Here is a 143556-nt window from a genome sequence, read left to right on the forward strand (position 1 = left end):
TGACCTGTGGTGACCTGGCAGACTGGTACAACGTGGTGCGGGCGCTGGCCGTGATGGGGTTGTGTCTGCACCTGGTGTCGGTGGTCACGGGCTTCTGCTGCACGGTGCTGGGCGGCCACGAGCTCTTCACACTCTCCATCGTGCGGCGACTGGAGGAGATGTCCGCTGTCATCGCCGGTTAATATACTTTTTCTTCACTTTTTTTTTCTACAAACACCCAATCCGCACACGTTTGTTCATTCACTCTTCTCTCTCTCTGCTCTCTACTCTATTCGCACTCTCATACAAGCATCAGTCTTGGGTTTTTACTCCGTATTTTTGCCTTCGTTGAGAATAAGGTTTGTGGGGTTGCCGAGGTAATTAGCTGGGGTTACTCGCAAAGTATCCTGGGAAAACATAATCAAACTAATTCCAAATCCTTATCTTGTTTTTGAAGGTCTTTTATCATTAGAGCCTTGGTACGCTAAAAAGAACTACTTAAACAGATTGAACTGGCATGTTCTAGAAAGCCGAATTATCAAAATGGTGTTCAACGACCTCACAATCCTCTACAAAAATATAGGTTAGCGGATAGGCGAGTGGTTATAGTATTGGTGTCCGGTTCGATGCCCGTATAGCGCAACAAACTCTTTCCCCCACATCCCTCGCTCAGTCGACCCATGAAGTGTGTTTTGACTCTATAGAGGGTTGGAGAAGGTATAAAACAGCAAAGGAGAGGAGATTGACACCGACCTCACATAAAGATGGCCTCTTGAAAAAGGAGGTCTAAATACTTCACTCCCCAACCACTTCAAAAAACGTTTACGACCTTTACCTCACCTCTTTAAAATACATAAGCTAAATGTTTTTATATCACTGCTTATATCAACCACTGACTTCCCACGCGTGGAGAGTCCCAGATGATACCTTACTGCCCTTTCACACTGTAACCTTGTACAGAACGACACCTTCTTCCTTAGTTCACACATGACTTAGTCTTCCACTGTACTTTAACATCAGTGACATTCAATATCAGGAATAGTATATTTAATTACATATAAAAAAAAGGGGAAGGAAGAAGAAAATAGGATTGGAGGCACTTCAGACAGACTGGACATTTTGTTTGCAGCTGGACTGATCGGAGCTTGCCTGGGCGTCTTCATGCAGTCCTCAGGAGAACATCCAGTCTTCAAGACTTTTGTGTTCGGCTGGTCCTTCTGGTCCTGCGTGACTGCCATCTGCCTGCTCGCCCCGTCCAGTGTGGTGATCGCCCTTGCGCGAGACGACTGTGTGTGGTGGCGCCACTGTGAGAGAAGAAAAACTGTAGAGAAGCACAAGATGTCTCTCTCCACGGAGGTAGAGTCAATGTGTTCGGCGAGTCTGACCATGAAGAGTCCTGCTGCCGGAGACAACCGTGGATACGTTTCTCTTCCCAAGCAGAATTTTCTCCATGAACTGAAGTCATCTGACGGTGTGAAGTGGTTCCATTCTCTCGAAAGCATTTCTTGTCAATCATCTCCAACAGAGAATCTGATCAGGAAGGATGCTAGTCTAGTTTAGGACATGATGATGATACTTTGAACAAGGTATTGGCAGCGGCCTTGGTTAAGACTATACTGAAATGTCTGGACAAAAGCACAAAACACATGAACAGGGGCCCAGAATGAACATAGAAGTTTGCAGGGGGCATGTAAGCACACATATATACAAAAGGAGAAACGTGGATATACACAGACAAACACATAATACTTAAATACATCCTTGCATCAAGAACGTATTGAATCTTTGTGTAGAAATTCAGATGTGAGAATAGGGAAGTAATAATACACATAGATACTGGTAGAACAAGTGAGGGAATGGCCTGTCTGTAGTATTAACCTATTTTAAATTGTTCTTTTCATTGAACAGTGATTTTGTTTTACACCTATGTAACCTGCCTCTCGTCAACATCAGTCGTATTTAACCATTGAGCTCATCGTGATACTGATCTCCTTGTAATCATGCAAGTGAACGCCAACACGCTCAGCACTTGCAAACTAATACTGTCTGTCTGTCTGTCTGTCTGTCTGTCTGTCTGTCTGTCTGTCTGTCTGTCTGTCTGTCTGTCTGTACATATGTTATTGTGCCATAATGTGATCATTCACACACACACACAAAGCATGGTCTTCTATCTGTGCGTGTTTGTGAGCATGATCACATGGATCTTTGGCCGAAAGTTGAAAGGTCAAAGAAATATCTTAATTGCAGGTTTTGAATGTGTCTGCTCTGTACCTAGTCAAGTGTTGCTGTATGTCGTTTGCTCTGTGACATTCCGACTTCTAATAAGAGCAGCAGCTGGTGTGCTGAGATGCTGGCCATTGCCTTGATAATAAAGATGTAATGCAGCCATACCAACTGACTTTATTTTGTTCCAGTGACTTCAACCTGTGCAAGTATCCACCTTTACTAACACTAACACTAACACTAACATTTACACACACACACACATATATATTTTCACTCACATTTTCACTCACATATTCACTTTCATACCTAAGAATGCACGCTCAAGTCTTTGTTCATTTAATCATACACAATACCGAGAGACCTTTCTCACTTAAGATTTACTGTCCTCTTGTCCACAACAGCCGGCATGTTTACCAAGGCCAGCGCCTGTCGTTAGTAAATATTTATAAACAAGAAAGCAAAGAGGACTTCAAGGCACAGCAGGTGAATTCGATCAAAGTCATAAATTTTGTGACAAAAATTTATAACAGCTCCCATGATGGAAGACAGGTACTGTCTGGGATCAAAACTTACAACCATACATTCATCTCATGTACCTGCCTGCATTTCTTTGTCTGATATTTAGGTCGGAGGGTTTTCTAAAAGAGATTTATAATTGATTTTGCTGAATCACTGTTGTTTTTTGTGAGTTGGTGTATAAATGTGTGTGAGTTCGTGAGTGCGTATTTTGTTTGTGTGTTTGTGTGTGTAAATTTTCCTTCCCTACCAGAACCTAATTGTAACCAAGTAATGTAACCCCTTTCCTCGGTTTCGATGTACTAGTAGTTTTCAATTTTTCCTGGGACAGATAAAGATATTGCACTAAAGTGGAAAGCCATGTTTAGTGTGTCTCTTCGCTGCAACTTCCTCTTTCCCTACAGGACCTCCATCCCCGCCTCCACCTCCGCCCTTTACTCCACCAATCGGACCTCCTCTCTTTCGACACTGGTGATAGAAGGACGGGTTGTCGCACCAGGACATACACACATCTCAATATCTTCACTGGTGATGCGAGATCAACAACGCACAATGTCACCGACTCACGCAGACAGGAACGAACCCTCGCTCTCCCACTGAGTTTTAATTCTTTTGTTCGTCTGACAGCGCGTGCCGTTGACTTTTGCCCAACAAAGGGGAAAGAAAACCTCACTGACTTTTTAATGCACAGAACAGAGGGGAAGAGGAAAGAAAACAATAAAGACTCCTTCAACAGAGCGCCCGTTAGGGTAATGGACATGAGTGGCTCACCGTGTCTAGAGGACGATTATGGATTTTTCCGCTGCGCTGACGCTGCCTGATAAATCAAGTATCCATTTCTGTATCCAAAGCTGCTGGGTGTGTCGGTGGAATTTTCCAGTCCCCGAGCAATGTCAGTCATGTAAAGTAAAGTCAGAGTAAAGGTCAGCCATCAGAGGTCGCAGCAGTCTGTTTGACCTCCGTTGACCCCGCGTTTCGAAGATTTCTCACACTAAGCCGCAGTGTTTGCTCGGTTTGCTGGAGTTTTCTCGCCATGTCAACTAGGTATAGTGAAATATTAAGTGACAGTACACAGTTAAGCGATGTTCTCTCGACCTCCTCAATCCACGTGACCCCTGAGAGCGATAATTTGACTGAGAAACGTGATACGTTTCATAAAGATGTCGAGATATTCTCCAAACAATCAGACTGGTCTTAGTAACCAAGTATATGCCATTAAGTTAGTGAGAAAGTTATACGAGACATTTTTTTTTTTTTACCAAACAGCTAAAGTTAAGTTTATTTAAAGGTCCTTGCTTTTATTCCCTGGACAAAGACACAGAAAGGTGTAAATGTCATGTTTCTCATAAAGATGTATTTATTGCACCATCAGTGATAAAAACCTTACCAAACAGAAACATATTGGGATGCATATCACAAATGTGTGGCCTTAGTTACCTTGTCGTCTGTTAGTTCGTCACAACCGTTCTCGTCAATCTACACCATTTGTAGCACTATATCATCTGAAATGACTATTAGGATGAACTAACAACCTACTTGACAACTTTCTGGCAATGCTTCATCACCTTTAAATGGTTTTCTAGTATATTCATGTATTTGCTTTTGCTTCACAAAATTATTTTGTTTCATAAAAGCTCAGTCTTAAAAGCTTTGTATCAATTTTTATTTTGCATTCTTTCATCACTGATACTATTTTTAGAAAATGATGACATCAAGTATCAAGTGAGAATGTTAAAAGTTTTTAACACAACATGCGTTTGCCAAATTAGCTCATATACACATTAATTCCTTAACACTGCTTTTTTTTGTGTATTATGGCACACTAATCGTACTGAAGAAACTGCTATATTAATACTTAACCGACATCCATAAAACTGTTTCTACCACAAATTGAAAATCTCGCGAATTAAGTCTGTCCTCCCACGTGTGAGTAGGTAACGCGAAGGGTGTTAAACGATTTGTTTTGTTGTTGTGCTCACAAGCCAGGGATTATTAATTAATCTGTAGTCTGTGGCAACCTCTCTACACCAGGAACGCAAACGCACACAAGAACGAAGACGACCATAAATCGAGGAGTTCTAGTTCGCACCCTTATCATATAGGGTGGAAGGGTTCTCTGATGTTACCTCCACCCAGACATCCATCATACTTGAAACTTTGCGTACATGTGGCTGACGTACGAACTACATACCTACAGTCTCCACAGTCGCCCTCGCACAGTGCTTGTCATGGTTACGTCTGTGTCCTGGAAATCGGTCTCCAGAGCGAAGTTTATCTTTCGAGGATTTACGATCCTTTATCTTGCAGTTCACAACCCTTGCAATGCGAAAAACTGGGATCTCTGCTAGACAAAGGGTGGATGAGACTGACCCTGTTTCACATTTTACTGTTCTTTTACATAATAAAGCTTTAAGTCCACCAATGTGCTGGGGGGATCAGCGCTCGGACCTACATCGCCTGGGCAGCGTGGGCGTGGCCGTTACCATGGTACCTAGCATCATAGGGTGTGCTAGCGACTTCTGGTTGAGTACTGAAGCCAGCGACCAGCATCTGGGCTTGTGGAAACTCAGTGATCATAGCCTGGAAGGTGAGACTCATGAAGCAAGATGCTATTCAGCTTTCAAAATAAAAACTCTTCTTGTGTTTGGTAAGGACAATTTGCAAACCACTCGTCTGAAGTGTTGGATGTGCGACTGGCAAAGATATTATTATTATTATTATTATTATTATTATTATTATTATTATTATTATTATTATTATTATTATTATTATTCAGGTGCTGTCATTGGTACTCGTGGACTGGTCTCTCTGGCCCTGTGTTTGCACTGTTCGTCTGTGCTGACCGGCCTGTGCTGTAGCCATGTGCACACAAGAGAACTTTTCAAGTTTTCTTTTTTGCCTCGGCTGGAGGAGATTACCGCTCTTCTGGCAGGTACATTCCACAACTCGCTGTGGTTCTTCAAGGTTTCTTAGAGATTATTTTTTTTATTCGTTAGCGATTGATCTTTTTATTGATTGTGTGTAAGACAGAGAGAAAGCGGGTGGAGGGTAGAGAGAGTACTTCCTCGGACAAAGATCATTTGGCAACAGATTGCATGCTAATTTATAGCAACACTTGAGTACTAAAGACCAAAAAAATAAATAAATAAATAAAAGGTGCAAATAAGAAGACAAAGGCCGATATTATTACCTATTTAAAGTAAGGACAGAAGAAAAAGCTCAACACTTTCCATCCGGTGTTTTTAGCTTCTGTGCTGGATGGTCAAAGGGAGCTAAGACCTTAGCAGGATTGGAGCAGGTAATTGCAGTATCCACAACACTCCGAGACTCGCTAATTTTGCTTCCATTCTTCTTTCAGCCGGACTGATGGCGGCATCCATTGCTATTTTTAGCGAATGGTCTCGCACGCTTCCTGTTGTCGTCGGGCTCTCGTTTGGTTGGTCCTTCTACTTGTACTTCAGCGCCACCTGCTCTCTACTCCTCTTCGGAGGCCTGGTCGCCATTGCAAGAGATCGAGCGATGTTCGACGATTTAAAACAAACGAAAGAGATCACGTTATTGTAGCATTTACTGGGGAATATGTTTGTTTGTTTGTTTAGTTTCTGTGTTGGTTTTTGTTTATCATCAGCTTCTACGTATTTTCTGTCTCAAAAAATACTTCATTTTATTTAATGACCTTTTTGGTCAAGATGTGTAATTACTTCTAACCTTAAAGACTAACCTGAATGGTTTGCATTTTTTTAGATATCGGTAATATTGACGATATAAACCTAACCTGTAAATTTCAGCCTCCAAAGTTAATATCTGCAAACCTTTCAGGTTGGTCTTTAAATAAGATCATCGTTGTGACGAAAGTTTGCCTCTGGCATACAGTTGGATTTAGAATGTTTACATCTTAATTTTTTTTTCTCTTGGTTGAATTTGTCAACATCTTTATAACTGTATTAAATATCTGCTAAGAATGTCAGAAACATAAACATGTTGACAGCAATATAAACATGTTGCTTGAAACTTAAAGACTTGGTTCAGTGATGACGACAGTAAGATTTCACCGATGTTTTACAGGCACAAGAAGCAGAGGAGCAGTTACAACTACATTTATGGACACTTCATGCCACATACTTTCAACAACCATAGCCAACAAAAAAAAAAAGAAAAAAACAAGAAAAAAAACGAAAAAAAAGAAACCCACGAGTATTAAAATTAATTTTAAGACACTTGACCCATTTTAGAGGTCGAACTTTTGTCACAGGTTTATATATATATATTGGTGATAGCACAGTAGTGGGTAATCTGCTCATAAATTTGGATTTTGATAGGAAGTAAAAACTGTCAAAACCATCATTGGATTCTGATTCGTATTTTGTTTACTGTCCAAGCCACAAACAAAGTCAAAACAGATAGAAAACAAACAGGATACAGTTATTTTCGCTTCTGATTCTACTTCCTCAAAAGTAAAAACGACGATGGATTTTTGACATATTGTTTATGTTTCTTGAGTTCGTCGGAGTTTTCGTTGAAACAAAAATCCGAAGTGCAGTCTCTCTCTTTCTCTTTCTCTCTCTCTCACGCTCATGTACAACCTCTAAACAAACAAAGAGAATCCTGGTCAACTAAAGCCCGTAAAAGTGTTTGCTTTCTCAATTCACGGTGAAGACAAACAAAGCAGCCTTTCAGGGAATATATTCTACCCAATAAAACCGCCGTATTCATTCAAGTACATCCTATTTTCCGACATTCTTTATACTGTTTTCGCATAATACTGACAGAATAAAAATTAATGTCATGGTCACTCCATAAATCACAGCGGCGTTTATTATTACTTGATTAATTTTGCATTGCTTAACCATGTCAACCTTTTTTGAGAACCAAAATCTATGATTTGTTCAAAAAAATTATCTAAATACGGAAACAGGAATACTTATGTATACAAGAGCTTCAAATACGTTGACAAACAGTAATAAAATTATTATGTATTAAATAGTAGAGATATATGACAGGCAAGTGACCGGGGAGGCAATGAACTGTCAGATGTTTACAATGTGCGGGACAAGGCCTTCCTTGATAAGTCATAGATAACTGTTGGGGGAGCAAGAGAATGTCCTTACAAGCAATAAAGGCAAAGGTTTTCTTTCAGACACCTTGCTTCTAGTGTTGACAAGCTGTGAAGTGTCATACAGCCGCGAATGCTAGTACCGGCAGTTAGATGTATGACTACTTAGTGTGATTGTCGAAGAAGGTGACTTAAGGATAAAAGGTCAGGGTAGTCCAGCGACCTGTTGGCCGTTGGGGATGCAGTTGAGTGAGTTATCTCGAGGTCAGTTATTTTGATACATCTTTCTTGCTACCTTCCTCTCTTTAGTCCTTTCGGCCTGAGACACCGATGTTAACTGCTTACTTTATGAGAAGGAGTAAAATGAAGGGAGGAGAACCATCTATTGTCAACATTGCCATTGGGTGAGTGTCCCGAGAAAAGATCAAAACCTTAGCCCTTTCGACTACCAGACACCCTACTTACAACGGTAGGGAGCATCTCATGTAGGTTCTAATGTACTAGTCGAGTGCAGAGCGTTTTTCTAATTATTGGGTGAAATTCGATGCAACCCTAAATCCGGGGGAATGCCCCTCTTTCATTGTCGAGATATACGTATACAAGCACAAAAAGGAGTGAAAATCGCGACGATATGACACGCCTAATTAACATATGATCCCAGTTTTCTGATTGGCTGAGTCCTTTCTATATCCATGCACAATCCTGACGTCTTCGTTGTTAATCTGTTTGTGTGCTTGATGATGTGAGTAGGCGCGTCTGTTGAGAACGGAAGGAGTATTCACCTTAGACGGGAAATAATATTTCACCGAGCTTTACCCAATCATCGCAAAAAAAGACATTTTGACTCACACGTGTTCTTTAAGTGACAGCGGGGTGCTAACCGTTCTGTTCACACCATAGCAGGCGTGTTCGTTGGTTCTTCTCGAGCGTTTCGCAAAGGTTGAACACATTTTACTTGCAGACTAGTAACGACTACAGCCGACGATAACGTTCGTGCATGACATCGCTGTCGTTAGACGGTCTGCGGAAGAAGCACGTCACGCTTGACCTCCTCGTGCTCAACATCACTTGCGACAACTAATACAGTATGCATGGAGGAGGAGAATGTGTGTGTGAGAGAGAGGAGACGGGGTGAGGCTATGGAATGTTGGTGACGTCAGTTTATCGTTTGAGTGGGAGCGAGAGGTGTGCTGCTGTAGTCTGTGTGAGCGCCGACAGCACGCGGGGAACGGTGTGTTATCGCAGAGCAGAACTCTGCACCATCCAACATCGACACATAGTTCATTGGGATATTTGTGACTTGGATGTACTTTGAAACTTGACCGCCCCACTGTCTTCCCACCTACCCTCTCTCTCTTTCTCTTTCTCACACACATGTATGTATGCGTTTGTTATTGTTATTGTAGCAGTCTTGCAGTCTCACATTTTTTTTAAAAGAACAGCGGTTGTATCGTCATTTTTTCTGTATCTGTATATCCCACCCATCCCCTTTTCTGTCGCTTCCTTTGCTTTTGTCGTTCACTTTCACTTTCAGCACTCTCCCGCTTTTCCGGCTTGTCTCCCTTTACCTGTCACGTTCCTTAGGTTCTATCCTTCAGTCTTGTTGACATCTTTATCATCGATGTCCAAACAAGACTCTCAATTGTACTCCCCGTAGTAAACACTTGCTCGTAAAAGTGTATTAAAGAGGTTCTTCATTACACCAGCCATCCTTAACAGAAAACAAAGTGATTCTTGAGGGTTTTTTTATTCTTACGTTCATCTTGCATGTGTGTACAAAATCAACTTGTGAAATGACATAAGGTGTAAGTGTTCTTTGTGTGAGTCAAACAAAAATTACTCTTCTAGATTTATGCCTTATACAGGCAATAAAGATTGTTTGATCGACTGATTGATGACGACGACCTCGACGACGACGACGACGACGACGATGACGACGATAAAAAGAAGAAGACATAACAAACATAAGCCTGAAGTGTGAGGAGAACACACAGTACTTTTACCACTGAGGAAAGAAGAAAAGCTAGTGGAAAGTCTGTATATGCTTTTTTTTTTTTTTAAAGAACAGCCATCTTTGACACGTGGTTTGACCAGGGGGCTAACTCTCCGCTCAACATGAAAACATATTTGTGGGTTATCACCCTTTAATATTCGTAATGTAGCAGATAATCTCTGCTGTGGTTTTTTAAATTACTTTTTCTGAGTTTCTATTTACTTCGGAAGGACGATGTATCTGTTATTCATTTTGTGTGTTTGTGTGCGAAATTTTCTCAGTGTGTGTGTGTGGTTTCCTATCCATTGTTCAGATTTTCGTATCTCATTTTCTACACTTCTACACTACATTTTCTACACGCGACCACTGACATTTAAATACACTATTATGTGTAGTATTAATATACAGACACGCGTGCCAACCCGCCCTGGAAAGACAGAACATCGTAATTTATACGTCACGTGATTACCAACTAAGCCCAGACCCGTTGTCATCGATGCCCTCAGCAAAATCAACTGCGCTTCTCTCCGCCTGCCCTTGTCTGTCAGAGCTTAACGCCTCAGTGGGCCCTGAGACCCGCTACTTAGTTCGCCATTTAAACGGACTGTTTATTTTAGCAACGCACTTTGGCCCGGGTCGCTGTGGTATTGCGTTTCTGAAAAGGTTTTACTGCATTATTGAGGACTTGGTGATGACAGCGGTTGTATATCGGCTCCAAGCAAGAAAAAGTCCCCAAGAAGGCGGTTTCTTCCTTCCCCAATATATTGTTTGACTTTGAGTAATCATTCTTTATTACCACTTCGTTTGTAATGGGATATTATAAAGTATTACTGTGATACTTTAGTGAGTTTTTATAGCACTCACACCTCTCGTGGATTTTGTAAGCATGAGGAGTTAATTCCAAAAATTCTTGATCCCTCGACACGCCCCATTGCCTCCTATATTAACGCATGTGACAGGTTATAAAGAACGCAAATAAGTATCTGTTCTTCCAACAATATCTGTTCGTTTTGGTCACGAGGAGTAAATAAACCTGTCCTCAGGCAAGCGACACAAATATTTTCAGGACAGACAGCGAGTTGTTATTCCCTCTTATCAACACGGTGCACGAACAGTAGCACCTACGTGCAGGTGAACTGGCCATCCTCGCAGGTGAGAGATGTTGGTGACATTTCAGCACTGACAGTGGGACCTGCTGCAGGTCAGAGGTCTGGACTTCGTCCTGCCAACCGTCGCAGTGGTCTTGAAAGGCGCGCACGACTCGCCTGACTGGTGTCTCCGGGAGCAACCAAGCATAGGTCTGTGCGGCGAGGAACTCTTTTGATACCTGCACAAACAGACATGTCAAGACTCGTTTTGCCACTCACTTACCTGAGTTACATGTGTTTTCTGTGACTGTGTTGCTATCGCCGTGTATCTGTTTAAATGTGTCGCAGCTTCTCAGGGCTTGACTTCATGTAAACAGGTGACTCTTGTGGTCCAATGAAGTCTTTTTCTGATGTAACGCACATACAGGTAAGTATACAGTATTTTAAAAAAAATTTACTTCCTGCAAATGAATGTTTACCGTGTGATACAAACTGAACTCCTGGTACAAATCGGAAATTCAGATAACACGAGATCAGCTTGAAACAGTTCTTCGGCAGGTATTGTCATCTTTAGAAAAGTCGAGAAAGTGTTTTTCATAAGTTTCCTTGGTCACTGAAAAAATCGTCTCTTGCTTGTTATGGCCAATATGTCCGATATCTTCGAATATGCCATGATCATACAGATTTGTTGTCGCTGTTGTGGTCGATGTTACTCAAAATCTTATGGTCATCAGCCTTTTGCTTTGTCGATGTCCTCAGTATTTTGTTTTTGCTATTTTAGTCAAGTGCAGTAACAGGAAAATTCTTTCCCTGTGTTGTGTACTTTCTTGATGTTTGTAAGAGGTAATCATCTTCCTTGAAGCATGTGACGTTGCTGTCGTTGCACAGTGCGCCGGCGGTCTTTATGTCGACTCGCTGTTGGTGTGTTCTACTTTTAACAAACAAGGTTTGGGTTGGGCTTCCCTGTCGCTAGCATTGCATCAAGCAAGCATTCAGTGAGGCACCCAATAGGTTTTCCAGGCCACTAGTTTCAAGCAAAAGAGAACCTATAAAAACTGTCGTTAAAGGTCAGGTTAAAGGTTTGTCCCGAACACAGATGCGTCTTTCAACACATTCACGTGGGACAGTTGGACATTCTTTCAACAGAGAATACAACCGGAACTTGTATATATCAAAACGGAGATAAGAATTTTCTATGGGAACGAAAAATGTTCGTGTATGCATATAAATGATGTGTGTGTGTGTGTGTGTGTAATAGGTCAAGAGGTCAACCTCAGACGTCAGGATTGTACATGGATATAGCTTCTGGTTACGATGACCTTAGCAACTGGTAGAGTTTGGACGAAGTATAAGTCTGGCGTATCTGTGTTCAACCACGACATTACGATTTTGACCTATCTGAGCAGGTTGATGTCTGTTGGCATATTTATCTCCAGAATGGAATAGGGGCATTCAAACAGAAAAGTGTCTTGCATTCAGCTTTAATAGAAGATTTAACTAATTCTTTAAATTGTTTTTGCACAGATTGGATGAAATCTCGGCTCGCCCTCACCTGAGTACCTGATGTTTAGTAGTCTCTCTTGCTAAAGTGTGGACTAGCCATGACCTGGAGCCTGGTGTGTGAGATCGTCTCGCCCGTCATCGCCATGATCTTCTACATCATCATGTACGCCAGCAACAAGTGGGTGGTGGCGGCGGACGCACACTGGGGTCTGTGGACCTGGTGCAGCGTCTCCGTCAACGGCACAAGCAACTGCTCTACCGTCGATTTTAACGCATCTGAAGGTAGGTGTCGCCCTTAATTCTTCACGCTGACTGAGAGAAATATACTACTTAAAACAATGGAAAGGCCAGTCGTGTATAGTCAATTCCTCGTTCGGAAATACTTGAAGTTGCATTGCCTTTCTGGTTGCACACAAAATGTCTTGTCTGTTATTGTTAGACACTATAATAAATACCGGCTGTAATTTTTTTTCTCATTTTCTAGGGTATTTCAAAGCAGTGCGCATCATTAGTAGCATCGCACTGCTTGCATACATATTCTCCGTGTACGCCGTCCTCAGCAAAGGATGCAGAGCAGACAATCAAAAGAGGAAGACATTCCCCATGCTGACACTTCGCAGCAGGTAACTCAATAACTTCACTTTTTTCTTTTTTAAACTTATAAACTTAAAGTGCAAGGTTCATTTTTATGGGATAGACGAGGTAAAAAGTAAGGTTTGTTTCCTTAGCCGACCTTTTTTTTGTGACACATTGTTAGGGACCACACCTTTCTCGGGGCTAGCATTTTGTGAGGGGGTGGAATTCATTTTCTCTCCCACCCGCTTTACCTTATAGGTGGGGTCGGGTACCCATCCCTGACAGTTGGGTGGACTGGGCCTTGATTTGGGACGCTAGTGCTTGAAACCCTCGGTTTTCCACTTCGCAAAAAAATGGGATTGCTCGAAAGACCCCCTGTAATCGGTGTTTCTTACAATTATATAGGCACCACGCTGTGAATGATATCTTCCCTTTTCATTTGAGCCAGTGAGTGGCTCAACTAGCAATTCCTATGCTCTGATGGCCTTTTCCTACAGATGAATGAGCACAACCGCGTAGTTTAGCATTACAGGTGGTGAGATAATTTAACTCCGCGGGTCAGATATTTGTGTTCCGTAAGTAACGAGATACAAACATTACGACACGACCCTCATCTCAAGATGCAGTAAGCAATTTTGGTTTTTGTTTATTTGTTGATGCTGTTGGTTTTACTACTCCTTTTTGACTTTTGTATTTCCCACCTGTTGAGACATTGTAATCCCCTGAATGATTAGAAGGCTATTTTTACATCTCTTGAATTTAGAAACCGACATACAGTGTATGTATATACGCATTAAGGGGTAGTCCTCCATCAGATACGATGCAAGGGACACTGTTACACCCGTTCCAAAGAATTACTGTTACATTGAAAGACGACGATGACGATAAACGTTTGCACAGAAATTGAACTTTAATATTTGTGTGAAGTATATAATTAGTTGCTTATTTGCATCAATAAAATGAAAAACATGAGTAATGATCTTATGAGCAAATATTCACCACCTACTCAATTATCTCCCTTTTCCATCATCAAATGACCTTTTGACTAATCACCAGCCTGGTCCAATAAATATGTTTCCTGGCCCAAAGCTTCTCCACCACATCCACGTTTCATTGTTGAAGATGACTTATACCGAATGTCAGATAATCATCCGGACATCAGTCACGAGTGAGGGGGTTTGCTTGAAACGTAGAATACCCAAGGACTTCTTCATTTGGGAACGATAAAGTAATAACGGTGCAATAAATTATGTTTAATTACATGGAGAGGTTAAATTTGCTTATTGGCGTCTTCTAAGAAGATATATATGATGTTGCAGGTATTTTGTCAGTGACGATCATCGGAATCCTGGTAGAAAACTACAAGAACGACAAGACCTTCCGCCAGTACCCGGGTAGCGAGCTGGGGTGGTGCGTGTGGCTGCACGTGGCGGCAGCATCTCTGACGCTCAGCGGCGCATTTATGCGCTTCTACAACGACAAGAAGTGGTCGGAGGATTCACCCTCGGTTTTCCACATCGGGCCAGCACGAACTGGCAGGGAGGTCATACTTCGCTGGACAGTCGAACCCACCGTCTCACCGACAACTAGGGGTGGTGAGAAAAGAACCCTTTCAACAAGCAGTTTGTCGTCATGGTCACGACGACCTGTTGTTGGTCCGTCTCTGTCTGGCCTGCCAGGTTACGACCAGACTCCGCCCAGGTATCAGCCACCGACCTTTCCACCCCCGTCCTATGACATTGCAGTGGTGAGCGTTGACGTACCTCCACCAGACTACGTACAAGCAGTTAGGTCTTCCGGGTCCTCAGACAGTGTGGACGACAACTTTACTTCTCACATTAGAAGACATCCGGGGTGTGAGATACCCCATCCTCTACCGACAGGAGTGGTCATGGGCGGGCAGCGAGGAGGCCCGACAACGTTTAAACATGAACTGGTTCTAGTTGTAACCTCGAACTGCTCAAACCGGTTTTCATTTCAAGCACGAACCACTTCTAAATGAAAATCAATGGCATTTTAAAATTCGGAGATAAACCTGGTGGTTGTGGCGTTGCCTCTCTGGATACAAAGAAATCTATAGAGTTCACGGGTCTCTTCATTTGCCGTTTGTTTCATTGAGCAGAGCTTTGTACCGAGACAATGAACCTTCCAGTAGGCGATAACGATGGACATACTGGCAGTACGATGAGCTTGTGTTATCGTCTTATTCACCTGCAAAATTATGAGCATACATGCAACGAGTAGACAAGCAAGCAGAAGGGAGGATGCAGGCAGATACTGAGGCAGGCAGGCAGGCAGACAGACAGACAGACAGACAGACAGGAAGGCAGGAAGGCAGGAAGGCAGGCAGGAAGGCAGGAAGACAGACAGACAGACCGGAAAATATCTAAGGTTGGACTTCAGTATTCGGATATTATTATGAGCTGTTGGAAAAAGATCTACAAATAGTTTTCCCAATTTTTGTTCAAATTGTTTTAGAGGAGAAGGGGGGAATAGAAAGGTTTTTTTTCATATTTCTGTAAATGATTTTGATTTCGTTGTCAAATCGTGGACAAAAATATATGTTATTTGTTTATTTGAATAAATAAACTTTACATATATATATATATAATGAGATATTTTATAATTTACGTGCATTCCAGTGACATGCATATAGTAGCAAGTGTGATTGATAAGGAATTTCGTCTGACTGATGAGAAATAGTCAAATGAAAATTCATGTGGACTGTTTTATACATGTATTAACACTCAGAGAACGAATGTTGTACTGAGAGGCTACTGTTTCACATCTTGTCATAAAAAGGTAATATTTAAATAGTGTTTAAATGTAAGACAAATGTATGCAACAAATAAAGTTTGATTTTATTTATTTATTTAATTAAACGACTTTTTAAACATTTAATCACAATTAGGAATGACAGTTTATTTTTTAGGCTGTTAGCTATAACTGTGCCTTTCACATATTTACAAAACATATTGAAAGGACGGAGCATTAGACACCGCTGCCATTAAGTTTATTGTTAAGATAACATGAGTCTTTTGAAAAATTAAACCACACATTAAAGGGAAGTAATCGCGAGAATTAAAAGTACCAGGAGTTTAAGCACTACAAGGGTTATTTAATCGGGGTGGTGAGTGACGTCATCACGACAGTGATAATCGGGTTCGCATCTCAGCTCCGACAAATATGACACCTGTTTACAGGGTTGACCATCGTGGTTTTATTGAGGTACTCAGGTTTGAGAGAGAGAGAGACTGAATTTTTTGAATGATAGTGAGTGAATGTACAAGACACATATGATATTGCAAAGTAGTTTTTCCGTCTTTTTGTCGCACAACAGTAAAGAATCACAAACCACAAGATGTGGTATTTGCATGCTTTATTTTAATTTCTATGCGGAAAAGGTTTTTGTTTGATGAACAGCTTTTATATTTCTTCATTTGCTTAAAGTAAATTTCAGTTGCCGATATTGGTGTGATTATTAGTGTTATAGTGAACACAGCTTTGTCTAATAATATTATTCTCAGTCACATTTATTAATAACACTGATAACATCAGAAAATGATGAAACTGGACAACAACGACAGCAACAACAGCATCATCCTGACCATCATATGTCCCATAATTCATTCGGCCACGGAAGTATTCTCATGAAACTGGACACAAAGCAACGGGAAACCTTTTCCCTATCAAAACTGTCTTTAACCCCCTTTGAGAAAATTACACCAAAGCAAATAAAATCAAGAAGGTATTACAACATTTTCAGCATTATGATTAGAGCTGTTTTTTCCACAGGTTTAGATAAATCTTTACATACAGCCTCTCGGACTTCCGGCTAGCTTGTGATCCTTGACATCACTATATCACAGAATTTTTGGTCGCCCTTTCACCCTCCAGGCTTCGGTGCATCCGACATTGGTTGCTATGTAGTGTTGTGAGTTTTCCTTTTAATTATTTGAAATCTCTTCTCCTTGAATTTTAAAATCTGATACACTTATCAGAGCATATCTTAACATGAACTTAATGTGAACCTTGTAAATGTCACCACAAACATAACCGGACAGATATTTCCATCTCATGAAATGTCTTCAACACCCCAGTTTTGTTGCTTTTTTTGTTTTGGTTTTTTTTTTTTGTTTGGTTTTTTGTTGTTGTTGTTGTTTGTTTGTTTTTGTTTTTTTTTTTGTTGACCTGCTGACTTCTTACTTTCTCCACGCTAAATTTCTTTGAACTGTGAAAGCTCAAATTTCTCATAGCCTTTACAGTCGATGTTCCGTCTGTTGATGATTTGGCACAGACGATGTTGTATGGCTATTTGGATTTTTTTTTTCTTATTAGCATCTTTGGCTGCACACGGTGTCAATAAAGATTTCAGGCAGATACTCGCTTTTTCTACCTGGCGCGGCGGATCTTTATAACGAAGACCCCGCTGAGCACAAAGTAACAGGAGGTGATCACGAACAGGACAATGTATCCCAGGCCAATCTGAAATATAAAGACAGCAGCTGCACCTTGAACTAAACTTTACAAACCAATCTAGAAATCTAGCTGTGTAATCTTAAATATATGTTACGTTCCAATTTTCGACCGTCGTGATAGCAATGTTTTATTAATAAAAGCTTACTAACAAAGATTAAAATATATGTCAAACTTTAAAATAGCCTGGGATTTTTTTGCATCTCTGATGTAAATCGGAACTTAAAAATTATTTCTTAGTTAAATGGAGGTCGCGAAGTGGCTCAACCACCCGGTACTCTTCACATTAAATCACCTGACAGTTGACACGTTCAAAGAGATCGAGAACAAGGCCGCCAATGGGCGTGGCCAAGGCTTGAGGCAGAACGAGAGCCTGGTGCCAAACAGCGATGTCTTTCGCCTTCTCTTGCTCCTCGGGCAGCACGTCCATCACGAGGGCAAAGTCTACCGACTGAAAGGCGCCAAACCCGATGCCTGCAACATGCATTCGAACTTGAGGATAAGAGTGAAGTAAGAAGCTTATGAAACATATTTTGTCATAATAATTCCTAAGAAATATTTAATCTTTTTTTCCCCACACCCATTCTTACAGAAAAGAATCTTTTCATTTACAAGGGTATTTGAAAATTGGAAAATGCTCCCAATTAACATGATGTGACAAGGGGACGCAAGCCGTACGACCTCCGAGCGCCATCTTTGACTAAATGTACTTGTGTTACTTCCCCTTGTTATATAAGGTCAGTTGTTGTTGCTGACGAAGATGAAAATCTCACCTGTAAGGAAAGCCGTGGCAATAGCCAGGTAATAGGCCGAGTGACCACTGATGAAGGCGTCTGCGAGGGATCCTGCAGCCATTAAAAACGCTGGAACATACGAAATAAACAAAAATAATGCAGCCACAAGTAAACACGCACGTGCGCACGCACACACACACACACTCTGTATGTCTCTCTGTCTCAGTTTTTCTCTCGAATAATAGCAATGACAGTCTATTTACAATACAATTAAAATAAAATATTCTTGGCGTATACATTTATTAATCTTGAACGGAATGTTGTTAACATAAAAAAATGTCATTTAACTATGTCCCATAACAGCATAAAATAAGCTGTCGAAAGTGAATACATTATAATTTAAGTCAGAAAAATCGATGCTTTTAGGGCATATTATAAAACCACATCTCCTCATCAAGGTTTTCATCATCGGCGTCGTCATCATTCTCATCGTTCTATGTAAAGCATATAGGGTCAATGTTCTACTCACCAGCTCCTATGACGATGGCTTTTCTTCTCCAGTTCGATCTGACACAATGCCAAAGACGATAGAGCTAAAGGAAAGGAGTCAAGAGATATATAAATGAAAGTCAGCACGTCTTTCACAAACTAGCGCACGATAATTTTGTTATTTTACGGAAATATTTTGTTTACACAGACTCATCATGATTCTCGCAATGACCAGACCATAATGTTTTTTTGCACGCGGTACCTGACGGCGGCAGAAAACAACAACGGCAACAACATCAGAGCCACGGACGTCGCCGCTGTCCAGCAGTACGGCAACTGCACCATGTCATCCAGCCAGTACTCCAAGAACCTGAAACAGAAAACAGTCCCAGAGTGGAGGAGGAGAAGTTGGATGATGACATAGATTTCAGTCCTTTCTGTGCAGTACTTCGTGTCAGCTTGTACAAAGCGTTCAACAGGTGATGAACTCAGAGAGATGGTTACTGTGACTAACCCCGTGATTGTCGCAACGCCTTGCTGCATGAGGAACCGCGTGATGAAAACCCAACGGAAGTCGTGCTCTGGAAATGATATTTGCTAAGTAAAGATTTCTGTCAAACAGTTCTGACATTGATGAAATGAATACAATTTTATGAATATTTATGAAACTGGCTGTCCAGCCACTAATTTGCCACTCTGTCTCAATTTGCAAAAGTTAGTTTTAGTCTCAGAACACTTGTCAGGAAGAGTAACACTATAATGACCAACAAAAAAGCAGCAAACACCCACACACACACACCGATACACGCGCCACATACACACTCAATACATCTACTCTTGCACAAAGTCGTTGTGTTGCTCACATAATTATGCTGAAGATCAACAGGTCAAATATATTTACATAGTCAAGGAACAGCATAATGGTCTGAGGAAAATGATATATGAAAATACAAAACACAAGACAGATCATAAGGCAATGGAAAACAGCATTTGTAAGATGAATGGGAGGCAAATCCCCCGTATATAACAAGATGCGTTTGTTTGTTTGTTGTTGTTGTTTGTTCGTGTTGTGCTCATCAGCACAATCATACCTTTTAGAGGACTCCAGAATCCGGCAAAAATGACCTTGCAGCCTACATGTTCAGAAATAACATTAATAATAAATTTATTCTTCTTTGCTTTAAAAAATGACTATGGTCAAGAAAAAACTTTAAAAATACAATATTATCATACACTTTTCGTAACTTCGTATTGAGAAATTTTAATACCATTATAATTACCATAAAAAATAAACATATTAATATTTTGAGCATTGGTATCACAGATTGACAGCAATATAAACACGAAAGTGAATGTTCGGGGTTTTTTGTTCCATGTACACATCAGGAAAAGAGTTTCTTTCTGGACGGAAAGGGTAAAAACGTACATTTAAAAATATGAACAATATAACAATTAGAAAATCAGCCACTGGCATACCCAGCTTCTTTTTCTCCCCGTCGTCTCTTCCAGAATGTTCCTTTGTGACGACAACTGTGACGGCTACGCTGAGAACAATGACAGCAATAATAACACCATAGATGCTAAGAATTCCAATGTGCTGAAAAAAAGAGAATTGGAAAAAATTTCACGATAAGCTCCATCTATTCTCGTGATAACAATTTTAGATTTTTTTAAAACGTTTGTGTGAAACGGACAACCCATTGTCATTTGTGGGACATTATGTGACATTGTCACATGATTATCACATGACTGTCACATGACAGGCGAAAGAATGACGACTGCTCACCGTGAAGCTCAAGCCTGCAGCTGCGCCCGACACGTTCCCCAGTAGAATCATGGCGCCCATTACTCCAGAGTTGAAACCTGTAAAATTTGAGAAAAAATGTAAAACTCGACTCTTCCCTCGTGTCGCCGATGTATGAATAAACAATTAAACACAATTAAGCACAAACATGTGATGACCTACGAACGAACATTTCTAATACTACTTTTATGACCATCACTAGGACATCACCATACTAAAGAGAAATGTGATAAGCGATGGTTCACCTCTCTGCGAAGGATGAGACTTGTCTGCAACTAGAGCGTTGAACGGAACAGATATGGCCGCTTGTGAAGAGATGACGATGAGGAAAAACAAGATGTATAAACCTATTTGACAAAAATACATTTTTCATTTGTATGTCCATTCGATTCGATCTCATCAAGACATTTCATATTATTTTCAACCCTATTTCCTATCCAGCTGTTCATATTCTCTAAGTTCATTCATTCATTCACCCATTCAATGTATTTCATGGTCTGCGTGTCATTTGTCATCCATAAGAAGGTTATGGTAACTGCAGTGATCGCTCAGTGTCTTTTTGTCGTATCGTAGCCTAGTTGAGTTGGTAAGGGTCTCGTGGTAGAATGTGTTTTCGATAATCAACTGAGGCCCAAGAGATCGGGATACCTGTGTTCCCAGGATAATCCTCCTCTATTATCTTTTCCGACCCAACGCCTTCGTCTTTGCGAGGGAGGATCACTCCTCCTGGCGGGGTACCTCCGGTCAACCGGATGTCACGTGTCGAGGCGGTTAAGTTGGAAAAAGGAAGACATCGCTTGAAAGCCAGGTCACGGATACACTAAACAAGGAAGCAGACAGCGATTTTGTCCTTTAAATACACGTTAATGTATGTATGCAAGTGTGAATGTCAGTGGCAGTCTGTTGAAACTATCGGTTGCAATGCTAGTCTCTCGTACATTATCAATGTGCATTGCAGGGGAATTAAAAGCTGTCTGTATTGCAGGACATGAATAGCAATATAGTAAAGTCCCCTTTACCATTTAACTCCAGTTAAAATATGCAATTATAATGCTACATCGAAGTTATATCAATATTTGCTTGTATTTGTGTGTGTGTGTGTGTGAGAGAGAGAGAGAGAGCACAAAGAATGTCAAATCCATGACAAAAATCTGCTCTGCAATTTTCAGTTACAAGACAATGGGCAATTACTGCCGGACCACTTACTGTCTCTGTGTTGTTGAATGCTGTTTCCTCGGAGCCTTTTGGACTTCTTTCTCTGCAAAGGAAGTTCAAAAGTACTTTGTTTTCACTGCTAATTAATAATTTAAACATTCAGCTGAGAAACATTACAATTTCGTTGTTAATGTTACTTTTCTGTAAAAGACTGAATAAAAGACTGCAGTTATAGACGTAAGGATGACCAAAACGCATTGATAGAATCTCGAATAAAAAAATATCGAGTTCTTTATTTTCCGATATCAATACAATTTTTAAATAACTGGTAAACTCACAATTAAAAGAACTCACATGACAAGCTGGGGAGCGCTGAATGCCATTCCAAGAAGACCAACACTGTAAATAAAGTCATTATGTTTCTTCACAAACATTTTTGTATTTCAAAAAAGGAAAAGATTTTTTGTCTAATGGCTGTAGGTGGTTCACCGTGTCTAACCCACGTAAGAGATAAGATGAAACCAAAACCTCTTTTTCCACTGCCCTTAACTCATCTGATGAATGAAGTAGCCATTCCTGCTGGATGTGCAAGGGAGAAGGGTGTTTTAATTACGAGAGCAAGCCTCGAACAGCTGACATTTTGTATTTAATTATATCATTACAAAAACGACAATATATTACAGATTTATGAGGTACTTTCTGCTGCTGACAGAACTGGCACAAGCATCTAAAGCTACAGTTGTTAAATAATCCGATATTTATATGCAAATGCATTATTCGATGATTGATGAATATATGGATCAATGGACGAGTGTAGAAGCGGAAGACAGGGGCTGGAGAAGTTTACCACATGAAGGCCGTGCCCATGAGCATGACAGGTCGCCTCTTGCCCAGTCGGCTCTTGATGCGGTCGCTCACCATGCCGATCATAGGACTCACCAGGAACGTCACAGCTGCAGTCACACACATCACAATGCATGTCACCACACCATAAAGCACATTTTGTTACATGCATGTGAACGTATTGCTATCAGAAAAACGACTATCGGTTGTAGGCAGCCTCTGCATTCAGCGCCCGTCTGCTCTGGTCTGTGGTTTCAAGAAAATATGAATATTTCAGCCTGTCATCAAGACAGCTAAAAGAGTCACGAAATAAAAGTTGATACCAGGGACATGTCCTCTACTCCTGGACCAAGGAGACATTCTTTCACATGAAGTAATGTTGTATCATTTATTCTTGTCTTTCTGCTTTATTATCACATTGTTATTAGCTGTGTATGTTTATAGTCATTTATTATTTGTGATTTGCGTCTCACTGTATGGATACAGAAGGAAGTATAAGGGAAATGTGGCAGAGTGGATCCATCAGTGAAAACAGCAATAAAATGAAAAATAATGTAGTCATAATCAGTAACACAAGCTAATGTCATTAGCGCCACAAGAGCAGATAACTACACAACGACCGCTGTGGTCGGCATCACTTATCTACGATCGAACCTGCTCCTCCGGCAACCAGTCCCCCGAGGCAGCTCCCTTTGGCTGAGCCCCCAACCAGCGCCTCCATCTGGGCAGGGACCACTGCACAGAGTGCGCATGTCTGCACGTGAGTGTCGTCACACAGCTGAAGCTTATACAGTATCTTTATCTCCGACCTTTAGAGAGCTCCTCGGCTCTGACTCACGTTAACATTCGAAGCTTTTCTAAGCTAATTAGTAGAATGTGCAGAATAAGTCAATGGATTAAAGCTTAAAGATCCCGTGATTAAAAGTATCTAAATTGAAGAGTTATAAATTTGAATAAAATCATAAATCTGAAGGAATTGTGACAGTCAAGTGAGCAATATGTTTATATAAATAATGTCCACATGATATCTGGGTTTCCGTGAAATGTTTGGCATAACTTTCTCTTGTCTTATTTCACTGTATATGATGTAGTCATATTAACAACAACAACAACGATGATGATGATGATTATTATTATTATTATTATTGTGTAAATATTAGCAAAACGAGCTCAGTGAAAGATAATAAGCCACACAACACTCACCCACAACACTGAGAAGAAGAACCATAAAGTTAAGGCCAAACTGTGTGAAGTTCATTAAGAATGTCTGCCGTTTACTCAGCAATGGCGGAGTGCCTTGGTCCACCATCTGCAGCTCTGAGTAAGGCGCTCCACTGTCCAGACAAAACAAAGTCGCCGAGTGTTTTAGTGAGTAGACGGATTTCCATGTACAGTTTGTGCATGGGCTTATTTTTTTGTTATCATTACCTTTAGATCTGTGTTCATGTGGATCACGCATGAAACTAAATAAATTATCAATCAAACCAATTAATCTCTAAATGTATATTGAGTTGGTTTTTTTTTTTTCAATTTTAAACAATATCACTTACTCGGCTTCCTCAGTATATAGTTTGGTCATTGTGCAGACTTCACGAATCCAATATGTCTCACTTCATCCGACCTTTACTTTCTGAAACAGGATGAACGTGCATTTTCAACCATTTGTTGATTTTCTGTTTAGAGAAGAGAACACGCGAACACTTACATAAAAAAAAATAAAAGTTAACGTGTTTCCTCAGTCGACGAGATGTGTAAAACTTTCAAGTCTTCAGAGCCTACATCCGGGCTACTGCATCACTGCACATAACATATTTATTTGCCCTGATCTTACTTACAAAACGTCCCTGAATTAATAATGGCTTAGGGTTGTAATGTGTCTTGCTTCACGGAACATTTACTTTCCTTCAGCTGTTTCTGGATAATTCTTGTTTCCATTTAGTACGAATCCCCGTATAAAAGATCTGTACTGCTTTCTGTTTTGTCTTTGTCAAAATTTGTGAATAGCATGGACACAGTGGAAAATACCACGAAATGTGTCAGTAAATGCCCAAAGACTTTCCTATATTACCCCATTGTTAATGTCATAAGGACGGTCCCTGACATGCATGGCAATTAAGACACATTGGGTATTCGTGAAATAGTAATATTTCTCCTTCCATGTTTTCACCACGAAAGACGGTAAAGTAATATATATTGAAGTATTACTTAATATTCAAAAACTAAAGGGTATGGTATGATTAAAACAGGTAAAAGACTGATCTTTGGGGAAATGTGAAGCAAGTATTTGAATGTGTGTGTGTGTGTGTATCTGTGTATATGTCTGTCCATGTATCTGTGTGTACATGTGCATGAGGGGAAATACATACACATACAGACACACACATTTATATTAGTATAGATGGGTGTGTAAGTGATGGACAGAGATTGCGAACCTAGTCATTCCTAACTCTCCAATCTTGTGCTGCTCTATGAAACTAAACAAAATGAGAGCAGCATACATGTGATCTGGATTACAAAATAACTCTCCACTTACTTATTCTCCAACTACTATTCGTGAAACTATTTCAACTAGTATCCTATCGTACAAAACCCAGGAAGATTTAACAGAACTTCAGATATATTTACTCGCCACCGTTGCGAGCTTTGCCAACATCAAAACATGGCGGTAATCGATAGAATCTTACTGGGTGCTGCATCACAAGCGATAACATTTAACCTATAAAATATTACTGCCTGCAGCAAAACTCTGCTTGTCTCTCACCCGACCAAATATGATGTCTTGTCTGGTTTCCACAGTCACGTCACCGATCGATCCCAGCGTTCCTTGCACGCTCAGACTACGTCACCCTCCTCAGATTCCTTTTTTAAACAGGAACTGTAGCGCCTCTCCTATTCGTCGTGTTTGTTATCTAGAAAGCAATCAACGGCTGCCAACTGATTCTTGCCTGGCTTGTATTTTCCAAGCGTTAACCTCCGAGCATCGTTAGCTGTCCAAACCAGTCTTATCCACGGTGCGCTTGTGTTTTGGGTCACGTGATCTTTTTCTGTCTGGTCACGACGGTTCAGCCTGGAATAAAGGTTCATTGTCAATGGCCGGGACGTGGCACTCAAACATCTGTGTCCCAGAACAAAAGATAATGCCGACCCTGTAGGAAACCCAGCGGCAAGAGGATGGAGAAGCTGTGTGAGACAGTCTGGTACTTTCTTTAGGAAGCTGGTGCTAGACGGGGTAAAGGTTAGGCCTCCTGTTAAAGCCTTACCCGATTGAAAAAAATAATTGAGAGAGGGTTTTTAATTTATGCTTAGATTCTAATTCCCAAAATTGAGCAAATGACACCGTTCCTTGTTTTTGAACAACGATTCTCACAGGTCTCGGAAAGAGAACAAAGAAATCACTGTCGTCAAACTCATAATGTAAATTCAAGCAATCTGAAGTGAGATGACGGAGAGTTCCAGAAAGTTGTCATATCAGTCTGTACAAAAACTTTATTATTATGTTTCAGTAAGAAATTTGACAAGAGAAGGGGATAACACTCCAAACATGACAAGGTTTTATGATTCCAGTGAAGGATATAGAGCGCCTCTCTACGATGAAGTCTTAGCTAATCGATGTCTACGACCGACACTTTGGTCATCATCACAGGTCCCATCATGGACAGTAGTTACTAGTAGCACCTGACACTGTTGATTGTAGCCAGGTCCTCCTCCTCCTCCTCCTCATCATCATTATCATCATCATGACCATCATCGTCACGATTATTTTTATCTTATAGTAAAAGTGTGCAAGCATGTATTAAAAGGAGGATCATGAACAGTAAATTTAGAAACCGAAGAAGAAACACACACAGCATGCAAAGAACCACATGGAAGTAGATTGTGTCAATGGGTACTACAGAAGATTGACTGCCACCAAAGTGTTTTATTGCAGTATTCCACTTCGACATAATGCTACATTCCACATTTGTATATTCCCATTCTCTCCTCTGACATCATCGTGTAACTATCCCTTTAAAATCATTATATTTGACTTCATTATTATTAGTAGTAGTATAGTAGTATCGAGCTCATTTTCACCGGATACATGGATGAGCTCAATGCACTGAACATAAAAGACTGCAAACGAACCGACAGTTAACAAAGCAAGAAACATAATCGTAAACAGAGGACACCATGATAAAAAAATTGTCACATTTACATATTCGTTTGATATAGGACACAGGTACAGGTATCACAGTGATTATCTATATATCTATATGTGTTTGTGTATACGTGTCATAACTTTATAATGGACCGAAGGTCCTGGGCTAGGATTTCTAAAAGAACATGCATACATCTTTCAATAAGTGACACCTGTTCATAGGGCTGGACGTCCAGACAGCTCCTGCCTCCCACTTCATTACATTTCCTCCATCTCACCCTAATGCGAAATCCTTTCTTAGTGAAGGTATGTGCCTATACATAAACAAAGCTACTTGCCTGGGGGCACACGACCCATGCCACCAAGCATCTCGCCTAGTTTGTTTATATTTACATAGCTGTATCCACTTTGAAAAATATTCGCATTCGTGTGATTTCATGTACCCCGCTTATTTTGTGTAATCTTATACGCACTTCTATTAGTTAACTCATACTTGGGTTACATGCTAAAAGTTAATTATTTCTGCATGTACTAGGGGGATAAGAGAGCGTCGATGGAAGAGACACCACCTTGGCTCATGTATCAGTGATCTGGGTCGCTGGGTAATTATCCATCATCCATACAACAGTGATCGATTTGTACGAGGCAAAGAGCAATTCCGCGTTGAATGTAATAAGTGCAGAGCAGATTTACTACCTGGTGTAAACAGATGGAAATCATTCTAGTCCTGGTTTGTGTACAACACTTGAGGTGAACAACTCACATCAAGACTACAGCACATTTCAGCTGCTGCTTCGCGAAACATTGTTGGAACTATTATGTGTCCTCCATTCTGTTTGAGTGGCTGATGGCTGTAACTCTTAAAGTACTAGTGGGGTGAAGTTATTTCCAATGTATTGGCAAAGCTCACATGATATTATTTCACACAAATCTGTTTTAGAGATACACAACTACAAATATCACCATGCACAGGTCAAGGTCAACAACACTGACGTCAGAATTGTACATGGATACATGTACGCTGCGAAGGCCTCAAGCCAATAGGAGAGCTGATACAAACGTGACCTTCACGATCTTTACCTCTCTCTCTGTGCATAAGGATGGTTGAAAGCTTCCTTCAACAACATGCTGATAATGATGATGATAATGAGCAGGAACAGAAAAAATATCAATTATGCAACCGCACAAGCAAAACAAAGAAACTGAAAGTAGCAGTGTTGACATCGTACTTACAGCAGAAGCAAAACTTCGTCTGTGTTACTGTCACCGCTTGTGGCGATTGATCCAATTCCATTCCCAAAGACAGACTAGAATGACGACACAGAAAACTCAGCTCACATAGCTCACAGGAAGAATGTCTCTTGCTTTGAATGGCGGCGCAAACTGGCAGTTCTATAGCATCAGTGTTGTATCGCTTCTGGGCGAAATCCGTGGACGTGGACGATGTAGTCGACAAGATCACTCAAATCCCTAACATCAAGATCACCCCGTCTTTCGGCCCTTGGAGTGAAGGAAGGGAAGGGGACAGACTCGTGACGATCGAGGCAGGACGTGACTTGCCTCCCTGTCCCCCACCCGAGATCGTGTCCCGAACAACCGCCACAAAGAGGCAGCAGTGTTGTGTGCGCGGCCACAAAGGGCCAGCAAGCTTGTTTTCGCGGCTCGCCGACACTTGGGGCTGTGGCCCGCTGTCCTCGCGGGCACCTCGATCGATGATGTTGCAACAACGCAAACGTCAGCATCAGCATCAACCAGCCTGAACTCGTCACTCCTCCCTCTCCTCCTCCCTTTTTTCCCTCTCCACTCCCTTTCACATCTACTCAGTCACCCTCTATATCATACAATACAAATGATGATGTACATCTTTGTCCTTTGGGTTTGGTTTGGTGTAGTCCAGCTTGATGTCACATCCTGATAAAAACTAAAATCACTAAAGACTGCAACTAATAAATAATTTTGACAGTCCGAAAAATGCAAATAATCAGATCCAAATTTTTTGTAACTGTTCAGTTCCAAGCTATGCGGAAACAAAAACATCCACTGTTTTTTTATTTGGATAAAATAAATTGTGTTGTAGTGACATCGGGGAACAGAACCGACTGTAAGACATTTTTATATTTTACAATGTGTGTCTTAAAGTTAAGATGTAAACGGATGTTGAAAACTGTTGACACTAACGTGACGTCGAAGGAGTTCGATTGGTCACCAACAGCTGTACGGCGATCGACTAGCGACTTTTTTTTCACACTTGGCCAAAAAGACCTTCGCTCGACCTTTGGTTCAGCAGAAAAGCGGGTACAATGAGCATTAATACTGTCACAACTGTTATTTGTTGGAAAGTCTTTAATGCTTTATGTCCGCCATCATCTGCGGGCCTGAATAGACTGTACAACAGCAATACTCAAAATGATATGAGCCACTCTTACAATGACATGAATAAAAGATTGTGGCACCAGTTGTTCGTATTCATCCACAATAGGCAATTGATTGGGCTGGTGTCTGTAAGTACTTGCTCAGGAATAGTAAAATTATCGCCTCTTTCTTCTGAATCAGTCTTCTTTGGACATTCCTTCAGTGCTGGTATTTATTGTATTTCCCTTCAAAGCAAACTAATTGGAAAGGAAATATGAAAAGGAAAACTGAGACTTCAGTAGTACTAATCCATGGCCTGAGAGCAGATAGAAAGACAGCCTGGCAGAAGAAAGACAAATGGACAGAGAAATATACGGTGCACACAGAGACAAATGTCGGATAGACAGAAGAACATATAAGTAATGAAAAGAAGAATGCAGGAGACCTTTAGACGTTTGGCACGCGCAGAGAGATGTGCACGTCCTTCAGATCGATCAGTGTATATCTGTCCTCGGTGTACATGATCGACTATCTGCTGCCCTGGCTGCCCTGCAGTTTGTCAAACTCGCCTGCGGACTTGTCTAGTTAGATATTTCATTTATAGCCACTTGGACATCAACCCTTGAGTTCAGAAATATAATTTATAAGCCAGTACATACATCTTGTCTGAAAACAGTGCAGTTAAGTGTGTGTGTGTTTTCGTGTGCGTGTACGTGTGCGAGTGATGTGATGTGTGTTACTGGGTGTACACTTGTGTGTGTGTGCGTGTATGTATCTCTATGTCTATCTTTACATCTGTGTGTGCGCGTGCGTAATAGAAAAGACAACAGAAACTGAAAGAAAAACAGATGATTAGAGTTAAGGAAGGTGCTGATCAAATATAAGACATAAAAAGACACAAAGAGGGAGAAAAAAAGGAGCGGAGGTAATGAGGGTTGAAAAGGAAAAGAAGATCACAGAGAGGAAGAACAAGTTAGTGAGAAGGTGAAAGAGAGAAAACAGTCAGCTGTGAACCAAGGCCATGCAGAGGGAGTCACCAAGGGCAGGGAGTTAGCCAACGGGAACTTCCTGTTTGAGACAGACACGACTCGTTAATTAATGAGACAGCTAAAATGGCGTACAACTGGCAAAAGAGACAACCACTGGTACATAAAACTTGTTTACACGCCGGTCGCCGCAGTTGTATATGCTACTTGTCTGTGAAACTGAGATCACTCCGCAAACTATTACTTCACAAAAATAAAATCAGCTCTTGCTTCTTTGAAAGACTGTTTGCATATAATGACAATAACTATATTTATACTACAGTTGACATTTAATCATAAACAATCATTTACACACTGACCTACTATCGTTTGTAGCTTAAAAATAAACACAGGTCATCTCTGTGTCCGCTTTGTTTTCGAAATTAATAGCAGACTTTGTGTAACTGTATTTTACATAAATTCCGAGCCATTTACAAGATCCAACATCATTCACGACTCAAAAACTCATCGAGGGCTTCTGCATTCCACTCAGTGCTCGAGCTCTCCCCACCTGCCTTGTTCACCTGTGTCCTCGTCGTTGTCTCTGTCTCCAACATCGCTGAATAAACCAGAGGCTTTGTGACTTAATGTTTCATTCAAATGCTATCACTTCTTTTCAAACGGATGTGCCGACAGGAAAAGTCCACATAAACAATCAAGGTGGAGAGGAAGACGCAGACACAAGAGTTCGCCGCCTGATAAAGGGGAAGCAACTCCATCGATTTACTCCGCCCCCGAGCAGACGAGAGGAAACTTTGTATCTTGTCACGAGTGGGGAACTAAAACTACGTTTCTGTTTGGATGAACATCAAAACCGTGCAGGTATGCATCATTTCTAAAGTGTCTTCTTGTTCTCTTGCTTGAATTATTTGCCCGAATTATCAGCAGACGTGAAGCCGTGTTTACGAAATGGCCGCCGTCACACAGTCCGTATACTTACATACATAACGAGCCATGTGAACTCCGCGTGCATGTTTAAACTGCAAACTCACGGAGAGCATGTCATACTCGCCAGGAAATTAGCATTCCAAACATCTGGATGGAGTGGCCGTGGAGAGGTTGACCCCAAATTAACCTCTTGACTTATGACGTATTAAATTGTTGAAAAAAACTGTTGAAGAAACAGCCGAAGCTCAGGATTAGGAAGTGCAGGTGATTGGGAAGTGCAAAGGATATTTTTGTGTGGAAAAATTGTTTCATCTGTTGATTCGGATCAGTCATCTTATTTCGTTGTACAGAGACTCAAACTGTGAGAGAGACGACGCCCATCGTAAGGTTGGCATGTTACGCCGAGCGTGACGAGTTTGATATTTATTATGCGTGCACGTTGTACTTTGTGCGAGCTTTAATGGGCTGACAGCTTGGTGCTATTTCATTCATTCATTCTCATTTGCGTCTGCTTCATCTCTTAATTTCTCTCCCCACCTCTCTTTCTATTCTATCTCTCTGTCTCTCCGTCTGTCTCATTCTCTCTCTCTCTGCCTCCTTTTATCCTTTCTCTGTGTGTCTGTGCGCGCGCTCGCGCGTGTATAAATGTGTGTGAAACAAAAGACAAGCAGGCGCAATGGTGAGATAGGGATGAGGTCGCTTCGCTTTCAAGATAAGCTCATGTTTCACATAACTTACTTCTCGTTGATATAAAGGAGGTACATATTATTATTATCACAGAGACGAAAGTGATAACACAAAGTTTTATTTTTTTTAATCTGCCGCATCCGAGATTAACACTGCATGGCGCATTTACTACCTGTAAACAATATGAAAGCTTGGACAAAGCATGATGTACACATACTACCCGCAACACGACATGTTTGTCATTTATGATTTATTACTAGGAACAACCTGTAAACAACCTTGACCTGTGAATCAACAGCCTGTGGTGTTTATAAACAGTTCCGAAAGTCATTTTTTTAAAATGGAAGTATTTTGCACTGTCATTTTCCTTTTATTCAGTAGCAGAATTGATAGTATTTTTGTCAAAATAAGTTCGTTATGTCAAGTAGTAGTAAATATCACTGTAGGACTGGAACTTAATAGTAGGTAGGGACAGAAGAAAAAAGTCGCTGGCTTTCTCAAACTTTCCTACTCATTTTTTTCTTTCCTTTCCACCCACACACATATGACACATACATATATATATAGAGAGAGATTTAAACCTAAACACATTATAAATTACAAGCTATAATATTTTAGCAGCAAAATTATTGTGTATTTTACTTCTTAATCATCTTTGTAATAAATGGCGATTCCTAGTAAACTAGTCTGGTTTCAACTTGAATTTCCTGTCACGCACTTGGTCAGTGTGGGGGCCTGCAAACTAACCCTACTCATCTAGAAAATCAGTTTGCATTTAATTTAAAAATGTAACCTTCCAGCTATCCGGAACTTTTTTTTTTTTGGGTGTTTGTTTTAACGATCAAATAATGTTTCCTTGCCGTCAGTGTTGACCACCTGCGTCGGTGTTGGCTGTGTAATCAGAAGGGTGTCCTTTATTCAATCAACACCTATCTCCCCGAACTTTCTCGATCCTGGTCATAGCTGATGGTACGGGGAGTGTAAAACATGAAGTGCGATGTCTAACGTGCTTGGTGACAGTTAAACACTGATAACAAAAGACACTCCATGGCGATAACACCCAGATAGTCAGCAGAGTGCTTTCTGCATGTGTTATCACTTTGCTTGAACTAGAGATAGGGTATTGATTTCAAGCGGGTCATTAAGTTTGTTCAGCTAACTCTACTGATAGATAAAATACCCACCCCAAGTTTATTTTTTAAGACAAACAAAACTCATGCTGGGATTTAAGTAAGTCACACACACTTGGTCAAACGCGCGCACAAACACACACACGCACGCACTCACATATATACATGCCTCTGTTGGCTATGATTGTGAATAATCAAGTTGTATGATGACCGTTTTTTTTAAAAGCGAGAAGGTTCGCGTTTGATTTTATTTCTAAAGTTTGTCCTTCATAAATGTGTGCACTGAATGAGGATAGCTGACAGAGACTGCTTCTGCTCTTCCGTGTTGGCTGTCATCCATCATGTGTCAGCTGCTCTGTTTGCAGCTTATTCAACCTTCCCGTCTCATGGTGGCTCCCCGTCTTGCAACCTCACAAAGGTCACCGTACTCAGCTAGGGGGGAAACAAACTAAAACGGCGTGGTGACGTCACGTGTGAAAGTGCCAGAGGTCAGGGGTCCCGTATTTGCCCCTTGAAGGATGACCGAACCGATGTGATGGACGAGACTGGAAACCGAACCGGGGGTCGACGCGTGTCCCGACAGATGTCGCACGGGCTGGTGGTACCCGCCATAGTGCGGGTGGATGGACAAGACTTGCACCCTGCTAGAGTGGAGGGCACCAGTGACGTCTTCCGCGCTCCTATGTTTGAACTGGTGAAGTCGAGGTCAATATCTGTCTGTAATTACCAATTTCGCTATTTTTTATTATAAAATATGAAAATTCTTAATTCATTAATAAAACCACTACATATCACCATGCTTTATGAGACTCGGTCAGTAGAAACAGAATAAAATGTTAACTTTTTCTAGAAGCTTATGCTACGATATGTGACTTAACTTTTTCTGAGAGCTGCTAAGGTATCTGCATATAAAATCCTCACTGGTGAGCCGTCTTCAGGTGGGTTCCAGATGAGGAGGTCAATGCCTGTGCCCTGTGCGGCGCGAAGTTCAATCAGTTACGGCGACGACACCACTGCCGCCAGTGCGGCCTCATCTTCTGCGCCAAGTGCTGTAAAGAAAAGGTGAGCTACCCGGATGTAATGTAATGTACCGTTTCTGAGATGATACTAATTTGAACTAGTCAGGACCAGCAAAATCTTCTCTATGGTCCTCAAAAGCGGTTTTGAGCTTTAAGGCCTATCTCAAATTAATTTCAAACAATCTCGAACCGCATAAACTGTTTTACGATATCGGTGCAATCTACAAGTCTCCTAAACTTACACGTAAATAAACATTTGCTTGTTATTTATTTAATATTTATTTAATATTCATTTAATATCTCGTGAGTGGTGGTGGAAGTTGTTCTCGAGGTCAACATAATCTTTCTAGTAATATTCCCAGATTATTTAGGAAAAGACAAAGCACGTGCATCTTGGAAAAATCTCCGCAATTTGTGGTTTGAAGTAAACAATATCTAAACTGATTTTTGTCTGCAAGATTCCGCTTCCACAGCTGGCTTGTGAGGAACCAGAAAGAGTCTGCGAACAGTGCCGCCCGGTCGCTGAATTCGTCACCAAATGCAGGTCTCCACATCTGGTGAGTACAACTCATGTTCACCGTTTCTCGTTGAATCCGCAATGTTTAGTTTATTCCTTGTTATTCCTCGAGGAGCATAGGTCCACAGAATACGTAATGACCTGGCTCCAGATAGTGAGGTCTCTAACACCTTCTCTCCCTAATGACCTGAAAAAGGTCATGGGACGACCTTTGGTTACCAGAGATTCATTGTGTTTGAATGAAACATGTTTCACATCACGGTTGTACGAATGCACAACTAACAATCCGTGATTGTAGCGAACATTATTAGAAAAGTATTATTTCAAGCAACATGTTGCTAGTAAGCTTGAATTGCAGATGACTCGCCGCTCCAACTATAGATTATCTATCACGATCCTTGCTGCTTCTGGTGTGTGTGTTGTACACAATAGTCAATGCAAACAGTTAAGGCTTGTCCCTCTGCATTGTCCACCGGTAATTCACATTAGTAATGTTTTGTTTGTTTGTTTGGTTTTTTTTTTTTTTTTTTTGCACAGCCCTTCCAGCTAGAAAGTGCGAAAGGCTTAGCACATGCCACCAAGGATCCAAAAAAAGTCGGCAAGGCAAGTCACTTTACACCCCTTGAACCTCTCTCTCTCTAAATATATAATATAATATATAATAATATATATATAATATAATAATTTCTCTGGAACAGCGTACTATGTTTTTATTAACATTATCAGCAGCTAATCAGTTAGTCTTCTGACAATTGTGTCTCTTGATAAAAGGACAGAATTGCCCATAACTTCAACTATGCTCTCTACAGTCATGAAAAAAAAAACATTCCTAAGAAAAGATTGATACAAGTAGTCGGCATTTCTTTAGGGAAATGAAAACGGAAACTTATTGAGTATTAAACTAAACAAATTTCACACTAATGTTTGGGCGCTGCAACGGTTTTAACCAGCAGCTTAAGATGATACAACTTAAAAGCGGACAAAGAAACTGAAATGGTCTTGTTCTTGGGTCGTAATGTTTAGGGCTCACTTAACCATTCTGACATTTATTACTTTTACCGTGAAGGAGGCTGACGGAGGAACTGATGGATTAAAAGTACTGCTAGGCTGTTTGATGTCAGTAAAGTTGCTATTTACATTTGCAGGTTGTGGAACTGGGCGGCGTCCAAGCTCTCATTACGCTTTCCATTATTGACAACGTTCAAATCCGGGTTTGTGTTCGTTGACAAATATGTACATTTGTTAATTTTACTCTTACAGCCGTCAGGCTGTTGTCATTATTGTTGCCATAGAAACCTTTGGAAGTGGTTGGTTTTTTTTCCAAGCTGATATTTGACTTGGTGAGATGAGCACATAACTGTTTAGAGATAATGACATGATTTGTTTTTCCAGGTCTTTGCTTAAAATATGATTATAATTTATAATGCAGTCTGGCGGAAAATTTGCTTATGCAAAATGTACGTTGTGTGGATGAGCATGAATATATATATATATGAGCACGTGTGTGCGTGTAGGAGTGTGGTGCTGACCACATGAGTGTGCATGTGAACCTGCGAGAACACGTCAAACGAGTCGATTTTTTTTTACTACTGACAAAAGCAGGATTTGTGATGTAAAGGTTCCTACTTTGAAGTGCAATAATTATTATGATCATCATTAAAGAAGTCCTCGCTTACCTCTCCTGTTTGTATGTGTAAACCCCGAAAAAGTCCCCTAGTGACGTCATCGCTGGTTTGTTTTTCAGCGTCACGTGACCGCCGGCCTGCACGCACTTTCCACGCGTCCCGCGTTGCACACGATGCTGGCTGAGGCTGGCGCCGTCAAAGCTGTATGTAGGTAAGTGCCACGTGACTGTCATCAAACTAGTGAGTGCAGCGTGACTGTCATCAAACTAGTCATTAGAACGTTACGTCACTGTCATTGAATGAGCAAGTAACAACGTCACTTCCATCGAATTAAACGTTACTTAATTGAGGTAGTATAGACACCGTTGCTGTTACCGAATAATAAGTGTATAGCATCACCTTCGTGGAAGCGAACCAGCACAGTGTTACTTTCAAAGAGTTTGTAATTACAACATCCTTTCAGTTAAGTAAGGAGCGTCATTGTCATCGAGGTCACAAGTTCAGGATATTAACGGGTGTCAAGTTTGTCGTGTGTAGGATATATACTGGGACACAATTTTTACATGCAGGATACTAACAGGAGTCAAGAACGGCGAAGATGAGACTCTTTGTGACGGAATCAGCGCTCTTTTAATCTTCTGCAAGTCACCGGAACTGAGGGGCAAAGGTTAGTCGGCTCGTGCTGTGCGGACAGCAGGACCTGTCTTCCCGGTATCCACGTGTAGATTCATGTGTTGGCTGTGTTTATTAGAATCTCTAGAAATTAATAGCAACTTAGTGGCAAACACGAAAGATACTTTGCGGGCCTACTTTGCCGGGACAGTTGTACTGCCCTGAAAAATTTGCGCGTGACCAACTTTGACACAAAACGTGGAAGACGGATTAACCATGATGAAAAACAAAAACTCTCCTTGAGTCAACCATGCGTGACATGATCTTTCTCGCCGCCTGAAAAACACGGTCATGTTTACATAAATTACATTAATTATTTATATAGTTGATAATGGAAATACGCGACTTAATCAGTTTCTATTCAGTTTAGCTAATTTCCTTAATTGTTTTCGAATTCTGCGAGCTTTTGCCAGTCCGTTGTTATATGTTGCCCCAATATGCTTCGTGTGCCGGTTATCCCATTTTTGTTTGTTTTTTTGTCTGTTGATATCTCTCTGTTCTTTTGTTTGCTGACATGTTTTGGTCTGCGTGTTTATGTGTTATTTGCTTTGCTTTTGCAAAGCGTATTTAGCCTTTTGTTAACTAGGGAAATACGCTATATAAGATTGGTTTATTATTATAATTATGGCAAATGCAGCGAACCTCCTTTCTCTCTTACTGTAGTACCAAAAACTATACACGTCCGTGGTAGTTCTATTAGCATCAGTGATGATCCAGAGAGTTAGTTGTGTTGACTCGTGTGTACACACACGGTTGTGACAGCGCTGGACGATGGCGCCCTGGGGCCGGTGTTGGAGCTGTGCACCCACCCGAGTCAGGCGGCGGCGCTACTCGCGCTCAGCACCCTGGCGCACATCGTGGACAACCCGGGTACACACGACACCATCGTCAGCAGCCCCAAAAGAGCGCTACCCCGCATTCTGGCCCTCACCGCCTCCGATGATGAACAGGTTTATTTCATTACAGCACCTTGTACCTGGCTCTATGACAAATGTGACCAGTGTTTTGTACGTGGACTGTGTGCAATCCGAATTAGCACATTACACATCAAATGGAATGATCTCACCTTTCTGTAGAACAGATTCGTTTTTTTAAAGATGATGCTTCCTCTAGTATTTATGTGACAGGTGTTTCGTCTTGAATTGATGAGTTTTGTACACCACAAAGATAGGCCTGTTGATTATAAATCAGATATTATTTCATAACTTTCATGTTTGATAATTTAACAAGGTGTGTTAGCTTTAGCAGACATGTTGGTGACAGACGCAATTTGGTTTCTTAACTTCGTTTTGCTGATTTACTTTTTTATTTTTTTTTATTTTTTATTTTTTTTTGTACAATATGTGGCATGTCATCGTCAGCACAAGTTTGACCTTTTCAGATGCAGGAAGTTGCGCTGAAAATTTTGGCCCATCTTTCGACTGGAAACGATGAAAACAAGCACAGGATAGTTCAGGTAAGTTCGTGTTTAAACTTCGTAGTATCATTTGGACTCTTCTTTGCAATGTTATATGTAGTATATACAAAGTGTGATCGGCTAGGGCCTGAATACAGTCGACGATGCACCAGCAATGGTTCCACGTAACGGCATACTCGAGGTACCTTTAAAATAATAACATTTATTTTGTTGCCTTTAGTCACAATATTTCCTGTCCTGGGTTTGAGTCCTCTCGAGCTGTGTCTCGTATACAGGAACTGAGAGGAGTGTGAACATTCTGTGAGCAGGAAGACTTTACCAGTGGCCGAAGTCTGCACAAAGCTTTGAACAGAAAACCTAAAAGCGAGCAAGTCCTGTGTAATGCTGCCTGCCTTGTAGCCAACCTAGCCACGGGTCCTGACGATCAGGTCTGTGTATTCTGATCACTTTCCTTCATTGAACTGCATTATAAACATTTCCTCGTCAGCTGAGAGCTGGAAGTGATCGGGCTTCTGCTAAAACACAAGCGTCTAAGAACAATGATGGCTTAGCAACATCAAAACTTCCTAATCTTTTATTTGTTAAAATTCCAGTCTTATTTCCGGATGGTCTAATTCCACGACAATAATCTGACATGATTTGTAAGCCTCACAATGTACAAAAGTATCCAACCCTAACAGTGTACAGCGATCCAACCAAGAAGTTTCATTTTACTTTAAATCCATTTTGCAGGGTGGCCTCCAGGAGCTAATGGTCTTATCCGGGGATCTTCTCACGAAGGGACCAGCCAGCAGTGAGCTGCTGTGCCATCTTACTCGTGCCTTGGCCAACTTCGCGAGGTTCAGGCAGAACAGCAACAGACTTGTGAGTGTCTCTTGTGTAGGAGCTTTTTTTACATCCCCATGTCAGAAGAAAATATACGTTTACATACGCCAATAGTTAACAGTATAAATGTCGATAAGATGTTTCACGCACATATTAGCTCTATAGAAAACCTGGAAATGATATGCAACGATTATAAATAAAAGAACTATTGCTCTTAGTTTGAACAGCTGGTATTGACATGAGACCTTCGTGGACCTCTTGAGCCATATTTTATTTTCTCTCGACAGATGTTGTATCTTCCCACGGTGGTCAATAACTGCTTGAGGTCCGCCATACCTACAGTCCGCACCCATGGACTGCGTTTCCTGCTGTCCCTCCTGACTGTGATGCCTGCTCAGACCACAGAACTTCTCCTCAAGTATAAACATACCGGCAATTTTCTAAAAAAAAAAACAACAAAAAAACAACAACAACAACAAAAACAAAGTGCAAGCTTCTAGCACAGTACTGTAGTTCATTCACTTGCCTTTATGATGTTAGTCATTCCATCTTGACTATCTTCCCTTTATACTTTCTGTGTGTAGGGGGAGGGGATGGGTGCCGACGCGCTTGTGCTCAAGGGAATAGCAATGTTCATAATATTCACCTGCCGCAAATATATTTTATAGAATTAAAAATTGTGTAACTATTTACAGAGTTATAGGCAAATCTAAGCCTGTTGGTGGTGCAGCTCCAGCGTTTGTAAATTATCAAGCACCTATGGAACCAGCAGTGTTTGTTGATGGTTGGGAAAAAACTAGATCATGTTCTGTGAAGAGTTATATGGATCAATGTTTCATAAATTTTTTTCAGACAAAATAACATTATCTGAAAGTCTCCGTTACTCATTTCCTGCTTTAGCAGGATATGGACATGCAGAGTTGAGCTTAGCTTTGTAACCATTGCAAAATGTCATCTTGTATTAAGTTTTACTAAAAGAGAACCTTTTTCTTTCTGCACAGAAATGGCGCAGAGGAAGTGTTCAAAGCTTTGGGCGTTATACCGGGCTTGATGGAAGCTGTCATGATGCCTTTATTGGCAGAGGCACCTGAAAAAGTTAAGCCACTCTGAACATAAACTGCATCAGGTGTACAGGAAACCAATCTATTCATTTGCTGGGATTTCATACTTCAGCTTCCTCTAAAACTTCAATGCCTTTGCCCCAATTTTTATTTTGTTAATGTTGCTTTGTTGAGTAAATGTTTTTCCAGATGCTAAAAAAAGTGTGCATCTGAGCTGCTTTTGTAATATAAAGCGTTTGCAACACAATATTAATCCATTGAACTGATTCATGTCCACAATTTCACATTTTAAAAAGACTGATGTGCACAGGTCAAACTGTATCCGGCCAATCCTACTTTTATATAATTTGAATGTTTACATCAAATAAAATATTACATGCAGTCACATAGCTATAAATACTTTATATTTTTCTAAAAATAAAGATATACATTTCATCATAAATTGTACTAAAATTACTCTAGCCTCTGTTTTCGTTGTTTTTCTCATCTCACTTGTATTTACTTTTTACTGATATCATTGTTACGTTACCTTCTTTTTGCACTTTTTCTACTGATCCGAAATACAACTGATTAATCTCGACCCATAGTTTACAATAAATGTGCATGTTTCTATTTACACAAACCATCTGCACAATCTTAGATTAGTCCCATATTGCACTATAGTATAGTGACTATACCATTAATCGTTTTCATAAATGTCATTCATTTGATGTCGTTTTCATAAAATGACTGCAAACTGTACTTTTCACCTAGAAATATTTAAAAATCTTCAAATAGACATACCCACCTTTTTAATGCTGCCTTTCTAAGAATAACAATACTAGAAGTTTCTCTTGTGCACTTTTATGAGTTTTAAAGCTAGCTACACCAAAATTAAGCTGATGGATGAGTACTTGTTAAAATTTAGTTTTTTATATTATTGTGGATACTTCACAACAGTCATTAGGTAGTTAAGTGGTTTATAATGAAAATAGGAAGAGGGGCTAGACCATAGAATAGGTCTTTGAAAGCAAGTTGTCTGTAAAAGGAAAACATTAATGGAATGATATTCAGTTTGACAAGTAACAATAGAAACAAAAGCAAGGCAGGGCAAAAGAAAAAAAGGATTTATGGATATATATATATACTGTATATGTGTGTGTGCACGGCAACATGCAAAGAAAGATTTTAGCACTATTTATAGCCCCCAATCCCAGGTATGTCCCATAGCCCCAGGATCACAGCAGCGTCAGTAGCGATGGCCAGACTCAATAAAATTTGGAATAGCAGAAAAGTCGCCTTCCACACCAAATTAGGCTTTACGATGTGCTTGTTGTGCCAGTTGTGCTGTATGGTTGTGAGACATGGACCCTGCTCATTGAATTAGAGACAGATCAAAGTATTTAAATTTGAAATTAAATGCTTCAGGAGACACCTTCAGGTCTCCTACAGGGAGCAAAAGATGAACGACTTAACCTTGCCGAAGATGCTGCTCCAAGCTTACACGGAAGGTGGCCAATAGAGATGAGTGACTAAGTTGAAGGAGCAGACAACTGTTCACTGGGGACCTTCTGATGCGGGCACGAGACTGGCCCTGCTGGCTTAAGTTTACCTCTGCTGCACTCTATCATATCTCCCCTACCATTGGTACCCCTCATACCAGTTACAGGTTAAATGAATGTATGAACTCCAGGTACACTTGTAAGGATTACACTGCCAAAAGGCCCATATGAATGGAACAGCAAGGTGGTGGGTGTAACATGAAAAGCAGCAAACAAGTCTGCAAAACTGCTATTTTGATTTTAAAGAATAAAGAATACTTAGGGTCTAAATGATGACACCATACAAACATGATTACCACCTCAAATCATACATGAATTGTTTATATAAACAAAGAACAATTCTTGTGACATACACAATTTTATTGAAGACAAAGCAAATCGACAGTTGAAGAATGTCTGAACATCCACTAATACAACCATTCAGCTCTAATCATGCCATTCAGCTCTTGACCTGCACTACATGTCAACTGTGTTGTTTCAACAATCAAGAAGCCAACTACCCTTTTCTCTATTTCTCTCACGCTGACACGCCCTCTAGCAATTCTCACTCACACTCTATTTATCTCATTCAAAAAATAAATACGTACATATATATTTTTGTTTTATACACAGTTTAAAAGAAATGTTTAATAAAGCCAGTTACTAATGTCACCCAGTAAGGTACATGTCGGTCTGCTCGTCTAAACCTTTCTTCGGTGACCAGTACTGAAGGCTGGTATAATCGTACATGTTCCTGAAATGACAACAATAGCCAGTTTATGTTCTATTCTTTCTTGACGTCCCTTTAAACATACACTACATCAACTGTTCCTAATTATAAATTTTAATTAATATTTTTTAAACTTTGATAGTTGACTAAGACTTTGATTTTATGAGTGCGTTAGCAAGACTATAATATTTTGTATGACAACTACAGGATATTAAAAAAAAGTTCTCTATATTTTTAAAATAACTGCTACCACTCTACCTCTTTCAGCTGTTTTTGGAGATTCTGGTTGTCTGTCACCATGGCAACTTGACATTCCAAATCCCTGTAAACTGATCTGTAACCTAAAATACCAAAACATACATGTAAATGGCCAAGAATGTATTTACTATTATTTCTTGCAAGATTTTGACTATTTTCCAAGACTACCTATTTTAAAAGCGTAACTGTCAAAATTTTACCACAGACAGAAAGACAGAAGAGAACAAAAAAAGGTGAAGATCATTCCCTCAATTTTTTTTTTTTAATAGGTCATTTGGGGAAATGAGGTAAAAGACACCAAACTTTTTCTTATAGGTTATTTTGGGAGATAAGGCACTTTTTTGGGGGGTGGGTGGGAAAGGGAAATGCCAGCTTTTTTGAGAAGGCGGTACCTATCCCCTTTCCATCTCCCTGCTAACCCAACCATCTGCACAGTCAGGTACACACTCAGGAAAGCTGGGTTGACTTGGCGAAAGTTTGTTGCATCACAGGAGTATCAAACTAGCGTGCCATTTGAGTTAAGATATCAGCGTTCTAACGACTTTGTTATCCACTTTCCCTAGAAAGGCATGGCATGTGTACATCAAGATTAAAAAACTCTACAAGAACATCTGCGACATCAACCTTCTTGACATCAACTCTTAGTTCAGCAGGGTACACATTCAGACAAACTTGATTAGACCCCAGAGAACCTCTAGGGGTCAATTTTTCCTACATTAAACTCAAGAACAAGAAAATCTCAAGGTTAATTCCAAGGAAGTTGAATCATCAACCAAAGTCACAGAAAGTGTTCTTACCAAAATTTGGGGAGCCAATTAGTGTTAGTGAAGGCATAGTTTGTTCCGGTAGGTAGTACCACAGTCCTTTCACATGGAATGTCCATTTGTCACGAAAGTACTCAAAAAGCTGAATTCGCTGTGCCTGTTTGTAGGCCTGAACTTCCTGGAAAAACTGCCGAGCTATGTAGACATAAGCAGAGGGTACATAACCTGCTATTCCTTTTGCTCCATAAAAGCCATTGACCTACAGAACACAAAGAAGAGATACATTAAGTTTGCTTCCAGTTTTCAACACATCACAATACTGTCTTAAAGTGCATTATCCCAGAATTGTTGATCATTATTTTTCTCAAATATTTTAAGCAGGAATCTAAATGTTCATAGACTTATGTACTTGAAATTGGAACAAGGATACAGTAACGATTGCCTGACCTCTGGTGATGCCATGAGCAAACGGTATCTAGCCAGCGATTCCTGTAGAATGACCTCCATATAGTGGTCTGTCAAATTAAAGTAGCCAGAAGCCAAAAGTATTTCATCATCCTTGGAGGATTCTCTCAACAACTGCAGAGTGACTTGTTCATCATGCAGCACTCCTATGGGACCCATTTGTACCAGAGGATACACCCACGTATCATTCTTATCAGCAATGTTGCCACCATTTTGGACACCTGACACTTGGGGTAAGTGTGGTCCAGCTGATCCATTTGTGGGAGATTTCATATCACCATTCCTTGAAGAGGAAAGAATAATCATATCAACTTTGCTGCAAGAATATAAACTCGTCCGCAAAATACACTTTATTCCAAAATATTTAACTTTACACTGCACACTACAATTTCAAGTACCTCATCAGTTTTTTTCCTTTCCACTCTAATGAGTAGATCCTCTTAAATTACTTTATTGGTTCCCGATTTGTCTATTATTTGTTCACTATGATGAAATTCATTCCTTGCACTCATTTCTGCAATTTTTTTTTCATCCATTTATAATTCTACTGCAGGTACTTTATTCTTTTCCCAAGACAACTTACCCTTGCCAAAGTTTCTGCTGCGTCTGCATATGACGTTGAAGAACATCACTGATTCTGTCCCTTGCTGCGAGCTTAAATTTCATGTCGTCACCTTTACATATAACATATGCTCATTTAGTAGTAAACCATGCTGAGATGACCTTATATTTATCTAGCTGGTGATATGATCATTCAATGTTTCCCACCCATAAAATGCAAGGGGCTCTTAGAACTTCAATTAAAGTTGTTGTGGCATTTTCTGACCCTAACTTAAAATTGTATGGATTTTTTTTTAGACATCAAAAAAAAAAAACTATTGGGGGTTTTAGTAAATAGTCACAGAAAAAGTATATATATGTACATATTAATACTATCATGTTCTGGATCCCGGATGGCAAGAAACTATTTTAATTGCTATTTTCATGCTGTTTACATGTACAACCATATTAAGGTAATCAGCAATATATCACATATATACAAAATATCACATGTAAAGTTTATTATAAAACGCCTTCTGCAATAAGACCTCAAACCTCATGTTTAATAGAGTCCTGATATAAAATCTTTTATGTTCTCAGATCCCAGTCAATTTAACCAGATTTATATATGCTTCCATGCAATGGGAAACACTGCTATAACAAGTTTATCTTCTCCTTTACACTGTATAATTAGTACAGACCAAGGACAAAGTGTTACCTTTATAAGGATGAACACTGCACATTTTATGGAGCTTCAAAGTATCATCAGGCTGAAGGGAGAAAGAAAATGATGCAACTGCCTTGACAAGTTCATGAAAAAAATCTGCCATGCGCTTGCAATCACTGAAGAGAATATATCTGTCTTGTCGGTTGGTGAAATAATTTTCACTCAGATTTGCACTTTGAGAAAAAAAAAAAGTTAAGGGAAAAATAAAACATTTGACAGAAGAAATGAAGGAGTGGGTAATAACTGAGAAATATTCAATGTTTTAACCTATTATTTAATTATGCTAAAACATTGTTTATAAAAAAACAAATAAATAAAAACAAAAATGCTGCTGAACTCTTGGTACACATAAAATAAGTTAGTTTTCATACCATTGCCACTTCTCAAAAATAAAAACAAAACAACAAGAGAAAGTCACAAACCGCTACAAATGTCTGTAGACCCTTGAAATACTTCCATAACATTCTGGTCAGGATCAGACAAGCTGTGTACTTGAATAGCGCTAATTCCGTAACACATCCATACATAGCCATTTTTATTTAAGTTCCTAGTTCTTAGTAATCAATGCAATATTCTTATATCACCTCGTTTGATTGTTCTTTATTTACTTACCCACTGATAATCAAACTGTTGTCAACAAGATACACCTTCAAATGTGTGAGTCCAATAGTTTCATTAAAACGTTCTGGAACAATTTTCCTTAGCAGTCCTCTGAGGTCAGGTGTGTGGTAAAGGCTAACAGAAACAAGATGAGGAAATTCTTTTATCAGACCTTGTAACATTGTGCGGGAGTTTATCTTTCCTCTTGATCCACGTGTCACATCAAGCAAGATATTAACCTCAAAGTCAGAGTTCTTCATGATGGCAGCATTCTTACATGCCTCATGGATGCTTGATACCTAAATCACAAATAAAGAGTATTTACAGATTTTTATTATGTATACAGATCAAAATGCCTAGTCTATTGTCTACATACATATGTACACACATGCTAGCACTTCTCATGCATGAACATTTATATGTACTTTTTCACTGGCAGACAAAAAAAAGTTGAATTTCTGAATAAGTCAAAGAAATTTTCCTTATTAGTTGCAAATTTTGCTAGTAATGTAGCTCAAACTAAAAATTTATTTTTTCTCTGTACATTTTGATGAATGGTGAGCAACAACCTTTTCTACAATTTTGTGCAGTAAGCAATCAATTCAGTCATAAAATTGCCAATTTTTTTGCAAAAGAATACTTTTATCAACAGCTGGTAGAAATATGATGATCAGAGAAAATGATGCAATGGTTACTTCTGACTTACTTGATTCTTTCTTAAAGTAGAAAATCTTTAAACTAATTGAAGTCTAATCCAAGCATATATTTCTCTGGAGAAAGGCATATGCAGGTTGACCTAAATTCTAACAGCTGATGAGACTGAAGGACACGCAGCTAATGCTACAGCTTGTAATGCATGCTAAGGAGACATTGCCTAATCAGGGATCTTACATGCTGAAAAGACATTTTTTAATCAGGTTCTACTTTTGTGAAGATGTAGAAAACTCCTTTCACTTATTCTTCCTTTGACTGGTTCTCCTCAGATCTAGGGTTTTAACATCTTATGGTTATGAAAAATTCAATCAACTCTTTAAAAATAATTTAGCACTTGTTAGATTTAAATGCTTTTTGTTTTAAACACATACAAGTTCTTTTTCAAGAGGTCCGGTCCCAAGGTATAAGGATGCTAGTGTAATTCTCCGTTTAGCCTTTCTTGCTTTCACCTGTCAGATTAAAGAAAAACAAAAATTAAAATATTAGTTTAAGGCTAATGAGGAGAAAAACGAAGCTGCCTCAGGTATGAAGTGAATATGTAAGTTATTTAAAACAAACCTTATTCTTAATTTTACTGTTAACATGTTTAGTTTCTTACAAGCATGCAATATAACATTGTAAAACTTGCTAAGAATATGAACGTCACTTGTGGAAATCGGTATCAATTTATAAAATCTGCAGTGATGAAATATTAGAACACAAACCTTTAAAACCTCAAAGAATTGCGTTGGTTCTGTCAACACTTGAACTTGATCACCACAGATGGGAAAACAGGGTGCATGCTGTCCAATCCATGAAAAGTATTGATATGTACTACTTGAAAAAGCATTACTGACTTGGTTTTCAGCAGAAGAAGCAATATCTGCTTCCAATGCTGATGCATCTGATGTTGTACCAGTCCCCAGAAATCTGAATAATATAGAAGATATGATGGTTTTAAAACATTCATTAAAGCATTAATATAATAAAATGCAAAATTTGTAAAGTGCACGCTCACAGTCCTAATGAGCATGCTCTTAGCACTTAAGAACAAGAATGAAACATGGACAGCATACGAGGGACAGGAAAACAAATAACATATGAGCTATAAAAGAATAAACAACCATACTAAACGAAGCTTAAAATAAAATACAGAAAACATAACAGGAACCTAATAACAAGAACAAGAGCTGAGAGTAACATGATAATGCAAAAAAAAGGGTGTGAAAAAGGACTAGCATTATGGGAAAGGTTGTTTGGAGTAATGCTTAGGAATGAGGTGCATTTTCAGTGCACGTTTAAAGGATTCAATAGTAAGTGGGTGACGGATATGGAAAGGGAGAGAGTGCCGTTGTTTCGCTGCACAATAACTAAAAATCCTGTGGCCATACATTGTTGTCTTGGTGACATGAATAGTAAGGAGACAAATCATCAGATGAGTTGTCTAGGTGGGATGTAATGGAAGAGCAGTTCAGAAAAATAATCAGGGCAGGTGAGAAATTAAAACACAGCATGGACAATTTGTACTTGATGCGAGAATGGATGGGAAGCTAGTGTAGAAAACAAAAAAGAGGGGTGGCGTGGTCCCATTTCCTAGCTCTAAGCACCAGATGTGCAGCAGAACTCTGAACTTTCTGGAGTTGTTGAAGAAGGTATGCAGGGCAGCCAGCAAGCAAGGAGTTGCAATAATCAAGTCTGAATAAAACAAACGCACTGACAAGACTGTTGGTAGCGCGCATAGACAGAATGTGATGGATGGCAAACACCTGGTGTCTTCAAAGACCTGACCACAGTGAAACGGTGCAAACTCCCCTGGTATCTCAAGAGCATCAGGAAATACAATGACGACTATGCATGAATCTATATTAATGGCCAACCTCAGGAAGAAATGGTGATGAAAAAGTGGATCGCCATAATATTGTACTGCTTCTTCCAGAGAATATCAAACGATAACCAAGAGAATGATTGTCGAGAGGTTTTGGAACTATCAACTATACTATACGGAGCTAAGGGTCTGACGATGAGAACATATCAAAACACGAGGTTTCAAATGAAACACTGATATTGACATTGCTCGACGTTAAACCCAAACAGAAGGAGCTCTGTTATATCAGAAGCAATTAAAAAAGAAAATGAAAAAATTATTGAATTTATTTAGAAGTAATATTTTTTCAAATCAGTTTTAAATGATCATTTTGATCGAAGTCAGTATTGATACTGATAACAGTATAGCTTCCATGGACAAGGATAACAGATATTTCCATCATATTGGTTTATCCATTATTACACCATTCGTGTAATCGTCGAACAAATAATTACCTCTTCACAAGAGTTTGTACATTTCCCATTAAAATGAGCATACGACTGCCTCGCCACGGGTAAGGCATGATGAAAGCACTGTCGATATGCTTGTTGCTTAGTACATGCTTTACTATGACGCAATAAGGCAGACGGAATTAAGGGGTTAATGCATGATTTTTTTTATTAAGTATTCTGTACTAATTTTTGCGTTGTATAAAATAGTCCAATATTAATTCAACACAGCTTTCTATTTAATAATACTAAAAATCATTTTTAGTTGGCTTTATTATGTAAGGGTTAAGATGCGGATCTCTTGTCGCAGGCGCTTCACAAAAATCACGAACTAATATCCCGTCCATGATAAAAATTCTGAAAGTCCTTGAAATTTACACATAAATTAAATTACATAAACTTATTTTTAAATATTCTTAGTTATATTTTGGCTAGTGACATCTTTTTGTTTAAATTTTAAAGGACTGAGAAGTACGAATCTATAATCTAAACCAGCTTTATTTTACATCGAGACTGTATCGTCCTAGCAACGATCCATGACAACAGGCCAGTGATGGACGCTAGCAAGGCCGCGGGGCGTTAAGACCACCACCCGCAAAAAAAGTGGTCGCCGAAAGATAATAAATGATCTATATGAACGCGAGATGTTGCACAAGAAGTCTATAAAAATCTGAAAACCTGACTTTGTGATAAACGGTGTGAATTTACCATTTAAACGGTTGAAGATTGATCAACTCCTTGAAAATGACAGACGAACTGGAACTGAACGACACTCGTGTCGAATTCATGGCAGACTATACTCTCAAGACTCTCAAATGCAAGGCAGACAGATTTGCCAAAATGTACAGTCTGGATGAAAGCAAACAGCTTTTCACGGACTTTTTTGAAAAATCGGACATCATGAGCATTTTGATCATTGCCACTGCGTCTGGAGGGCTCAATGTTCAGTATGAGTGGCCAAACAATCCCAAGGGCAAAGCATGTTACTTTGTAAAGAAGTCAAAGGAGCCCATCACTAAAGATGCCAACTTAAGAACTACACTTCTTTATGGAGATATGTCTCAGTTCCCATTAGACCAGCTGTCAGCATTTGTTGATGAGGTATGTTGATTACAGTTAACGGAATCTGATCGAGAATCCTTTACACCAAAACCTAACACGTAAAGAAGGTATGAAAATCTAACTGACAATATATAGTTCTTTAGTGACCATTCCTTCAGTGATGTTTATGGTGCTGCATGCCAACATGATCTGGAAAAATTCATTGTAGTTTTGTATACAATTACCTCACTACTTGTAGAAAGCATTCTCGCAGCTGCACAAAAATTCTTATATTGTTTCCCGTTTGTAGGTGCTTGTGCCTTTACTGTCAAATGAGAAGAATCATGATCACTGGCCTAAAGTTGTCTCTGAAGATGTCAAACGGCATGTACACAACCTAAAGAGCAATGTATATGTAGTATGTGGTCAAGCCAAAGGGAAGACACTCTTGCCTCTGCCTGTGGGAGCAGACAGAGTGGAAACTGTGGAGGAAGATAAGTAAGTTTATGTTGATACAATAAATACAGCATTTATAAATCTTAGCAGTGTTAACAGATAATAAATTAAACATTTTTGCAAAAAAAAAAACATAGTACAAAATAAGAGGTAAGGAAAGAGCTACATAAGACAAAGCATAAAAGTAAATCTTATTGGAGATATTGCACTTTAAAAATTTCAACACTGTCAATTATTAAGATATGATAAGATATTTACTCATAGTATCTTGCTGCATAAATTATCCTACTTTATAACAGTCACCTGTGAAAAATACACTAGGAGGACATATGTTTCAACTCCCTATCTAAAACACTCATTTTACAAATTAAATTTTAATTTTTTTGAACAAATGGGAATCAAGAGTTTTGAATTTCTGGTTTTCCCTTTGAAGAAGTGATGAATATGACCGCACCCTGGTGCATGCTATTGAGACAGTAGTCATTGAGTGGACACATCAGATCCGGGACGTCCTTAAGAGAGATTCTGCCCAGCCTCTTCTAGAGGGCCTCCATCCAACTCCTTTTGTAGAAATCAAGTTTTGGGAGAACAAGGCTCAGAATCTGGAATGCATCTATGAACAGGTATCTATATGGACACATCAATTATCATGTGTAATATTAATGCATACTGAAGATCTCTTGAATGTAGTCTAGATAACTTTTTGCTATACAACTCAATCAATTTATTTTATTATTTCGTATTTAATATAGAGGTTTCTGTAGCATGGTTGTTAGTTTGCTTGCCTGTGGAGCAGTTTACTGCCAGTTAGAGTTGTGTGACTGGAAATCCTTTCCTTCCTAGCCAACCTAGCAGCTGCTTTACAGATATGATAACCAGATTTATTGGGGAAAGTAATTCACGATGCTAGGATATGTGATTATTTACTGTTACCTTTTTTATATCAAAAAAGCAAAATTTTATTGTTCACAGCTTAGTGATCCAAAAGTTCGGAAGATGGCAGAGTTGCTTGAGAAAACTAAGAGTAGTTACTCTCCTTCTTACAAAAGTACTTTCAGGGATGTTGTTGAAGGTGAGGACTTTTTATGGGAAATTTATGAAGTCAAACAGAACAGCTTATGTGTCATTTGTTTGAGGCAACATAAGGTTGAAATGTGTTTGTGCTAAAAAATAGTACACACTACTTTGATGGGAAAAAAATTTACATCTGACATATCCATAGAGCATTGCTCAACTGTTTAGTTAAAAGTTCAAATAAAATTAGAACATGCAAGTTATTTGATTTTCTAATTACATGGAGAAAATTAATAAACACCAAAGCAGTAACATATGAAGAAAGTACTATAAGAGTAAAAGCTTTTTTTCAAGGCTTTTGGCACTGAAAGCCATGATCAGAAAAGAAAAAAAAAAGTGTACTTATGAGAGTTTTCTTGGGCTTCATCATAGCACTGCATGAGGCTCAAGACATCAACATGTATCTCAAGCCCTTGCGGCGCCTTTTTGAAGATCTGGAGCAGGCAGAGTTTGACATGTGTGCTCCAATGCTGCCCCCTTTATTGCACACAGTGTGCCTAGTGTGGGCAAACTCGAAATACTACAACACACCTGCTCGCATTATTGTTCTGCTTCAGGAGATCTGTAACATGATCATTGAAATGGTAAGCACTCTAGAAAAGGAACTTTGCTAGTTTATCTGAAGTAGGAGAAAGCTTATTTGTTAGCATTAATTTTGTGTTGTTCTAGCTTGGTTTTGGCATTTGCGTCTAAGATTTTTTCCTATAAAATTGCAGCTGTGATACATGAAACATGTAATGTTAGTAGTGATCCTTTTAGATCAGGGGTGCCCATCCTATGATCCATGGGCCACATCCAGCGAGCAAAGGTACCTCATCCAGCAACACTCATTTTAACCAGACACAAAATAATTTCATTTTTAATGTTATGATTCTGGCAAAACCGCCATGTTCTGGCCTGCGAGATTTTAGATCATGTCTACTCCAGTCCTCAATCTCAAGAAAGTTGGGCACCACTGTTTTAGATGAAAACATGGTCTTCTTATTGGAATTATTAGAAACCTTTTCTTTGACATATTTAAGATTATTGCTTATATTTATATGCTTATATCATGCACTGAATATGATTGTTCATGATCATACAACAGTTCCACATCAGTTTTTCATATGACTTACATCTGTAACTTGGCATGGTTTCACAGATCATAATACTGCAGATATACATTGTTACTTTTAAAGGCAATCAAACATTTTTAAATTGTAAATGTGCATGTAAAATGAATTAAGTGCTTTGATGAACAAGCATCAAAGACAGTGAGGCTGAATGATTATTTTCCATTATAACCAGAAAATTATTTCCAATTTAAATTAATATTAATACAAGCAAGTTAGTCTGCATGTTTTAAAGATTGCATCTCCCTAAATGTTTGGACATTAGCAAAGACCTGTGGTAGTCCCACTTAAAAAAGTAATCGAAGCAGGTGGGGGAGAGAGGGAGAGAGACTGAAACAGACACTTTGAGGTGATGTTATATTAATGTTATCTTCATATATTGCAGGCCAGAAATTTCTTGGCACCAGATGAAATCTTCAAGGGTGAAGTTGAAGAAACCATTGACAAAGTCAGAAAAGCCAACAAGGTGTTGCTATCTTTCAAAGAATCCTATGAAGAGCATCGCAAGAAACTTAAGGACTACTTCAAAGATGGTGCTGAACCTAGAGAGTGGGAGTTTGCATCAGAGCTGGTCTTTGGGCGCTATGACTTATTCACAATGCGAGTTCAAACAATTGAAGTGAGCACATATAATATGGTATCATGTTTGAATGATTCCTACAAAGCTGAATTTTATAAACACTGAAAATATTATTCACATGTAGACCTGTACCACTTTTAAATTATCTTTTTTTTTTCATCCACCATATATTCCATGCTATAATTTTATAAAGATTATAGATCAGAAAGTGTCAACATCTTGACATCCATATTAAGTGAAGACTGAAGAATACATTTTCAGAATTAGACTGTACATTGATCTTCTAGAAAATATACAGTTCCATGCTACTCATCACATGCGATGCAGGTAAGGAAGAGCAGGGCTATGCATATTTTTTATTTGCTTGTCATTTTTGAAAATGATTTGAAAAGGTTTCTTTGAATATATTACAATTTGTAAATTTGTTGACAGACTCTGATGGACACAGCTATGGAGTTCATGAAGCTAGAGAAAGTTGAGCTTGGAGGAGTGCAGGGCAAGACCCTGTCAGCACAGGTTGTCAGTGTCTTTGAGGACTTCAATGAACAGTACAAAGTCTTTGCCGAGGGCACTTATGACTGCTTAGATCCAACTCAGCCGGTATTTGATCCGTTAATTGCTTTTGATCCAGTGTAAACTGCAATTAATTACAGTATTGTATTGGATGATGAATATGGTACAGTATCAAGATAATGGGGAGCAGAATCAGGGATAGAATGCTTGCATTATGGGAAATGTACATTCACCACCTCCTATCATTCAGGTTTTTTTTTATTCATTGAGTACCCAATACCTTTTTTTTCCAACAGGAGTTCCTTCGGGTGTACGAAAACTTTGTTGAAAAGATTAGTGATATTGACAGACGCATGGCGACCATCATCTGTCAAGGCTTCGATGACTGCTCTGGCCTGGAGGCAACCTTCAAGGTTCATTTCACAGATATTTAATATGTTTAAATGGGTTAAAGGGATACTGTACTAATTTCGACTCTGATATCATACATTTGTTTAACCCCTTGTCCATCTCAGCCACAAAATAGAGATACATGATATTGATTCTTATTTTAATTTGTTAATTGTCCTAGCAACTTCTATGTTCTGTGTCTGCTTTGTAGTTGGTGTTTTAATTTAACTTTTTAATTTTAATTTCGGAGAAAGCTTTTTTTCATGCTGAACAGATTTATGTAGTGTGGCACTTGTTTTTTCGGAAAGAAGTAGAAATATTTCTTTATTTCAGCTAATCGACATCATGGGAAGCTTGCTGGACCGTGAACTTATCAAGGCTGACTTTGATTCCAAGTATCCTCTGATAGTCAAGATGATGGATGAGGATCTCGATGAGGTAAAAGCGATATATGATCAACAGATGGCCTTCAAGAAAGCTAATGGATGGGCACCAGTACACAAGAACATGCCCAAAGTGTCTGGCAGCTTGCGCTGGTCAAAAGAGATGCGGGATCGAATCTCTGTTCCAATGGGCAAATTCAAACACTTAGAACATCCGTAAGTAAAGTGGTCATATTTATTCGTTTAATCTTGGTTTTATATTAAAATATTAGTTTTTTGCCATTCGATCTAAAGGAAGCTTTTTCTATGATTAAATTCTTGTAGTAAACTCCACACTTTTTGGATCACAGAGCTGAATCGGGGGATATTGTACTGTTTCATTCCTTCCAATGTGTAATTGTGCATAGATGAAGGCTGCTGTGTTGCTGGCTATGTTGACAGTAAAGCAATCTCTTTATTCTTAATTCTGTGTTCTTTTACAGATGCATGCAATCCGAGGATGCACAGCTAGTCTTCACGAAATATGAAGAAATGATGAACCTTCTTGCTCAGTAAGGAGGAAGAAGTGGAATGCATTACAATGCAGCCTAAGCACTGATTATGCTTATTTTAATACAGAAAAAAAATAAAACTTCAGAATTATATTAAATGAAACTCACAAAACTCGGTAGTTACTATTATAATGCAACAAAACATTGTCTGTACCAACTTTAAGGAAATACTAGAAAATCATATATTGTTGCTGTTTCTCCATATCATACCTATACACAATTTCACAAGGGCTTGTAGAACAAGTTTTTCAATATTTTTAACCTTTTTTTGCATTTAACAAATAGTTAAAATTTCATTTTAATTAAAAAAACCTCTAGGGAATTTCTAGGTCCTTTTTTCAGGCATTTGTAGTAGGTTAAACAACATGATTTTAAAGCAAAATCTATGTGATGTAAGGTGGGACAAAGATGTCTACCAGGACTGGATTGCTGGAGTGGATGAAGCCTGTTCATTCAATCTCAATCGACCACTCATCTCCAGGAATGAAGAGACAAAGCTTATCTCTGTGAACTTTGACCAAAAGGTAATTAATGATAAAATATAATGATAAAAATAATCTCATCTCTGTCTTATAGTGTCAGTTTTCTCTTTTGGTGTGGACTATAAACATCTTGTGTATGATCTTTCGTTATCTTGGGATTTGGCTTACCAGTTTGCTGCCGTATTATTCTGCAGCTGGTAGCTGTGTTGAGAGAGGTGAAGTACCTGGAGATCAGGGCCGAGGAAGAGATCCCGCCAAGCGCTGCCGCCATGTACTCAAAGAATGAGATGTTCCGCAAGTTTCTGGCCAACCTGGACCTGACAGTGCAGTGGTACAACAAGGTCCGGCGCACTGTGCTGGAGGTGGAGTTCCCGCTCATCGAGGGTCAGCTGCAGGACATCGATGTGCAGCTTGAGCAGGCTGAGAAGTCCCTCAACTGGGAGAGCGAAGGTGAGGACTTTTCTGCGGAATATATAAATGATGAACAAGTGGCTGTCGCTTGGTTCGGAAAGAAAGGGGAATATTTGTGTGAGATGTGATATGAAAGTGTAGCCTTGCACAAAGGGATATTAAACATATGTGGGGCATGTACAGTAAACATTTCAAGTGTGAATGTGTGGGTGGATGGGGGTTGGTGGGCATGTACTGAATCATAAAAAGAATATATGTGGGCTATGTATAGAGTTTACATAAATTTACATTAAAAATAACTTATGAGTCCTTATTATCATAAAAGTCTCAATATTTGACATGTGCCTTCTACTGTTGTTTCCACAAAAAAGTATTTCTTAACATAGTCACAAGTTTGAGTCCGTCAGTTATATTTAGTATGATAATGGAAGCTGCCATAATTACCAGACTGTATTACCATTATCCTTGTGCAATTGTTGGCTCAGTCTTCTGAAAGACACTCAACTTGCATTACAGGCGTCTGGGAATACATCGAGCAGACGAGGGACAAGGTGCATGACCTCGAGACCCGAGTTCAGAAGGCTAAGGACAACGTGGAGGACATACAGAAAATTATGACCACATGGTCAAAGCAGCCTCTGTTTGAGCGAAAAGAGGAAAAAAATGACACGCTTCTCAACCTTGACGACCGGGAGGACAGGCTCAACAAACGCTACACGGACATCAAGGCCGCGGGACAGAGAATCCACGACCTTCTCGCGGTGAGGGACCTTTAACAAGAATTTTTTTAAAATATAAATCTCTTAAGTGTTGAAAAGGTATTGCCTTGCTGTGTGGTGCAATAATGCTTTATGTTTTCTAAAAATGTGTTGTGCATGTTTGGGAGAGGTGGTATCCTTTATCATGGATTGTCTTCTCCTTAATTGGGAGTGTCATATTTTTATGTCGGAGTGAAATATTCTTTGTGCGACTGTAATATGTGCTGGTGTAGGAGTGTCATATTCTTATGTGTGAGTGTCGTATGTGTTCATGTGGGGATGTCATACTCTTATGTGAGAGTGATATTCTGTGGGAGGATTGTGGAATTCTTATAATGGTGTGTCCTCTTCTGAGCAGCAAAACAGGGAATTTTTCAAAGCCAGCCCCGAGACAGAAACATGGAAGGCCTATGTGGACTATGTGGACGAAATGGTTGTAGAAGGATTTTTCAACACCATCAAGTGCAGCTTACAGTTCTTACTCAACAACACTGACTTGAAGTTGTCACCAGACCCATTGTATGAGGCTCGTCTTGAGCTGCAGGTATTACAAGCTTGAAATCATTGTACATCCTTTGAGGTGATAAGGAGTTTATTTACTGCTGTTGGCTATGGCATTAATATTGGTGTGATGAGTGGTGGTTTTGATGTGCTGTTGAATGTGTACCAAGTGGTTGCTATGTTGGGATGGGTAGTTTAGGATGATAGTGGTGATAGTGGTTGCTGCTGATGATGCTAAATGTAGAAAGAAGAAAGAACATTGAGACTGGAATGATTTGGATGTTGAAACAAGAAAACAAATAACAACCAGAGCACTCAAACATGCAAAGACAGCATAAAAACTTATGCCATGTTATTGTTAATGCTTCAGGTGCCGGAAATGGTGTTCATGCCTTCTCTAGACTTTAATGTTCCCTATGGCTTCTATGACCTGGTGGACGGGCTGGTGGGAGACATCTATAGGCAGTCATCTCTCATCCCTCGTCTGGCTTCGCATTCTGGACAGGAGCATTACCAAGTCAGTACCATCATTTACTCTCAGAAGTTACACAAACGGGATACTACCAAGTCTGTACTACCCATTACACTCTGAAATTACACAAATGCTTCTACGAAAACATACCTCCATTCAGCTTTGTCTATTAATCATGAAGTAGAGAGTTTTAATTAAAGCAAAAGTAAATCCTTAGCATCTAGTAGTTCCTTGTTCATTTCTAGCGTCACCCTTCAGGCTCAGAATCGGGCTCCAGAGTCACTTCCCTTTTCTGTTTGACAGCCGGACATGGACGAGACGGAGGAGCTGTCGGAGATGCGCCAAGAGTTGATGGACCGCGTGCAGACGATCATGAACAAGGCCAACGAATACCGCAACTCTTTTGACAACTATGCATACTTGTGGGTGGACGACCGCAACGAGTTCATGCGGCAGTTCCTGCTGTACAATCATGTCCTCACGGCCGAGGAGATTGAGGCTCACGCAGACGAGGGCGTTCCGGAAAATCCACCTACGCTAAACCAGTTCAAAGAACAGGTCAGTAAAGTGCCCATGCTCGCACTGTTCAAAGAACGAGTCAAGAGACTGTTTAATTTTCAGTTAAGGCCAGTAGCTTGTTATGCTGCTAAATGTCAGCAAAGGGCATAGCTCCACAGACTGCTAAAATTAGTAAAGTTCAAAGAGCAGATAAGCTGCTTTATAATCACACTGGACAAGAAGGGATAATTCCCCATAACTAAGAGTAACGCGCTCGTTTCTCTTACGAACAGATTGATACCTACGAGAAGATCTACCAAGAGGCGGATCAGATGTCTGGTATCACCATCTTTGACAGCTGGTTCCGCGTGGACGCCAAGCCTTTCAAGCAAGCTCTTCTGAACATCATCAAGCGTTGGAGCTTCATGTTTAAGCAGCATCTCATAGATCATGTGACCAACAGGTATATGCGTCACGCTGCAGAGAATGTTAAAGCATTATTTTCTCCGTTTATGAAAGCGAACGAAAAGTATTTTTTTAATCACTGTATCCTTCTTTCCGTATTGGCAAGCAGAGTCCAAATCTTATCCGTATAGCAAGATGGGAAATGCATCAATCATCACATAGAGGTTATAAATTATTCAGACTGAACGCACAAAGAGTTAAACTTGGAACAAATGTCGAAGCACGATTTAGAATGCCTGGCATGTTTGTGCAGCCTGAAGGAGCTTGCGGAGTTCATCAAGTCAACAGACTCCGGCCTTCAGAAGGAAGTGAAGGAAGGGGACTACGAGGGTCTGGTGTTTGTCATGGGTCACCTGTTCGCCGTGAAAGAGAGACAGGCTGCCACAGACGAGATGTTCGAACCCCTTAAGCAGACCATCGAACTGCTCAAGGCCTACGATCAGGAGATGCCAGAGGAAGTGCACATGCAGCTTCAGGTGGGCATAAATGAATGCAAGCGTGCGTGTGTGGGGGATGGGGAAGGGTGTGTGTGTGTGATTCTCTTTTTTTCTGAAGCATGGAGTACTTCTTGATTGGATGTTCCACCTGGAGTCACGATCGGGTACTTTTTAAAGTGCTTTATTGGTCACGTGTCGATCATACAGTTGTCACAGTGGGCTGTTCTTTATGGGCAGCCACATTGCTACTGGAGAAGCACGTTAACTGCTCTTAATATTATAATCGGCCGCGTTTACTTTGGAACAGGACCTCCCTGACAGCTTTCCGTTATAAACCCGTTTTAAACCATGAACATAAGATACTTTATACGCAGTATACGACTCAAGTGTACCGGAATGTAAAATTTATCTTTTGCATCTGAAGATTTTACATGTGCTTTTGTTTTAACTGTGGAGTTAGTGCATCGAAAGCAAGAAATATTTTTTGGTATGCGAAAGGTTAGTATTTGTTAATGGGTTTACTGTACAGGAACTGCCAGAGCATTGGAACAACACCAAAAAGATCAGCATCACAGTCAAACAGCAGGTGGCGCCTCTGCAGGCTAACGAGGTGGCTAACATCCGGCGGAAGTCGGCGTCCTTTGACGTCAATCAGCACAAGTTCCGAGAAAAGTTCCGCAGTATTCCACCATTCCGATACGACTGCGAGCGTCCATATCTTCTTCTGGATAGGGTGAGCTGACCACTATACTTCTAATGTAAATCTGATCTCACCTCTATCAGCATCGGTAAGCACAACTTCCGGTCATTGCCATTTAATGTTTATTTTGCACCACGGATGTTGCGACATCGGTAAAAGCAGGGGCGGCTCTAGGCTCGATGGCGGCCCTGGGTAGAGAAAGAATCAGTGGACCCTTCGCTCGCCAATGTTAATAAAACCAAGTGGTGGCCCATGATATTCTCATTACGGCAAAACATTATAATACTGCAGATACCTTACTACTCCGACTCTAGCAACATGAGTAAATACAGTGGACTAATTTGTTTGTGTTTTTCTCAGAATCATGAAGAGATCCAGTTCATGGAGAAGGAGATGGCCATGCTGATAGAGTCGGCTGGGCTGTTTGAAGTGAACGTGCCGGACTTCAAGCAGCTGAAGCAGTGTCGCAAAGAAATCAAATTGCTCAAGTTGCTGTGGGACTACATCATCATCGTCCGCTCGTCTATCGAGGACTGGAAGACGACTCCATGGAAAGGGATCAACGTAGAGCAGATGGACCTCGACTGCAAGAAGTTCGCCAAAGACATCAGGTCGCTGGACAAAGAGATGCGTGCCTGGGACGCTTACACAGGCCTGGAGAACACTGTGAAGAACATGCTCACCTCTAACAGAGCGGTCAGCGAGCTCCAGAACCCGGCCATCCGAGATCGCCACTGGCAGCAGCTCATGGCAGCAACAAAGGTTAGAAAGCCGACCTTTACTAATTTATTTAATAATTACACAAACTTGTTTTAAGTATATTGTTGTACGCATCTTTATTTATATGCTGACACCCTGACACCCTGAGAAGTATGCGTGGCAATGACTGAGTTTCACGTCTTTCACTCATCACAAAAAGCAGAGTGAATTAATAACAACCTTTGATGAGTTTAGCGACTGTTTCAGTATAGAAGATGAAAAAATGAATAATTAACTGTGCACGAGTGCCAAGGCTTTTTTTTTCTTGCAATGAGGAAGAAAGGAATTAGTATTTATGCACGAGTGTTGTCGATCAAAAGGTGCGGTTCATGATGGACGAGAGCACGACACTGGCGGATCTTCTGTCGCTGAATCTGCACAACTACGAGGAGGAGGTGCGCAACATCGTGGACAAGGCGGTGAAAGAGATGAGCATGGAGAAGGTGCTGAAGGAGCTGGACAGCACGTGGACCGCTATGGAGTTCGAGCACGAGAAGCACCCGCGCACCAACATCACCATGCTCAAAACCAGCGAGGAGCTCATCGAGACGCTGGAGGACAACCAGGTCAGACAGTTGGGAAAAGGAAATGGTTGCTGCTCCAAAGAGGAACTTTGTTAAAGGAAATAGTGAAGGCACTTGATGATGATGGGGATTTGATAGAATATTCTTCTTTTATAAGTTGAGCCGCACACATTAAAGACTTTTTATTTCTAGTTCCCATGTATATCAAAAAGCAACAGATATCCTCTGACTGTAAAAACTATGTCTCTCCTTGTTCCTGGCTTTTAAAAAACAGCTTATTTTGCTTCTTGTGTTACTTGTAGTCTGTGGGCCAGCCAATTGAATGGCATTTTTTGCGCATGTAGGTTCAGCTGCAGAACATGATGACGTCCAAGTACATCGCCCATTTCCTCACCGAAGTATCCTCGTGGCAAAAGAAGCTCTCTACAGCCGACCAGGTTATCTCAATCCACATGGAAGTACAACGCACGTGGTCTCATTTGGAAAGCATCTTCATCGGCTCTGAGGATATCCGTAACCAATTGCCTGAAGATTCCAAACGCTTTGATGGAATAGATACGGACTTCAAGGTAACTTAACAGCGAGACTTCAGTTTGATTGTGTGTCGACAAAGTTAAACGTCTACAGTGGTGCAATTTGTTAATGGCTGCGCAAAGCTGTAGTGCAAGATACTACTTCCACAAATCTGGGTTAATATCCCTCTTGTGTTGTGCCTATCTTAAGTGCATTAGTATTGCACCAGAAATGGAAGACCTCTTATGTTATATGTTATACTGTCTAAATGTCATCTGCAGGAGCTGGTGAGCCAAATGGAGAGGACCAAGAACGTGGTGGAATCCACCAACCAGCCTCGGCTATACGAGCGGCTAGAGGCATTGCAGGGCCAGCTATCTCTTTGTGAGAAGGCTCTGGCCGAGTACCTGGAGACCAAGCGCCTCGCCTTCCCTCGCTTCTACTTTGTCTCTTCCTCCGATCTTCTAGACATTCTGTCGAATGGCAACAACCCTACTTCAGTAAGTACTGCTTGTTAGGCATCAATGTGAATTAAATCCGTTCTTTAGAGCACAACGTAGTCAGGTGTCTGTAAAAAAAACATTATTTGCAGTTATGAAAAATTGTTTAATTTATAAGACCTCTTTCAAGACTGAATTTTTTGTATTTGAGAACATTGAAACAAAGTTGGGAATTTAGTTCTAAGTTGACTATTTTGTGATCAGTTGTGCGTAAGACAGTATCTATCTATAATCAACAGGTCGCTCGCCACTTGACGAAGTTGTTTGACAGTATGGCCAAGCTAAAATTTGAGAAGGACTCTGAAGGTAACGACGCCAAGGTGGCGCTGGGAATGTTCAGTAAAGATGGAGAGTACGTGGATATGGACCAAGCCTGCGACCTTGGTGGCCAGGTATGCTTCGAATGTCCCCCTGCGTCCTCATTAAAACTAAACTTGTGAGACATAAGAGAGAGACCACTTTATTTGTCCCAGAGGGCAATGCGAATGATACATCACTTGTTGAGGGTAGCGCTAACAGATAACATCTGTGTGCCAGGTGGAGATCTGGTTGAACCGTCTGTTGGAGAGACAGTGTGCAACTGTGCGCCACGAGATGACAGAGGCCGTACAAGGCTACGAGGAAAAGCCACGTGACCAATGGCTGTTTGACTTCCCAGCTCAAGTAGCCTTATGCGGCACCCAGATCTGGTGGACCACAGAAGTCAATATTGCCTTCGGCCGTCTGGAAGAAGGTTACGAGAATGCCCTCAAGGACTACAACAAGAAACAGGTATCGCATCGGCGGACTAAGACTAAAAACTTGTGTTGTATGATGTAGATATAGAAAGAAAGGAAGCCGACGACATAAGTTTTTTTTCGAATACTCTGGTCAAGTTCCACTTAAATACTTTGTCAAAAAAGATGCTTCTTATGGGTTTTAAACGTTTCCTCAAAAAAAACGTTTGAAGCTAAGTATTTAACAATCTGTTCACCGTTACTGCCCTATTTGCTAGCCGCAGTTTTACCAGTAAGATCAATCCAAGAATCTATACAACTTCATAATTTTAATAACCCGATTAGAGCTATTTTTTCTTTTGATACTCACACTTGACAAAAAGCCACGCAGCATAAAGCAGTCTTCATTGCCCAGTAAGAAAAACGGTCTGAAAGTATTCAGCTGCGGCCACTCTGTGTGATTCAGGTCGCGCAGCTCAACGCCCTCATCACCATGCTGTTGGGCGACCTGTCCTCGGGAGACCGCCAGAAAATTATGACGATCTGCACGATCGACGTGCACGCGCGTGACGTGGTGTCCAAGATGATCACTCAGAAGGTGGAGAGCTCGCAGGCCTTCCTCTGGCTTTCGCAGCTCCGGCACCGCTGGGACGAAGGAGAGAAGGACTGCCTGGCCAACATTTGTGATGCTCAGTTCCGCTACTCTCACGAGTACCTGGGCAACACGCCCCGGCTTGTGATTACACCCCTCACTGACAGGTCAGCAGACAATACTTTCGAGGGTAATATCTTCTGGAATAAAATGTGCAACAGGCTGTGGTCAAGACAATTTTGTAACGATGTTGAAATAGTATCTGTAATGAGGAAAGCAGATAGCTGAGTGGTTAGACACGGCGTGCCAGGTTTTGGTGCTATATTGAGGCTTTTGTCACAGTTTTAGCTTTTTGAGTTTATCGCTACTTAGTACGATTTGTGACCGAGAGCTCTTTAAAGAAGATACGTACCGCAAGCACAAGAGAGATAGTAAGAAATTGCGGGAAAAAACCCAGCGCGCTTCTGTCTATTCAAGGTGTGCTTTGTTGTCGGTAGATGCTACATCACTCTGACCCAGTCTTTGCACCTGATCATGAGCGGGGCTCCCGCAGGACCAGCCGGCACGGGCAAAACAGAAACAACCAAGGACTTAGGACGCGCTCTGGGCATCATGGTCTACGTCTTCAACTGCTCCGAGCAGATGGACTACAAGGTAATTTAACTAACCCTGAGTGCGAGGCCACATACATTTTAGCTGCCCGACAGCAAATACACCTTTCTATGTACAATGTTATCTACCTCTCCATACCTCCATCTATAAGCCTTTCTCTACCACCCTCTATCACTCCAGCGGATTGCTGTTTGTAGAACAACTTACATCCTTGTTCTATCAAATAATTAGTTTTTTTACTTCAAAGAAAACGTGAAAGCATTTTCCTTTGCGCTTCATCCTGCAGTCCGTCGGCAACATCTATAAAGGTTTGGCCCAGTCTGGAGCCTGGGGATGCTTTGACGAGTTCAATCGCATTGCCGTCGAGGTGCTGTCCGTGGTGGCTGTGCAGGTGAAGTGCATCCAGGACGCCATCCGCGACAAAAAGAGCGTCTTCAACTTCCTGGGAGAGAACATCAAACTGAAACAGACCGTTGGAATCTTCATCACTATGAACCCTGGCTATGCCGGCCGCACCGAACTTCCCGAGAACCTCAAAGCTCTCTTCAGGTGGGAGAAGCCAAGGGCTGTTTTACAGTTTGTCCAGACTATGAAAAGCAATGCACACAGTTTATAACGTGAAGCTAGAATAAACACAGATATATAATTACTTTTAGTGCCAGTCACAGGGTAACGTCACCTGAAATTCTTTCTATCTTAAACTGCTTTTGTACATTCCTTTTCACTAGTCTTCCTCATGCTGTCGTTATCAATCGACTATAATCTCGAGGAGCTGAAATAAATTAAGCAATAGAAAGTATTAAAAACTTGGCACACCAACAATTTGTGTCTTCAGACCGTGTGCTATGGTGGTACCCGACTTTGAGCTGATCTGTGAAATCATGTTGGTGGCTGAGGGCTTCATCGACGCTCGTCTGCTGGCCAGGAAGTTCATCACTCTCTACAGCCTCTGCCGGGAGCTGCTGTCCAAGCAGGTGAGCATATTAGGGGTCTTGTGTCTTGCTTTTCATTTTGGACCTGCAGCCTGACGTTAAGCTATAAGCACTATTTCGTATAAAACGAAGAAAAATGGTCCTCAAGGATTAAAAAAAGTCGCAGAATTAAGTTCACTATAATGCTCAATAACAATTATAAAGCAGCTGCTGCAACTGTTGTTCCTTCTTCTTGTTTTTCTGCAATATCACCATCGTTTACATCGCTACCATTAACACCACCACAAAGCTACTTCTACATTTCTGTCACTGTTACCACTCATAGGACCATTACGACTGGGGTCTACGAGCCATCAAGTCTGTGCTGGTGGTGGCTGGAGCTCTGAAGAGGAACGACCGCGGCCGTCCTGAGGATCAGGTCAGGGGTCCTGTGTGTGATCGCGAGCGTGTGTGTGTGGTTGCTGTGTGTGTGTGGTTGTGTGTGTAGTTAATAGCACAGCGACCTATTAACAAAATATATTGTACTCACATTTCACTTATAGTTTATAGTGGCGAAATCTTTTTCATGCCCTTATTTTGTGCAATCGCTTTTTCGAAACATTGTTGTCAACGATGTCATTTTGCACTGTGCACATGAAGGTTCTCATGAGGGCCCTGCGTGACTTCAACATTCCCAAAATCGTGACAGACGACCTGCCTGTGTTCATGGGTCTCATCGGTGACCTGTTCCCCGCCCTAGACGTGCCTAGAAAGCGGGACCTGGACTTCGAGAAGCAGATTCGCCAGGCCACTCTGGACCAGAAGTTGCAGCCAGAGGATAATTTCATCCTCAAGGTATCAGTATCGCATGAGTGCAATGTGACAAATGTGACAGCTTCCTTGTACAAATTGTTTTGCTCTAAATGACAGGAACTGCATCCTCCACATTAATACAATGAATACAAATTCAGGTAAATGGTCTAAATGATCACCTTTCCTTTCGCTGATAGAAAACAGCAGGATTTCTTTAGGTTCTGTTAACATGAAATCACTTGAAGTAGTAGTAAGATGCAAGAAATGACTAATAGTACTTATAGAACGCTCTTGGACAATCAGGTGGTGCAGCTGAAGGAACTGCTGGAGGTGCGTCACTCCGTCTTCGTGCTGGGCAACGCGGGTTCCGGAAAGTCCAAGGTCTGGAACACTCTACAGCGAACCTACAAGAATCTAGGGCAGAAACCCACGGCCGCTGATCTTGACCCTAAGGCTGTGACAAACGATGAGCTGTTTGGGGTTATCAATCCAGCTACCAGGGAGTGGAAAGATGGCGAGTTGTTATTTCTTTTTTTATTGATTCTTTCGTTGGTAAACATCATTTATCATTGCAGTGCAAGGTTTAGTGGCACATCATCGCATGATGCCATCGTTTGTATAGATTTTTATGCAGAGCACATTCCTCATCGCCGATGCATTATCCCTACAGGTCTCTTCTCGGTCATCATGCGAGATTTGGCCAACATGGGTGGCGACGGGCCCAAGTGGATCGTGCTGGACGGCGACATCGACCCCATGTGGATCGAGTCGCTGAACACGGTGATGGACGACAACAAGATCCTGACACTCGCCAGCAACGAGCGCATCCCGCTGACGCCATCCATGAGGCTCATCTTCGAGATCAGCCACCTCAAGACCGCGACACCAGCCACTGTGTCCAGGGCCGGCATCCTCTTCGTCAACCCGCAGGATCTCGGCTGGAACCCGTGAGTACTGGTGACTTTCCTGTGTATCTAATTTCATGTATACTTTGAGACGTCCGGCTACATTTTAATGTAACTTTTAATGAAAATTCCTTGGATGCATACAAACAACGTTTAAATATATGCTGAGGCTATCACTTATTTTTGCTGTTAATTGAAATAAATACATGGCTTCCGTATAGGTAATGATTAGGGTTTGCTGATGAAATGCCCATTATTTAATATCTAAAGGAACTGCTAGAATAATTTTCTCTCGTGTTTGCAGCTCACCACTTGGTGAAACTGCTGTTTTGCTCACGACTAGTTAGTGAATCGTTGAAAACCCTCTGCTGTTTATAGCAGCTAAAACCCCTACATTTTTTATGATTATCCAACAAGTGAAATACCTATCTCGTTTCGAAATATTTAATTAGTAAGTTAGTCTTCCATCTTGTCTGCCACGAGAACAATCTCCCTCCTGCTGACAGGTACGTTCAGAGCTGGATTGACAAGCGCGAAGTCCAGTCGGAGAGAGCCAACCTGACCATCCTCTTCGACAAGTACGTGCCCATGTGCCTGGAGGTGTTACGAACCCGCTTCAAGAAGATCACGCCCATAGTGGAGATTTCCCACGTCCAGATGCTTTGTCATCTCCTGGAGTGTCTTCTGACCCCGGAGAACACTCCACCAGACTGTCCGAAGGAGTTGTATGAGCTCTACTTCGTCTTCTCTTGTGTCTGGGCCTTTGGAAGCTGCATGTTTCAGGATCAGGTGAGAGATTAGTATCAGAGTTAGCTCGCTAATCTTTACTAATGTTTATGCTCTGGAAATAGTCACGAAAGCTGAGCAACTCGTCAGCTGTCACCTCAATGAGTTTATTTAAGGTGTCGCCACAGATAATGTAATCCCGATTTTAATGTTTTAGGGTGATGGGCAACACCGATACAATCAAGAGCTTCTCTAATCTACTTGGTACTATAAACTTTTATAGTTTCCTTTTGATTCTCGCACTTTTATTTTCTTTTCCGCTATATTTATGTGCAGCTTGTCGATTATCGAGTTGAATTCACCAAATGGTGGACGACGGACTTCAAGACCATTAAGTTCCCTACAGCAGGCACAGTCTTCGACTACTACATCGATCCAGAGACCAAAAAATTTGAGCCATGGACAAAGAAAGTTCCTAAGTTTGAGTTCGATCCAGAATTGCCTTTGCAGGTGAGTGACACATTCGACTCATGCTGGCATCTGTCTTCGCGAGACCTAAACTCCTGTTCGATTTGTAAGGAGTTTACCTTCACCAATTTCTCTAAAGTAGACCACATCTTGTGTATTTATCATTCATGAAATCATGTGGTGTAAGTCTACCTCTGTCGTATTATGAAGTTTGTAAGCACATCCAGATCCCAGTGAATAATTTACTCCTTAACGCCTGACTTACAAGAAAGTATCGCAATATGTAAGTCGAATATCTCACGAGGATTTTAAAAATCGTGGAAGGTTTCTCAAGTCTTATGGAATGCTTGTGATTGACCTGCAGGCCGCCCTCGTGCACACGTCGGAGACCACGCGTATCCGCTACTTCCTGGACATGCTGATTGACAAGCGGCGTCCAGTCATGCTGGTGGGCAACGCCGGAACGGGCAAAACTGTGCTGATGCAGAATAAACTCAGCAACCTGTCCGATGACTTCATGGTGGCCAACGTGCCTTTCAACTTCTACACCACCTCCGAGATGCTTCAGCGGGTTCTGGAAAAACCTCTCGAGAAGAAGGCCGGCCGCAACTTTGGTCCCCCAGGCACGCGTCGCCTGATCTACTTCGTCGACGACATGAACATGCCTGAGGTCAGCCATCATTTATTCTACATTATTTGCTTAAGGCTCAATGATATAGTTTTAAAAATAATTTTTGATTAATAGTAATAGCTCTTCTTTGAAAAGGCTACATGTACATTTTAGGATATAAAGGTTATTAGGTCAAATCACAGTCTTTCTCGCGGCGGAAAATAGAATTCATGGAAGTCGTACACCTTTATAAAGAGAAGGACATACTAAGAGAAATAAAGGTATGGCGGCTAGCATTCTATCAGTCATCTTTACCTTTATCATTTTGTAGCTGTTGTTGTACATTTCACGAGACTACTAAGGCTCAACATTGCAGGTGGACAAGTACTACACCGTGCAACCGCACACTCTGATCCGACAACACATCGACCATGGCCACTGGTACGACAGGGCGAAACTCACTCTGAAGGAGATCCACAACACTCAGTATGTGTCCTGCATGAACCCCACCGCCGGCTCCTTCACCATTGACTCGCGATTGCAAGTAAGGCTGCCACAGAGCCCTTGTAGTGGATTACAGTAGCTCTAGCATCGCTAATGTTCAGTGGGTACAATTCAGTATGGCAAGTGGGAGTGATTGTGTGCAGTAATTCACAGCATTTGAGACAAGGGAAAGAGCAGTTGTTTGTATTGTAAGCCGTATGTATATGTGACATGTTACAGCGCCACTTCTGCGTGTTCGCCATCAGCTTCCCCAATCAGGATGCTCTGTCTACCATCTACATGAGCATCCTCAGCCAGCACCTGGCTCTGGCCAACTTCCTTGGCCCCGTGCAGAAATTCTCCCAGAACCTCGTGAATGGCGCTTTGGGCCTGCACGCCAAGATCGCCTCGACATTCCTGCCCACCGCCATTAAGTTCCACTACGTCTTCAACCTTCGTGATCTCTCCAATATCTTTCAGGTATTACCTGCTCGTGTCGAAGTACCCAGTAGCATGCAGTATTTCACTTTGGTCCCTTTTGCTGGGTTTTAATTATTTATTGTTGTTTTTACTTGACAAGCCCAAATATACCATTTTTACAAATATGGTAATCACGCTCTTTACATCACAGTGAGATTTCGTATCGTCTTGCAGGGTCTTTTGTTTTCCGGGCCTGATTGTTGTAAAACACCGCTGGAGCTCATTCGCTTGTGGCTGCACGAGACTGATCGAGTGTATCGTGACAAGTTGATTGATGAGACTGACCTGGCTACCTTCGATAAGGTTCAAAAGGAAACCGTCAAGAAATGCTTCGAGGTATTTCTTCCCGAACATTGCCCATTTAACTTTTAAAGAAACGTAACTGACTACTGTACTTTCGTGGGAGTGGATGTTTGTGCTCTTAGATGTTTAACAATTTTCTGTTTTTGCAGGATGCCGACGAAAACTTTGTTTTCTCGAAGCCCCTTATTTACTGCCACTTTGCGCAAGGCATCGGCGAAGCCAAGTACCTGCCGGTGGTCGGCTGGCCCGAGCTAAACAAGATCCTGGTGGAAGCTCTGGACAACTACAACGAGCTGAACGCCGCCATGAACCTGGTGATGTTCGAGGACGCCATGATGCACGTGTGCCGCATCAACCGCATCCTGGAGTCGCCTCGCGGCAACGCGCTGCTGATCGGCGTGGGCGGCAGCGGCAAGCAGTCTCTATCCCGTCTGGCCGCCTCCATCAGCAGCCTCGAGGTTTTTCAGATCTCACTGAAGAAAGGCTATGCCATTCCCGATCTCAAGGCAGATTTAGCCGCCCTGTACCGGAAGTCTGGCTTGAAGGGCATTGGCGTGGTCTTTCTCATGACTGACGCACAGGTGTCGAACGAACAATTCCTCGTTTTGATTAACGATCTTCTGGCCTCGGGAGAGATTCCTGAACTGTTTGCTGACGATGAAGTGGAAGAGGTCATTGCTGGCGTGCGCAACGAGGTCAAAGGGCTGGGCATGGAGGACACACGAGAGAACTGCTGGCGATTCTTCATCGACAAAGTACGACGGCTGTTAAAGGTGAGACTTGGAAAATTTGAGTTTTGTTGCCTGACTAGACTTCAACACAAATAACGACCTTCGTTAACAGGGTTGACCGAATTCGCTGTGGGTTCGTAAAACTTTGGTGTGTCAGGGGTATCTTCTTGAAAAAAGTCGCTTTGGTGTAAACGGTCTTTCAAAATGCACTTTCATGTAGATGTGCTTCCTTTGTTTTGTTTTTTGTTAGTTATTTACTTTTGTTTAGTTTTACTGAACTTTACTAAATTGACATTTTCTGAACTTACAGGTGGTGCTTTGTTTCTCACCTGTTGGTGCCACGCTACGAGTGCGCAGCCGTAAGTTCCCTGCGGTCACCAACTGCACTTCCATCGACTGGTTCCACGAGTGGCCCGAAGAGGCTCTCATTTCTGTCAGCGCCCGCTTCTTAGAAGATGTTGATGTGGATGTAAGTGCGAAATTAAGAATTTCTTAATAAAACTAAAAAAAGTTGTAAAACACCTCCTTAAATGCGAAATGCATGTTTTGAGGCACTTTTACTATAAATACATGTTTTTTCATTAGTCAAGTGTTTTCAGCAGCATTGAGTGTTAGGGATTTCCGTCCCCTCTAAATTCAGCTCCTGCCAATACATTTTATGAAATGATCTTTAGCACATTTAACTAGCTTATTTAACTGGAGTTTTTAACACACGAAGTACTGTGTTTTCCAATAGTCCCAGACTCGAGAGTCTATTTCCAAGTTCATGGCCTACGTGCACAAGTCTGTGAATGAAATCAGCCAGCAGTACCTCATCAACGAACGTCGTTACAACTACACCACGCCCAAGAGCTTCCTGGAGCAGATCACTCTGTACCAGAACCTGCTGAAAAAGAAAAATCTGGAGCTGCAGGCCAAGATCGTGCGTCTGGAGAACGGTCTGGAGAAACTTAGGAGCACCGCCTCACAGGTGAGCCGGCAGCAATCTGTAATGTCTTCCTGTGGCTTGCTGTTTCGATTTAAAAGTAAGAAAAACAAAGAAACTTGAAGAGTTGTATACTGCTATGTTCCTGGAGAATCATAAATGGGGATCAAATTTTATACTTCTTGGTTCTGATGGCGATGTCGAACAGGTGGACGACCTAAAAGCCAAACTGGCATCTCAGGAGGTGGAACTTGCCCAGAAAAACGAGGACGCCAACAAGCTAATCCAGGTGGTGGGAGCCGAGACAGAGAAGGTGTCGAAGGAGAAGGCCATCGCCGACGAAGAAGAAGCCAAAGTATCTAAGATCACCATTGAGGTGGAAGCGAAACAAAGGGATTGTGAAGAAGATCTGGCCAAAGCTGAGCCTGCTTTGTTGGCTGCAAAGGAAGCTTTGAACACTCTGAACAAGGTATGCACTCTGGTATTAACTGTAATATCCTCAACAAGTGACGTGCTAGGATCGTAAAAGAAGTAATTAAACAAATCTCACGAGCACATAATTAACTGCACAAAAACATATTTTTTATGACGTGTTAAGATTGTAGACTTACCACTAGTGTTACAACAAACGTCTGGATAAAAAAAAAGGGTATAAGCTCGTATGTAGCTTTACCAACTTTTGTAAAATAATATTTGGAACAACTTTCTGCGAGTGTAAATCACTTCCGGTTGTATTTTTAGAACAACTTGACAGAACTCAAGTCTTTCGGCACCCCTCCTACTGCAGTGACAAATGTGACAGCTGCAGTGATGTGTCTCTTGGCGCCAGGAGGAAAAGTTCCGAAAGATAAGAGCTGGAAGAATGCCAAGGCAACGATCATGGGCAAGGTACGGTTCAGGAACGGCCGAGACAGACTGACCTGGAATAAACGCGTGTCGTGTACAATCGAACACATACATAGATAGATGTGGATCCTCTCTCTCGCACACATATGATGTAGTATAATGTAGTGCCTTTTCTTTCTACAGATAGACCAGTTCCTCGACAATCTGATCAACTACGATAAAGACAACATTCATGAAAACTGCCGCAAAGCCGTGCAACCCTACTTGGACGATCCAGAGTTCGAACCCGAGTTCATCCGGGCAAAGTCTTTCGCTGCGGCCGGCCTCTGCTCGTGGGCCATCAACATCATGAGGTATTACACGGTGTTCTGTGAGGTAGAGCCCAAGCGCATCGCCTTGGCGCAGGCCAACAGCGACCTTAACACGGCGCGCGAGAAACTGCGGGTCATCAAGGCCAAGGTATCTGACCTGGAAGCCGCACTCGCCAAGCTTCAGGCAGAGTTCGAGCACGCCACGGCCGAGAAGCTGCGCTGCCAACAGGAGGCAGAAATGACGGCCAAGACCATCGAGCTGGCCAACCGACTGGTAGGCGGGCTGGCATCAGAGAACGTGCGCTGGGCCGAGTCGATCAAAGAATACCGCGTGAACGAGAAGACGCTACCCGGAGACACGCTGATGATCACAGCCTTCGTGTCGTATGTGGGCTGTTTCACCAAGCGCTACCGAACGGAGCTGCTAGACAACTGCTGGCTCCCCTACCTTAAGGGTCTGAAATACCCCATCCCGGTGTCCGAGGGACTGGACCCGCTGACCATGCTCATTGACGACGCGGACATCGCAGGCTGGAACAATGAGGGACTGCCAGGTGACCGCATGTCCACAGAGAACGCCACCATCCTGACTAATTGCGAGCGCTGGCCCCTGATGATCGACCCGCAGCTGCAGGGCATCAAGTGGATCAAGACGCGTTACGGCGCGGACCTGAAGGTGGTGCGGCTGGGCTCTAAGGGTTACCTTGACATCATCGAGCGCGCCGTTTCCAACGGCGACGTGGTGCTGCTGGAAAATCTGGGAGAGACAATGGATCCCGTGCTTGACTCGCTGCTGGGCCGAAACACCATCAAGAAGGGCCGTGCCATCAAGATGGGGGATAAAGAGGTAGAGTACAACAAGGACTTCCGTCTCATCCTGCAGACCAAGCTTGCTAACCCTCACTACAAGCCCGAGATGCAGGCGCAAACCACTCTCATCAACTTCACCGTCACCAGGGACGGCCTGGAGGATCAGTTGCTCGGTGCCGTGGTCAGCAAGGAGCGCCCGGACCTTGAGAAGCTCAAGTCAGACCTCACGCGCCAGCAGAACGAATTCAAAATCACACTGAAGGAGCTGGAGGATAATCTGTTGGCTCGCCTGTCGGCCGCGGAGGGCAACTTTCTTGGTGACTATGAACTCGTCGAGAACCTCGAGACGACCAAGCGCACGGCAGCTGAGATCGAGGTCAAAGCCAAGGAGGCCAAGCACACAGAAGTGGAGATCAACCTGGCCCGAGAGAACTACCGCCCAGCTGCCGCCAGAGCTTCCTTGCTGTACTTTCTCATGAACGACTTGCACAAGATCAATCCCATGTACCAATTCTCATTGAAGGTATTCTTTTTTCCACTCGTCTGCAAAGTTTGTTACTAAGGCCTGAGGCAAAGAATATTAGAAAGTTTGGACCTTAAATTGGAAACATAAAATGTATGATGTAGAGTTAAGTACATCAGGGTTTTGTTCGTTGCAGGCCTTCAGTGTGGTTTTTGACAAGGCCATCGATAAAGCCGATCCTTCTGACGAGGTTAAGCAACGTGTAAAGAACCTGATCGACTGCATCACATACTCAGTGTTTGTCTACACTACACGTGGTCTTTTTGAAAAGGACAAGCTTATCTTCATCACACAGATGACCTTCCAGGTACGTGCATCACATGACGTTGGTAGATTTTGAAAAGGAGAGAAAATTCTTTTGCTTAGTAGCAATGTCTTTCATTATATATAACCTGCCAAACTTTGAGACATAAAGTGTGGAGGCAATTCATAAGCGAAAGAAGAATGACCTCAAAAATTTCATTTTATCCAGATCTGTTTAAAAATTAACTTTTATAATTGGAAACTCATAAACGTATACCGGATTCTTTCAACAAAAATATTTTTAAAATATATTATCTCATCAATATTTTGAAACTCTTTCAAGCTGAGCCACAGGAATGTAAGGTACAAAAACAACCAGTGTGACCATGATAATTTGTGTAGTTCGTACATAAAATGGTTTCTACTGCTGCAGATTTTAATGATGAACAAAGAAATCAACTCTGTGGAGCTCGACTTCCTGTTGCGTTTTCCCGCAACACCGAACGTGACCACGCCAGTGGACTTTCTCAGCAACAACTCTTGGGGCGGAATTAAGGTTTGTGTACATAAAAATTCGACATCTCGTCTGCATAATCTTGTAATTGTGTAAAGGTACTGAAAAAAAACATATGTCCGAAAAACTCGGGAAACAAAAGGTAAGCAAATAGTTACTATACTGATGCCTCTCAAACAGGCTCTCAGAGGTCCATTGTTCCATACTGATCACTTGTTTTCACGTGCAGGCCTTGTCCAACATGGAAGAGTTCAGGAACCTCGACCGCGATATCGAAGGCTCTGCCAAACGCTGGAAGAAATTCGTGGAAAGCGAGTGCCCTGAGAAGGAGAAATTTCCCCAAGAGTGGAAGAACAAAACTTCTCTGCAGAAGCTGTGCATGATGCGTGCTCTCAGGCCTGACAGAATGTCTTATGCCGTCAGGTATAACGTCTATCATGTTTTTCATCATCATCAGCAGTACATCATCACTTTCATACCCACCGCTAAATTTTGACTAACCATCAACATTAACAATTTTTTTTTTAAATCTTTTTCGCTTTTTTCTTGAATTTCCTGTCATTCCTTCTCTATTATTTTCCTCCTTCTTACTTTCACAGAGTAAAACATCTTTAGATTTTCTCAAAAGTATTTTTCTTGCTTTTAGAATCGTTATGAGGGGAAGACAGAAAGATTTTCCCGAAGCATTGAAGATATAAAATGACGCATCCATTTTTTAGGATAAGCGTGAACCTAAAATCTGGAAGATTATTAATTAATACACAGGTAGCCATTAGGTAATCATGCAATAAAATTCTACTCAATTCTCAATTTGCTCTTGATTGTAGAGGTTTTGTGGAAGAGAAGCTAGGAGGCAAGTATGTAGAAGGACGCTCCATTGAGTTCGCCAAGTCCTACGAAGAGTCTGGACCTGCGACGCCAATATTCTTTATCCTGTCCCCGGGTGTGGACCCGCTGAAGGACGTGGAAGCTTTGGGCAAGAAGCTTGGCTTTACCGATGATAGCCGCAACTTTCACAACATCTCGCTTGGCCAGGGCCAGGAAATTGTCGCCGAGCAAGCGATGGAACTGGCCGCCAAAGATGGGCATTGGGTGGTACTTCAGGTAAAGAGAAGGGTATTCGTTCTGTAGACCATATCTACATTTACACTCTCATTTCGAAGAATTATCTGGAAGATATGTTGTCCACGCTCAAAATTGTACCTTGCTGTTAGTTATTTAGCCAGCCCTGATAATGCAGTTGTAAACTGGGCTGTTCAGACTCAATTTTTCTTTAGCTGACAAGTTTAAGATTTCATCTCTTTCATTCAGAACGTACACCTTGTAGCTAAGTGGCTGCCCAAGCTAGAGAAGACGTTGGAGGAATATGCAGAGGTCAGCAACGAAAACTACAGGCTCTTCATCAGTGCCGAGCCAGCTGGTTCCCCTGATGCCCACATCATCCCACAGGGTATCCTAGAGTCTGCTATCAAGATCACTAACGAACCACCTACAGGCATGTACGCCAATCTCCATAAGGCCCTGGACAACTTTAACCAGGTAAACAACTCTGCATTCTGGTCTGTATGTAGGTGTGTAAGTGTGTGTTAGTTAAAACTCTAAGCGCATAATCCAAGTGCACACATATAATCGTGATTCGCTGTTATTTGTGCCAAATGTAAGCATTAAAATATCGTACAGATAATATCTGACTGGTCACATCTATTCTTCTGTCTTTTAAGATTTCTCTCCTGAATAAACTTGAATACTGATAATAGATTGTAGTGTAATGGCTTAGCTGCTTGCCTGATTGGTGACTAGCTGATTGTATGATCAGGAAACCCTGGAGATGTGTGCCCGCGAGAACGAGTTTAAGAGCATCCTCTTTGCCCTGTGCTATTTCCACGCCGTCGTTTGTGAGCGTCGTAAATTCGGGCCCATCGGCTGGAACCGAGTGTACCCCTTCAACACGGGTGACCTAACAATCAGTGTCAACGTGCTCTACAACTACCTGGAAGCCAACGCCAAGGTACCGTGGACGGACCTGCGCTACCTGTTCGGCGAGATCATGTATGGCGGTCACATCACTGACGACTGGGATCGGACTCTTTGCCGGACTTACCTGGAGGTCTACATGCACCCCGACATGGTATGATCCTGCTTCCTTTCACTCTGTCAGACTTTCATGGCGAGATATAACTTTATCACTCGCGCTGTGTCTGATGTTATAGCAGAGATAATGTACAGAACAACCCTCTGACTTAATTATAAAATATATTTTTGTAGTTTCATTTTGAGGCAACTGGGATAAAACTAATTTATATGTAAAATATACGCAAGATATGGTTTTTTCATACTTTATTCTCCCTCGAGCTTTTGGTTCTGTGCTCACTGGCGTGATAGAAAATAATTTCACACCTTCTGTCCTTGCAGTTCGATGGCGAGCTGTACTTGGCCCCTGGCTTCCCCATCCCTCCCAACTCCGACTATAAAGGTTACCACACGTATATCGACGAGGCGCTGCCGCCAGAGAGTCCCTACCTGTACGGCCTTCACCCCAACGCTGAGATCGAGTTCCTGACGACGCTGTGCGACAACCTCTTCAGGACGGTTCTCGAGATGCAACCGCGCGACAGCGGCAGCGGCGGGGGAACCGGGGCCAGTCGAGAGGAAAAGGTGAGTATTGTGATCAGTGGTTACCTGTCGATTCCACATGCTCGAATTCGGTCTTTCTCTCTAGGTTTAGTCTGGACTTCCTGTTTCTGTCTACTTCTGGTCTGGGATTCTTTGTCTTTCTTAGTTCGGGTTGAATTAACTTATCTGTTAGTCTTGCTGTTCTTTAGCATACGTCGGTTGGTCTGTTTTTCTTCACAGGAACGAATGTATAAACATATTCTTTCCCCATCGCGCTCAATGATAAAAATGCACTTTTACTCCCTGTTTCTTCACAATTCCCTCTGTAAAAAGCTGAAAGCTTGGCTCCTTCAGCAAGGTGCGTTATGGAAATCCAAGCTAGTTTATATTCATAATGACATGGCATCTTTCGTATTTTTCCTCTGTTCATGTCAATTCATGGTATGCTACTAGTAGTGTTACTACTATTTCTACACAATACCACCGCTACTGCTAACGGTCTGACATGTCCACACTCTAGGTAAAAGCGCTGCTGGACGAGATCCTAGAGAAACTGCCGGACGAGTTCAACATGACAGAGATCATGGCCAAGGTGCCGCCTGAGGAACGAACCCCGTACGTCGTGGTGGCCTTCCAGGAGTGTGAGCGTATGAACATGCTGACCTCGGAGCTCCGCCGCTCTCTCAAGGAGCTGGACTTGGGCCTCAAGGTAACCTAAGTTTCACTTCTACCTGCCACAATATTATTAGTTTTTATTTAAGTGTATAAGGCTTACTGTCAAGAAGAGAAATTCGTTTCCTCTTTTTCGTTAGCCTTAGAAACGGATTCTGTTTTTAGCAAAGAGGAGCTCTGACGTGCATTTTCCACCCTCTCTTTCCCATCCCTCATTGAAACAGGGAGAGTTGACCATCACCGCTGACATGGAGGAACTGTCCAACGCACTCTTTCTGGATGTGGTGCCAGCCAAGTGGGCGCGGCGCGCCTATCCGTCGTTGTACAACCTCGCCGCGTGGTATGCCGACCTGCTGCAGCGCATCAAGGAGCTGGAGACCTGGACCTCAGACTTCCAACTGCCCGCCGCGGTGTGGCTGGCCGGCTTCTTTAACCCGCAGTCCTTCCTGACCGCCATCATGCAGCAAATGGCGCGCAAGAATGAGTGGCCTCTGGACCGCATGGTGCTGCAGTGTGACGTCACCAAGAAGACGCGCGAGGACATGGCCGGCCCTCCGCGTGAGGGGGCGTACGTGCATGGTCTTTACATGGAAGGTGAGTGAACAGACAAACGGACCCGACAGTCAGACTTCGCTGACACGATAATATTTCTGTCACTTGAGACTCGCAGTAAATGATAAAAGGAAAACAAAGCATAAATAAGGAAACGTAAATATAAGTTCAGATATCTGGTATTTTAGGATACTAGGTTTTAGTGAGGGAAATGTGCTAATATTTCACTGCACCTTTCTTACACTATCAGCGATAAATACTGGCCTACTGCACGTCATTAACATGTTTCCTATTGTTTGTCACCCCACCAGGAGCTCGGTGGGACACGCAGACTGGCATGATCACGGAAGCCCGCCTCAAGGAGTTGAACCCTCAGATGCCGGTCATCTTCATCAAGGCCATCCCTGTAGATCGCCAAGACTTGCGCGGCATGTACCAGTGCCCGGTGTACAAGACCAAGACACGCGGTCCCACTTTTGTTTGGACCTTCAACCTGAAGTCCAAAGAGAAGGTCAGCAAGTGGGTGCTCGGGGGCGTGGCAATTCTGCTGCAAGTTTAAGAGCAATTGGCGGATGAGAAAATCTACGTTTATGAATTTCAATTTCAAACGGTAACCGTTAACTTAAAGTTTAAAAAAAAAACAACCTCCGATTGATAACAAAACATATTTTTGTACGAATGCAGTGAAAGTGGTGTGTGTTGTGAATGCTACCTTCACGGGAGTGTGACGAGCCTCAAGACTTTGTGTGTTTTTTTCTTTGACCTGTTCATTCCGTCCTCATTGCATTGTCCGGCATTGCCACTTCAGAATTTTACAGTACAGTTGTGAAGAATATTTTTATGAAGACTGACATGTTTGCAAGCAGTGGTGTTCTATGGGCAAAAAGATCAAACAAAGGCGCTACAGTGCTGTTTATTAGGGAATTGGACTTCTGGAGGTTGCTTCCAGTCAACCAACAGCGAGAAAAAAATTACTTTTTAGGATTTTTTTTCCTGTCAGTGAACTTATCAAACTTTAGAGCACGCTATCGCTGCCATAATCTGACGGTTTTTTTCTCTTTTTTTTATCTTTTGTTGTTATTCTTTTTGTGATCCTCTACCTTTCATAACCTGATTGTGTGGGAGAAGACGTTCAGCTTGGTTAAGACTTGAACATTTACTTGCAGACAGATGTGTCTGTTTTTGTTTCTGATGCTTGCTAGATGTGAAAGCAGCGGCGAACAGTTCACGAGACGAAAGATTGCGTGTTTATAAATATTCACTTCAATGTCGCTTGTTTGTTGTAGAATACATTGAGAAAATATACAACATTATGCAAACTAATTATTTATTTTGTTTGTAAAATTATGTGAGGAATACAAAGATTAAAATGATGGATATAAGAAAAGAATGTTTTATATAGGTGGAAATAAATTGTTTAACTGCCTGAATAAAAGAATACTATATTTCTGTGCTGGTGTTATTTTACTAAGGACAGAATGGCGTGGTTAAAATATAAAGAACGTACGAACGAACTCTTTATTGAGCAAACCCTTTGGTTTGTTTCAAGGGGAAAATTGAAGGAAATCAAACAGCATGAGCAAATACTAACATTTCTTTATGTTTCCGACAATGTATTTATTTCATTACTGTGTTGATACAGGCATACTTGATACAGATATCTAGAAATATTTGATGTATTGTAAGAAAAGCTTAAAATATGAAATCAAGCATTAGTACTAAATGTGTGACTAAATAATTCCGTAAAATAAATGTTGGAAACATAACTTGCGATTGAAGTACATGGAAGTTACGATGTTGCCGTACGGACACAGGGGATGTAACCACGCTGAAACTTTAGCTCGCTAAAATGTAGTTATTTCCCTTGCAAGCGGTCATTACTGGACGTCGCATTTCCTTGTTCCTACCCACAGACTTCTATGATCAGAAAGTGTTTGTACCCGAGCCACTCAGTCTTGTTTCCGGTGTCATCACTTTCTTACACTACATTAGATGAAAAGAACTGTTTATTTTAGAGATAATTCCCTTGCCGACATTGTAAGTACATGTTAGTATACCGTGACCTGTTGACGTGTACAGACTCAAAAGTTCAGCAAAAATAAAATTCAGTGGCAAGGAATCCCCGAAAGCGGTAAAACTGGCATGAGACCGGGTTAGGAGAGGTTTTCTGGAAATGTTAGAGTTGATGATCCATATATAAAGGCTCGGGGAGAAAAATTTCCCGAGCATAATTTTGAGTTATAATTGGTAGCGTAGAGAGAGTTCAGAGTTTGTGATGTCAATAACAATCTTTTAAACATGATGTTGTTTCAGGTCTTAAGCATTATCAAGTCAGGCAGGCTTTTTTGAATTAAGAATCTCATTTTCGGCTCTTCCCATTGGTTGTTCTCGTATTTTCATTCCTAGTTTGTTGTCTGTTTCATTACACTTCATTTTCTTCTTTTTTTTCTGTCTACATTTGGGAAGATGACATTCCCCTCTCAAGTAGGTGGAAACTAGTCTGTCAAATATGACCGTGTACTGTAACCTACAAACCCTAACCATTTGGCATTATCACGGCAAGAGGTTCATTCTTTCCCTGATTAGTTTTACCAACGACTAACTGTTGTTTGGACTATTCTTGTCTTTTGGATTGAAAAAAAGTGGTTCGAAGGGGTAGCTATTAAGTATATCGCTTTCCTGCTCCCAAAATACGTCTGCTGACACAGATGCGAAGGGAGGTAAGCTCTAATCTGCAGGGATTTCAAGGGGAGGTAAGCTTGGCTTTTTTTGTGGCAGATGCCGAGAGCAGTGGTCAAGATTGTCTCATTGTGTGTGAATCCTCACTAGGCAACAATGTACAGCTGCTCCAGCTTTTTTAACTCTAAAACTTTATAAAAGAATGATTTGCCAGATAATTTTGTCGTGGTGTTTACGTGACATACAAGCCTTTTTGCACTCAGCTGTTGTCATCATTGAAACGTATTTATTTTATAGTTACCCCCGATAGATCGTTAAACTGCGAGTGAGCGAGTGCGTGGGTGTTGGTGGGCCACGTGGGAGAGGGGATGTTAACACCGGGACATATATCACGGCAAGGCAGTCATCCATGTAAACAGATGACACGTGCAGAGAAAGAACAGCGCGCCCGAGGCGAGAGATGAACCCAGGACAGAAAACCCTCACTGTATTAGTGACAGTCATTTATGAAACGCCATTCACTGACAGGTGTGCGTGTGTGTGTGATGACAAGATGTTATGTACTGTTATGAAAATTACAAATGATGATCCATTTACTTAATTATCAAACACTTTAAAAAAAGATTTCTGTCTTAATTGAGACAGTCCAAAGATCTGAATTTGTATGCGCGGATAACTAAACTATAACGAAGTAGACTACAGATGTTTAAAAGATATCAAGACTGTATGTTTGTCTGTCTGTCAGAGACATACACAAAGACAATTAGGAAGGAAAGGTAGGTAGGAAAGGAGTGAAGAAATAAACGAAAGAATGAAAGTTTTTTTCCAGCTACTGCTCTACAAAGACGTTCTAAAAGGCTTTATGAGTCTAGACCGGCAGAAAAGAATAGTACTTAGCAGCAACAGACATTATTTACAGTATATTTAGTTAACGATCATTCAAGCGTGTAAACACGCCTCGTCAACTTTTTCCGCCATCTTTTCTCATCGCTCGCTTCTCGTTTTATGAGTCAGCAGATGCAAAGAGCGCGTGCAGAATGCTGTCGCCCGCACTCGCAGACGTTCCACAGAATCATCAGGAAAGAGGCAGTTGGCAATGTTCTTGTGACTTCTCACTTAACCTCTCACTACAGGCTGCCAAAGTTTCCGATGAACGATGATGGTGTTTCAAAGCGGGTCTGGATGAAAAAATAAAAAGTGATAGTAGATGTGTGGTCATGCGAGAATGTCCAGAAAGAAGGCGGAGAGTGACGTAAATGGGGATTTTTATTTTTATTTATTTATTATTGATTTATTTTTTGTCAAGAAGGGAAACTATTTCTTGTTCAAGTGCGTGGCGTGCGTCTGTGCGCATGCGTGGTGAATGTGGAGCGATAGCCGTGCGGTAACAAGGAGAAACAGTCGGACCATAAGTACAAGCAATGAAATGTCTTTATGTCACGCCATTCACTGAGAGTGACTACACAGACATTAAAAAATCTGATACCAACGACATCTAATAAAAGATGTTAACGAAGCAGTCATTGAACATTCCCAAAACTTATCAGCAAATACAACTTTGCGCAAAAACTTTTGAAGTTCTTATTTTAAGGAGCAGAAAATTAATTATTGCGGGATTTTATGTAGTGATAAAGGCGGTTCTGCTTAAATATTCTTTATTTCTCATTCTTCTTGTATTTTATTTTATTTTTTTCATTGATTTTTTTTTAATCTTCTTTTTTTTTTTTCACAGATCTTTTACATTGTTCGAGCACAAAAATTGCACAAAACTGAATACCTCAAAAAAACAGTTCATTCTCTATCCTTTAATCTCTCACTCAACTCTGGCACTCGCTAGCATGTTAATTAATGTACCTTGTTATTGAAGAGCAAAGAAACAATCCTCTCAACCCCACCCCGCCTCCCCCCACCGCCCAAAAAAAGGTCATAAACCATCTCAGTCACACAAAAGCTCAGCATCATACTGCGTCCAACTGTGATGAGGGTCTAGTCATGCACACCGTTGCCAGCGACGTGGACGACGTTCACAGCGGATCTAGACCTGCGTGACGCAGTTATCCATCCAGTCACGTGCCCCACCAGACAGACTGCGCACGCGCAGAGATTAAGGGGCCCAACAGAACGTGTGCGTCATAACCGCCGTTCAACCTCGAAATCCTGGCGATCACGTTCCTCGGCTTTTAAGCCACCATGAAACGAAATGAAAAAGTAATGAGAAATTGAGTCACTCTTCGCAAGAGACAAGCAAAAAATATAAATAAATAACAAAATAGAACAATAAAACAACAAAAAATAAACAAACCAATAAGAACAGACTGAGGAAGCTCGCCGAAGGGAGAGTGAATGGTGGATGGGCGGAAGCCAGGGAGGAAAAACAATGAATTATTTGGTTAGACAGCGCTGTTGTCTTTGTCAGAGTAGTCGGTTGTGGTTATAATAATGAACTTGATTTTGCTTTGGAGCCAGTTAACTGTCATCCTCGGCTGCTGTTCGAAGGCTGCTGCACGCGATCCTGGTAGAGGTGGCTGCAGGTCGCGGTCGTAACTGTCAACGTCGCCCGCGTCGTCGAGAGGTCGGGGAGAGCGTGAGTGACGTGTCTGCTCCGAGCGGTCACGTGCTCCCCATGCGCATGTCCTATCATCGTTGACACGTCATAAACGACAAAGCCCTGATTTGCCCTCATCTCCTAGTTTGATTGAAAAGGTCCTGTAAAAATCAGAAAATTATCTGTCACTTCCGAGGAGTTGTTGTAGAGAAAAGAAAAGGATACGTCAGTTATTCCCCCTTGTCCTGAAATATGAAGCTGGTCTTTTGTGGAGAAACTAGACAGCATTACTGTTCATGATATTCTGAAAAGTTATCCCGTTATTCTCGAAGTTGTAAAGTTTGGGTTTTTTTTTTTTTCCTTCTTTTTTTTTCTTTCTGTACAGGACTATTGGAGTATTTTTTTTTCTACTGATTTGATTACAATTGTGAGGTCAGAAGATGCATGATGAAGTGTGTAGGTGTGTATCTCAAGATCGGAAGGATAAGTGTTCACCCATATTCGGGAAAATACTCTGAGCTTCACTCATTCATTCAAAAAGTCACGCTTCACAAGCCGTTAACGCTAAATGTTTCACTAGTTCAATTCGTCTTTCATCAAAGCGTGACGTGTATGCGTGAGGTGTGTGTGTGTGCGCGCGCGAGCGCCCAAGCATCACATTGCATTATCATTCCTTATAAATAATATCTCTTCTCACTCCTCGATAACCTTTTGACTTCTGCTCTGCCACAAGTATTAATTTGTTAAACCTCTTGAAGACTTTTGTAGCTGGAAGCCTGGCAATGAAGTCTTTGACTATTAGACTTCTGGGAGGCACTTGTACCTGGTCAGCCACTCATCTTGGTCAGTGCGCGACTCTCCATCAGACTGACACTAATTTTTCCACTTAATCTCACACGAGAGCTCGTTAATTTGGAGGACTGTTTCTCCTAGACCAGCAGCCACTCATTCAGTCAGCCAGCTGTCGCCTGTTCTCATTTCACACCTCAGTGCCTGGGTGAGGTGCACTCGCGATAGACGTACATCGCGTGATGTCACTTTGTTACAAGCTTCCCAGCTGCTGGGGTAGATCGTTTGTGTAACCGAGTTGCAGACGACTCTGCACTGAGCTGCTACAGCTGAGACTGGGGTAGCTTCCACCATCAGGGAGGCGCGTGCCGGGGGATGTAGGAGGATTTGCGGGCGCGGTGCCCAGCCAGGTGGTAGATGTAACAGGAGCTGACGTCAGTCACGTGATCTGAGCTCACAGGCTGGACCAAGGTTGCACCACTCACCTGTGGATACGGTGCATGAGCGTCATCGCACCAACTGTTCGCACTTAAAAGCTAACGACCATGCTAAGTACCACAAAGCGGCCTGAACAGTTTCACCTGCTGGGTCTTTTAACAGAATGTAAAAACTCTTTTTAAGTAGACAAGGTTATGGAATGGAGGTTGGGTCTGGCACATACCAGAAACAAATATCATAGATTTGACAGTGTTTTTGGTTAATAAAAGTCTGGTAGTATAGGGAGAAAAAATAAAACCTCGAAGGGTTTGCTGGTCATTTATTCTCACTTATTGTTACCTATTATCACATCAGTGATGCGTGAACAACACCTGTCACCTGGCTATACATGTCACTGACTGTAGATGATTCATAACAGTTTCAGTCAACCGTAGCGGGCGTTGAGTCTTTACTGTGAATTATCGACTGCGTGTCTCCAGCCATGTCTATCAGTGTGCTGCACTCCTTGATCTCACAGACCCCACGTGACCAGCCTTCTCTTAATGAGATAGTCACGCACACGTTTCCAATATCAGGCCGTCCAAGCAGGGTAACTTCCGGTTCCGGTCTCGGTTGAAACAAAGTCGCCACGGGATGACTAATCTCTCCACTTCATTGTGGCTTCAATCGTCAAGCAGACTTTCATCGCCGATCATTTGACACTGATGTAGTAGCGTTAGAAGAATCGTTGCTACTTACATTGTAAATCTCATCCCATTAATTAACTGATTTTTCTGTTGTGTGTTTTCCATATAATTTGTCCTGTAAAAAATATTGTTTTCGTATAATTACATTTAATAATATTTTTTCCATTTCCTGGAATAATTTCCTTTGTGATCTTTTTTTTCCCCTACAAAGATAAAAAGAAAATTTCCACTGCAACATTTGGATGGAAAAATATTTTTAAAACCATGAAGCGGATTGGCACAGGGACACGTAGGTTAGATGATTACCTCTTTATTTATCTGTTCGTTCCTCATCTAAAACAGGCTCCCTCGTGCACACTTTCACACACACACACCTACAGATAGCGTACGTGTACGTGTACTGTGCACGCAGTGGGCCACACGGCGAGCGGTGGCGCAAGGCCGCGGGGGGTGAAGGTCGTGACACTGTGGGGCCATTGCCACCCAGGTCGTGACCGACTTTAGCGACCACTGCAGTGCGGCACGGCGCAGGGTGTGTTGGAGGGCTGTGTGGGGGAGATAGGGTGGGGTAGGGGGTGTGTCGACGATCTTGTACCGATAATCACGTGGGGCGCCTCTCCGCGCATCCCTCTCAGCGCTGTTTACGTCCACGAGCTGGCGACCTTGAACTTGCTTGACCTGCTTTGTGGGCCAGACTTGTTTTGATTCCAATTCTTGAACGCAGGGCGAGCGAGCGAGCGAGAAAGAGTGACTGGAGGGAGGAAAACCGCCCGGAAACGATGTGTCTCTGCACATTTTTATCCTCATCCCAGAAACATTTTTTTTTAAGGAACTGGTAAGAGAACAAAGAGGAAGCGGGATGAGGGGAGACAATCTGCTTCTTATTTTCGAAAAAGGTGCCCCCCTCCCCTACCTCCAGCGTGTTGTTTATGAGCAAAGGTCTTCATTTTGTCTATTGATTTGAGCTCAGGGCAAACTGCGCTTTTAACGTGACCATGCCCCAAACTGTCCCAGAAAATCTTAACTGGGTCACAAACTGTCCTAAGTTGGAGGTGGAGAGACAGCGCCAGTAACAGTCAGAATACATAGTTATTAGTGCACTGCTGCACGAAGATTAATTAGTATAAAACTCTCGAACTAAGTGTCATTAGCACAAAAAGGTTATTTGAGCATCTGCTTGACCGATAACAATACAAATATTATGTTTCCATTGCCTCACTCGGTGCATGTCCCAGCAACACCTGACTTTTCATATTTAAAAAAAACAAGGTTAATAGGTTCCGGCACATTATTTGTATTTCCAAGAACAAATGTGTAAAAGTAGTCGATCTGGGGAATACTAAACTTCGACATTATAATTATTTATTCAACGCTCGAGAAAGTCTTCACAAGTCTTACAATAAACTTTCAAAAGCCGCCAGGTGTATAAATATATGTATGTATCAGATCTTTCACCTCGTGAGACACGTAAAAATAATTTATTCAAACTATTTTCTTGGTCAAAACATCTCGACCTTCAAGTTTGCCCGATTTAACAAGTCGGACCAACGCGTACCGAGTTCATGACCCTCTCACCTCCGATACCCGAACTGCGCACAAGGGTGTGACGTCACCACCCAAAAGTAGTCCCTTGACGATTATGCGCATTAATTTCTCTTGCGTCACAGATCCAGCGTTGCTCACGTATTCGTGTCACTGTCAAGTAAACCAGGTAACGACTGTCCAGGAGATAAAATAGATGTGCGGACCAGGTGACTGTGATTTACCGATGTGCGTCGGTGGATTTGTCGCGGCTCGCGGACACAAAGGTCAAGCTATTTCACACCCGCAAATTAGCGCACGTTGCCGGTGGAGAAATTTAAATATAGAACTGCCCAACGGCCGGGATATGCGTCTGATCTACGTGTTTCCTGTTTGCACCAGCCATTATCCCATGTCATAAACTGTGTTGTCTGTGAAGAGTATTTGTGGGATTTTTTTTTTTTTTCTTACTGACCTACCGAGGTGAATTTATTATCAAAATAAATTGCGTGTAGCTCATAATAACATATTAATTGCTACAATCTAAGCTAACTGCTCCCTTTGCGGAAACATCAACGATGATATATAGAGGGAAAAAAAAGAGAGATAGCATCGATGTTAAAGTTTATGTCGTCAGGACCATGGAAAACAGGATGTATATTTTAATGGATGTGTATGTTAATAAGTCTAGCTCGTGATATGATGACGTCATGTTGTTAACCGTGTTCTGTGCACAGGTGAGAATCTGGGTCTTGCAGGCCTAAACGGAAGGGAGTTACTTTGTAGTAGTTTAGAAAGTAAGTTGCCATGTTTTAAAAAAGTAGTCACGTGGAGTTGTCAGAGCAATGAAGTTCAACAACGATGTTGCTGCTCTTTGAGAATAAAGGATCGCTCAGGAGGTCCTGCAGGTGGCAAAGTGGGGATAATGAACGCTGCTCCACCCCCTGACTTTGATCCGCTATTAATGATACAAGATTCTGGCGAACATGTCAGGAATAATCTTAAGTTTTTATTTTAGTTCTTATTTATTCTTCAATATGACTTTCATCGCTGATGGACTGCATGGATGTTCCTCGACTGGAACTGCCATAGTTTTACATTCTCCGTTCCTTCCCTTTCTTAGGGGAAGCCGAGCGTGTCTACATGACCTGGGCTTCCTGCCACAAAGGGGCTTCAACCTTTCGCCTTTTTATTTTTCTGATTCCTATTTTGGACCCAGCATATGTCCGAGTCTCTGCTATTTTCTGAAAGGCCATGCAAACCTCGCGAAGAGCCACTCATGCTAATTAAATATTAACTCTTCGGCTTTGTCCACTTGAGCTCATACTTTGGGAGCCTGTAACAGGTCGAGTCCAAACCGGACACAGGCTTGCAGGTCTCGCAGTGGTAAAAATTCTGACTGGAGAAATCTGAACCGGATATGGGCTCACAGCTCGACTGATAAAAGCCGCCTGGATGCCGAGGCGCATGCTCCGACACCGAGAACCATCCACTCACTCAAGATGGAGTTTTTTTCTGTTTTAAGGAAAACGCGGATGCTGTGGCATGTTGGCGATGTTTCGAGTTCTTTCATCTTCTCTTCAGTTCTCGGCTTCCGGTTTAGAAAGGGTGAGAATTATGAACGTGTGGTTAAGGATTTCCCTCCCCTTGCTTGACATGGGCGCGTCTACAAGTGGCATGGATGCTCGTAGTTTGTTGTGGCTGATCCCGCGTTCCCATGGTGACATTGTTGGCTCTTTCTTACCTCCGTACGTGTCAATGGCGTAATTCTTTAAAAATAAACCAAAAAAAAAAAAAAAACGGCTTGACAAAGAAGACAGTTGAGACCGTAAGAGAAATATATTTGTATCCTGCTCACAATTTCGAGATCTCAGAGAGGAGCAAGCGCCTCGACATCCAGTCCGGTTTTTTTTTTTGTTTTTTTTTTTTTTCATTCGTGCTGTGATCTATATTAATAGGTGATCTTATTCTTTGTAAACAACTTATATTTGGGGGATCACAAGGCTGCAAAATGGTCGAGTAAATCCCTCATTTGCTCTGTGTGCTAATAAACGGCTAGTTACCATATGAATATTCATAGGTTGCCGGATGTCTGCATTTCGCAAGGAATTAAATTAGAGATTCGATATTTGTTTGGAGGCACATGATGTTCACAAAGCTGATGTTTTATGTATTGAGCAGGTCCTCTAGCTTTCTATTTTGGGTTGGGTTCAGCTTCTTCTAAACAAATTTCCTCTCTAATTATTATTGGTTGATTTTTTCCCCCTGTATTAGCTTCAGTTGCAATGCAGAAGGTAATGAGCTTCTAGGGCTTTCTCAGACGCCACCTAGGCAGGTGTAATCTATTTTAGGAACACTTATTTTTACAACGGTAAAACTGTCAGTTCACGTGGTCTGTTCAAAATGTGGCGAGTGTCACCTTGAGATCACGGTGAAAAAGCATGAAGGAGGGGACAGACAGGCCGGTGGGCAGGTGAAGCAGCCGACAGTGAAGTCCCTCTGGAGTCTGGTGATGAGGAATTACAGAATGTAAGCCGTTACCTAGGACACCTTTCAACATCTGTTTCAAACCGTGCAAAGGTACACGGTTTCCCAGATACGATGAGGACTGTTTTCGCAAGCTGAGCTGTTCATGAGAGGTCTTTGACCACAAACAGGACAAAAGACGAGAAAGAGGCGACAACACCAGGACGGGTCTTCTTGTAAAATAAGTGGCTTGCACTTTCGTCACCTTTTTGCACTTTCTTCGACACATTATCAATACAGAGTTCAAAAACGCCGATTACCACCAGAGTTCGACATTTCCACCATCAACAGGGGCTTTGCTCGTGTCCATCATTGCTAGAGGGCTGAAGAAAATCGCTCAGGACTGGAAGTGTAGTGCGTTGGAAATGGTCGATTGCCACGCAAAAAAATCGGGACGAGATGGTTTTCTCGGGCACGACAAATCTCGAGTGCACCCTGCTTCTCACAAAGTTCACCGTGCGCGAGGTCAATCGTCTGCCCCTGTCTGCTTTCATTGCCGGCAGACGTAATCCTACCCGCCGGTAAACAGTTGATGATGAGGGGATGGGGTAGATGCCGCGTCTGATTGGATGAATGATGGATGGATGGGTGGATAGCTGACGACTGCCCCACCTTCCCTCCTTCACAACTTACCCGCGTGACCTGAAGAGCTTTCTAGAGCACCAATCATTAACAGTGAAAATAGGTACATACATGCTAATTAGAGGGCCAGACGTGGTTTGATGCTGTTGTCGTAGCATAAAGTTTAGATGCACGGCGGTTTGTAGTGTTGCAGGACGGAATCTACCTAATATTTCTCAAATTATAAACGCAAATGATTTTAAACAGAGATATTATTAAACCCTCTTTAAATATGTGCTGAGGTTCACAGGTCGATCTATGTTAAGTGTGTATTGTAACTGTATCACGAAATAACAAAGCAAAAGATTAGCGTCGCGTTTATGCGATGTGTATGTTCGGGTCCAGGTTAGCACATAGCTGAACAGGTAAGATAACTCTTGATAAAAAGTGAAAGCATGTGATGTTTATGCTTTGATCATTGCCAGTCAAAGGGCGCGGTAGCCTACCTGCCTTACACCTATCAGCGTAGGTTATTTGGTACACGACAGGTCGCATCTTTTACATCGCAGAAACCTCTATCACAACATTCTAGACTAAACAAAGGCTTTTGATAGAGTCTGACACGATAGGCTATGGCATGTGATATCAAAATTCAACATCGAAGAGTGTCTCGTCCAAGTCATCGAAGAGCTGTATAAAAGTTCAATGAAAGCAGTCCTGCTGGATAATCAAATGAGAGATTACTTTCACACCACAGTATCCATCAACAGGCCCCCCGATCACCTGTGCTGTTCGACATTTTCTTTGGAGAACGTCGTGCCTGAAACCCTCGACGACCATCATACTTCCATTCCCGCCATAAGACTGACAGTTCAAACGCATATGTAATGGAGACCACCACTAACAAGAATAAATCCATGGTTGTTGGCAACGGGACCCTTAGTTAGCCGTAATATACATCATTACTTCTTGATGTATCTAATTCACGGGTAAATTAATTAGCTCTTTAATGCACTAAACTTTGTTGTGTTATTATTAGAAAAGTACGCTGGGGGCTTGGAGCTAAGTGATAACATTCTTCATCCGTCAGCAGTAAGTAAACCTATTGCGTAGACCTACATGTCGGTGGAGGGCGAAGTAATGGAGAATGTAGTTAGCGAGAATTTTTGTGCGTAACTATGATCCTCCCTCTATGCCACGTGTCTTTTCCCCTCGGCTCGAGACACACTGCGCATGCAAAACCAAAGATGGACATGCCTGTAACCTCGCGCAGCCGTTGCATGACGTAATCAGAGTCAACTGTCACGTCCACAAAGACCAGGAGAAGACAGAACAATCCAGTCTATCTGTGGGAGACGCAGTTTGTGTCACGCAAAACGCCTTCTGGCGACGGGCGCCGAGGTCCCTGTGGACGGAGGACATGAAGAAGACTTCTATGTGCGATCCACTCCTGCTTGGTGTTTATGTCTGGACAATAAGCCAAACAATCGTTGCTCTTCGCGGGTTGTGTGTGAAGGGTGAAGAAAGAGAGCTGATTTTATTGGCAGACCTAACATCATAAATATCGCATCAAATACTCCGGCAATATAATATAATACTTTTGTTTTGTATTAACAGGAAGAAGAGAATGTTTGTCAGCTTGCCAGAAAGTTTGTTGTTCTTCCTAAGATGTCGTACACAAGCAAACGTCACCTCCCAGTTTCTGACCCGTCTTTTAACTTATTATAGCTGAACTTTTAAGAAATTGCGCCTGAATGTCTTGAGAGGTCAAAGGTAAAATATATGAGGTTTCCCACCACTGCTGTTAAAGCTGTTGAAATATTTTTACTGATCTGAGGATTTGAGTGACAAAGAGAAGATATAGTTGTTATCATGTATTATTTATTAATTTTTATGATAATTGTGTGGTTTTGTCATCGCATTTCTCATTGCTTTTTTTTTTAACTATTCCGTTTTTTAACCGATGTACAGTTCACATCCCCGAACCCAATCAATCTTATTCTTTTATTTTCTTTTCAATACCTTTTTTTAGCCTTTTCCTCGTTCCCACGTTCAACTGTTTACTTTGTTAATTACCTTTTTATTAGTTTATTTTATTTTTATTGTGCGAGTACAGAAAACATCTCGCCGCTTTTTCAGGTGTGTTTGCAGGGTTTAGAAAATTAACGCGTGTTTACATGGGTTGACAAGGCATTTCTAATCTCTCTTTGGTTGTTTGGATGTTTGTTTGTTGTTTCATCCTACGGCGCAGTACCACAAAGTTGCAGCACAGATTCTGATCCCCTCCATGGACCTGTCTCACTCACGTGGCCACAACATGCATTAACCTGCATCAGGTCACCCAGGGTGAAGGCTGCAGTCCTCCTCCATCATGGATGCGCCTGCTGTCTCGTATTGACAAACTGCAATGCTTGCAGTTGCAGCTGCAGTAGCATCGATTTCTCGGCGGTGATGATGTTTATTTTTAATGCCCTGTCGTTTGTTTAGGAAATGTTTAAGTGGCTTTGTTTTCCCTTCCTTCACAGGGCCACAGATGCGCTCGAGCCTGTAACGAAGCTACTACGCATATCTCGAGTTAAACGATTCTTTTTAAAGGAAGAGGGAAATAGACAAAAATAGAAGGAAAATCAAGAAACAAAATGGATGAATGTTATTTGTGTGCGCAGAAGCGAAGAAAAGAGAGAGATAGCGAGAGAGAGAGAACATCCCTTGAGGTCGGACGGAAAGTCATTCAGTGCATCAGTTAATATCCACATGGTCATATTCCACATCTGGGTTGCAATTAAGGTTTAGTCCAGCAGGATAAACAAGCCTAATTATAGGATTACTGAGGGATAAGGATGGTCGACATGGAAAGAGGTCAAGTTGACCTGCCCAGGGTCCTCGTGACTCATGAACAGCATCAAGGATTCATAGCCGGAGATATTATGAGTACGAGATGAGACTGGCAAAGTGTTTATGTGGCAGTCAATGCAAATTATGTCATTGCCGTTGGTCTAGGTCATACAGACCCTTCACACCAAACCAAATGTTTACGGAAGATTCAATATTTGCTCAAGAATAATTCGAAAGTGTAACCATTTCATCTGAGATAAGAGTCTATTGATTTCAATGAGAGAATTGCCCAGACAGGAGGAAATAGGAAATTGTAAGCACTAAGGGTCTGATAAGAAAAACAGATTAGACTGGACATTGATTCGTCAACTTTCTTTAAGAAAGATTAAACACCTTTGCCTTTTGGAAGAAAAGACAAATTACCGTTTTGCTTCTCGCAAAATTAATTGGTTTTCATACACTTCTGATGTCTTTCAAAGCAAATTTAGTCGAGTCTTTGATACTCCAGTAATCATGGAGTGAGACAGAGAGTATTCTTTAACTCATAATCTCTTTTTTCTTTTTCTTTTTTTTTTTCATTCTTCATTTTTTATCAAATGTTTCATGCGAACAGTTCTATATCTTCGAATGTAGGTCTTGTACTTTTAGCAGGATGTTAAACCTGCATTGCTAAGTGCATGTCGTGAACCTCGGGGAACAGGTACACGAGGTGTCGTAACAGAGATGTTACCTCGGGCTAATTACACTCTCGAACTGTACCCCACCCACGCCGACATCCGCAATGCACTTACACAAACTTGCTAACTAATGTCCTCACAAACAACTCCGAGCCTTCAGGGTATGTCCCCAATTAAAAAAAAAAAAAAAAAAAAAAAGCAGTTGAGTGTGAAGATAATCTTTATTGATAGGATCGAGAGGTTTTTACAAATCGTTTCACAAATGCAAAAAACATCAAATAATCAGTCAGTTCTCTCTCAGTTATCTCCTCTGCTGCTAATCTAGATAATTAGTTCCTAGCTTTCATTAACACCGGACACTACACTCGTTCCATCATTCATCTGCGTCTTTGCTCAACTTCCTACCTAACTAGTGACAATCAATCACGCATCTCAGTGGATGACAAAGCCGCCTGGCCTTTTAGCATCACCTCACTGACCCTACCATAGAATTGTCCCCAGGTCAGTGTCATCCCTTACTATTACAATACAGAAGTCATGGATCTGTCATTTGCCAGCCGGCCCATGGCCAAAGATGTTTGCCACGCCTGCATCACATCCCTGGGATCGTTGGCATCACTTGATAGCGATTGTGAGTGTGAAACATCTCCCACACCCACGCTTTCACAAGTGACAATAAAATACTACTTGTTACATGAACATGTGTATCACCATTCTGCACATTTATGTGTTCATTAAAATCAGAAGATGTACCTGTTTTATTGGACATTTGAAGAACGACAAAGAGACACGAATCTTCACGTGGGCCAGGCTTCATGGTGTACAGAACCACGTGTGGCACTTTCTGTACACATTATTCCACGAGTGCTTTTAATTCCTTTTCCAATTCAGCCAGCACTCTCCAAGTTAGTGCGAAAATGTTCTATTAATTAAATATGAAGTAGTAAGGGAGGAGGTATAAAGTGGACTCTGCAGCTGCAAGGACATGCGAACCAGTGAACACTCCAGCACCTGGATGGACCCACGGGACCCACGGTACCCACGCTAGCCTGCGTCACGAGGACAATAATTTTTACACCCGACCGTCAAGCAGGTTGAGACTCAAGGTTAGCTGCTCTGGGTAACATTCAGTAACAAAATATTATGACAGTCCAAGAAGAATGGTAACAAAAAGAAAACGACACCAGACGATGTTTAATATGTTTTAAATGACAGTGGCATCCGTCTTGACTCCACATTCATTAAGAAAAGACAATGACAGACTCGACATTCAGCAACAAACGGCAATGCCACCCGAGCAAACGTTTGTCTATATTTCAAGTCATGGCTTCTCCCCAACATCAAATGTTAAATAATATGAACCGAGATGTTTGTCTTCCAACAGAAGGTCAACGTAAATATCTAGGGATGGCAATTCTCTTTTCTTTATAACAGTACACAAATCGAGATTAAAAAAGAAAAACTCGTGACTCCAATCATTGTTGCTCCTCCTCTCTCATGGGACTGTGAAAGCTTTCACCAACGTTTCAGAAGCGCGAAAAATGGTCCTGGAGGGCAGCACCGGGGGAGGAACAAAAAAAAAAATGGCCAACCGCAATGTCAAAACGCCAGCTCGGGTATCGATCTCTCCTCCACGACCAGAGCTGTGAGGCCGCGAGGCCGCCCACGTGCAGGGCACGAGATAAACAAGCCCACCCCAGATCCTGAAGGTCGGGAACTGTGGAGAAATGTTGTGGCCTCCCTTCATGCGCGTGCTTCATCGTCTGCCAGAGGGCGCTTTACCGGCGAGACCTGAATTCTCGCACAGACAAACGGCCTGTGTATCCACCAAGGGTGCATGCATGCTGGCTACAGTCACCCAGTTCGCCTGTACCGGGTAGATAAGCACCGCCTATCGACATGTCATAAAACTTTTTTATTTTTTGGCTGCTGTTGATGTTGTTGCTACTAACATCATTATCGCAACTACCACCACTGTTATCACAGTACGCTTACTACTGCAGAGTAATTAAGTGCATCTGCTGGTAAGACAAAAAACAAACAAAAAAATTATTTATTTATCTATCTATCACCTGAGTGGAATAACTTATGTTCGAAAGCACTCATGAAGGGAGGGAATAAGCTCGAGTAAGCTCCCGCCCTTTCACCGAAACAACAGCTTTGTTTTTATTCGTTTTCTTTTGGTAAGTTGTTTTCTCGTTGTTGATTTTTTTTCTTTTTTTCTCTCTCTCTCTCTTTTTCAGAAACTGCGTCTGCTTACTTGGTGTTATTTTTATTGTCAGTCTTTATTGTTGACGCACGTGTTGCGTGTAGATTAATGTGGATTGTTTGTGTAGACGAGTGTAAGATACCACCAGTGTAAGTGAAGCTGAAGTCGGAGGGTCGTCAAGATTAATTTTTATGGCACGGAAGAGAGGAATGGTGGGGAGGAGGTGTAAAGGTGATGGGAGCTTCAGCTTATGTCTCGGCTCGGAGCCCAGAAACACTCGGTACACAGACAGACATTAGACCGAGTGTGGGGAGAGAAGTGTCTGCACTTTCCGCCAGACAAACCCGCTACGTGTGAGTGGAATTTAATCACTTGGTGAGATACTCTTACAATCAATACTTCGCACCATCAAAGAGGAATGAACTGGAATGTAAATTTCCGGAAGAAAGTGGAAATTACTTTTTGTTCTAAAGATAGACGCCAATCTATGTGTGCGCGCGCACGAGTGTGTGTTTGTGTGTTTGTGTGTGTTTGTGTGTGTTTGTGTGTCTGTGTGGGTCATATTCTTCTTTATTTCTGCCTTTCATCAACGAAACAGATTCACACCGTATATTTTTGCACTGTTCTGTATCTTCTGGTAAATTATACCGATGTCATATTCCCTGTAGAGGTTTTCCATATCATGGTGCTGTCAAACCTGTTCGCCTTCGACATCTCACCACGAGTTTCATCGTCGTCTAACCAGTCATCTCGTCTTTCTGCATTTCCGATGAGTAGGAGTCTAGCACACAGCCTGAGGAGTAATGAGATGGGCTAAAAGTGAGGGGGATGGGTCAGTCTTACTGAGGAGAGCAGCAAGAAGGAGGTGGTTAGGGATAACCGGAGTGAAAACGAGATGAACGGAAGGAAATCCTTCTAACGAATTTTTTTTTTTTTTTTTTTTGGGGGGGATGGTGACAGGGGAAGAGTAGACATGACTGTTTCAGGGGTAGGGAACGGGGATGTTACACACGTTAAGATGTCATCATGCTGATCGTGTCCTCGAGAGTCAGTGGCCGCCCTTAACGAAAATCTTTCCCCTCGTCCATCGTCGTGGGAGGTGGAAACGGACTAAGCAACGGGTTCTTCCCTGAAATTGCCGGCTAACGGGCTCTGGTGCAACTTCGACTGGCCTAGCTAGCAGGATGTGGATCACTCGATGCTTAGGAAACAAAAGGAGGAGGAAATCAAGACGGATATAGGACTGGAAAGGCACACGGAAAACGGAAACGAATACGAGAAAAGATTAAAACATGGAATGTCTGCGGACTCGGCAAAGACAAAGCTCCAGAAATAGTAGATTTTATGGAGAAACAGGTCCTAACCATGGGAATTCGGACTAAAGAAGGAAAGAAAATGGCACTACACGTGGTCTGGTAAAGGGAACTTGTCAGTGACAACGATGGGAGCCCACTGTATGCAGAAAACAAGATCAAGGAGAAGTGTAAAGTACATTTCAAGCAGCTTCTGAATTCAGCCACAGACCACCAAACCCAGCACCACTACATCCACTAATAAGCACAGTAGCCTACCAGAACTAAATCATGGACTAGATAGGAGGTACGAACCAACCCCAACCCCAAGGACCAACCCCACAATGGACGAAAATCACTTTAGGGCTGATATAGTCGTGAAAGGACACAGGCAACATGTGTCTGACCAAGATCTTCCGGAAAGCTGGAAGAAAGAAGAGTGTCAGATGACTGACAGCTTGGCTATCTGGGGATTATTTGGAATAAGAGCAGGCAGAGAAATTGTTGGAAAACATATGCCAAAACTCTGGAGCAGCGTGCAAAGTTGAGCCATACCGCACCAACGACAGTTCGGGTACAGAATCGGATGTGGGTGTACAGATGACCCCAATGACAGCTCAGTGAGCTGGTCATACCTACACCTTGTCTTTGTAGACCAAGAAAATGCATTTGACCGTCAACAAAACAAAGCTTTGGAACATTCTGAAAGATTACAGTGTGAATGGGCAATTAAGTACTCTACAGCACCAAGTGGTACAAAACCTTCCTAGGGGCTTGCTCTTGACCTCAAGACCAGACTTGTATAACCTGACCTCATGCGTCACCCGACCTTAATCCGCAAAGTCCGGACAGGACGAGCAATGACGAGGGTTGAGAACCGGAAAGCTGTGTTGCTGAACTTCACGATGGGTGCTGATGCACGTGGCTCTGACGTAGCAGTCAAACCTTCATCGTGATCATCGAACAGCTAAAGTATCTGTCACGTGACCGCCATTGTCTACAGCCAGAAACGTGTAACTTAGGCAGCCTTGCTTTTATCTTGCGCCTGATCAGACAGGCCTGATATACAACGATATCATTACACGGTATCTCTGATGCCATTACATGTTACAATTACATGTCACCTCGGGTGTCACTACACGTTACGTGTTAAAATTACATGTCATCTCGTATACGTTACAACGGTTACATGTTACAATTGCATGTCACGTCGGGTACCACTACACGTCACATGATACAATTGCATGTCATCACTAATACATTACATGCTCCAGCTACAGTTGCATACCTTCAGATTTAATAATACATCAAAACATACAAGGCAATGCCTGAAAATATCAATCACTAGCGGACAAGTCATGTCTAATCTCAGAAGATATCAGGTCTGGTAAGAGGATGTCATCTCTGATATGAGCACATATTACATCTGGTATGAGTACGTGTCATGTCTGATTTGAAAACATATGAAGGAAGATAAATCAGCACATTAAACATTATTTGAGATCATGATCGGAACTGACACGAGCATTACACAGGCTAAGAAGAAAAACAAAAATTATATTTTATATATATTGATCTCTGAACGTTCAAAGCGACTACACCTACAAGTTATCTATAAATCTCGAGCTGTTCTTTCTTCAGAAGTCATTTGATCGCTTCAATAATTCGAGCGATGTCGGCTTGTTGTAATTCAAACCGCTGAAACAGTTCGTCGTTCGTCTTTGCTACCACAGGGTCTGTCTTTGTCTTTGTCTTTGTCTTTGTTTTTGCCTTTATCTTTGTCTCTTTGTTTTTGTCTTTATCTTTGTCTCTTTGTTTTTTTCTTTATCTTTGTCTCTTTGTTTTTGTCTTTGACTTTGTCTTTGTCTTTATGTCAATGCCTGGAGCTCTTCTCCGAAGGTGATTGTGATATCCGTATGTCACTTCAAAACTGTTTTAGACAATTTCAGAGAATAATTCTGAGAAAATCTTTGTTAAAACGACTTTAAAACGACCGTGCCACGCTTCTGAACAAATTCACAAAACAAATTAAAAAAAAACCTCTTCTTAATTTACTTCTATAAAACTGTCTTGAAGGTATATAACGCAACATGTGTTGTGCTGTTAGCTCCAGGGTGCGAAGGAGCGGAAGTGGTTGCCTCCCATTATCGGGGGCGTTCTACTTTTCTCTTCGCTACAGGTGGCGCTACAGTTCGGACAATGACAGACGACGTATATCCTCCACGTGACCGAGACGAATCTCGCGAGTCTACGTGGAGTTTACGTCTAAAGGAAGCACATGAAGGCGTGCTTTTGAGCTTATAATGCGTTTGCTCACAACATATTCACATCGATGCACACGACAAACGTATTTTTACTATTACAAACCTGTGATAAATCTCTTGTCTGCGCACGAACGAGCGTGAACTGTCGCGCGACAAAAGAGTTTTCAGCATGACAAACATGATTTTATTTCCTTTATAGTAAAAACAAAAACAACAACAAAAGGTATTCTGAAGGTGTGCGCCAGCCGTCACCGGTGCGATAAGCAGTCGTTCTCAGGGAGGACAGGTAATGACCGAGAAAGAAGCTGCGCAAATCGCAGTGAAACACACGCACGTAAAACAAGATGGACAATGCTTCAGCGGTTCCTTGCCTTTCAATGGCGCCCACGTTTTCTTAATCTTTCCCCGCTGCTGGCCCCGCGGCCTATTGTTGCCTGGAGGATGCTGAGACCTCCGCCAGCCGCTTGGCATGCAAATGGCGTCGTGCGCTGAGCGTCGCGCACCGCTGCACATCACACGGCGCTGCACGCCACGCATCACTGATCTCCATCCAGAGTTTTTGCCACCTCCGTGCACCCGGTGACTTCGCGCTCCGCTGCCTTGGTCTTGAGTATGTGAAGAGGACAGGGGAGAAATAATTCTTAGTTCTTCATCCTCGCCCCCAAAACACTGCCTTCGTGTTTGGCCAAGCTGTCATCCTTTGGCTAACAATTATATTTGTTTATATTGTGTGGTTGTTGATTCGTTTGTTGGCTATCGTTTTGTTTGATTGTATGATCAGTGTGACGAGGCGAAACAGCGAGCACTTTTGTCTGAGTAGTCTGCGTTTTTAATTGTGTGTCGCACTCGCAATTGTTTAGTTCTTGCATGTACCTCCAGTAACCCTGTTGTAACAGTGGTCATGTGACATCAGTCAGGTCACGCTTGGGGTGAGTGTGTTCACTGGAACTCGCTTGTGACTGAGCTGAGAGAATTAATTAAAGAAGTCTGTAGCAAATTAGATTTTGCGTTGTCTATATTTATCTAGAAATGTCAGACCACATTTCTCATAAACATTGTTTATGTTTGTCTACAGATGCCAGACAGCATAGAATTAAGAACTACTTAGATGTTTTCATGCGATGTACAGAAAGTTTCTCAGGTAAATTGGCGTGAAAATGATGATGTGGAAGTGTTTGCCAAAGAGAAAAAAAATGTGAAGAAAAAGACTGTTTCTTTATACCGATAATTTTTTTTTCTTAGTATTTTTCCCTCTCACTCTTGCCGACTACATACAATCATCAACAAACTTGAAAAAGATGCATCTTCATACAGTCTTTAAATCATATACTGCTATTACGGGGGTGAGATTGTTTCACGATTTTAAAGTGGAACTGTCTTCGATAATGTATGTAAAATATTTCTGGAAAAAATGCTAATTTTGGGCAATAAACAACAAAAAAATTTCCATCCTTTGTTAGGGCTAAAAATAGAGCGTGTCGACGCGTGCCTGGCTTGTGCTGACTCGTGCAATGACGTCATGGAAAGTAAGAAAGTAGCCTCCTCTGCAAGACACATCCGCTCCATGCCAACAACAACGATGAACCCTAGCTGGCCTTTCAACCTTGGCCTCAACCTGTGAGAGGTTCTTCTCGGACAAGTTTATCTCCCGTCGCAAGCCAGTGCGGTCTGGAGTTTCGGTTTCAGTCCGCTGGTAAACACACCTCTGGGGGCCAACGAACTGCGGAGAAAAGAGCACACAAACAGGGAGAACCGGAGGGCAATGACGAAAGGGAAATAGGGGGAGGAACAAAGTACCCCACCCCCTTACCCACCCGTCTCGTGTTTGATGTCGTCCGGTGGTGAACGTGATGACGTCAATCGCCATGCCGACGAGGACGGTTGATGATAAAGGGAAGAGGATGGAGAATGGGGGAGAGATAAAGAAAACAAAAACCAGCAAAAAAAAAAATGATGAATCTGCCACCATCGCCATCGGTTTCAGATCTTCCACAACATGAAAGTAAAGGAGCAGCTAGTGTCAGCATAAAGGGATGAGAGAAAATGTGCAAGAAAGCTAACACACACATATCCACGCATGATGGCATTGACGTACACACACATGTGCACATGCAATCAAATATTATCATTATTATACTATATAGTGCTAGACATCATCATCAACATGATGACGACTGCTGCTGTCAAATGAGTGTTAGGACAAAAAAACTCGATGATTCTTCGCTCGACCTTTGCCTTCTCGGTCCTTGTATTTAAAAAAGTCTTTCAGCTGCAGAATCAGTGAATCAGCAATAAAGAGGGACTTGAAAGAGAGACATAACTAGGGGGGCGAGTATCCCTCTGCTGGTTATCGGAAAATTTAGAAATTTTCTGGTTTCGGAAAGGGACGTAAGTCGATGCAGCTCAATCTCTACATGGGACGCAATCGACAATGTCGGGCATTACGGAAGTTACGTCACTACTGCCTTCAGGTTACTGTTGCAGCAGGAGTATAATGTAATTACAATAGTCATTATTTAATTGTAATTTAATTGTTCTGGGGAAGCATCATCAACTAGAAGGAAAATGACATGAAAAGAGGTTTGGCGATATAATTAGCGCAGACACTAAGTGGATTGTGTATGAACTACAGAAACAAAATATTTTCACAATAATCCATGTCGATGGAAATGTCCAGATTCGAACTTTACTGATGACACAGGTGGACTTGATGCACGTTCTCGGATGACAAAATGATCAGAAGACACCCATAGATGATAGATAAGGTTAATTAAAAACCAAGTCTGAAACTGCACTATCACAGGAAGAGAAAGTGTGTGTGTGTGTTTGTTTGTGTGCGTGTGTGAGAGTGTGTGTGTGTGTGTGTGCGTGTGAGTGTGAACCCGTTTATATTTGATGCCTTCTTTCCCACCCGTGATCACCTGTCTGTCTTATCCCCTGCCAAGACCTGAAAGTATTTCTAATACAGGTATTACTTTTAACTTCTCGTCAAGACACCTGGAAGGTGTAGGTGACTCTCCTCACGCAAGACCTACCTGCCTCGACGTGCGTCAGCAAACAATGTATGACGACTGCGGTCCGTGTGCTCACCCGCACGCGCTCGTGCAACAGTCAACAGCTGCACTCTGAACACGTGCGTAGGCAAACAGATCCCACCCTCCATAGACTCGTGCACTGGATGTCCTTGTGTTTGTGGATTGTACTGTTTGTCTATCTGTCTTAATATTTTTCCCCGCTCCACGCACACAATCCTGGTCTTTTATATGTGTGGCTGCAAAGTGCGATGCTGATTGCAGGTGGAGCGAGAGAGTGCGTCACATCCGTCTGTGGGTGTTTCCCACTTACACTTGCTAACAGGTGGTGAGATGCTGAAAGCCGGCGCAGACTGCTAACCACCGTAGCTCTACCCTTCACAAGAAAACATAATAAAAACCCGCTCCTTCCCCGGATAAGCAAAGTGAAGCTGTTTAAAATGTTTTAGTATAAAAAAAAATTTAAAAAAAACTCTACACGCTGTGAATTCTTTTTTCTGGGGTAATCGTTCACAGAACCTCAGATAACGAGACAAGATTCAGATCATCAGCTTCACTATCTCCAAACACTGCTATATCTTTCTTGAGCAGCAGAAGCTGATATTTCCTTTTGAACTGATAAACGAACGTTGAGCATGTGATCACATGACACAAACGTCACATGTTTACACAACACAGCTTTTCCTGGAAACTTGCCGGCTATTTTAAAACTTTGTTTGTTTTTACGGATTAAATTAAAATAAAACCACCAGGTTACACGGAAGGAGAGAGTAGGGTGAGGAGAAAGAAACACAACGGCCAGAGGATGTGACGTATTCATTGACGCCATTTTCCACGATGATGTCTCAAAACGAGGCTAGAAGTTATGAACCGCTGATCCATTTATGTTCGCTGTTTTCCTACTTAAGAATTGATAAGATTACTTCACATAATACATGTGCACACACGGAGAAAGCCATCACCTCGGCATGAATCACATTTACATTTGAATGAAGCAATGTTTTTTTAACCACCTGTAGGCTGGGTATCACTCGACCAATCAGCTGCTACGGAAATACGGACAGACATTGCATCTACCTGTCCTCCGGACATGACAGCACAATCAGATCATGTGAGATGAATAGAAGCAGGCTCCCCAACCCCACCCTCACCCGCTCGAACGATTCTTTGCATAACTGGTCGGGTATGTACGTGGTTAGAAATCTTACTGTAGCGACGAAAAACACACTAACCTCAGCAAAAGTCACGTGCTGTGACATGTTTCTAGGCACGTGACGCTGCGGGGGGCGATGACTGCGATTAAAGAACGAGTTTCAATGACGGCTATATAATAGACTGACAATAATGAGCAGGTACTAAACTCCTCAGCTAACCGGCATACATCGGAAATTATACATACCTACCTGCTGAATACACCCCGGTTTTCCGACGAAGTATGACGGGTGGTACGCGAGCACCTAGACTGTTCTAGACTGATATATGTATTCGTAGGTGGATATGGTTGGGAGGTAGTACTCAATTTGAATTTTCGAAAGTGGTACATGTCTGGAAAAGTTTGAAAACCGGAGGAATTGACTGTATATGTGTAGAAACACCTCCGCCACAGCGCCGCCGACTACACTACTGTACTCATCAGTTAAGAAAGAAAAGACCAGAAGAGAGAAGAAAACAAAAGATGGAAAAAGAGAGAAAAAAAATAGCAATAAAATGTGCTATAGAAAAAGAGTATCAAAAACAAACCAATCACAAACAAATAAACAATCAAAAGAAACCAGCAGATTATCGGAAAGTTCTTTTCTGACAGTTGCAAACGTGAAAGCGAGAGAGAGTGGTGCTCGTGTTGTGTACTTGGCGTTCATGGGACCAGCTTTGTAAACAGATGCAGGCATGCAGGATGCAGCGCCTTGCATTTTGAAACGTGCCATCCGATCTAATCACAAAATCAAACATACACGACACGTGAGTCAGCAGTTGTTGCAACAACCTCATATGACTCTTCTATTTATAGCTCGCATGCTCCATATCGCTTGTGCGGCCACCCACCCGATCTCCCACTCACAGACCCGCCACACTCACTCACCCGAACTCCACACCGATCTCTCACTCACAGACCCGATCTCCCACTCACAGACTCGCCACTCCACCCACCCGATCTCCCACTCACAGACCCGCCACTACTCGGCCACCCACCAGATCCACTCGCAGACCCGCCACTACTATCCTAACTCGTTCCGAAAGGTGATGGAAAGTTTAGCAAGAGCAAGGGTCAAAGGTTAAGAACGGGAAACTCTAAGAAATTTTCCTCTCTCTCTTTGTGAGACAACCGCGCGCGAGCATGCACGCACACGCAATGTTTTCCGACGTTGAGTTAGCAGAAAATATTCTATTTTCGCGCAACCACGCTTACTGAAAGATCGTCGTCTCGTGTTCGATATCGCTATTCTGAAGACTTCAGTCACGAATGATTTACGAGAAGTAAGCTGATGCTGATAATGAACGATAACTTCGTTGACGATTAACCACGACGAAAAAAAAAAAAACCCAGTCAGTCAGAGCACGAATTTGTATTCCTGGACTGCTGGCAGACGATTTTTTCCAGTTAACTGCTAAAACGAGGCATTAGACTACATCGCTTCCGGTTTATTCACATTCTTTGTTCAGGCTCGCCGAGACTAACAACGGATCACTTTGCAAGAGGCGAAGCGTTGGTCTTGGCAGACAGCAATCCACCTAAACACGTCCATGGTCAGAGTTCTTGTCTTGCACCTTGATTGGTACAGCAAAATCTCTTCAGCTTTGAATGTAAGCATTTCGTTTGTTTTGATTTTCGAGGAAGAGACGAGCAGTTGGGGGGAAAAACACTGTACCTCAGTTTCCCTAAACGTTATGAGCCTTTGACGTCATCGGTTTTATTCCCTGCTGACGCACAGTCGCACGTGCTTCAGTGACCTCACCTGGTCAGGGCGGTCACGGGGTTCAAGAGTCAAGATGAGCTTAGCCACCAGTTGGGAGGAAATTTACTACGAACGTAAACATGTTTTCGTCGTATCGGTCAAATCTCAGTGATGCCGCACAGGAGGTTACGGGGCCACGCTGACGTCATACATGACCTACTTCATCGCTATGGTGAGGTATCATGTGACGTCAGTGCGGTTCGAATGAATTATGAGACGGGTGGAAAGAAATTTGCCGTCCTTATGAATAGCGTAGGGAACACCTCGATATCATACTCGAGAGGGTGTCGGGTGGATTTGTATGCTAAGTTACCTGCAACAGACTCGCATTGTTTGACAATCCCCAATGTGCGTTTTTTGTGAAGCATGCATTATGAGCGATAATAAAGTCGACAATGAAACTTTTTATCTCCTCTCCTCTTCAACACACACACACGCACGCGCTCAAACCACTCTTCACACATACACACATAACATAACCCAAAAACGTTTCAGGATGGCGGTGTTGACAAGGAAGGGAAGTCCCTGGACTGGAAAGCCATCCATCACAGAGGGTGGCGGAAGCTGTTTGCTTTTTGTTTGTCAGCGGCCAGAGGTATTCCTCTCCTTTCTTCCTGGTTGATCCGATCAGTAAAGGCCCATAACAACCACCCGAGTGGCCTCAGAATACCGGGTGCGCGTCACAAAGGCTACCCTCGCTTGGGTAACGCTCTAAACACCTGCATTCAGGCGCCGCCCACACCCGGCCACGAACCAATCACAAGATTGAAGACGTCATCCGCCGTCAGGCAGTGGCGTCACAGGGCTTACCCTCCCTGACCCGCACGGGATGCTGCCAACTCCAGGGAAAGTTTGCCACCGAAACAACAATAGAAGATTAAATCTCACGTACTGCTGCAATCTCGCGAGAAAGCAAGAGTTGCAACCAAAGCCCAGAAGCGTACTTCTCAAGTTTCGCAGCTTCTCAACTTTCCTATAAAACGATCACATAAAAGGCGCCACCATCAACACCACCCCCACATTATTATGTGGACCAGCCCTTTTTTTCCCCCAAAAAAATGTATTCACCTCACCTATTTTATGAGAGGAGCTGCCATTCACTTAGGTGGACAAAACAGTTGTTAGCATCTTTGATTAGACCTCCAGTGTATGAAAGTCACTTTAGAGTGCGAAAATTGATTAGCAATGGAAGGCTGCATCTTGACAAGGTGAAATATTCCACTGCAGCAAAAGACAATTATTTTTTTAAAAAAGGGTGGGCTCTCTTAATTGTACTTAATTACATCCACTGTACATATACACAAAGATGGCACTTATAGTTGTTTGGCTGGTTTGAATGGAAAGGTGCTTCCACCAAGAGGTGATTTTACCCTATGGGGTATGAGAGGGTGGATGAAGGCAGAAGCTGGAAGTACCCGTAGGGGAAATTGTTGACAGATGTGACTTACTGATCCACAATCATCTGTAATAATCCACAATTGCCACAACAGTCGGTTTAACAGCCTGTAATCATCTGTCGAGCTACCAGGTCGCCAACTCAATCATCACTTCAATCACCCCAACAGCTATCCTGACAACGCGTTCCTTCACATTCGTGACCACAGAAAAATCAGTCTGACTTTTGACACTTGAGTTTTAACACCACCAGTCATCATTCGTCAAGCCAGCAGTCCCCTGCTACAACAACCTCGTCATTCAGACATCGTCGTGTCAGGAAGAACCCAGATAAGTGACAGTGATGTGACAGTGTCCTTCATCCAGGATACTGCTGCAGAACATTCATTATCATCACCGACGTTTAGGTTTTTCTTCTTTTTTTCGACATTAAATGTGCTAATCGTTGGTTGACCCTTTTTTTTAAAGGCACAGGAGTGTGGCGCGGGTGTACATGTCTGCGCATGCCCCGCAAGCAACTCCTCACAAAACGTTACAACAGGACATCAGTTCATGTCACGTGACATAGTCTCACAGGTCATTCCACATTCCACAACATGCTCATGTAAACAGAAAACACCATCTGACATCTGACCTTTAGTTCCTCGACACCGGCCCCTGAGAGAACAATACCCAGCAAACATAAACCCGTGTTAACTAGGGGTCAGCTCGCTGGTTGTCGCTGGTCAGATTTATTATGTCCTCGACAAGCTTTGCACAAATAGTCGACATAAAAATATTGCTTGTTATTTAGAAAACAATTATAGCGCTCTTATGACAGAATGTGGTGTCCGTTCTCCCCACCTACCCCATGACAATACCCAGAGACCCACTTTATCAAAGCCCTCATCCACGCAAAATATAAAAATAAAAAAACCCACCGTGACTATCACGTAATCATCACGTGCGTTTTACGGACAGCGCTAACTCAATAACATTGCTCACTGAGAGAATTCAATCAGCACTTGGTGATGGTGAGCTGCGCTCACTGCACCGAGCTCGCACATCATGATGATCCTGTTATCAGAGTTTCATTCCTGACGACAGGGCGAAAGGAAGTGTGGAGGAAGAGGCGAAGAGGGTTTTTAACGGTCAGAAGGCACTTGATTATGATCGCTCTATTTCACCCTCAACAGGATCCGGCGGTCTGCTTTCACAAACCTTGTTTACTGCGATCGATGTATACCTAAACAAGCCACTTGGGGTTGGAAGTTTAGTGTGTACGTACTAAAACTGGAAATTTGTCGATGAGTTGGTGCACACGAACCAAAACTCAAATCGTCGTTGCTGTCTTAGTATTTACGGATCAAAAGTAGAATGTTGATGGGCTGTTTGTGTGTGTTTTTATATTTTCACACACGTTTGCTTGTTACATACAACATGAATAGTAAACAAGCACAGCAAGTGCAGCACACAGTAATTAAGTAAATAATTAAATTAAGTAAATAAATTTGATTATGACGAACCACAGGAGTTTCTCAGACATATACACCGAATCAGAAAAAAATCACAAAGTTTACGTTGTATAATCAAGAAATTGCCAGAGAAAACAATGGATTGTAACTATTTACCCATGTAACACTGGGACTACTGTAATTATTTACTCGTGTAAATCATCGATCAGGATTGTTTACTCGTCTACCTCTGGGACTGCGATCGATGTAAACGAGGTGACACCTATGGGCTGCCTGAGTCCAAAGTCTCCCCCATCTCTAGTCCCCAGTGAAGTATTCCCTTTCGTGCATAATAAGATAAAAATAATGACAGGAAGGCTAGAAAATGACATTAAATTATAATGGAGAATTGATTTTACTTAAAAAGCACTTTTTCTTTCCCCGGAATGTGTTAAGTGTTCATGCTCTTAGTTTCACCTTAATTAATAATGCTTCAGAATTAGCTATTCATCCTATAAAATAATTTAATTTCAAGTAATTTGAAAACAGGGGCGAAGCACTATACACCCTTGCTTGGAGAAAGACAAACGAAAAAATGTTTTAGTTTCATTTATTAAAACATCACCGGAAGTTGTTCAGTAAGGTTTTGTTGAAAGTGAGGAGAAATGTCATTATCTTCTTTATTCTAAAATTGGTCTAACAACCATACTTTTGATTACTCGGTTCGTGTTTTCAAATGTATTTTAATTGAAAGTATTTTTTAACAAAGAAGAAACAATAATTTAGTCTCTTAATCCTTTAAAAAGTTTACAAAGTAAAGAAATAATTATTGACTAAGTGAAGGCCAGTGATATCCTGATCGTCTGATGATGTCTGTTCATTTCAATCACTTGCAATGTTTCTAGAGGGTAACTCAAGCAGCGCCAAGACACAAGACCGGCTGTAAGATCCTGTGATTGTTGCTAGGCATGGTCTAACCTCGTGCCCTCTTTTCCTTCTCAACTCTCTTCCCTTTTACATCCTACAGTCAAGGACAGCCTTTTCCCAGCCTGCAAAGAAGTTTCCTCCAATGAGATATACTTGTGAACCAGATGTACGCAAATACCCAGGGGTTTGCTTTACCTCTGCTCAACACCTCCACCTTCTAGCATGTCATCCTTCATCATCCCGAGGAAAGTACACCAAAGGAGGACATATAGATCATCACCCGACCTAGTTTCTGTTGGACCCTGAACGATTCTGGTCCACGGTGTGTAACCCTAGGGTTAGGTTACAATTGTTTCATGACTAGAGCAGATAAGATTATTTCTACGAGCTTTCTGGATCTTAGTTTCTTGCCGTCCTTGCCCGTGAGGCACGCCTCCCACGCAGGAGGACACGAGATCCCGTTCAGACTGAAAAATGTAGGATGGTGCAAGCCGTCCCGTCGTGGAAGTCTAACCAAAAAGCAAACATACTGTATATACTTGGTGTTGTTTTAAAATGCACCTCGTAGCTTAGCACTGACGTCCGGGTAGCGGCGAGTACCGATGTCACGTGACCGTACCCGCGGTGCAGTCGAAAGACGAACCTGGCGTGGCGCGACCTGATGATGTCAGGATGTGAAGGTGAGAGCGGAGGTCGCAGACACTTGACATTTTCTCACGCGCGGGCCGACAACAGGATGCAAAAGAGTTAGAGTCACGGGGTGGGGTTGGTGGGGTTGGGGGAGGGCTGCCTAGGTCAGCAGCAGGTTCAAACTACAGCTCCCAAGATGCAAGTTCGCTGCAAGGGTCTGCAAGGGTCTGCAAGGTTGCGCACTTCCGGTTGACTTGAGCAAGGGATAGGACAATGCACTGCATTCAAAACTCTTTCCCCTTCTGTTTTCTCCCGCCTTGCCGTGCATGCACCCACTCGCGCGCGCACACACACTTGCTTGTTTAAAATCTGCAACCTTCTCTCCCTCTCCATGTGGGGGCGACAGCGGGTGGCCGTGACCTCTCGCGTGACCCTATCAGTCAGAAGCTGTCACCCGCAGGCATTGCTATTCGTGTCACGTTTAATCAGTCATGTGCGTGTAACGTTTGGACATTCTGTTTTTTTTTTCTCTCTCTCTCTCTTATATCCACATGTTACACACAGTCACACACACACGAGTCACATTTAACTATAATCACTCAGGACTTGCTTACATAGGCGCAGTCACGCGCGAGAAAATCGTTCGTCCCACAACTCTCGCGAGAGTAAAGAAAAGAGATTAGAACTAATTTCTTTGATTAAAGCCAACACCAGGCCTTCGACCTTGTATGAGCTGGTCCAGAAGCTTCCTTGCCTCGGCGTTGCTTTTCTTCTAATGACAGCCGCTGGCTCGGTGTTTGTTTAGTGAGCTGACGCCCTCGGTGGAATGCGCTTGTCCATCTCACTGCATTCTTATCACCGTTCACGATGCAGAATCTGATGGCTGTACAGGTCTCTGGTGAACATTCTGACAAGTGATCGCTGAAGAACGTACCTCCCCCCTCCAAAAAAAACAAATTAAATTAAAAATTCTTACCTGTCGAAGCAGACAAAAATTGTTCAGTCATTGTATCTTCTCTCAACCTTCAAGTCTCGAGTGTGGTTCATTTTTTCTAATTAAAAGAAACAGTATATAAAATGAAAGTTCAGATGATACTGACAGTCTGACTCCCATCCGTTTTGGGTTTCAAACGAACTTTTCACATCTTTGACTTTTCTTGTAACTTCTCCCGATCGTCACAATTACTAAAATAAGTGTCAGGGTTAGCATTCGGTAAACAGTCAGTCAGGTGAATTTCTGGGCTCCTCTGCTGAGACAACTACAGCAAAAGCAAACAGCTTTGGTTGTTTTCATTACAAGATAACATTTCTACGAGCCATCCTTTGCTGGCAGAGGCGGAGGCTGACTTTAACAAAGCATCTTCTTGAAATCAATACTTTAATCGCAACAACAACAAAAAGTTAGAGTGACATTCAAACTCTGTACAAGATATATATTTTTAAAATATTTTGTTGCATTTACCCTTGCAACTCGAAACGTTTTACCCTACATCCTTAACAAATGGCCTCTCTGCAGCCAAGACGCAAATTTACAAGGAACCCGGATATTCACAACAATCGCTAAGTTCGCCGTTGAAAGGAAGAGATAAGCTGAAACAGCGGGAGAGAATGGGCAGACAATGACACAAGTAAGGTCATATTACCAAGATATTAAAACATAGTTTCTTGTATTGTGGCGATTTCGATGCGAAGGTTCATTGGACGGAAGTCAGAGGCAGGTTCATTTCTTCAAGTCCATGGCATTAGTCATGAGGTCACTGGGTCGTTCGAGGGATTCGACGAAGATTGATAATATCATGCTTCCAACTTTCTGGTCAGGAATGTGCTTGTTCAGCAATTAAAACTGGGACAAGTAGAGTTCAGACATATCGCACTGTAAGACATTTCAACGAGGCTGACACCCCGCTATGTTTTATTTGACTCGGAGTGACATAACATCTGCCCTCAACATGTCGCAACACCTGACAAGACTCCTAGATTTTTTTTGGTTTCGTTTTTGTTTTTGTTTGTTTGCATGCTTCGACTTAAAGAAAAATAACCGAACAGAAAATTTGTCATGTATTCCTTTTCAAGTGGCTACATTACTTTTCAATTAGTCCGACATGAAATTGTTTTAGAGGATCGAGGTATTGTATCGATGGTAGCGATGACCACAAAAAGAGAGAAGGGCACTGGACGTGAAGACAGGCGACCATACAGATGCTGGTGCATTATGGGTAAGCAAAACCAAGCTGCAGCGACACCCCCGTGGAGGCAGCTTTACACAGTAGCTCTGTGTGGGTTTTCGGGGGGCTGAAAGTGAAGCTGACTTCAACATCCGCAACAGATGACTATCTCATTTCCTGCGGATGGGTTTTCACGTTTTTCGTTCTTGGGTCTTCCTGTGCTAAGATCGTTACAAAATTATTAAAAAAATCACTACAAACGCGCACACATGCAGCACACATGCACACACACCAGAACTCATACATGACGCACACTCAGCCACGCAGGCGCACATATTGAAAGAGGGAGAGGGAGCGGCTAAGGGGGAAAGGGAGTCGGGGCGGGGAGACAACGGAGGTTGTGTGAGCTCTACGTGCTGACAACGTAATGAATACGTCTCCTCTTCTCGCACTTTCTGTCTCCCTAAAAGCCCTCACTAAACGCATGGGCGCACATGTACTCGCAGCCCTTTCAACGTGCTGCAAGCATTTTTCTCACTCGTTCACTCACTCTGCTGTAAGTATACATCAACACTATTGCGACGATGGTATAGGATGATAGATGATGATGTCTCGGTGGCCTATTGAACCGAACTTTGAATGAACGGAACTGAATCCAACAGGGCATCATAACTAAACCGTCTGATCATCACAGAACTTTTGTCATGACTAAAACTTTAAAATGTTCCAAGTATTTCATGTGTATGTATTGTAGATAATCAGTAACTAATCATTTGAAATAATTTTTAGATCATGGTGAGTTTGTAGTGAAGGTAGTGTGCCGACATCGATGATAAAGGAGTGGAAAATGAAAGCAGGTTGGGCTGGACGTCTCATGCTTGCAGTAACTTCATTTCCTTACCTTGTTATTGACAGTCAGACAGACAGATGGCCAGCATCTTGAGGTCCTGCACTCGGGCTTTTTAGGGAAACCTACAGCCCGACAACGGGTAGAGGCTTCTTCAGGGTGCCTAACAGTATCATGGCGGTGTTTGTGTTGGGAGTGGTAGCATAGAGTGGTGGTGTAAACATACTCCTCGTAACTCATCAATGATACCTAGTTCTCAGCACGAGGAAATAAATAAACATAATAAAGTGTTCCTAAGATAGCTGGTACATGCTTGTAGCCACTAAGTTTGGCTTCAGAGGGAGACTATGATCATACGGCCACGTAGTTTAGCTTCACAAGGACACTATGACCATATAGCCACGTAGTTTGGCTTCAGGGGGAGACCCTCATATCCTGTTGCCACGTAGTCTAGTTTTGAGGAAGGAGCTCACCCCTGTGTTGAAATCAGTCTAGGGTTTAAGAGAAGACTTGAATCTTAAGATTAAAAAACTAGACACATTGTCACAATATACTTTAGTTCATAATTATTTTTAATTTTGTGCTCCGGTGTTTTAATATCTACATCCATTCTAACGATGACAGAGGTAAAGGTTTAAAGTATATTTGCTAGTCATTTATTAGTTTTATTATTATTTGTAGATGGTTTGATAGCTACGTTGAATTGTTGGAAGGACAGAAGAACCTAAAATAAAACAAACAAATGGTCATATTTGTTTCGTTAAATGCAAAAAGTTTACAAACTGTGGCCAAACAGCTATTTTCAGAAGTAGAAAGTTCACATGTTTATGTCAGGGTAAGGTTGTGCCTTTGAGCTGTAATTACACGGGCATTTAGTTCAAAGGGACAGCTTATTTGTAGGATAAAGAAAAAAAAATGATTCGAAATTTGTGAAGGCTCAGGTTTTACTGAATGCAGTGTGGGTGTTCAGTCAGCTGCACGGCAGCTGTCGTTGAATGATTAGTGAGACCATGAAACTGTTTTGTTGGTGCGCGGCGTGATGTTGCACAGGTGTGCTTTGACAGACTGCTTCCATTTTAAACCCTTGGTGGTAGGTAACTTTGAGTGAGAGGGACTGAGGTTTACTGACGTTCATCAGAGATGGTCATCTGTCTTACTCACCAATACAGGAAAAATTGAACGTCCTGGGTTCATTTCCCGTCTTGGGCACCCTATTCTTATTTTTCTTTTTCTCTGTGTGTGACACTTCCTGAAAACAAGATGCTTTGCAGTGATACAGCCTTGTTTGCTGGCTTGGTATAAATCACTAGTTGCCTCCCACCCACGCCCTGTCAGATGATTGTCCTGGTCACAGTGCCAGAACCTTGACATTGTGACACCAAGATCTGCTAATAGGCTGTAAATCACACTCGGAGCTAGGCAGCACATTGGCCTTGACACAAATCACGCACCGCGGGAGTGATGAAGAAACGGGAAGAGAGAAAAAAAATGTTTTTTTTGGTCCCTGCAGACATAAAAAAATCTCTAAAGGTTCTCGCACAGCGGAAGTGGAAAACAGCACATGCGCAAGGACAGGATTTCTATAATAAACGGTGTAAAATGTGCGCATATCTTGTTTTGTCTTTAGTGACAGTAGAAGTCGATGTCAGTGACGTAAACACGTTGTTGCCCATAGACTTAGTTGTTTGCTCGTTGTGGAGTTGGTGAGGGAGGAGAGGGGAAGGATGGAGAGCGGTTGTCGGGCTGATGTTATGTGCCCCTGTCTCCCACTTTGCGTCGTGTGTCTGAAGCTTTAGCTGTGAAGGAGGGTCTCGAGAATGTTCGGTATCGATCAGTTGTCTATTTTAGTTCGCTGATCGATAGGGGATTTCAACAAGCGTAGCAAGAGGATGAGAACCGAAGCCCTTTTAACGTCTCCATGCAGACTGAAGGAGTTAATAAGAAGTTATTTCTGGACAACATTGCCCTCCCTTCCCCCTCCTCCACCCCACCCCACAGCAGTCATCTCTGGAGGTCCCCATACTTCTACACATTGATGAATCGAGGAGTGTGCTGATGATGACCCTGGACAGGTGATTGTGCAAGAGACGACAGTAGGATAGTATATACACAGGTGACTAAATAACAGGTCACGAGGTGAAAAGCGAATAGTGTCAGCATTCAGTGGTATGACAGATGACAGATCAACAAACAAGGGTCATTGCAAGGATGTAAGGACACGCTTTACCAAAAGGATGGTGCTCCACCTGAAAGTCTTCGGGATAAAAATAGAACAAGCTTCGGTGTCTTGAAGGTGGTGTGAAAATATGCAAGGAATGCAATAAGGGATGACACAAAAAGATAAGGAGTCCTACAGGTTATCATCTCAGACTAAGTAGTCATACAGGGTACTACTGGACAAGAAATAGTCAGCTGTGTGCTCTGAAATTCCTCTACATGTACTCCGTAATACACCTTGATGGACTTTTACTATTTTGCGCTTACAGAACTGCAAACTGGATCCAACTGTTGGACGTAATCGTCTCTCCATTTTAAGATTTTAAGAAATTCATTGACTGCCTGACTGTCCATAACCAACCTACGTGGCATGGCAATTAAATTGAATTATTAGTGTCTTCTAATGTGCAAGTCTGATTCTGATAAAATGATGTGCCTGACCCAAAATGACGCAAAGCCCAGATTGGACAAGCATGTAAGGACAACCCTTAAGGGCATGGCTGAAAGAAGTCACTGAACGAGGTTTACTGTCAGCAGGTACTGGTGTCCTTGAAACTTGGGGTGATGATGGTGACTAAAGTGGAGAACAAGCTGACGATTCTCTGTTATTCAGAGTAGTCTCCGCCCAACACCATCCGGAAACAATCGAGCCACGCTTGCGCCCTTCACCTTCGCGATCAGCCCTGAGAGCGCAAACAGATGTCAGGATGAAAAATAGAGACAAATTACAATGATGACTTTGTTACTGTCGGTTACCATCAACATGTCTGACTGGGCGTGCCTTCTACCGCTAACTGAATGCTCTAGGAAAACAAAAAGATTAAGACGACAATTCACTCCCCTCACATTGTCTAGTTTTGTCTGAATCGATGAGTGGATGCTAATACACAACGGACTGCGATATTTTTCAGCCGTTTCCTCTTATAAATTGTCCATCCCCACTCAGGAACATTTCTGATTGTAGACACAGCTATTTCTGTCAGCAAAACTGATGTTGTCCCATCAAGAATCACAAAAGACCCAAACTAGGATAAATGCTCACAAATAAACAGCAGTTCTTTTAAGTGTGTTTCCAGTCGTTCTGCTGAATAAAATTGAATAAACTCATGCAAGTTAAGTTGAAAGTTCGCTCGGAGATAACAGAAACGACAGCAACAGTGAAACAATAACATCAACAAAAGAAAATGGTGGCAATAGTGACACGACTGGTGTGCTGTTTAGTCTCGAGGAAAGATGGCGGATGTTTGTTGTCATGATGAACAGGCGACACGCGGCGTAAACAGGGCATCGCCCTGTCTCTCTCTGACCCAACCTCTGACCTCATTGTTGTTGGTGTGGAGGCTTGATTGTTTCCTCGCCAACCCCTCAGTCGCACTGTTTGATCTCAGTTTCCGCGAAATAGAAAACGCTGTCAGAAGCAAACAGTCAACAAAGCTCCGTCCACAATCTGCGACATTTAATTGTCAGGTTAAACTGTCATGGGGGCAGATTTATCAAATTATGAAATTCTTTATTAATAATTATTACCGATCATTTACACTTTATAAGCCTATAAAGAACTATCAGAACCCATGCTATCTATACTCTTTAAACGCTAAGCATCTACTGAACGCAGTAGTATCAATATGTTCATTTTGCACGCATATATTTCTAACATATCTCCTGTTTGTCATCGCGATCAAAGTGCGCCCACTGACATTGTTTAACAGGCATCTCTATACAAGATATGAGCGGGTCTAGGCAATATATGTTACGAATTTTTCAATATTTTTTATTTACTTTAAAATTAAATATCCTTCATCTCTCTTACCCATGTGTGTAAATAAGTGTGCGTGATTATATACCACACTTTCCTGGTTATTTATGTCACATCCTGAGAGAAATGTGATAAACATCTAAACACCCTACAAGGAAGTGTAGTTAAAATAACCGCTTCGCTGATTTTTTTGAAAGCCCGTTACAAGATCAAATCGTTTTTCTTACCATTTTTTTTTCTTTTAATTATTTCTCGTCGAGGATCTAAATATACCCACCAGCAAGGAACGCACTGAATTTCCTGTAGGGAACCGAGTGGTTGAAGCAGGCGGAAACGAAGAAGATTCCGCCAGAAGAACGAGTCGTCTGCTTGGTGTGACCACGTGATTTCCCGATTTGACATCCTTCGTGGTCTTCGTCGCGCAACACCGGAAATACTTTCGAGCAGTCACTTCCAAGTACCCCCGTCAGCCTTGCAGAACAAGGCGAGGCACTTTAGTTGCCAGAAATGTCAACCGACACGTTGCCAAGATTTTGTAGCTGAGAAAGGTCATAGTTGACGGGTCAGACCGAGAAGTTGCTGACCTCTGAAAAGACAATCTGTCTCGACGGAGGAAATTCCGATGTGCATGTGGAAGACGTATCCAGCGAACCGTAGAACAAAAACAAACTCATTTACATTTCAACCATTCCTTGGCGAATAAAACACCAGGACGCCCAAGGAATGTGTCTTAGAAGGTCGGGGTTGTTTATGCCGCCACCAGCAGGTCTTACAGTTTTCTTACAGTCACCAACATGAGGCCGCCTGGAGGCTGGGGTCACAAAAGGAGGCGTGACACACCTCGGAACACCGGGGCGCGAATACAAGGAATCGTACAGTGTGTGCACCTCACTATCGCAATCTGTTGATGTCTCGCACGTGCTAATCGTGAAAAAGGGAGGTAATGCACCGACAGACCTTCAAGATGCACTCCGCACGTTGCGTCTGATTTCGTAAACACTCGTAAGCACTCCCCCACAACTTAGATAAGCCTCGTGCTGGGATCGTTTAAAGGTCTACAAGACTGCAAACCAAAACTTTAATCATCCACCTGAGATTAAACCGCGCCCCACTGAATATCTGACTTTATTCTAAAAAAGATTCTTCTTGAAGCTGTAAAGACACCAGATAAGGGTAGTCTTCCAAACCATCATTAATATTTTGGGTGGGTTACCTTTAGCCGCGACATCATCAGTAGGAGGAGTTAGCATTTGCAAAAGTTTACTCACAGTTTTGTCTGCATTGTGCAATAACCATCACCAAAGACCACAACTACGTCGACTGGGGCTGTAGGTAATAACGGACCTCTTGACGATGCATAACCGTGACGTCAGGATGGGTTACCCAGCATGCCCCAGACACTACGTATTTACCTTTTGAAAATATAGAGCACGACATGCTGGAAAAAAGCAGGTCTACTGTTATCATCGTCTTCGCGTGTTCTCGATACCGGGCAGAGTGTTTTTTTACACGGATAGACAGAAAGATATGTTGCAGCTGTTGCCTTGACGAAAGCCGGCAGAAGCTACTAGTGTTTGTTTTGTTTTGTATTACACCTGAGTGCTCAGCTGAAGGGTTTAGCTGTGTGTAGGTGTTGAGTCTTGACGCTTCTCTGTTGGAGGTTAAGGTGCCGTGCATTCTTCGGTGACTCACGAGTAGCTCATGCCTCACCTGTCGATTGAGGTGCTGTTTGTAACGAGCTCTACCTGCCGAGCACGATTAGCACAGTACTAGTGTGACGTCTGAGTCTGGACTTGCCACAGCAGAACTACTCAACACGACTTATAGGGCTATACTGGGGATTGTCATAGATAATTAATATTTAGACTTGATGAGCATAAAGTGTCTTTTGTTAGAAAAAAAGGTGGAATATTTGAAGATTTTATTTGTTCAAGAAAAGAACTTTGATCGAGAAAGGTCCGTTTGCTTTCTGCTTATTCATTTTTATTAGTGTGTGTTTATTAGTTTTTTATTAGTGTGTGTGTTCGCTTTCTTCAACTTTGAATGAAACTGTTTTCTTGAAACAAATAACTTTCAGCTTACATATGTGTATGGGTTTGCATGCATCTGTTGCTATAACACAACTCTGTCTTCTCTTTCTCTCTCCTTTCTTTCTTCTTTCCATCAAATAACAAAAAACATGACTCATTCCATATTTTTTCAAATTTTTTTACGTAAATAAATCACTACGTATTTTTTGCTATTTTTGAACATAGGCAACACTGCCCGGAAAGACTTTCGCTTTTCAATGTACTGTACATCATCAGTCTGTCACTCAAGAATTCACAGTGCCAACAGTAATGACCAAACCATCTTTGACTGTCACCGTCAAGAACCACTTTTGACTGTCGCTGTTCATAAACCATCTCTGTGAACGTCAGCGTTCTCGTCAACCGTGAAGTGCCAAGATGATGAACTAAATAAAGGTCAATGTCAACATGATAAAGGATAAGGCAATAAGATTTAAAAGACTAGAATTGTGAACATCTGCTTAGGAAAAAAACATTCGATTTCTCTTTCCAATCAAGGCCTTCTGTTGAGCACATGCCAGCGTATGCGCGCACCCCAAACCGACGAACGCTACCAGCACTATAATCGTTTTCAGAAACTCAGCATCGAGGTCTTGGAGCAACTCAAGATCTCAAGCTTACAAAACAAATCAGCATTTTATTCTGCATATCATTCAAACATGTTGGAGTGACACGCAATCATCTGTAAACGCCCCAATGGACATATCCTGCACCAAGCATTCTTTGAAATAACCTGACGAAGTCGGCTTTGCTCGCCTTAGTCATTGGACAAAAAAACCCAGTCAAGCAGGATTTCATTCTGTTCCAGCTTAAGATGGTAAGTCGATTAAAGACTTGAAAAAGTAAGTAGCGTTCAGTGTGCATTGCGTATACGTCCATTTAAAATCTTTAAAAAAACATTAAGCATGAGTGGTTCCTGGCGTGCACGTCTGTCATTGATATTGTAAACACATTGTTCAGCCTATTCGGATCTTATTACAAGACTGTACAGTACCAAGAAGCAGAAACAATTTTTTTTTAACTTATGACAAGTTTAAGGAGACGCTAATAGTATATTTCAACGCAGGCGTGCTCGACGATGTTCATGTGCTAATTCTGGATTTGGGATGCAAACTTCAGTTACATAACACCAGCGACAGCTTGATTTTGGTGCTGAGATGGGACTCGTGTGTGATCATTGTTTTATCAAATAAAATAGAAGCACACCTGCATGAGAACGAGTCAGGACTGAAATACCAAAAACCTCTTGAGATCGAACTTCTTAAAGATATCAGCTGATGAGATAGCTCATACCCTACTGCTTTCCAGACTGGACTTGCTCAAGTCTTTCTACTGATGATGAGCAGATGCCGCGTTAACTATGAAAAGTGCGAGATCTTTTGTCTCATTAAAGGAGAGACGAGATGAGATACATACTAGAAGTAACAGTAGTCTCGTTGATAATGACATACTCTCTGCATACAGTTTTACTTTTATGTTTGCAGGCTGTTTCCATGTTGTTGTCGCACAAAATGACCAAAACAAAATGTCAATTATGAATGTAAACATATAACTGAAAAATATCACTTAAAACCAATAAGAATAGTTAGTCTATTACAAACAGCAAAACTTATATGTTTACTATCAGTTGCTTTTGCTTTTCTTTCAGTAAATGAACTTTAGAATATAAACATGCGAACAAGAATTAATTACAAGTCATCTCCAGATCAATGGAGTCAAAAATGAACAAATGTAACTATGTCGAGTAGCCTCGATCACAAAAGAACCCAATTTACATAAAAAGCGCGTATTTCTTTGCGAAGCAAGTTGATTCCGCGCGTATTTTTTTTTTTTTTTTATCTCAAAAGACCATAGCAACCCTCGATGCTCAACCAGTAACAAAAACATGTTTAGCAGTTGGCGGTGTATATGCGCTTGATTGGGAGATAATTAACTCCAATGAATAACGTTTCTTTTTGCTTTTTGTGTATTTTTGGGAGGAGATGTTTCTGGCAGAGAACGGGTAACGGAAGTTGTCAAGGTCAGTTGACTCAAATATTCAGTCACCTGTTTCGACTTGCAGGGTAAGGACAAATGTTCTAACTCTTTATTGACTTCATTGTCCGATTTTTTAAAGCGGACTTTTAAAAAAAAAACATCGAGTGAAGGGTTGAGGAACAGTATGCACAGACATGAAGGTGCAAGTTTGTAAAACTTTAGTGATGTTTATCAAAACAAATGTAAAATGTTCCAGATGTATAGTCTTCGAGAGCAATAGCGACATTATCTGCGTGGTAAAATCAGTGGCCATGTTTTTCAAATCCTAAGAATTTAAGTGCAAATGCAAGAAGTGCAAGAAAAAAAGTCTCTCAAACTTCAATAAAAGCGCGTGGCAAAAGCAAAAAGGTGACACCTTATCTTAACGTTCAGTCAGTCGGCTCAAAATTAGCCTTCTTCAACAGTTGTTTTTACAGCTCTAAGTACAATAACTCACTCCTTCGGACTGAAAAAAGCCAGACAAGATTCCAGCGCGTCAAAATTGTAACTACGATCAAAACAAGCTTTCACTAGTCAGGTGACTGTGCATTCGCTCCTGGCTGACAAGCCACTTAGGCATGCCTTACTGCCAGCGTAAACAACGAAGCCTCTACCAGCATCACGTCGAGCAGACGTACAAGGCATGTGTGCGATCCTCTGATACACGTGCTGAGCGCTTCACCTATGACCCCTGCAGCAAGGAACGTACTTGACCATACGAGGCCAAACAAAAGCTACATTAGTGAAGGACAACAAAACTATTCTTCCCCTCTGGCTTAAAAAAAAAAAACATGCGCTGGAAGATAATCTGTCTAGTCCTCAAAATCCTGTTGCTGTTCGTCGAAGATCGCCCTTTGTGTATCAGCTGCAACTCGCACGACGAGTGAATCAAGCTGTCCTCGCGAAAGCGAGAATAAGTTCATTTACAGAACCCCAAAGATTCAAAATCTAATTCAACCTTTTCCCAGCATCACTGTGTTGTGTGCACTGACAATGTCATCGCAGTTTTAACATCGTACACATGTGAAACTGTATCACTTTAAAAAACATCTCGAGGATTGTGGAGTACATACCAAAAAAAAAAAGCCTCGATGCGATGTGATTACTACTGGCTGATAACGCGCAGTAGGCCATTAGTCGCTGTTGACAAACCACCTGGGGATGTGTATTCATTTGTTTAGCACACTTCACACTTATCTGCCGGTGCTATGCCAGCAGTGATTCAAACTCAGGAATGCAATGCCTCGCTGTTACATGCAAAAATACCCACGTACCATATGATTTACTACAATGGAAAGCATAAAGGAAAACTGTAACAGACGAAAATCAGTTGCTCACTGTAGAGGTTATATAGTTTTCAGTATAAGAATCGCCTATACATTAAACCCAACTGCGGCTGGAATCCCCCCCCCCCCGGCCAACCTGCGGGTCACAAGCCCGGATTAAGGAGCTTGGGGCGTGGGGCTAGCAACTCCACCCTATAAAACAACCCCTGCTACAGAAACCAAAAATACAAATTGCGGCCCTATGCGCCACTGAGGGTGATTAGGAACAAGAAGAATATATCAAACCCACTCACCCTTACAACACCTCCCGCCCTCCTAAAACTATTTGTTTTCCTAATAAATGTGACACTGAACCTCTGATCTAAGTGTTTTTCTTTGGGGAAGAAATGGAATTAACATTGACTGTCATCTCATAGGTCTACTACATCCTGTGTTGACGATATCCAGTAAAGTTCTCGTTCAAAAATATATTGTCATGGTATCAAGATGTCCGATACAGCCTCCTCCGAGAATCTGATAAAATTCCTTCACACGCGCACACTTCCTTTCTCTTTAGCTTCGGTCACTGACAGCCACGACCAGTCACGATATCTGGACTCCGCGAGTGGCCTGTGCAGTAACCAGTGGTCTTTTGTCGTCACCAATGGTTCGTTTATTGTACCTAGTGGTCCACTGTAGTAACCAAATGGTCATGTGACGTAGCCAGTGGTCCTTTGTCGCCACAAAAAGGCCACATTATACGCGCGATATGCGGGTAATATGTCTGCTGGAGCGATTTTCTTGAGAAAAGTGTCTGCGATAGCTCTTTAGGTGTTGCCATAGTTCTTGAAGAAGCCTCTTTCCGTCGGGCTCTCCACGATTGTCACACGGAGACAATTACAGGTGACGTCCGTGACAGTTACTTTCAGAGGAGGCTCGTCTGACGGTGGGTACCACAGGTGTGTCCGGGGCCGAGAGAAGGTGCTATCGGCGGCATGACGGCTGCACTCGCTGTCGTCGATGTCCATCGGAACACCCCAGAAAGGCTGCGCCGCTCCGCTGCAGCTATTGCCATTCTTGCTGTTGGTGACGATAATGGTGGCGTTGTTGTTGCAGACGCTGTGGTTGTTATTTTGATGGTCTTTACGGCGATCGGCGATGTAGTTATCTTGCTTCTCCAGTGAGTCCGCTGCCGCAACCAGAATGGAGAAGTTGTCGAGGCGCTCCGCGAGCGATGCGGACTGCAGGGAAACGGACTTCGCGCCGGGGGACAGAGGAGGGGGAGGAGGAGTCGAGGCAGGTGTGACGTCACTGATACTGTCCTGATAACCCGTCTTACAACTGGAGAAGTAGTCTCTCTGCCATTTGTCTTTACTCTTCACCTCCGCCACGGCAGGGCTCCTCAACTCTTCTAGCTTGACCTTTGTGTCATCATCGCGTGCACCTGCATCGGCCGTGGCAAAGTTGTCGTCGGGAATGAAGACATCGTCTGAATCCCCTGCACCAACAACTGCCGACGTTATCGTGCAGGTTGTCGTAGTGATATGCCTGTTCTCGCTGCCGGCGGATGTGTCCAAGTCGTCATCGTTGTGCGAGGATCGGCGACGGGTGTCGCTGTTGTTGTTGTTGTCTCCTGCCGCTGCATTCGGTTCAGCACTCTCACCTATTGTCAGGTCACTGCAGTCAGACATAACGGAGTGATCTCGCCTCACGCCGGCTGGGTTGTAGGTCCAGGAGGGGCGTTTGGTCACGAGGTGACAGGCCTCCGACTCCTCCTCTGGCGCCACCTTGCGGCTGCCAGTAGCAGAGGCGGTGCAGTCATGCTCACTGTCATCCTCTTCACTGGACGCTGAGCTCGACGGCGGGCTCTCCTCGCGCTGAGCAAAACAAAATCTAAACGTCAATTTTTTTTCAAAATTCTTTTGCTTACATTTCATTATAAATCATTTTTTAATTAGTTGGGTAACGCTCAGTGCAAGGTAGTATTTCCCCAAATTACTCCCCTCACGGCTACAAACATCACCATGCTCTAGTGGGGGGAAAGGAGTCAAAATAAAGATGTCGCTATGTGATTAATTAACATTCGTTTCCAGCTCTTCCATTGGCGGAAACCTTTACAACGTGAACATATTTGTGTACAATCATCACGTCTGTGTTGTTGATTTCTTTCTCGCATGGTGTTGTTTGGATTGCATCTCAAAAATGGAAGAGCGGGATATAGCCGGGATTTGTGGAAAAAGTACCTCAGACTGATCTTTACCCAACAACTAGAAAAAATATGCATCCTACTAATGGTTTAAAAGTTTGAACTTTTTTACAGTCTTCCTTCCATCAAATTGCCCCTTTCTTGTCGTTCGTTACCAACCAGTAAGCATCAGATCCCCGCTTGCACGCTTGGCTCATCTGAATGTGCTTTAAACAAAATCAGTGACACTAGATTGAACTATCAAAGTACGTGTTCTTAAGTGACAGTGCCACCTACAGGAAATTATCTTCCTTGTTTCGTTACCAAGCAACCAAAGAGCGTCTTTGATAACAGAAGAGGGATGATAAGTTCAGGTAGGTTGTGGATGTGTCACTTAAGGACTACACCCTCTTACCTTAAGTTAGTCACATCCTTTTTTCTCCATTATTAATATATCTATAAAGAGGCGCCAAGATTTTGCGGATGAGCACGTATTTCTCAAAGAATAGCGCAACCTATATATATATTCCCCTTTCCGACAACAAAAGCCGTCCTGCTCACAACAGCCAACTGCCATCACCTACCTGATTCCGTCTTTTGCGAATAAGCCTCTGTCGTTTTCGCCACTCCATTCGCCTGCAACACGAGAAGAAATCAATAATATAGCATCCTGTCTGCAAGCAGGTGTTTTCAGGTGTTTTACATCGTACTATACTATAAAAGCGAGAGTCAATCAGCAAAATATGGCGCGATCGATTAAAGCAAATGTACAAAACAATCCCTTTTGTTATGTGACATTTTAGGTGCAGTGCTATATGTCCCTGTCACTTTCTTGCTTTAGAATGTGAATGGACCTCTCCGACAACGCATGTGATCGTATTAAAGATAACTGCAGTACTCGTAGATTTCTCCATTATCGCAGACCGACAGTGATTAATAAATATTTCAGGGGTAAAAACCCTTTCGCGCGTGTCTCAGTAAGTTTACAAGTCGAGAAAGAGAGACGGTCGAAGGCCGTCAGTGGATCACGTGCCATCAATCATCAGTGAAGTTACAACGCTCGTCGTCAACACGATCCTCCCTTATCAGGGGTGGCGTGGTAAACTTTCTCGGTGTTCTATCTCAAGAGACTTCGTTGTGTCGAGCGACTAACGGAAGACGCCTCCATAATTATGCCGGTGTAAAACCTGTGCAACACGTCCTGGCAAAGGACACGGCAAACATTGACGAAACGGCTACAATAAACAGCAGCCCCTGCCTTTCTGCAAGCAGGCGGGCCCCTATCTCGCCAATTCAAATTGCAGGCACTTCACAGAGCGAGGCCAGCGAGGTGACGCTAATGTCTTAGGCCAGTAATACAGTTGATTCGGATCGAGTTACAGAGCTTTGGATCTCCTATTCTACCACCCCACCCCCAATCCTTTCCTGAGATATCCGCGCAGTTTTGCGTCACCCTTCTCAACATTAGCTGTCAAATGCAAATAAATGACCCAATAGAAAACACAGTCAAACCGTAATTCGTAGAACTTTATGTCCAACCTTTCCAAACCTTGAACATGATACCTGTTACCACCGGTTTTATGAGCAAGAGTTATTGGTTCAGAAACTGAAAATAACAACGTTTCTTTTTCATTCACATGCAAAATATACGCAAAATCTTCCCTTTCTTCTCCTCCCCCAACCGCCTTTCACCGTAAGGCGCATTCCATTCTCAAGCCGAGTGCTGGCTTGAGAGGTCTGACCCACAATCCAAGTGTGTGCGTCAGGGGTGAACTCTCTTACAAAAAGGGCCAAAAGCGACTGCCTAACACGGACATAAAATGCCCCCTCCTCAAATTTTTTGGGTTTACTGGTCGGCATACGCCCAGGCTTGACGCAAAACTTGTAGAATCAGGAAGACGTGGGGTATGGAAAGAAGTTGTTCAGCCTTGAGAGGAGATATATAGGTCATGGAACACGTGTGTGCGTGCACAAGATGACATTCAGCGATTAAAGGTCGACTTTGTATTGGAACGTTTCTCACGTTTGTGCACCTTCAATACCGGCACCTGTATCATGCATGCCTGAACAAGATCGGATCGTGACGACCAGCTGGCCCTCGATCGACTCGATTAAGGAAAAAATTATTTACTTGCAGCCATTTGTACTCGCATCTACCTACTCACGGTCAACGGCCCTGCTAACTGTCACGGAGAAGTCATCGTCATCACGATGTGACGTCGGCTTCATGAGGACTCGTCCGTCTGAATCGACTGGCACTCAAGGCTGCCAAGCGCCCCTGACCCGGTCCCCGACTTGCACACTCTAATTATTCTGTTTATAGAAGCAAGAAGGTGTGCGGTCTGCAGGTATCACATGACCAATATTTGACCTTGACCGACAATGCACTGCTTAAATCATGGCGCCTTAGACAGATCTTCCAGCAGGGATGCTCAGATACCGTACCAAGACTTCTCTAGTACTATTGACATAATAAAATGGTCAGTTTCGGTATAACTGATGGCTAGAACACAGTAAACCGTTTCTTTTCTCTCTCGTGTTTCTAAAACCCGTAAGAGTGGCTTCCCATTACATTACAGCTACAAGAAACGGCTTCTAACATTTCATTGATAGTCGTAGATGTGCCCCTAATGGTTCAATCTACAGAGGTGCGTCGCAGGCGTCTGGTCTTCTGGAAGGAACATCGGAGACGCAGTTGCCAGCAAGAGTTGCCTCCCTTGGTACCAGAGCGTGGCCCATCTGTGGCTGCTGTGGTGTCCGTCTCGTTATCGACCATAAAATTTGCTGCTGATCTTTCCTATATCTCCTGAGCGCTGTGAAATCTCTCTCTCCCCTACTACCTCCTTGCTGATTGTTTCCTCCATAATTCTGATGCATTTCTCCCTTGATCTGATGCACCGCCCCCAAAAGAACCCTCGTTTAGGTACGTTTTCTATTTCATGACCTTCATGTCTGGTCTCACGTACCTTCTGCGCATGACGGGCAGTCACTCATGTACAGATTCCCCCTCAGAGCGCGACGACCTTTCTCGTGTCTCCTCACTACTGATCGAGTATGAACAGACATCATTGGCTGCTTCGGCAGCCTTGTGATAAGAGTGAAAGTTGCCTGCGGTTGCTTTCGTAAATACTCCCGATTTAAGTGAGGTACTAACACTTCCCGCAACAATTATACGTAAATATACAAGTCCTAGACTCCTGAACTGGGATAGCTGTTCCTGACTCAAGCTTAGAATCCATGACCTGAGAATGACAGCTTATCCACACGCAAACATCGATCTTTCGTAACTGCTTGACATTTACTATCTGGTGGAAAGTGGAAGAAACCACTGAGCTAGTATAGTCACTAACATGTCACTTTATAATAAATTCCAGCTCACTCAAGGATTATGGCTTGTTTATATATCGTAGTCAAAAAATACTACTATCGCAAGTTGTCTGGAATTCTCGATTCTCGAAAGCACGCGCGTGGACACACACACACAAAGAAACAAATGCATAAGCTTCGCACTAGTTCATACATGCATAGGCCCACCAGTGAAGCGTGCCACCCGACCACCACACGGACATTATGAAAACCACTATCGACAGCTGACGCTTTGTGACGAGCGCGGGTGGGTACAACCAGAGAATGGCAGGTCAAGGGACAAAGTTCATGCAGACCGCGGAGGGAAACATCTGTCATTTGGTGGCGGCCTTCCAGGCGACCCTCTGAGCAGCAGTGGAGCATGTTTTAAGGGCATGAGCTAAAAATAATCTGAGTGCCAAACATTTCAGAGCAAGGGGGATTTCCGGGGCCGCGTCGCGATACGACATGCGCGATCCACAGCATGCAGGCACAGGCACACAACCAGTCCACGCACGCACGCGCGTAGGCAGGCAAAGCAAGGCAAGCATGCACACAGCTCTATTATACCCATTCTCCTACAGTGAAGGCATACCACTCACCGCGTCAGTCTCTCAAACTTGCAATTATCAACGATCGCTCGTGTTCAGACGATCACTGAACAGCGTTCTGCCCCCTTGAAGATCAGATACACACTTTTCCCGCAAAGTGGTATTCCTGTCCTCCTCACAGTCACAGCACAGACAATTTTTATTACCGCTAGAAACTGATACCCCCCATTGTCTAAGTTACTTAATTATAAATACTTACATAGCATGGTCTACCTCATTTAAGGTCAGGGCCGCGATGCGGCAAAGGCAACAGTAACAGATGAGCACTGCCCACTGATTTTAGTCGGCGTTTTGTAGGCACGTACTTTCTCAGCGTGCGTCAACAGCGACTTAAGCCTAAATGCTTGGAAAGCTTGAATCGGCTGCTGGCGCACGCAAGCAGCAGCAGCCGCAGCAGCGCAGTGCAGCGCATAGCGCACGGCGAAGCCGAGGCGCTGAATGGAAGGGGAATACAGTCCCCGCGGCAACGCCACCGCCACAACCAACAACAAACACGGGACGCACGCCACGTAACCGCGAAACCGACTCGTTTGAATGCTGAGGGCGACAACGAGTTTGAATGCGCACGAGTCAACGGCCTTGGGTACACGTAAGCCCAATGACGCGAGTGTGACTCAGGATGAAGTTCTATACATGATGATCCCGAAGACAGTGGAATATAACTGCAAAATCTTACATGTACTTACTGTTAAATTTAACATGTACTTACTTGGCTTCGTATTCCGCTATCAACAGAGGATCCAGAATGTTTTCCTTGGGCTCCCATGTGCTGTGTCTGAAAAGCATTTAAACATTTTATTTGATATTCTCTTATAATTTGGTTCTCTAAGAAGAAGGCGATGAATAGTTTGCTTCTGGACATTTGTTACTGAGTTACCCCAACAATTTGAAATCGAAATTATTATCCTTTTCTACATTTTTCATAAATGAATTTTCCTCTCTGCTTTGTAAATAAGTTGTGACGGTACCAATTCGAACCTCACAGATTTAATGCACAAAAACTGAGCGATGGAGGGAAATTCCACACCATTCATCTCACAGTTAAACAGAAATTCAAAGCATTCAGCAGTGGCAACAGCCGAAGCCGTAACTTTCCACCAGCTTCCTCTTCCGAAAACTACAATAGAAAAACACCGAGATACTACTCCTCCTCCACACTGGCGACAAAATGAAACTAGCGCATTCCAGCTGCGCTTGCTGCACGACGTCTGGCACTGGGCCAAGTGGCGTGCATTCACCGATGAAACTTATCTATGCAGATGAGGGAACGAATTTTAAATCCCGCTAACCTTGCCTCGCGTAAGCCTACGGCACTCAATGGCTGTGGTCATCAACGTAAAGAAATAGGAAAGTGGCCATACTCACTTTGAGGAATATCCTTTCCATTTGACCAGATACTCCACTTTGCCCTGTAAATGATTCGAACTGCTAGTTATTATTATTATTTACAAAACACAATCAATTATTAGCGTAAACGAAAAGGAAGCGAGCGAAGTCTATAGATCTGTCAACGCGGAAGAAAGTGAAAGTTTGAAAAACTGCAGAGAAGAGATGACGGTGTGAAATCTCAACGACTGAAAATCTACAACTTAATTTCAATGCCACTTACCCGTCGGTAACGCTTTTTAGTAATAAAGTCCGCCTGGAACACACGGTCACCAAATGCTGGTAGTTCCATTACGTCCATACGTTTCGGCCGGCAACACAACATTGAACACCCTACAGCATGTGTCGTCTGCTTTGGATCTTTCGCGAAGCGATGCGTGCGCACCATGCGGATGACGTCAGCACCGGTTCGCCAGTCAGCGAGTTGTGTGTGTGAGTGTGTGGGGAGTGAGTGAGCCGCTTGTGAGCCTGGCTCGCGTAGCCAAAGCTACCGCCGCAAACACTGGCCGACTGTTTAGAGAGCAGACGGCACAGTACAGCCAAAACACAAGCAACCGTCGTTTTATCCAATGATCCAGCGGACGAAGGGGGACGCGACGAAATCTATGAATAGAGTCAACGTCACAAGCATGTCGGTAGGTGCACAGATACTACAAGTGTTCTGGTTTCAACGAGTTCTCGCAAAGCCACCGCACACTTTTTTTTTTTTTTGTTTGTTCGAAGGAGGGAGGACGCTTTGCGAACAAGATATACACCCTCTGGCCGCCCACATTTCAATATACCTCACCTCTCGTGACCTGAAATTTTTGGGGAACAACTGCGCAATTTAGCAATAGGCGCTTCGCGGAGCAATCGCCGCTCTGCGGGTTCAGCGCTAATTTTAGCTCGGGGTCGCGTCCAACACCACGTGCTCCGATAGCGTAAGGGTTGTGAAATATGTCACTAGAGTGACTGACTTCGGGGGTTCAGAGAAGAGGAGGCGTACTTTTTACCAGTTTCTGTGTACTGTAGGGAATTTCGAGACTGTTGCACCATACTATACTTGCTGACGTAATGTCCTCTTAGCAGAGCAGATGACATGATTTTTAAAAAAATTGTATTTAAATCTTACATGGAACATTTTCTGAGTACTAAAATACAATCTATAAAACTTAACCCCTCACATTCTGCCAATCATTGTATATACTAATCTTTCTTTCCATTTTTTTAAATTTTATTTTTAATTCTTACCTGTACATTTGCTGCGTAATACATCGAACTTTTGACTCCCTACCCTTCCCATCATCACCGTCACCATACAGAACCCACTGCACAGGCTGGACATGACGCCAACAAAAGGAGACAGCTGACATGCTTTTCGAAATCTCGTTCAATTCGATTTTTAAAATTTGTTAGTTTTTGTTTTCAGTTGCTGGGTGCTACAGCACAGTTTCGACCCTCTGCATTCCACTCCCCTTCACCTCTCCCCACCACCACTGTACAAAGCCATCTACAGGCTGACGTGATGTTCTCAAAAGGAGACAGCCGACATGCTTTTCGGAATCTGGTTCAACTCGCAATAGGTTTCAATGTCATGCAGCCGGCTAGACCACTCCCAGAATGGTCTAGTTACAGTTAAGCGGGTTTACTCTGGCTGTCTCACCTGACACAACGAGTAACCTTATCCAGGTGTTCTGCTTTCTGTTTCTGAGAACTTGTACTGTTACTCCAGTCATTGAATACCATAGAAATAGGCTTTATACAACATTATGCCGTTGCTTTTCAGACACGACTTTTATTTATAGCCAACAAATTCTGTCACCATGATAACCTTTGGCTTCAAAATGAAAGTGAAAGAGACAGAAACCTCTACCTGGATATACTTCGTCGCAGTTAGCTACAAACAAATATTGTATATGTATTTTAGTTAGCACATTTTCTAGCACCTAAGTTCTGAACAACCTGGTCCTAAGTAGAAAAAGTTATCCACAGTTTCACCAAGCACTATTGTAAAACATAGGCTTACATAAGAAAGCAAAAAACATCGTGAGTAAATGGCAAAACTAACACGCCATGAACTCGTGTTCATAAATGATAAACTCGTTTCCTGTTTGTCTCAAACGCGAGCACGCATTTTTCGCATCCAGAGCACCGCAAAATAGTTTACGCTGCTTGCATCAGAAATGGTAATTTCTTTCTATATATTAATTGATAATGTAAGGCTAATTTCCAAATGAAGTTACTCAGAAACGACAGAAAACAGGAATACTAGGCAAAAAAAATAGAGAAAGAGTGAGTGGTGGTGGTGGTGTGGGATTGGGGGATGAAGCTAATGAGTCAGTGGGTGCCACGTGTAGCAAGATATCGTCAGCCAATTCTGAAATCCGGTCGCTGGGAAAGTGAAAAGCTGGGAGAAGGAGAGTCAGGGCCAATAACCGCAGGCCGCACAGTGAACGTGGCCAACAGACACCACATTTCGCTTGAATGCCGCCAGTAACAAGGACAGAGCGAGGAACAGGAAGCTTCTGGCTCAGTATTCACAAAAAAATCTGGTTTGATTTTCATGATTATACAGTTTTTCCCAGAAAGCGCACCTGGGCTCAACGCAGCCTACAAGCTTCAAGTAACCGACATAGATTTTCAGTTTTGAGCTACTTTCCGAGAAGTTATGAAAAGATGTTTTCAGATAGTGTTCTTTTAATACATTTCTTTTTCCCCAGAATGCATGTTTCTCCTTCAATCTCTCTCTCTCACACACACACAATCTGTGCTCTGTGGATGGATGCGTGAATACCTCTATGATGTGTATGTGTGTGAAAGAGAGAGAAGACTGGATTCTTACATTTCTTCAATATGCGATATAGAATATTTGGTTGCCTTGGCCTGTCTGCACTAATCTTGTCATCATTCTTCTCTCTCTCTCCAACAGTCACTTATGAGTCCTCTTTATGTGCGGTGTATTGTGAGAAGTAAGAAAGAGAAATCGATCAGATAATCAACTCGAAGGCAGCTACATAGTCAGCTGCGTCTGAAGGTAGGAGGACTTGTCAATAGGAGGATGTACCTATATTTAGCACTCTCCTTCTTCATATCAGGGCTGACAAATTTCACTGCAGCCTAACGTTTTCTGATAAAGAGGAATACCAGCAAATGAACAAAAAGCAAACATTCCAGAAACAGAAAAAAAATCCATGTCATTGTCCTAAGACACAAAATCGGTCTTCAGAGATCCGCATGAAACTTTCATTAACGTTCTTCCCCTCCTTCTCCAGAAGTAACGAAGAGAAAACGATGGGTGGCGATGATGTGTGTGTTGGGGATGGGGGATGGGGGATTTGCGGTGGGACTGCGAAATCCTTTTAAGACGATGGCAGCAAGAATATCGAAGAGGACAAGGTGGGCCGATGTCAGTAAAGATGTTTAGTAAGACATGCGAACATCAGGAAGGCACTGGTTGAAGATGACTTCGTAGTCAGCCGACCCTGTACTTGGACTTTGATGATGTAACAGCTCGCAAAGCATCGTGACGATACTCTTGGTATAACTTCAGGCAGCAGGAAGGACATCACCTTAAGCATTGGCATACACGTTGTCTATACACTCCACTTTCCTTGGAATGATTTGTAATTGCAAAGAGTTTGTTTTTCGCGTCGAAGACATTATAAAAAGAAATTGACCTTTGACACCTCTCTGCCTACTTCTGTGTGGGTGTGTGTACGGGTGCTACATACCCTCTAAAGGGACAAATCATAACACATTCCAACGTTTTTAGTGTTCCTGGACATTTATAAACTGTGCCAGTGCCATTGGTACATAAATTGTGATAGCACCTTTTTATTTGTCCACATCTAGACATTTTTTCTTGTGTGGGATTGGACATTAGAAAGATCAGGTGACTGAAAAGAAATTCTCCAAACTTTTAGTCACATGCTTTATTACAGTTCATATTACAGCACCACCTCACCTATCCCATGATGCAACGTCTAGGAATGTAGAACATCCGTTTGTGTCGCCCTTAGTCACACGTGGCCAAAGTGACATACATAGCCACAGTCACACCTGTAATCAAATGTGTAGGTCACTACAGTCCCGTCTGTAACACAAATAGTCACCGTCATACACACGAATGTACCACAGTTCAGAAAACAAAGAATGTGCATATGAGAAGGATGACTGATTGCAAGTGCAGCACCCACTTTAATTACTATTCCTTAAACTCTGTTTGTTCTTGAGATTAGAGAAAACCGATACCAATGATCAAGCAAAGTTAGTTTGAAATAATTAGTTTGTTTCTTCTGTTTTGCATTTGAAATGTTATATAAGTTGATGTCAACAAAATATGCTTCTCTAATTACCTTGATTACACGACCTGCAGGTGATGTTCTAAACAACTGCCATACACTACAAGCAAAGCTCTTCTGTCGGCAGTTCTCAGAATCAAGGAATCTCCTTGACAGTAAGTATATAAGTTGAATTAAATGTAAGATCACACAGCCGGACACGCTGGCACCTCTGAAAAATATTTAGTCCTTGTGTCTTAGAAATGTCCTACTATTTAATTGGAGACTCTGTCCACAGATAAAGGTGGTACCCTTGTCTATTTTTGAAACACTTCCGTTACCTAACTTTTTCTTGGTATTTTTAAAATGTTCTTATCTCGCAGGAATAACTTAGATTACTCAGTTACTCCAGCTTTCTGTAGGACTGGCTGTGTGGTGTTATGTTCTGTCTTTCCTCCTCTTCTGCCACTCCTTATAAAAAGACTGTATCATATATCGTATAAATGCACAAGTTCTGGGGATCAAGTTGCAGTTTAGTACATGATACTCCCACATTTCGCTATTGTATTGTACACACCTTTGTACCCTGAGTTCATCCATGAACTGATTTTTCATGCCCCAAAGTTTAGCGAGGTATTTAAGTTATTATCCGTCCGCCTACTTAACTATAAAAGGTGAAAACATTCTGGTGAGATGTCATGAGTAAGTCTTCTACAAGTCCAAACCAGCTGGGACTTCTGTCCGGTATTCTAGTCGAGCTAGTAACTCCAGCAGAGGGAGGTCGAGACAGTACAATTGTCGCGTATTCACGTTGACACTTCAGACCAGACGATTCCAGACCTATTCATTCTTCCGCTCCTAAAAGAATGGTTCCACAAAATACAGAAATAAAGGAACAGCGTTCATCTAACGGCCTTTTCCATTCGAGTCGTGCAGGTTTTTATCAGGCTCATAATTACGCCCTCGGCATTAATGCCAACAGAATTCCTTATCTACACCACTGTTTCAAGCTTTCAACTCGGTTTTTACTGGCGGCCACAGCTGGTAAAACTGAAAGCTAACATTGTTTTATCTCATGTTACAGGAACGCAGACAGTTTTTTATTTATTTTATTTTATTTTATTTTGTCACTCTTGTTGATTTTGTAGTCTTTTTGTGACTTGGCAGAGACACGCATTTAATGAGAACTTGGACACAGTTGGACATAGTTATAGCAACAAAAGTTATATTAGTGTAAGTATTGTAGTGGTATATGTGTCAGTATTGTTGTAATATTGGTATCAGTATTGTTAGCAACCGTGTTGTTTTTGTTGCTTCTGATTTTTTTTTTTCTCTTTTTATGTTGTTTCCTCCAAACAAATATTGGACAAACGAGCATTTAAAATTTTTATTAACGTCTTTTCCGAAACAAGTTCTTTGTTTTAACTAACCACCACTTGTCAAAGCCCTGGTAAAACATATCTAATAACTTTAAAATAACTCATTTATGTAATTTCTTCTTAATTATTAATAATTAGAATGCATTCTAATTATTCTATATTATATATATTCTAATTTGTTTCATTATGTATTTCTCCGAGGACTTTCCTTATCTCCATACCAAGATGATCTTGCAATGAAAGCATTTCTTTTTTCTGTTTGCAATGGAACAGATATTTGTAGCGTTTGTGAGTTTACAGTTTCTTATAGCTGTCACCTTGGTAACGCATGATTCAGAGCAAGGCGCTTTTTCCTTGTATACTGAAAAGTAATCAGAACGTCTTACCTACTGACTTTTGGTATCATTCCATTTCTAATGGCTGTCATCTCACACCCTTTACGTCCGCAACTACGATTGTGGTAAATAATTCTTTGAACAAATATCAAGTGAATGATCGATTTCGATTACACAAGGGACACGACTATGACATGCGTAGACATAATTCCTAGCTTCCAGACTTTCACGCAAAAATACAAATTCCGAGGCAAATAATTACCTCCTTATTACTTAGTTCCTGAGGCCATGTGCCATTTCGTCGGTTCGGTGTCGCGAGGACTTCATTCCACTACTTCTGTGATGTGTCTGACATTTAATTCCATTTAACCTGCTAGTGGTCAGAGTCACGAACACCCGATTAAAGATCCACAAAAACTGGAACAGTTTTTTTTTTTTAATCAAATCTCGGAACTGTGATCAGCAAAATCTTAGAAAATCATTTTTCTTAATCGTCAACTCAGCAGCTTATGAACTTCTCTCAACAGAGCTCAAGCCATTGACGTCAGGGAGGACAACGAATGTTAGTTAGCATGCTACCCCATTTCTTGTAGTCTTGACAACGGGTGTCCATGAACATTCTAAAATCTGAGCGTAAGGCTTAATGTCTGTGTGTTCACATTTGTGTATGAACATTTCAGTTCTCTGTCACCTGGGTGTTGGATAAAGGTGTAGATCATCATCGCCAAATACAGATTGGCTGACTGGACAAAGCCTCTTCATCACTTGTTCGAAGCTGCTGCAGTAATGGCGGCCATTGGTGATGTCAGAAATAGGAGCTGAGCTCATTCCACTTGTGTTTCTCATAAACAGAATTTTTAAAAAAAGGATGACATAAAATGTATTACTCATTTTTCAAGCAAACAGTAACAGATGCACGATCTGCTAACTTGCCAAAATTTATGTAGCAAAAAAACTTTCCAGCAACTTTGAGTTAAATTTTCTCTTTTCTGCTCGGGTTAGCCTTCGAAGCTGAGAAAGTTAGCATTACACAATGTCAATGCCCTTTAGAACTGCATTTATGTCTGGAAAGTGTGGGAAATGTAGAGGCTATTGTGGTAGCACTGAACACGAGGTTTTACTGTTCCTCTCTCGCAGTTTGTGAAAAACCTCGCAACAGTCACGCGCTGCTCGCACGTGCAGTGCAGACCCTACCCGAGACATGTTGCCAAAAAGGAAATGTATAGCCAGCAGCACTAAGTGGCTGGGACTATTAACAGACACTTATATCAACTCCACCTGCTAATTCCTTCTGTCCCCACTGACTTGGTGTGTGGTTTGTGGGTGTGTGGGTGTGTGGGTAGAGGGAGGAGGTCCGTGAGTGCGGGGGACTTGAATGTCTGTCTGTCTGTCTGTCTGTCTGTCTGTCTGTCTGTCTGTCTGTCCTAGAAGATATCTACCATGTTTTCTCTATCCATCATCCCTTTTTTCGCATAAGACGATCGTCTCTGAATGCAATAAGTAAATTACAAAGTTTCATTATTGGATCAATAACCTTTTCACTTGTAGTCACATCAGTAGACATACCCCATGGCACTGTGCCAAATACTGAGTCCTCTCTCTCCCACTCGTGTGTGCTAACTGAAGCACTCTCCACGTGACTGTGTCATAAGGTAGTAAATAGTGTGTGTGACATTTGTGCTCTGACTGATAATAATAACAATAATAACTGGGTTTTTTTCTCGCTGATTTCAATTCCCGGGAATTGAAGACAGTCAAAAATATATTTGCTGACATTTAGGGATTGTCCTGTGAAAGGTTGGGTAGGCGTGCATTCTCAGCATTCATTGGCTCGGTCAAGGGCGAAGGACACGTGATCTACATTTTGAAAAATTTCCGTTTAAGGTCGTCCACGATTTTTTTTAATTCTCACCTTCCTTGGTCATCCCACCAAAAAAGGATCTTTGATCCCACTACTACGTGAAGTCCCTTGCTATCAAGTGAGACCATAGCAGTTTCAAAAGATAATTAACACAGTCCGTGGATTAAAAAGCAGATTTTGTGGAGTTTAATGGATTTAAGTTTGAAAGCACTCAAACGTATTGTGAATTTGAACCAGAGATATTTTTTCTTATTTAGGATTTTTGAATTGACTGATATTCTTTCAGGTAATGTTTCGTCCATATGCAGCTGTCATGACACGCAGCTGTCATCGTGTCATCGCAGATAAGCAGACCAATGAACTGATGACGAAAAAAAAAACATGGCTAATGAGGAGGATCGAAAGTAAAGAACCGTAGGCTCTATGATTTATAAATAGCATAGACAGTGCAAAAAAAAAAAAAATATGGGAAAGAAGCTCGTCCCTGGATTAGAATCCAAATCAAATCACGAAATAGAGAATCCTTAAATAGCAAGGCGTGGAATTCAAAATAACAAGCCCTCGCAGATTTAAAAGTATCCGGCAACCACTTTACATGATGTGACCTCATGCTGTACCACCTGACACTGCCATACATATGGCGCGAGCTATTTTTGCCACACTTATTAATGAAAACCACGTTTGGCGGTTTTTGCAACCCCAAATCTTTGCATTTGAAATTCAATACAAGAGTAATGGAGGCGCCACATACCGTCCACAAGTGACGCAACCGACGCACGTGGGAGGGACTGCGGTATGAACGGGAGGAGCGGGGAGGCCCATAAGCGTGGAAAAAAAAGAAATGTGAATGGAAGGAATGAATGGAATATCACACTTGACTCAGTTCGAGCGCTGTGAATTTTTTCAGAAGTTAGCAACACCTTAGTCGTCCTTTCTCATCACAGTGAAATATTTGCGCTAGTAAATCAGACCGTTGTACGTTCAAGCGCAAAAATGAAGCTGAGAGAAGAAATTAGAATTTCGGGGAGTTGTGGCTCCTTGTAGTTCACGAACTGTCGGAGGCTTGAAGAGTAAAGTGGGCGTAGGAGTATTTTCGTCGTTAGCAAGTCTCGTCGATTCCACGAACAGCCTCACAACCGACGTGACCTTGCAAGCTGCAGGCCAGGATAGAAACCTCGGAGGTTTTCTAAAGCGGGCCCATCCCACGCAAAGCTGCTTCACTGTTTTCTGGACTTGATAAATAACTCTCTTTCTAGAAACTGCATCGATCGTGCCTCTACATTTTCAGCTGTGTGTGGGTGTTCACGGATCACAAGCAATCTGTCTGCGGGGGTAGAAGGGGGACGTAGAGAGCAGGGACTGGGGTCCGTGGTGGCCAGCAGACACCTTCATCCGACAGTCAACGCCTACATCCAAGATTCCACGCACGGCAGCGCCATCTACCGCCACAAATTGCCGATAGAGATTTAGGGCTGATTAGGGGATCGTCGCTGGAAACGACACGCGAGATAACGACAGGAAGTCGAGCCTCTCGTCCTGAGAGTGTCACCGACATACTTATAGCTGCAAGATACCGACAAAAAATATTGACCTTATCATCACAGTATAATGATACTATACGACATATAAGATACCGGTAGAATTGTGCTTCGTCCTGTGGAGGTCAATAAAATATTGACATTTATAATATTTGTGATGACCATTCAAGCAAGATACCGATGCAAGTGTAGGATGTATCATCAGGGTGTAACGATCCCACGTCATACAAAATTCCGACAAGCCTGACCATGAGAACATTGCCAGGTCAGGCTTGTCTCATTAACAATAAGAGAGAGGACAAATAAGGGGAGAACATTAGCGCAAATCTCATTGGTCGTTTATATCACGTGATAAGCGACTATTGCACCGAGGAGCGGCTACAAGTGATTCTACTGTAGTGCAGTGGTTAAATGGGTTTCACTACATGTGGAAGATGCGGGCTCGATCTCAGTTGAAGGTTTATTTTTTAATATGCTTGTAAATGTATTTTCCTATCTTCTTGTGGATATAAACGTATTACTTAGGCGCTTGCGTGACTAACAAATAATCTGCTTGAAGAGAGATCCATTGAACTCAGAGGAGTGGAGATGAGCAGATTCAGCAGAAAGGACGGGGGCGAGAAACTGGGTGCTAGGGATAGTTTAATTTATTCTGCTTTGGTTACAATTACAATTAAAAGTACAATGTCACGTTCTTTAAACGACCAATTAGCATTGACATTATCTATTTGCATGTCTCCCAAAAGAGAGCGATAAGGAAGGAAATGTCTAGGTATAGAGGGGACCAAGGAAAGAGAACTGCTAAATACATAGAACTCTAGAGTACAGAAGACTCAACAGCACAACAAGACTTACGAGTACAGAAAACTCATGACTCAGCTACCCACGAGCCAGTCCGGCCAGCCATGAGTCAAAAAGGTCTCTCAAGACGATTACACTTTTTTAAAATATCTTATCTGGAAGCTGGCCGTCCTTCGGATGGAAGCGGCAGGATCGTGGCACCATTGTGCGAGATCAATAAGCACGTGCTGATCACGAGTTTTTGTCAAAGCTGCGTCACTCCTTGTCAAGCTGTGCATGTGCACGCGCTGGGTGACGCAACGCACGTGCCCTCAGCCTCCCGTCATCCTCTAGTGGCTTGCTACTCACGTCTAACCTGTCCCTGCTTTCCTTCAATGAAGGCCCTCCTTCACCGGACAAATAGGGACGATGGCGACGTTTGGCAAAAAAAAAAAAAAAAAAAATGTACATGATTGCATATGTAACTGTTAAACCTGGTCAAACGAACTTTTTGACAAGGTTCAGCAATTATATATACATATACATTTGTCAAGGCATATATATATGTCCAGTTACGAAGAAGTTGTTGTCTGGTAAAGCTACGTGTGAAAGTAAGTGGATCCCAATGGCTTTGTTTGTACCTTGGATCTCCGGGCAATATGCTGGGTTAAATCCAAAGGTTTTTGCCAGTATTTTTGCCGTTACAGTGGGATGGAAGCCATCTTGGAAGTTTGAAGCTTCATCATTTTGCCTGGGTGAGGGCGACATTTAAAACACGACAGATGTCATGCTGATTATTTGTGTCTGACAAACTTTTTAGTTGACTGTCATGGAACCGTGACCTACAGTTAGTCACAAATTCCCCGAGATAATCCTCTTAACCAGGACAGGTTTTTACAGATTTTTATTTAAAAAATAGTGCTCCGTCGGCAAGCTTTTGTTGCTCATTATCCCACATTTTCTGCGTGTAATTAAGGAAATAGATAATTAACAGAGATGTTAAGGTTAGGACGACCTGCCCTGTGTCATGCGGGGCTGGGGGTAGGTGGAGCTCCTCTGCAGTCCATCCTATAGCTTCAGTGGCAAGCTAATATCAGCAGCCGAGGACCACTCCTGTTTACGACACTCCTGCTTGTAACAAACAAACCAGATTCATCAGCGAAACGTGCTGACGATCACAATGGTAATTCTGCCCCCATGCAACGAGTCACAGGGAGGTCTCGTGACTTGTTGGACTTAATAGCCCAGCAGCCTATACCAACCCCTCCCACACCTCCTGCACTCTTACACGTCCGCACAGACTTTATCGCTCGTGATTTTTGTCAGGATCATCGCTACTGCTGTCATTAACAGCAACAGTAGCAACAACACCCATAACTAGCTATGTATTTCAGTCTGTACAAGAACACACCAGAACAAAAGAATGAAATAACAAGCGAGCTTCTCTCTCACACACATTTACACACAATCTCTCTCTTGGGGACGACTTGGTGGTGCATCGGTTACCGCCTGTCACCAATACAGTGAAGGTTGGGTGACCTGGGTTCAGCTCTCTTCTCGGGCACGCTGTTTTTTCTCTGCGTGGGGCAATTTTTTACAGGGCTGTCTGGCTAGCCGTGATATAGTCTTAGCTGCTGCCTCGGCTTAAAACTCCAGTCCACCCTCCTCTTTCTCTCTCGCACACGCACAGTACGTTGCTAAGAGATCGTTCAATACCGATAACTCTTGAACTAGCTCTGACAGCTTCATTTTTCGCTGCAATCCGCACGACCCTCGTGGCCGGTGCCGTGAAGCCACAGGCCAGATAGGAAGTGACGTGCACTCACGCCTCAAAAACTCTACACTAACGACAGCCACAGCTTCCACTCACTTCGAACTACACGATCAGATTTTTTATTATTTTACGTTTGTTTTTATTGTATTTTTCCCCCAAAGAACACTACTCCACTTAACGGTGATTGAAGCAGGCAAACGGTGACAACGGGAGAAGACTCCCGACAGTCAGATGTCGCGTAGAGAGAGAGAAGTACTTTTTCACGAGATTGAGCCCAGGGAAGGACTGCATGAAAAGCTTAAGTCGGACTGGGCTTAAAGCCACAATTTGTTTTTACTTAATTTTTAATAATCGTCATTAGCTGGAATCTCAAATCACCAGTCTCAAGTAGCAAACCGACTGTTCACACCAAACTTAGCAAAGTCGACTTGCACTTGAGACCTGAGATTTTAGACTTATTTTTAAGACCTTACATGCAACCAGCCCCAGGATGTGACGAGGCTGCGCGAAAGGCCGGTCTTACATGGCCGATTGTTTTACCAAGTTTGTCTGTATAATGGCTCATGTAAAAACTTTTCCAAACTTGGTCAATCGTCTATAAATTGGCCGCCAAAGTACAGTCCGCCATGCTGACCTTTGGTGGCTTTTACTACGCATGTAAGTAGTTCGCCTTTCGAGCTTTCCCCACTAGCCAGTACCTCCCACTTCCTGGCCTACTCACCGTCGTGCATTCTCGGCACGCACATGTCTGCTATGAATGGAATGCTTTTGTGAGAAAACACGTGCACAGTGCATAGTCCGGACCCTTGCTGAAGGGTGGTCGTGAACGAGCACTGGTGTGACAGGTCGCTGTGTAAGGAGTGGGAGAACATGACACGAAGCAGTGGGAGAGAGTGAACAGAACACGTTGCAGTGAGAGGAAGGTTGGATGAACACAGAACAGGCTGCTTACCATCCGTGGGAAAAGAAGAAAAATTGCGACAGGACAAAACGTTCCCGAGGAGCGCAGGGTGAGGATGGGAAAAACGAATACAAATCACATCATCATCATTACCATCACCACCTGGCTGAAGTAACAGCAAAAGGAGTTTCTCTCACCCACCTACCACCCATCTACAAGCTGTATAAACCGCCCACGTCACTTCAGGCAGCACGTCACTGTTGGCGACAGCTTGCACCTTCATAACAACAGGAGGATCAGCCTCTGACCTCCCATAACTCAGTCAACGTCACAGTCCGCCAACAGGTTTGGGGGGATGGAGAGAATGGCGAAGGTTGGTGCTCCACAGACCACAGGTCAGATAGAAGAAGAAAGTGTGTGAAAAAAACGTCGTCTGACCTCTGGGCGTTTGTCAGACCACGGGACGTGACGTCAGAGCAGTAAGATTAACCCCTCTCGTCCCCCTCGCACCGTTTGGTCGGGTCGATCGTAGTTCACCAACAAGCATTCACCTTCATGCTGCTGCGATGTAGGAGGTGATGGTGGGGGTGGGATGGAGAGCTGGCTGCGTCAGCATTCATGCCTGTGTGCGTACATCACAGCGCCTACGCCGTGTGACATGCTGAGGGATTTTTATAATCACTTTTATGAATGGATCAGAATTACGGACGCCCATACAGGTCAGCAAACGGCCAATCTGTCGGTGTGTGGGGGTGTAGATAGTCCGAGGGGGCGAGGAAGACGAGTGTGGGCATGATGGGTTACTTGTTTCAGCTGATCTGTTTATTTTTGCGCGTGTTTTGTGTGCGTGGGCGAGTGTCCGCGCTACTATACGATGTCTGGAATACAATGGGATTTTTTTCATAAAGGCGTGGCAGCAAATTATTGACATTAATTTCTTAGGCAATAAATTTATAGTATGTTGAGGCGTATTGTCATAAATACCAGAAATCTTTAAAGACTGGCCTAATGAAAAAGTCCAATGGTCCAAAATTTTAAAACTCTTGGGAAAGTTGCTGACTGCGCACCAAACCTTTTATTTCATAAGAAAAGATAAAGTCATTATTCTGAAAGGGCAGAGCAAAGAAAATGTTAAGCTGGTCTTAAATGATGGCTATCATACGGGACTTCGACAAGACAAATGTCGAGCGATGCTTGATTAGTGTTTGTAATTTTAGCGGCTGACCCACGTGACTAGTGTCAGGAGATGCTGCCATACTGTTTCGCAGTTTCACCGTTTGGACAGCGACCTTAATTTATCTCTTGCAATCTCACAGAAGCACGGAAAGCTTGTAAACTGCGGAAATGGTTAGATTGCAAGTAGGATGTAAACAAACTTGCCTGGTTGCGTCATACCTGTGAAAAATGCAGGTACGTGCACAGCGCTGGCTTCGTTACCTGGTCACGTGGGCTAAAACCAATAAATTTCTCGTTGGTTCGTTTACTGTCTCACAGAAGCTTAGTCGACGAAAGGTTTATCGCGCGGTGGTGATTGAAAGAGGAAGAGGGAATGTGCTCTGGGTGTTTCACCTTTGTGGAGAAGGAACGGTCAATG

The 143556-nt window shown here is 42.2% G+C and overlaps 7 protein-coding genes across 15 annotated transcripts in view; 4 read left to right on the plus strand and 3 right to left on the minus strand.

Moving 5' to 3' along the window:
- Nucleotides 1–2369, plus strand: part of LOC112569244 — a 7311-nt gene extending 4942 nt beyond the window's left edge. For all 3 annotated transcript variants that reach the window (XM_025246980.1, XM_025246994.1, XM_025246987.1), the window contains exons 5-6: nucleotides 22–177; nucleotides 1109–2369. In XM_025246980.1, coding sequence (XP_025102765.1) covers nucleotides 22–177; nucleotides 1109–1539 — 587 coding nt within the window. In that variant the 3' untranslated portion in view covers nucleotides 1540–2369. The remainder of the gene's footprint in view (nucleotides 1–21; nucleotides 178–1108) is intronic.
- An 8120-nt stretch (nucleotides 2370–10489) lies between these two features.
- On the plus strand, nucleotides 10490–15441 carry LOC112566818. Of its 3 annotated transcripts, none has more exons than XM_025243217.1 (4): nucleotides 10490–11065; nucleotides 12380–12640; nucleotides 12843–12981; nucleotides 14254–15441. In XM_025243217.1, the coding sequence occupies exons 2-4, from the start codon at nucleotides 12457–12459 to the stop codon at nucleotides 14330–14332; spliced, it is 402 nt and encodes a 133-aa protein (XP_025099002.1). In that variant the 5' UTR covers nucleotides 10490–11065; nucleotides 12380–12456; the 3' UTR covers nucleotides 14333–15441. The 3 variants fall into 3 exon arrangements, with proteins under 3 accessions (XP_025099002.1, XP_025098984.1, XP_025098993.1); XM_025243199.1 differs by having other exon boundaries at nucleotides 10501–11282; XM_025243208.1 differs by lacking the exon at nucleotides 10490–11065 and adding an exon at nucleotides 11953–12065.
- An 857-nt stretch (nucleotides 15442–16298) lies between these two features.
- LOC112561152 lies at nucleotides 16299–28250 on the minus strand. Its single transcript, XM_025233452.1, has 19 exons — nucleotides 27807–28250; nucleotides 23986–24065; nucleotides 23639–23769; nucleotides 23090–23170; nucleotides 22440–22545; nucleotides 21947–21991; nucleotides 21644–21695; nucleotides 21086–21257; nucleotides 20683–20784; nucleotides 20420–20496; nucleotides 20110–20230; nucleotides 19725–19766; nucleotides 19148–19214; nucleotides 18896–19003; nucleotides 18687–18737; nucleotides 18493–18518; nucleotides 18184–18273; nucleotides 17706–17884; nucleotides 16299–17419 (listed from the first exon to the last, which is right to left on the minus strand). The coding sequence occupies exons 2-19, from the start codon at nucleotides 24012–24014 to the stop codon at nucleotides 17327–17329; spliced, it is 1572 nt and encodes a 523-aa protein (XP_025089237.1). The 5' UTR covers nucleotides 24015–24065; nucleotides 27807–28250; the 3' UTR covers nucleotides 16299–17326.
- Nucleotides 28251–30499: 2249 nt separating this feature from the next.
- On the plus strand, nucleotides 30500–41064 carry LOC112566833 (vacuolar protein 8-like). 2 transcript variants are annotated; one of them, XM_025243228.1, is made up of 14 exons: nucleotides 30500–30772; nucleotides 33021–33360; nucleotides 33594–33717; nucleotides 34133–34231; nucleotides 34729–34794; nucleotides 35337–35402; nucleotides 35936–36027; nucleotides 36386–36483; nucleotides 37251–37438; nucleotides 37870–37944; nucleotides 38214–38333; nucleotides 38638–38769; nucleotides 39018–39148; nucleotides 39732–41064. In XM_025243228.1, exons 2-14 carry the CDS (start codon nucleotides 33191–33193, stop codon nucleotides 39838–39840), a joined length of 1470 nt encoding a protein of 489 aa, XP_025099013.1. In that variant the 5' UTR covers nucleotides 30500–30772; nucleotides 33021–33190; the 3' UTR covers nucleotides 39841–41064. The 2 variants fall into 2 exon arrangements, with proteins under 2 accessions (XP_025099013.1, XP_025099021.1); XM_025243236.1 differs by lacking the exon at nucleotides 30500–30772 and adding an exon at nucleotides 30893–31225.
- Nucleotides 41065–41680: 616 nt separating this feature from the next.
- Nucleotides 41681–48532, minus strand: LOC112574015 (CDP-diacylglycerol--glycerol-3-phosphate 3-phosphatidyltransferase, mitochondrial-like). The gene is made up of 10 exons (XM_025254801.1): nucleotides 48408–48532; nucleotides 46814–47018; nucleotides 46481–46558; nucleotides 45408–45694; nucleotides 44787–44968; nucleotides 44112–44202; nucleotides 43511–43811; nucleotides 43097–43322; nucleotides 42300–42382; nucleotides 41681–42065 (listed from the first exon to the last, which is right to left on the minus strand). Exons 1-10 carry the CDS (start codon nucleotides 48473–48475, stop codon nucleotides 41946–41948), a joined length of 1641 nt encoding a protein of 546 aa, XP_025110586.1. The 5' UTR covers nucleotides 48476–48532; the 3' UTR covers nucleotides 41681–41945.
- Nucleotides 48533–48923: 391 nt separating this feature from the next.
- On the plus strand, nucleotides 48924–79329 carry LOC112561827 (dynein beta chain, ciliary-like). Its single transcript, XM_025234585.1, has 55 exons — nucleotides 48924–49502; nucleotides 49753–49940; nucleotides 50332–50521; nucleotides 50871–50970; nucleotides 51345–51556; nucleotides 52470–52703; nucleotides 53097–53264; nucleotides 53474–53590; nucleotides 53901–54166; nucleotides 54433–54501; nucleotides 54899–55025; nucleotides 55178–55433; nucleotides 55911–56155; nucleotides 56511–56696; nucleotides 57024–57170; nucleotides 57429–57683; nucleotides 57917–58086; nucleotides 58342–58564; nucleotides 59055–59258; nucleotides 59586–59987; nucleotides 60305–60550; nucleotides 60853–61077; nucleotides 61303–61521; nucleotides 61761–61913; nucleotides 62059–62292; nucleotides 62704–62996; nucleotides 63327–63483; nucleotides 63728–63990; nucleotides 64277–64415; nucleotides 64699–64791; nucleotides 65013–65207; nucleotides 65469–65679; nucleotides 65836–66112; nucleotides 66577–66859; nucleotides 67133–67306; nucleotides 67629–67934; nucleotides 68251–68418; nucleotides 68598–68837; nucleotides 69012–69173; nucleotides 69290–69913; nucleotides 70182–70340; nucleotides 70608–70841; nucleotides 71005–71265; nucleotides 71538–71684; nucleotides 71826–73286; nucleotides 73423–73593; nucleotides 73963–74085; nucleotides 74273–74466; nucleotides 74871–75147; nucleotides 75355–75582; nucleotides 75860–76171; nucleotides 76456–76698; nucleotides 77177–77365; nucleotides 77553–77922; nucleotides 78192–79329. Exons 1-55 carry the CDS (start codon nucleotides 49146–49148, stop codon nucleotides 78437–78439), a joined length of 13395 nt encoding a protein of 4464 aa, XP_025090370.1. The 5' UTR covers nucleotides 48924–49145; the 3' UTR covers nucleotides 78440–79329.
- Nucleotides 79330–118455: 39126 nt separating this feature from the next.
- On the minus strand, nucleotides 118456–129668 carry LOC112562309. 4 transcript variants are annotated; one of them, XM_025235487.1, is made up of 5 exons: nucleotides 129359–129668; nucleotides 129115–129158; nucleotides 128459–128524; nucleotides 124378–124429; nucleotides 118460–123485 (listed from the first exon to the last, which is right to left on the minus strand). In XM_025235487.1, the coding sequence occupies exons 1-5, from the start codon at nucleotides 129521–129523 to the stop codon at nucleotides 122436–122438; spliced, it is 1377 nt and encodes a 458-aa protein (XP_025091272.1). In that variant the 5' UTR covers nucleotides 129524–129668; the 3' UTR covers nucleotides 118460–122435. The 4 variants fall into 4 exon arrangements, with proteins under 4 accessions (XP_025091289.1, XP_025091280.1, XP_025091298.1 ...); XM_025235504.1 differs by lacking the exons at nucleotides 129115–129158; nucleotides 129359–129668 and adding an exon at nucleotides 128733–129048 and having other exon boundaries at nucleotides 118456–123485; XM_025235495.1 differs by lacking the exons at nucleotides 129115–129158; nucleotides 129359–129668 and adding an exon at nucleotides 128728–129048 and having other exon boundaries at nucleotides 118456–123485.
- Between the last annotated feature and the right edge of the window lie 13888 nt (nucleotides 129669–143556).

This window comes from Pomacea canaliculata, linkage group LG1 (genome assembly GCF_003073045.1).
Source record: "Pomacea canaliculata isolate SZHN2017 linkage group LG1, ASM307304v1, whole genome shotgun sequence".
Taxonomy (NCBI): domain Eukaryota; kingdom Metazoa; phylum Mollusca; class Gastropoda; order Architaenioglossa; family Ampullariidae; genus Pomacea; species Pomacea canaliculata.

Coding starts and splice junctions, on each gene's coding strand:
- LOC112574015 (XM_025254801.1), bottom strand. CDS start 48,475: ATGCCTTACCCGTGGCGAGGCAGTCGTATGCTCATTTTAATGGGAAAT. Junction 43,323..43,510: donor TGCTCATGGCATCACCAGAG/GTCAGGCAATCG, acceptor TGTGTTCTGTAG/GTCAATGGCTTTTATGGAGC. Junction 42,383..43,096: donor AATTGGCTCCCCAAATTTTG/GTAAGAACACTT, acceptor TTGGTATTTTAG/GTTACAGATCAGTTTACAGG.
- LOC112566818 (XM_025243217.1), top strand. CDS start 12,457: ATGACCTGGAGCCTGGTGTGTGAGATCGTCTCGCCCGTCATCGCCATG. Junction 12,641..12,842: donor CGATTTTAACGCATCTGAAG/GTAGGTGTCGCC, acceptor CTCATTTTCTAG/GGTATTTCAAAGCAGTGCGC. Junction 12,982..14,253: donor ATGCTGACACTTCGCAGCAG/GTAACTCAATAA, acceptor ATGATGTTGCAG/GTATTTTGTCAGTGACGATC.
- LOC112561152 (XM_025233452.1), bottom strand. CDS start 24,014: ATGACCAAACTATATACTGAGGAAGCCGA. Junction 21,258..21,643: donor CATTCAACAACACAGAGACA/GTAAGTGGTCCG, acceptor TTCCTTGTTTAG/TGTATCCGTGACCTGGCTTT. Junction 19,004..19,147: donor GGCGTTGCGACAATCACGGG/GTTAGTCACAGT, acceptor TTTCTGTTTCAG/GTTCTTGGAGTACTGGCTGG.
- LOC112562309 (XM_025235487.1), bottom strand. CDS start 129,523: ATGGTGCGCACGCATCGCTTCGCGAAAGATCCAAAGCAGACGACACAT. Junction 128,525..129,114: donor TGGAAAGGATATTCCTCAAA/GTGAGTATGGCC, acceptor AATGCTTTTCAG/ACACAGCACATGGGAGCCCA. Junction 123,486..124,377: donor TTCGCAAAAGACGGAATCAG/GTAGGTGATGGC, acceptor TGTTTTGCTCAG/CGCGAGGAGAGCCCGCCGTC.
- LOC112561827 (XM_025234585.1), top strand. CDS start 49,146: ATGACAGACGAACTGGAACTGAACGACACTCGTGTCGAATTCATGGCA. Junction 57,684..57,916: donor TAAACCAGTTCAAAGAACAG/GTCAGTAAAGTG, acceptor TCTTACGAACAG/ATTGATACCTACGAGAAGAT. Junction 76,699..77,176: donor GGGCCAGTCGAGAGGAAAAG/GTGAGTATTGTG, acceptor TCCACACTCTAG/GTAAAAGCGCTGCTGGACGA.
- LOC112566833 (XM_025243228.1), top strand. CDS start 33,191: ATGGACGAGACTGGAAACCGAACCGGGGGTCGACGCGTGTCCCGACAG. Junction 34,232..34,728: donor AATGCAGGTCTCCACATCTG/GTGAGTACAACT, acceptor TTTTTTGCACAG/CCCTTCCAGCTAGAAAGTGC. Junction 39,149..39,731: donor ACCACAGAACTTCTCCTCAA/GTATAAACATAC, acceptor CTTTCTGCACAG/AAATGGCGCAGAGGAAGTGT.